We start from the raw sequence: 144,179 nt of genomic DNA on the forward strand, positions 1-144,179 counted from the left end.
CACTGCGCTCTCACAGCCAACCTCCTGCAGCCAGTCAACCTCCCACAACCCCTACCCCTGGCTGGCCGGCTCTGATGGCCCCTATTGGGCTGGGTGGCTAACCTCCCGTGGTCCCTCCCCCCAGCCAACCTCCTGCTGCCCCGATTGGCCCCGATCGCCGGCCAGGCCAAGGGACCCCACCCGTGCATGAATTTGTGCACCAGGCCTCTAGTTTACTATAATGTCCTCAGATATTATATTGATGAAAACAGCTACTACACTTGATCTTAGCCAAAAGGAGAATTATTTCTTTTTTTTTTTATTTTATTTTATTTTTTTTTTTTATTTTATTGATTTTTTACAGAGAGGAAGGGAGAGAGATAGAGAGTTAGAAACATCGATGAGAGAGAAACATCGACCAGCCGCCTCCCGCACACTCCCCACTGGGGATGCGCCCGCAACCAAGGTACATGCCCCTGACCGGAATCGAACCCGGGACCTTTCAGTCCGCAGGCCGACGCTCTATCCACTGAGCCAAACCGGTTTCGGCAAGGAGAATTATTTCTTTAGTGAATGTAGTACCTATGAAAGTGCATGATGCCCAATGCATACATGAGATATTGAATTGAGTGTTAGTCTTTTATATGTCATATCAAGCTATATGAATCAATAATTAAAACTTTATAACTCACCAGCTATTTTGAATTTAAGAAAGTGACTTTTTTTCCCTTGACTATAATCTCTTTGAGGGAAAGATATGTGTCTTAGATTTAAGCTATTGCTCTTTTTTTAATACAAACAACATGGAGGACAATGCAAGCATAATCTCTATCCCCATCACCATCTAGGATATAATTGATGCATTATGCTTATTATTAAAATAAACATTTTCAATATTTATTTTAGTATTTAGCAACAATTGATAACAATTTATCATATAAGGGAGCTTAAATGGGTGATGAAATATTTTAATTTGGTGATTATAGGAGAAAATATTTAAATTAGAACACTGCTTAGTCTCAAATAATTTATAATACTCATTTACTTTAGTTAAAGCTGAATATTTGTTCATTTTAGTAATAATGTCAAATTGCTATAATTTTAGAGTTTACAATATTCTATTGTGTTTTATTTACTCTCTTAATTCTCTGATCTAGGGAGGTAGAATAAATATTAATTTCACTTTATAAAATAATAAATGATATCCCATATAAAGTATAATATATTCAAGGGCAAATAACTAGTGCATGAATAATTCAAATTGGAACAAGTTTATCTGGATTTTAGTTTCCTGAATCTAAATATTATCTATCTATATACATAAAAGCCAAGCAACCAGACCAACCTGAATGACCGGTCACTATGACCCGCACTGCGGCTGGCCAGCCCAATGGGGGCAGAGATGGCGGGCAAACCTCCCGCGGCCCCTCCCCCTGGCTGGCCAGCCCTGATGGAGCCCAATCGGGGTGGGCCAAAGGAACCCACCCATGCAGGAATTCGTGCACTGAGTCTCTAGTACAATATAAAACTCACCGAGTCCCTGAGTTGTTTTCTTTAATATATTTTTATTGATTTCAAAAGGAAGGGAGAGTGAGAGAGAGAGAGAAACAGCAATGATGAAACAGAATCATTGATGGGCTGCCTCCTGCATGCCCCACACTGGGGACTGAGTCACAACCTCCTGGTTCACAGGTCAATGTTCAACCACTGAACCACACTGGCTGGCCCTGAGTTACTTTCTTTAGAAACTAAAATTCAAAGTTGAGAATTCTATTTTTTTCCACAGTAAATAATTGTATAAGTGACGTATACTGTAACTGGATCTGTAACACATATTTTAAGCCTGTTATATAATGGCCTTTGAATTGATAAAATAATTCACTAGCACCAGGATCAAAAGTGGCTAATATAACCAATGTTTTCAATATTTATATGGCTTTTCTGGAGAACTTTTAAAAGTTTTATTAACTAAAATATTCATTGATGGCTTTAATATTACTATTCTTTTGGACCCAGACACTGCTTCTTCAAAGAGTGAGAAGAAATAAATGATAAAGAGCAGAAAGTAATCATAATTTCTTCTTTAAAGACATGATTAAAAGGGCAATTTAGAATGTACTAATTAATATCACTGATAATTGCAATACTATATGATATGCTGAGACATTCCGTGTTATTTAATAGGTCTGGATTTGAAAGGAAAACTTCTAAAAGCTGGTGAATCCCTGCCAGACAGTACGCCTACGATTTCGATGGGAGCCACCAGATTCAATATTTTGGATGCAGTGGAGTAGGCATAAATGAATAATTTAGACTCACCACCAGGCAGTACTCATGTCATTCAGTAAATATTGCTTTTTAAAACAGGAATAAGATTTTGATAAAAATACTATAAAACACAATTGTCAATTTAAAGTTCTGCTAAGGTGGCTATGACAATAAGTAAACACTGAAACACTGGCATATATACATATGTATTCATTGGGAAAATGTAAATACTTACATTTACTCATTGATTTACATATTATTTTTGAATACCTTATAACTGACCTAAAAAAAATCAGGAAAGTTGTAGTCTGGTGAAGGATACTTACGAATCAAAACTAAATCATGAGAATCTCAGAGGGAAGGTGGGGGAGGGTGGGTGAAAGGGAAAAGCTCAACCAAAGAGCTTGTATGTATATATGCATAACCCATGGACACAGACAATAGGGGAATGAAGGCCTATGATGGGGGTGGGGGTGGGCTAGAAGGGAACATATGTAATACTTTCAACAATAAAGATTAAAAAATACCATTAGAATTTCTTAAAAAAGACAACCACACACCACTAAGTCATGTTATTCAATAGAATGATGAATGCTACAACTGAGCGTATCATGGGCACAAGGAGAACAAGAACAAACAGTAATGAAAATCTTAATATTTTGTGTCTGGAAGGAGTTCTTTAAAAGATTCAATTTATACTGATAAAGAATAAACATATGCTAACTATGTGGAGGTCGCAATAAAAATGAGGGAAATTCTTTAATAGACAAAGGTAAGACAAAATAGGTTGTTTTTCAAGAATTTCTTGCACATTTGGACCATAAATCGGTAGGAGAAAATGAACAGAGATCAGGAACTAGGTGACAAAGAGCTTGGTATTGAACTGAGGGTAATAAGAGTGATTGAAGGTATTTATTAGTACTTTATATTCATCTTTTTCTCACTGTTATCTAGTTCCAAAATATATTTATCACCCTAAAATAAAACCATATACCCATTTTTCCCCCTCTACCTAGTCTCTGACAACCACATTCTGTCTTTATGGACCATAACACAGTTTTAGATTGTCAGAGATAACCTCTTTTTAAAAAAATATATTTTTATTGATTTCAGAGAGGAAGGGAGAGGGAGAGAAACACCAATGATGAGAGAGAATCATTGATTGGCTGCTTCATGTACACCCGCTACTGGGGATTGAGCCCATAAACCGGGCATGTGCCCTTGACCAGAATCAAACCCAGGACCCTTCAGTCCATAGACCAATGCTCTATCCACTGAGCGAAACCCACTATGGCCCATAACACAGTTTTAAACTTGGAGAGTATAGATTTTTTTTTCTATTAAAAGTTGAATAGACTAACAGTGGTCGGCAAACCGCAGCTCGCGAGCCACATGCGGCTCTTTGGCCCCTTCAGTGTGACTCTTCCACAAAATACCAGCTCTTCCACAAAATACCGACTTCTGTGCATGGGCCACTAAGTTTCAATCACACTGTATGTGCGCGCCCCGCATGTGGTATTTTGTGAAAGGGGCCAAAGAGCCACATGTGGCTCACAAGCCGCGGTTTGCCGACCACAGGACTAGGATAAACAATCTACCTGAATAGTGGTGGGCCAGAGTAGATTTCATAAACATTATCCCAAGACTAAGTTATACATGATTCAGAGGGTGACATCTACTCTCGATAACCCAGATTCTAGAGCAGTGATGGCCAACCTATGACACGCGTGTCAGAGGTGACACGTGAAGTCATTTTTTTGGTTGATTTTTCTTTGTTAAATAGCATTTAAATATATAAAATAAATATCAAAATATAAGTCTTTGTTTTACTATGGTTGCAAATATAAAAAAATTCTATATGTGACACGGCACCAGAGTTAAGCTAGGGTTTTTCAAAATGCTGACACGCTGAGCTCAAAAGGTTCGCCATCACTGGTCTAGAGACATACAATCTCAGATTTATTGGGAAACATGCCCGGCCTGTGTTGTATATTTTCATAGACAACTGCTAACACAACAAAGAGAAAAAAAAAAGTAGATAGATTCATCTCTGTGCCATATGTATAAAAATGAGATAGCTATTACATCTTAGGACAAAATATGAATACAATTTCATTATTAGAATGAAATAGTCAACTTACCAAATGATCTAGAAGCTTAATCAGTAAGTTAATATATATGGCAAGCAATCTAATTTATAAGTAAATAGGATACAGTTTATGTTAAAAGAGAAATGATTTGTAACTTATCTCAGCAATGAATTTAAAATTTATATGTCATTATTTAAGGTCTGAAATTTATTTCCCCTTTCCAGCATTAAAACATAGAACATTTGTAGAATGTTTTAAAAATAAAATTTTCAGGTTTCTTTATAGTTTTTCTCACTTACTCAGGTTCATATCAATATTTAGGATTAAAGATTACAGGTGGTATAGAGAAGACAAGGCAAACCCTCTAAATACTTGGATTAAAAGATTAAACTTTGAAAATGAGGCCAAAGTTTTATGGTAGCACCTTTAGTATCCACTTCATACAAAGTTTTTCTACCTTCCTCTGGACCCTGAGTCCCTAATATTTTTTATACTTTTCCCATCAAACTTTGCTCTCAGAAATGAATCTCAAATTTATTACTGGCAATGTCTTAGGAGCTAAAATGTTTTGAAGGTGCAATTGTAAGTTAACATGAATGAAAACAAACTAATTACATAAAGTCTAAACATGAAGTTGTTCATGAAAAAGAGCAAACACAATAATGAGGGACCCAGGGAGAAATATGGAGGCGTCTGCCTGACCTCTTATAAAAGGTCTTTAATGATGATGATAAAATGCGATTATGATCTTTCTCCGTAGTCAACAAGTACAGGTGAAAACAGAATATGTTGTCATTTTATTGTTGTGGGGAAAGCAGAGTTTTATAATTCGGTGAACATTCATTGAATAACTAATGTATGCAGAATATATGTAAGAGGAAACATATGGGACACAGACTACCCTAAAAACAAGTACAATTCCTGAAGTGGGTCTTGATAAAGTACTATAGTTAAGGAAGTATGTAACAGATACCTTAAATATGGTAAAAGAATGCTAACAGAATCCATGATACGTAGAAAAAAAAATCAGTGGGCTACCGAGGAAGGCTGAATAGAGGCCGTGGACAGAAACGGGGAGTAGAAAAATAGCTAATTTCTAAACAGCAATAGTTCTAATAAAAATTGTATGACATTACTAAAACGCAAATTATCATTCTTCTTTATTGCACACTCCAAACAAGATCTGCGTTGGTGTTCCTTGTCAATGAACACCGTAACATTATTTGAGAGAATTCTTGGAAGTTAGGATTTAGGGGTTTTTCCGTGGATGACGCAGCAGTGTGAAAAATTATGTCACCTCAAGTAAATAAATAGTATTGGGAAACTGGGGAGGCAGGTAGATCTGTGTTGATTCAATATAAACATGTTTGAAAGACACACAGCAGTGTGAGTAATAGCAGCATTGCTACTTCATGTCAAGACAAGCACAGATGCAATTAGCCAGGGCCGGGCATTTGAATAATGAATGCAGATATATTTTCTGGACACTACAAAGAATCTTCACACGCACTGACTTAAGAATACGCAAATATATAACTATCTCTTCTCTACTATTTATTCTAAATCTTCATCAATGAGTTATCATTGTTCACATAGGACTGAAATTTGTAATAGGTCTTTTTCACCAACATATTTGTATAAATAGAAGACTCTGTGAATACCTTTGGTAAGTGCCAGTATTTCTACAAATCCAGCAGGAATACAAGGAATTATATTACAAAATAATACCTGACATTACGTGAGCAGGTGCACTGGGCCGGAGGCTCTGGTAGGCATTTACCTAGCTGGTGGCAGTTTAATGCTCACGCAACACTCCACACCAGTGTTAGTGGTCAGTACCCGCTCCTGGAAGTGAAGGCATCTGAGGGCAGAGGTTTCTAGCATTCAGTGCGCAGTGCTCTGTAGTCCGGGTGCCAGGACACGCTGGTGTGACACAGAGAATGGAGCATTTGCTCCTCCTCATTGCCTTTACAGCATCTTTCCTCAGCCGGCCCCAAACTTCTCCGCCTGCATTGCATGACCTCACATAGTCTCTCTTGACCAATGCCCTTCCCACAGTTCTCAGTATCTTTTTAAAAACAAACAGCAATCCCAGCTTCGGACTTTTGTGATTCTAAACCCATGTGGAAAACAAAACAAAACAAAAAAACACACATTTAAAATTTTTGCATCCGTGGTGTCTGGGCCAGCCACCAAGTTACCAGCCCTGCTGCCTCTTCTCTCCAGAGTAACATAAACACAGCCAAGAGCCTCCGCAGGAAGGCAAGGTGCTAATTACTGTAACCCCACCTGAACTCTGGCCTCGCCAGGCAGAAAACTGTGATTTTTGTCCAACAGATACCTTACATGTGGTATCTGCATATCTAGATATCTTTGTGGAGTATTAATAAACATTTTATATAAGAAGGAATGACTTATTAGATCAAGTATGCCTATAAATATCTAGTTTTACACTGATTGATTTTTAAACATATTTATTGGCCAGTCCATTATTTGGTGTTTTGTAGGTTCAGAGAGCAAAAAAAAATCTATTACTTAACTAACAGCAGGTACACAGAAATATTCCAGCTACCATATTATTATTATCAACTAACAGTAAATACGCTGCCCCCTGGTGGCCAGTGCGCCCCAACAGGGGGAGCAACGCTCAACCAGAAGCAGGGCCTCCGCAGCTGCACTAAGGACGTTCGACTGCTGGCTTAGCCATCAGTCAGGCATCCCTCGAAGGCTCCCGGACTGCGAGGGGTGCAGGCCAGGCTGAGGGACCCCCGAGTGCATGAGTTTCATGCACCAGGCCTGTAGAGAGTGAGTATGTGTGTGTGTGTGTGTGTGTGTATTTTTTATTGTTCATGGCCTCATCTAGAAAAACAGGAGATTAGCCTGAGTCTCTGCTCATGTTTCTGCCAGCCTTAGCACTTAGAATTATTTTGGTATAAGAGCATTCCTTATATTACATAAAATCAGAAGTTATACCATGTTTCTAGTGTTGTTGCTTTTATATCTCCATTTAGGCAGCCATTCATTTTATTTACTTTTCATGTTTTTATTACTACCCATTTTATTTTGGTGCCAGGCTTTAGAGATTATATTTGCTCAAATTCATCTCATTTTTTTTTTCCTGTCATGTTTTTCCTCCCTTGGGGCCACCTGGAAAAAAATCAATCTATAGACTTTCTCCAAATCACCTAACAGTTCTGCCTCATCTTCTAAAACGTAGCTGTTATTACCCCTCTGCCCTGGGTTTTGCTTCTGCTTTCAAATTGGATTGGGGAGAGCATGCCGAAGGCGATGAAAAACAATTATTTCTCTTCTGGTCTACTCATGGTAATGTTTTTCAGAAACTCCTTTTACGGAGACATGAAATCCTAGCATTTTAAGTGCTACAAGAACCATTGTGAAATTGTCCCCCACATGATTTCAGCAGAGAGTGCTAAACATCTTCGTGAGAAAAATGCTGGCAAAGTCATCATTATGGGCTAGAGTGGAGCTAGATGAATGTTTCTAATGTTACAGGCACAGGAGGTAGGTGTGAGCCAGGAGATCCCAAGTGCCTGCACGAGTCGGAAGTCATAACATTCACTCCGTATGCACAAGCTCACCTGCTCCACCCCATTGTGACTCCCTCAGACCCCACTTATTTGGGGGTACCTTGTCCATCTTGTTTAGCAACTTGTGTCTGTATAGACAGATGTTCACCCTTCAGCTAAAACAAAACAAAACAAAACAAAAACTGACTCCAGGACATATCTTTTCTATATTTAACAACAACAACAACAACCAAGTGTATTAGGTACAGAATCAAAATAACCTGAGTTTAAATCCCAGTTTACTGTGAGTTTAGGCAATTTTCTGAATTTCTGGAAGTTCAAATTCCACCATTTTGCATTAGAGGAAATGAGTACCTTTTAAAACAAGGTTTTAGAATAATTAAACAAGTATACATGGAAATACATCACGGGATATATTCATTTAACAAACCTGGGGATGTAATCTGTGTGTGCCAGGCTCGGTTCTGTGGGTCTTATCTATGTCATATGGCTCTCATCTTACAGCTGAGAACGACTGGAAGAGAGTTCAGGTAACCGAGATCTCAGAACTAATGACTGGGGTATCGTTATTCTAACCCGCGCAGAGCCCGCAGTGCAATTCCTTGGCATCTCCTGTCAACACGGGGTAAGCCCAGTATATCGCCTTTCGAGTCCATTCCTCCTCAGCAGGAGCCATGGTTCCCAATCCTATCACAATCCTCATACATGTTAGTATGAATCATGAACGCTTTGTCACCACTACTCCAAATTCTCCCAGGGTAACTCATAACTCCCAACAGGTTTCTGGAATGTGGAATGTTTGATAGTTCTCTGAGTGCCCCTAAGTTTGTTTGTTATTTTTATCCTGGTACTAAAACATGGGTGCAGAGCAGCCACAGATAAAACAGGAAGAACCAATGAAGAAAAGTCCATTAACTTCTTTTGGAATGGGTTCCAGTGGTTCACAGAATTTACTAGACCAGGAGGCCTGGCGGGCTTCGTTTGTGCCTCTGAGAATGTCCTACACTCTGTGAGCAGCTGTTTACAGATGTTGGGTTTGTTGGTTTTTCTCTCCAAAGGAAGTGAAATACAGGGCAAGGAGAAGAATGGGAAGAGGTTTACTGGTAAACGTGCATTTAGTGACTGGAAAGAGGGCGGTGGGGACATGTAAGCCAGAGTTTATTTGAAAATTTACACAGTATTTTTGTAAATATTGAGAGAGCATCAGACCTACTTTACCTTTTCTGATGGACACCAGAGACAATGCCTTGGCATTGTAAGACATCATAACATAGTTTCAATAATTACCAGAAACTTGTCATCTCAACAGGAGTTAGCCACCTGCTATCTACGAAAAATGTCAAAAGAAAGCAAAGATTTGTTTATCCAGCCTTTTGCATCAGCTATGAGGACTTTCTGGAATTATTCAGCCTGTTAATTGGAATATTTGGAAGGTAGTCAATTTAAAAAAAAAAAATATTTGCTCCCATTTTCTTTTACAAAATTGCAAATAGTCTTGTAGCAAGGAGTGTTATTGTAATAAGTCCGCTGATACTCGTTACAGGTTTATTTGGGAGAATGCATTAAAGAATGTTGATTATTTTATTGCATAGAGCTTTTTAAAAATATATTTTTATTGATTTCAGAGAGGAAGAGGGAGGGAGAGAGAGGGAGAGGGATTGAAACATCCACGATGAGAGAGAATCATGGGTCGGCTGCCTTCTGCACACCCCCTACTAGGGATTGAGCCCACAACCCAGGCATGTGCCCTTGACCGGAATTGAACCCGGGACCCTTCGGCCCACAGAGCAATATTCTATTCACTGAGCCAAACTGGCTAGGGCTTGAATAGAGCTTTGCTTCACCAGGGCTACCGTAGCATTTAATTTCAAGAAAAGAAAATATCTTACAATTATTTTTAAGAATTTGTCACAATAAAACTTAAGGTCCAAATTCTCTTTGCAATATACAAGGAATTAGCATCATGATCATATTTAGTATTTATTGAAGATTTACTGTATCCCAGGCACAGATGTAAATGCACGTGGGCATTTTACAAACTGTTTTTCACACCATCTTTGTGAAGCAAGTACATTTTACACAACTGACGCATAGAGAATGAAAGTAATCTGCCGTAAATCAGGCAAATATACAAGCAGGAACGCAAACCTAATCTTACTACAAACTTGTGCTCTTACCCACAGTATACTATTATCTTGCCTTGCATACATTTTTTCTGGTAAATTCACTCATACTTTCTTACCTTCATTTTTTTTATTTATTCCATTCATCACCGAATTCAGATATTGTATCTTACTGAACTATATTTTCCTTATATACTATATACTAAATACTACATGTCACATGTTACACGTTACATATGATATATTATGTTATATATCTATAGATACACACACTAAGTAGAAACAAGGCAAATATGAGTAAATACTACATAGGAAATGGGAAACTGTGATTGATAGGGGCGCTGTTTATAAAGAAGCAATAGATAAGGGAAAATAAAACTATTGAGAAATCAACAAACAATCTCAAAATATCCCTAGTTACCCAGAACAACTAACATGCAATTTAAATTGCAGGGCTTTATTTACAAACAATGCTATCAACTTTTTAAACCAGAGTCCAAATGATCAGATATTGAATTCTAGCAAGGTGTTTATATGCTCATTAGGATATTTCCTTGTCAATCATAGTTTTTGTCGAATCACAACAGGTTAACTGACATCGTTTCACAAATTTTACTTGCAGTTTCCTTCTCAATTTTGTAAAAACAAAGCACTTCAGTTTTCATAATAGAAACTAATACATAATTAATTTAAAGTGACTGCTGAAAGCTTATCAAATTGTATTTTCTTAAAACTCTATAATAAAACCGTTGTTATTTGAGAAGAGATTATAATTTCACTTTTGTTTAAGCTTTAGGCCTCAAAATATGTTTCTTTGACAAAGTCATCACAATTGTTCTTTTTTTCCTACTAATGTTGAGGATAAAAAACCTTTACCCTTATTAAAAGTACAACATATTTTTTTAGAATTTCAATAGCTGCTCATAAAATTTATAATTGTAGGGTGATCCATAATTCTATCTTTTTTCCCTGAACATATTCCATTTATGAGAACAATAAGATACAATATATTTGAACTAAATTCATAGCCAGAGGTAGCCAATTTCATCTAATTATGAACAAGAGAGATATTAACATTTGCAACTAAGATTCTGCTTATAGATTAAAAAAATGGCTGCAGATTAATGAAGCAGGGGTGGGGTAGATGAGCCGCATGAATTTACAAATGCTGGTGAATGGTCTGACCTTCTGGAGTACATTATTTAGTTAACTTTTAAGATAGCATCTGTTGTCCTGGTAACCTTTTAAAGCATCTAATTAGAACATCTCACAAGTGTAGGGAGGATGCTGAGAGAACAGGTTTTTGGCTTCTCAGTTCTATTTTCCCGATGTGAGCTTTGTTCATCTGAGCTATAAAAAACAGGATGTGTAACAGCAAGACGGTGAAAAGAGGCTAAGGTGAATATCTGGAGCTTATTTGAGTACAATTTATGCCCCTTCATAAATACGTTTTTAAGAATAAAAATAATCTTATTAGTTTAGAATATTTTTCCAAAGCTAGACAAAGAAAATTATACTTTGTCATATTCATATGATGTGTTTTCCATCTTTGAGTATTAAAATTGGTTGGGGTGACATTGGTGAATAGGATCATATATGTTTCAGGTGTAGATTTCTATGTTACAAGATCTGTATATTGCCCTGTGCCCACCAAAAACAAAACAAAACAAACAAACACAAAAAACAAAACAAAAAAAACCCAAAACAACAAAACTTAATTGTGTTTTAAGTATCAGTCAGTGCGATTTGCATTCTTATTCCCTTATACTAGATATTTTCAACTGGCGTGCCGCAATAGTTTTTTAAAAAATACAAAGCACGACTATTTAGTCAGGGGCACTGACCACTTTCCCTTAGATTATCAAAATAAAAGTGACACCAATCAACACAACAACTGTCTGGTATGAATGAATCACAATTATACCTACTTTTTGGTCAAATCAACAGAAATACAATATATTCTTTGGTGTGCCACAGAATTTTAGTAATTAGTTTATGTGTGCCATGAGATGAAAGATGGTTGAAAATCGCGCCCCTATATAGATGTAGAAAATTTTAACAGTGGAAAACGGCAAGCCATGAAAATTGGACTTGCTGCAATGCATGCTTTCTATCACCAGTCAATTCTTGAGAGATGCCCAGTAATCCTCTTACTCAACTATATCGAGCTTCCCATGTGTTAATTCCCAAACATCATGGCCTCTTCAAACTCAAAATCTTATCTACCTTTGTCATTCTCAGAAATAAAAACCCTGTTCACTGAACACTGAGTCAATTTTACCCTTCCTTTCCTAATATAGCAGTATGTGTGTGCACATATATATAACAGACACAAACACACACATAGATATATAGACAGATAGATAGACAGACAGACAGACATAGATATACACTAGTATATCCATCCTTTATTTGTCTAGAAATGGCATGTCTGAGCCTTCCCAATCTGTCTTTTCCAGAAGATTCTTGTGGTTGAAGAAGATCGAGTCTGGCACTGAGGAAAACAGGGGCCATGGCAAAATGTCAAATAAGGCTGAAGAGCCCAGGAGAACTCCAAGGTGAAGCCAGATGGACATTTGATATTTTTTTTATGGCAAATGGGAGTGAGAGCTTTGGCTTTGCCTTATGATATGAACCTTTAGGGATCACATGACTCCAAGCTGGCTACTAGGGCCGCATCACTGTTTCTTTTTGTATCTCTCTTGACTGGCATGACTAGCTCTCTATCCACACTTGTCTATCGTTTTTATCACCTAATTTCCCCACTTTATAGTAAAATATGTGTTTCCCTCTTTAATGCAATGTTGTCTCCACAGCATGCGAGCATAACTGGCTACTTCTGTAGCTTGCAAACATGCATTTGACATGGATGACCCGTCCCTGTACTGATTTATGTTTCTTTTTACTCTAGTGATTTATACCAATGGCTCTATTTGCCAGCTTGGTTCTGTACACATAAATGCATAAATAAATGCATTCATGAAGGTCATGGGGAAAATATCGTTTTTCAAAGAAATGGAATCATATGGATTTTTAAATTTCTGCAACATGTGAATATCTTAACCACCCTTTCTTGACCTTATTTGATATTCTTCTTCATCTAGTGTTAAACCTTAAAAATTGGCAAGAATTTATAGCTACATTATTTTTACTTCTTCACAATGCTAACATTTTCCCTTAGCTTCAAAGCCAATCTCTAGATTAATACTTTCACGTCATGTTTGTGATAATGTGCTCATTACTTTAAAGGCAGTGTGTATTTTTACACAGCATTAATTACTCTAAAATCAGGCTTCACATTGACCAAAACCAACATCATAGGCTTTTAAGTTATTTTAGCTATAAAAAATGGCACCATATATATTTCCATTAACATTCTTTAAGTATTTGGAGACAACTACTGATATATCTCTCCTATTTCACCCAATCAACCTATTCTTAAGGCAACAAAGATTATAGTGTCTTCAATCATTACTCACTTGACATTTTCTAGATATTTAACTATCACAATAGACATTTTTTTAACTTTTAATATCCTTCTTTTAATGTGGTGTCTACAATTGAATTTGATGATTTTAGTTACAATATTAACAAAACAGGGCTGATTTCAGACCCCTTTTTCCTCCAGCCAATAGGGTAGCCGCAGCATCTTGCTGTTGCGAATTACTGGATGTGCCACCACTTTCTGTTGTCTTTTCAGCTCATGTCATTTTAAATTTCACAATGAGACTAATTAATTTAAGTCCTGTGCAAACTTAAGTCTTTACAATAAATGCTAAAAGGAAAGAAAGTCAACAATGACAGCAAAGCTTAAAAATATAAAAAGGAAGAAAGGGCAAAAGACACATGATGAAAGAAGAGTCAACAAGTCTGGGTATTTGGAGGTAAGAATAAAGAACAAAAGAAAAATGGAGTAAATGTGATGTTGATATTTCAGGCCTTGACATCAAAAGAAATATATTCACAAAAGAAGTGAAGACAGTCAACAGAGCCAAATCAATCACTTCTGAGCAATAGTGATGAGTTTGCTTTTGGACCTGGTAAGACTGAGGGGTGATGGTAGAAGGTTGAAGTAAAACTGTTAACAGATAGTTGCCAACCATGTCAGAATTAAAAGTGAAATAAGCCAGTCAATAAAAGAAAAATACCACATGATCTCACTCATTTATGGATAATAAAGACCATTATAAACTGATGAACAAAAATAGATACAGAGGCAGAGCAGCATCGAACAGACTGTCAAACTACAGCATGAAGGCTGGGGAGGGTTGGGTGGGGGGGTAAGAGATCAACCAAAGGACTTGAATGCATGCATATAAGCATAACCAATGGACACAAGACACTGGGGGGTAGGGGAGGCTGGGGGAAGGTCAAGGGGGGGAAAAAGGAGACAAATGTACTACTCTTTGTAATATTTTAAGCAATAAAACAAAATTTTTAAAAAAAGTAAATCCAGATTCACCCACATAAAACTAATGCATAAGCTAAGATACTTTGTAGGAGAAAATAGAAAGCCTTGCAGTCAGTGGCACGCATGGGGAAAGAAAAAACCAGAGTCGGTGTAAAATGTTTCCCTAATATGTGAATAAGTCTTTACAGTTTACCAAACACTATTAGATGCAGATGCTTATTTTGCCTTCACAGAAACCCTGTTAGGTTGGCAAGACAGATGGCAAAAGTTCTTGTTTACAGGCGAGGGAAGAAAGTGGGAGAGTAAGAAACAACAGCAAAAAAAACAAACAAAACAGAAATGAAGCAGAAGTGCAAAGGGGACAGGATAAGATCATGGAGAATGAGGGTAAAAAACTGGTGTAAATGTGAATAACATTATGTACTCAATGAATAGAAATTGAGATGCTTAAATATTGGCTTTAATTCTGAAGTATTTGATTTAATTCTATCAATAATAATTTATATCTAAGATAATGTTAACAGATAAGGAAGCAGTGATTAGAATAATGACCTGGAAAAATGTCACATTAGTACTAATTGGATCCAGAAGGTGGAGCGAGGACAGAGATAATATTTCCCACTTACACTGTGGGTCAAATTAAAGGCTAAAATCCATAGATTGGTGTAAAACTAATGTTTGCATAGCGATGTATTAACTATCATGGCACTTTTAAAAACATGATTTATTTGCTCAGGATCCACAGAATGTGGTACTGCCCAGTGGGAACAGGGACACTTCCAAAGCTACAGGCAGAAGCTAAGGAAAAGACGGAGAAATATCCTGGTTTATACCTGACTCTCAACTTCCCCTTTCCCACCAGGACATCCATTGACCAAGCCTGGCTGGAAGACAGATCACGGAAGCTTGAGAAACACAGGTTGCAGAGGTTTGGCCTCTGAAATAATTAGCAGAACAGATGAAAGAAAAGAAATGCATTTCCATGCAAATGACTCTGGTGCTATCTCACTTAATCCTACTGCAGTAGCATTATTCCATGTTACTGGATATGAAAGTAGAACAAGCTGTCTTATTTTTCCTCACTACATGTTCTGGAATTCTATATACACTAAATTAAAATTCAATAAACACTTATTATTTAAAACTTAACTTACAGTACCATTTCAATATTTTTTTCATGTTTCAGAACATGTTGGAAACATTATTTAGACTCCAAATACCCCATGTTCTTTTCTAATGAGTAGTGATTAAATAAGTGAAAGCAAACATCACATTTTTTGCAACGCAGTGTTGGTTTCCAAATTGTAATTGTTATTATTTACATCGTGCCCATTCAAAATTAATTGGGATTGATTTAAATTAGTAATTCTGCATTCCCAGAAAAAACATAGATCAGAGAAAATTATACTGAACTCTCAGATATTTAGTCAGTGGCATGTTTTCTGCATTGCCCCTGATTTATGAGTTCCATTTTTAAGTTTCATCCTTCTAGGAGATGAATTGTATAAAGTGTGGGGAATAATTTATATCTGTGCTAATGATGGTTTTAGAACGTGGGTGGGGAAAATGAAATCATCCTAATTTATAGGATAGATGGAGTCAGAAGCTAAAAAGCACAAATGTGTGTACAACGAACATTTGCATAGCACTTGATGACTAAGAAAACACTTTCTAACCTTTTTTTGATCAGCAGCTACGTTAACCTGTTTTTTAGGAATCTTTATTTTTTCCATCTTAAAGTCGATGCTTTTATAGGCATTATATGAGTAATATAAGTAAATATGTATGTATACAGATGTAGAGAGAGTCATTTATCTCAGCCTATTTTAATAAAATATGTTCCTTTCTCTGGAAGGTGATCGTAGCCGTGTCCTAGGGTTACTATAACAATTGCCACACACTCGGTGGCTTTTAACAGGAGCAGTTTGTTCTCTCTCAGTTTTGGAGTGTAGACCTTTGGAATCAAAGTATCAGCAGGGACATCCTCCCTAAAGGCTCCAGGAAAGTATCCTTCCTTGCTGCTGCTAGCTTCTGATATCTCTAACGAACCCATGCCTGACTTGTAGCTGCATCACTCCCTCCTGCCTCTATGTTCGCGTGCGTGCGTGTGTGTGTGTGTGTGTGTGTGTGTGTGTGTCTATACATCCTCTCCACTTCTTATGAGGACACCAGTCACTGAATGGAGAGTCCACCCTAATACATCTTAACTAATTACATCTTCAAAAGCCCCGTTTACAAGTAAGGTCACATTGTGAGATTCCAGGTACACACACATTTTGTGAGTCACTATTCATACACTAATGTAGTGGTTTAATTTAGGAGTGATCAAAAATGGACCCCAAAAAATCAATGCTGTGAATGATTCCATCATTAAAGCCTTCCAGGAATCTGAGGAAAAAGGTGCCGAGACTAATCCCACCTGTAAAATACATTTTTCTAACTGGTTATTTACTGCCAAACTATCAACTAAGCAAAATGACACAGTGTCTCTTAAATCCAGTATTTACATATGCCTAAAGAGCTTATACAATTAGGATGCAGGGCAACTGCAATATTTAATTTGTGTTTTTTATTAAAAAGTAAAATTTCTAGCCCACAAATAACAGCTGTGAATCTTAGAGATGTTAGTTTAATTATTTTCTATGTGTGGAGGTATGAGTGTGTGTATGAGTGTGCGCTTAGTAACAATCATATTCTACGGCAAACATACTCTTTTCCTATTTAATTTAATAAAGTCTGTTTTTCATAAAATGAAATACTATTTTAAAACATAATTTTATGTCACCAGTGTGTCATCTGAGTTTTGTGTTTTTGTTTTCCTAAGTATTTTCGGTCTTTATTTAGGACTTACAAAACCCTAAGAAAAACAAAGCAGCTGCATTAAGCCCAGTCTTCCATGTACCAAGCCACTGTACTAACTGCACCACTGCCCAGACCATTATGTGATAAACACATTTTCATTTTGTTTAGAAAACGGTATTTTGTTATCTCTATTAAACAGCCTAGTCGGTTACACACGCAATTAAATTTGTCTATTCACATTTCATTCAGTTGTTTTGCTACAGTTTCCCAGGCCTTCCTTCCTATGCAAATTCTAGTAGCAGACACACTGAAAACATCATTTCCGGGACTAGCACTGAGCCTAACGGACGCCGGCGAACAGGCTGGCTGGCTTCAGAGCTGTCAGTGACCAGCCCTGCGATGTCTCCACTCCCCCCTTTGTGCATAGACTTGCTTAGTAAGCAAGTTTTTACCCCATGTCTGTCTCCCACTGTTTGCTGGGAGCAGGGGGATAGGTGGCTTATATCTTTAATTCGCAGATGCTAATATCAATCGAACTTCTACTTCAGCAACCAAACTCAAGGAGCCTCTGCACCTGGACTTCATTAGATAAGACACGGGGCCTGACCTCAAACAGAATGCAACTGGAGTGGGTGTCGGGTGTTAGGAGGAGAATTTGTACTTTACACGGAGGAGTAAATAAACTGAAGTCCGAGGGCTGGCCGAGGTGCCTTGCAAGCATGGCCACTGATGCTTGCACAAGCTTTCCTGGAGAGGGGGGTCTCTGTCGCTTCCCCTGGAATCTGGTGGATTTACGGCTGCTGCACCAATAGAGTAACACAGAGGCGACCCTCTGTGCCTTCTGAGTCTCCCATGTCTGCCTTTAATAGGTTGGGATTGCTTTTAAAGATCTGATTTCACGCCCTCTTCTTTTCTCACTTGATACTATTTCTCTGGGAGACTTTATTCAGAAACAGGACTTCAATGGGTTCCCTTACCTGCAGGGGCTACGGAGCTCAAGACCAGGTCTCTGAGCTCTACACTTCCAATTTCTTCAGCCTAATTGATACCACCTGTCTAATGCCATTCACACACACCTCACACTCCGCATGTCTAAGTCCGAATCCATGTTCTTCCCTACCAGAGGGATCCTCTTTGAGCATGTCCTATGTCATGGCATGGCATCACAACCTATCCCCTGGAACCACTGCATAGCACATGGGCTATTCTTGTCGTTGTGTTTATTGGTGATTGCACATTGTGGTCATCACAACAATGACTTTTAATTGTACCCTCTGAGTTTCTCACTTATTGTACAAACTTTTTCAAAAAATATTATTGTGGCTTCTCAATATTGTTCAATTATAAGTCCCTTCTTTTTGAAAACAAAACAAAACAAAACAAAAACAACAGCATTTTGGTGTTATCCCATAATGAAAATAAGTGTACAACTGCCACTGTACCATACCAATAAAATGGCATAAAACTCAACAGAGTACTGTTAAAAAGTATGGGTTTTTAGTTAGGGTGTTAAAATAATTTTAATTGATGGCAATATTAAGAATATTGCCTTCAGGTATTCTTTTTCCAGTATAGGAGAATCAACATTTCTAACTATTTCAGGATAGCATTATGGCTGCTTCTCTGCCAAAGCCTTTATGAGGCATGTAGATGTGGCAGAGGTTACGGACGAGGTCAGAGATAATGAGTAAGAGGTGAGAAATTTAATACCTGTGCTAAGAAGATGAGCTGTTAGAGAAGTATAAAAGGGATTTTACAACATTATCCTCATGTCAAAGTTTATTCCATTGGCTCAAAATCCCCTTCAGGATAATAACCATAACGATACTGACAAAGGATGGAGAAAATGTCATCATTGCAATTACACAGATGAAAAAAAATACTGAGGTTCAGGGGATCTGGCTTTCAGGGAGCTATTGTGGACGAGAATTTTCTGCTTCTAAATGTTTGGCTATTTTACTCTGATAGCATTCACATAGATGATTGCTACACTCATTTGGTCAGTGTGGAAGGCTGGCAAATTTTATAAATTATATATGACATGAACATAATTTAAAAGAAAAAAATGTTACTCAGTATTTTACAGTAGTAAAGTAATTCAATTAAACAGAGTTTAAAGAGCCTATGTTCTAAACATACGTCTGTCCCAGGAATTACGTTGCAGATGTCAAGTGTTTTTGACATAACTCTTGATCTTTTAGGATGAGATACATCCTTAAGTAAACCACACCTACCTATTTTAACAAATATTTTCTATCCTTTCAGAAACATGCATTTTTGCATGTCAATAAAATTTCAGAAAGAAATCAACAAAAATGTCAAAATCAAGCAAACATTTAAAGAAATACATCTCTAAAAATGTATTCTCCCTTGACATTCAGAAAAGACAAAAATATGGAATGTTTTAGTTTAAAGCAATGGTGATATTCTTGTTACATATGTGAAAAAGGTGACTTATAAATGTTTATCATCCCAAAGCATATTATTGAATATATTATTTTAAGGAAAAAAATCTGAGAGAGTATATGCTTATTCCTACCTAGATGCATAGAGACAGAATCTGAAGTAAATTAGAAAGGTTATCATTAGGCTTAAAACACAATGCTACGTGTTTATTTTCATTTTTAAATTTTTCTTATGCTCTTAGTTTCACATTATATCTTCACCCAAAGAAGTGGGTGGTTGATTATCCTTTCACTGTCGCCTTTAAAGAGCCTTCTGTCACCTACAGTCCCAAGATAGCAAATCTGTTTGGTGGAGGAAGATCAGGTCATTTTGGTACTGAAAACAATGAAAAAAGTACTCTTGATTTTGTGCCATTTCAAGTGATTGATTTTACTCAGGAGGTCTCTCTTATTGGCCTGGGAGTTGACTCTGCCCCGTAAGCCAAGAGGGTTTGGCTGCAAAAGGTCCTTGGGAGTGCCAGCCTCACACTGATCCAAAAACAACTATCAAATCAATAGCTTCTCAGCTCCTGGCAGTGGCTACATGCACTCACCACCACCTGGGAATTTCCTATCTGGCTGATTAACAAAGAGGAGGTGCAATAACAAGGAGTAGCATAATATTTGGCATGAGACTAGAAAACGGTTAGTTAAATAATAACTATAAATGATACCAAAATCTTAAAAATGGAATAAATTAGTATTTACCAGATAATGTGATGGCTATTGTCACATGACTTATGTCATGTAATCACCTCAACAGCTACATAAAAATTTTTACTTTTGAAAGGTGAAAAATAAGCCTAGATTTGTAAACAATTTGCTTGATAATGTGTATTAGGTGATCACCAAATTGCTATGTAAATAATTAAGTGTATAAAAATATGCCTTGAGTGGCAAAACTCAGAGTAGAACCTAGTTCTTAAAAATGGAAATATAGTTTTCTTCCCAACTCACCATTTATTTCAATGTAGAATTGGGATAATATAATTTTATAATTTAAAGAAACTTCAGGTCTACACAACTAATATAAAAATAACTACCCCAAATTATTTTACTTCATGATTTGATGTTTGAGAAGTTTAAACTTATTTTCCTTTCTTATTCAATTGCCAGCTCAATTTTTATTTTAACGTATTTTTCAACTTATGTTAACAGACTTCATTCTTCCTCAGGATTATGTATACATTTACATAGGAGTGATTACAAAAATGTTTTTTCCAGAAATTATCATGGCTTCACTCTCCAAGTAAAGTACTCGCTAATCTCCAACTCTGACCTTTTCCTGACTCCTAGTACTGAGCATGCCTGTTTGGCTGCTTCATCATTACTATTACCCCAGCAAGTACAAAGCAGAAATGGTAACTCTTCTTCTTCTTTTTAATCCTTTATCCTTACCAGAGGATATGTTTTACATTGATTCTAGAGAGAAGGAAAGGTAGAGGGAGGGAGAGAGAGAAAACATTGATGTAGGAGAGAAACAGTGATCGGTTACCTTCTGTAAGAGCCTCTATGGGGGCTAAAGCCTGCAACCTGGGCATGTGCCCTGACTGAAAAACCGAACCTGTGACCCTTCGGTGCATGGGATCATGCTCTAACAAAGTGAGCCACACAGTCAGGGCATAACTCTTCTTAAAGAACCTCTTTTCTTTGTCTTCCTTGTCACAGGGAAATCCATTAATGCTAACAGAAAAGAGTAAAATGTAAGACTGAAAGTTTTCTTGGTGGGTAGAACTGGGAATCACAGGAATATGTATTCATTAATACCCTGACTCAGTCAACATCTGAAATCAGAGGTCAGATTATAGGAAATGTCAGAGTAAGAACAGAGTGGATTGAGTGGGGAAGGGTGAACACAACAAAGGGGAGATAGTGGTGGTGAGTAGAGATGCTTTAAATGGGTAGAGAAAAGAACAATTTACTCCTAATTACTCCACCACTGGTTAAGATAGTTCTTGATTTAATTCTGTTCAAAAGAGAACATTTTTGCCCTCGGGCCATAAACTAGGAGTGTCAGAAACACTTCAGAGTGACCACTGTGACTCACTGAGTGGCATGGGAGTAAGCAAGAACTGTGAAAAGAAGGTAGAAAGTGAGGAAGATGCTCATCAAAGCAGGACTCCAGGCAGTGAAGACTCTGGAAACGAAGGATATTCGCCACACGAAGTAGTGGAAGAAGCACTGCTTCTGGGACTAAAAGGTAAAGAGGTGACACACCTTTCTGGAATGACTGCACATCGTCTGGACTGCGAGGGGCATTCTGACAGAGCTGGTCCTGAGGGATCCACTCTATCTGGAACCCCCACCATACGTAAGAAGTGATTACAGGACAGACAGGTACTGCTGAAGTCAGAGAGCCTGTTGGGTGATGTTTTACTGGATGAAACTCTCAAACACATCAAAGCCACTGACCCACAGAAACTGTCCAGACATGGATAGAGCTACTCACTGGCAAGACTTGGACCCCCTTCAAATTACAATACCAGCTGAGAAATGTAAGAGAGTGCATTGCAAAGAACCTAAAAGAGAAGGTGATTCTAACCACCGAGAAGCAAAATTTCCTCCTATTTGACATGGCTATTCATCCAGCAACCAATACAACAGAGAAACGACGACTAACTGAAAAGAACTTCGAGATCGTGCCCTAAAGCAGGTCAATGATGCTCAACGTATGGGCAGTGAGCGTCACTGAGTATGGGCACTCCCGGTGCTAGCCCACTCCTCTGACATGAAATGTCTAGGAAATGTCTTCCCTCTGACAGATGGCAAGTATGGTGTGGCAACGAATCAAGCCAAGGACCTGGTAGAACTGGACCCTGATTTGGTGGGCACAAAGCACAGTGCCACAGAGATGACCTGGGCTGTGTTGGCAGCCTTCAATAAGTCCTAACGCCAGCAGGTAGCTTTCTCCTTCCTCAACTGCTGGCCCGGGGGCTGCCAGAGACACTATCACTAGGTTTGTGGGATGAGATGTTTTTCATCATTTTTCTTTTCTTCTATTGAATCAGTCTTGTGTTTTGGGAAGAGCAATTTCAGGGCTTCTCCATAGACCTTGAACTTTATAAACAGACTTTATTTCTCCCTCTACTTCCACTCCAGAGGTGAATAAACTGGGTGAGCCCACACACACCCAATAAACATTTTCTCTCATTTCCTAGTTGACTTCCATCTAGTGAGCTTTTGGATAATAAGGTTATATAAGTGGGGCGTGGTATTCTCCAGCCACAGAATGTGAATGAGATGTAAAGCAAACCATTTATTACATTTTTAAAAGTCTGTTTTCTATCTTAAATACACGTTTTCAGTCTTTGTCTCTCAGACTCTGCTAGGTAATGTAGCTTATTGAAATAACTGCCTATTTGAATAAGGGTCAATGGAAACAAACTCTGTATTTCCTGCTACTGATTTTCTCACTTTCTTATTCTAACCTAATGAGAATATTCCAAATTTGATTACCTGGTTCTCATAGCCCTAGAACCAGAAGTATATTATATTCTCTTCCTTAGCATTATCCTACTGCATCATTGGACAGAAGTCTAAATAAAAATTATTTATTTATATGTATATATATACCTCGACCATCTCCTTCATGCAATCAGCATCACAATTTGTAAGGGGAGAAGGTGGTATCAGAATTTCTACCCTTTAGCACAAGACTATCCTGATTCCTCCAGACAATTGTACATCTCTTTGCTCTGATTGAATTGAGAGTTGTAAATTTCAATTGCTGAAGAATAGTGTCCTGAATCTAGACAGTATATTTAAATTCCAGGTCCTTTTGTTCCCTATTTTTGGCTTCCTGCATAAATTAATAAATTCTATCTATATTTAAACATTCTGGAAGTAGTCTGTTTATATTTAACCCACAAATACCTTCCTATTCATTAGTCTTGTCTTGACACAATCACCTTTCTAATCAAACTCTACAATGTTTCTCAATTTAATAATGAGTGCAAAGAGAAGCTTTTTAAAAAAAATCCTATTTTGAGGGTCAATTTGCTGTCAAAAACCATGCTTTTTTTCTTTTCCAAAAGCATGCAGATATAAAGTTCAGGATTTGGGATTAGGAAGAGGACAGGTACCACACCATGCCACTGTCACACATTCATTACGCTAAGGATCCTGCTTCTTGACCATCAGAGAAACAGGCTGCCAAAGGGCTAATATTAAATCTTCCTGATCTGAAATAATTAAATGAGTCATAACTTCCATCTCCTTTCCAAACCTGTTTGGCCCCCAAAATTGCCAAACTCATTGTGTTTGTTTATTCATTTTTCACTCCGGGTATCACTTAGGTAACTAGAAAAATAAATTTTAACATGAAACAAAGTCTCAACGTAAGGTTGACTAGAGCTTTAGTCCATCTCTCTAAAACTAAAAAAATCATCCCATGTGTTGTCTCTAACTGACATAGTTTTTCTTTCCACTTGAATAATTCAGCATGAATTGAAACCTGGTTTTCTTCTGGAAAGTTTTGGCTGGATTGGGAGGCATGGAAGTTGAGTTACTTCCTGCACCACTTGGTCGTGTTTATTTTGAAACTAGAGGCCCAGTGCATGAATTCCTGCACAGGTGGGGTCCCTAGGCCTATCAGGCGATCAGGGCCGATCAGGGCCGGGCCGATAGGGGCCTGCCAGCCGGGGGAGGAACAGGGCATGGGAGTTGGCCACCAGCCCTAAGGAGCGGGCTGGCCCTCGGAAAGGGGCCACATCTGCCGCCTACCACCCCTGGTTCCCTGTCCCAGCCCAGTGCTGAAGACCCCACTGAGGTCGGGAGAGAAGGCAACAGTCGCCAGGCTGGGCACAGAAGGAATGGACGTCGGCCACCGATGCTGCCAGCCAGCCATGGGAGATTGGCTGTGGGAGTGCATTGACCACCAGGGGACAGCTCCTGCATTGAGAGTCTGTCCCCTGGTGGTCAATGCACATCATAATGACTGGTCAACCAGTCGTTCTGGTCATTTGTTCGTAATGGTCACTTAGGCCTTTATATATATTTAGATTGTGTTTCAATAAGATAATGATGTCTTCAGTTTGAATCTGCAAATGTTCACTGCAAATCACCTATTCATTTAAAGCATATGGGCTTCACATCCTATCTAATAATAGACAAACATGGTAATTAACCATACCTTCGCTACGCTTCCCATTGGCTAATCAGCAGGATGTGCAAATTAACTGCCAACCAAGATGGCGGCTGGCAGCCAGGCAGATGAAGCAAACAGGAGGTTTGCTTGCTCCAGTGATGGAGGAAGCCAAGGTTCCCTGCCTGTCGCAGCCCGGCTCTGATCTGCACTCTAAGCAACAATGTTGCAATTATAGAAGCTAAACAAACCCAGACACCCGCTTTCAGCCAGCCGGGGCCTCAGAGCTTAGAGCGCCAGTGATGGCAACAGAGTTTCAATTATAGAAGCTAAACAAACCCAGATACCTGCTTTCAGCCGGCAACGGCCTCAGAGCTGGAGCCGTCTCTCAGTTCCAGTGACAGCTATAGAAGGTAAATAAATCCCAGAATAAAATAAAAAATAAAAAAAAAGAGAGGCTGGGAGCTTTAGTCACCCGCCAGCCTGAAAACGGCCCTCAGCCCCTCACCCAGGCTGGCCAAGCACCCCAGTGGGGATCCCCAACCTGAAGGGGGTGTGACCAGCTGCAAACAGCCATCAGCCTGTCATCCATGCTGGCCAGGCATCCCAGTGGGGACTCCCACCCTAAAGGGGGTGCGGGCAGCCTGAAAACAGCCATCAGCTTCTCACCCAGGCTGGCCAGGCACCCAAGCAGGACCCCCACCCTGATCCGGATCACCCTTCAGGGAAAACCAGCTGGCCCCCACCTGTGCACCAGGCCTCCATCCTATATAGTAAAAGGGTAATATGCAAACTGACCCTAACAGCAGAACGACTGGGAATGACTGGTCACTATGACACACACTGACCACCAGGGGGCAGTCACTCAATGCAGGAGCTGCCCTCTGGTGGTTAGTGTGCTCTCACAGGGGGAGCTCTGCTCAGCCACAAGCCAGGCTGATGGCTGCCAGTACAACGGTGGTGGTAGAATCCTCTCCTGCCTCCTCAGCAGTGCTAAGGATGTCCGACTGCAGCTTAGGTCTGCTCCCTGCTGGCAAGTGGACATCCCCCACGGGCTGCCAGGCAGCCAGAGGGATGTCTGATTGCCATCTTAGGCCCAATCCCCTGGGGAGCAGGCCTAAGCCAGCAGGTGGTCACCCCCGAGTGGTCCCAGACTGCGAGAGGGCATAGGCCATGCTGAGGGACCCCCTACTCCCGAGTGCACAAATTTTTGTGCACCGGGCCTCTAGTCCTATATAATAAAAGGCTAATATGCACATTGACCAAATGGCATAATACCTGGATGGTTGCTATGATGCGGCATAATGCCTGGGCAGATGCTCAATGCAGGAGCTGCCCCCTGGTGGTCAGTGCACTCCTACAGGGGGAGCGCTGCTCAATCAGAAGCCCTGAGCCAGCTCACAGCTGGTAAGCACAGAGGCAGTGGCAGGAGCCTCTCCCGCCTCCTTAGCGACTGACGGCTTAGGCTCGCTCCCCGTGGTCGGCAAACTGCGGCTCGCGAGCCACATGCAGCTTTTTGGCCCCTTGAATGTGGCTCTTCCTAAGCCTTAGGAGTACCCTAATTAAGTTAATAACAATGTACCTACCTATATAGTTTAAGTTTTAAAAATTTGGCTCTCAAAAGAAATTTCAATCGTTGTACTGTTGACATTTGGCTCTGTTGACTAATGAGTTTGCTGACCACTGGCCTAAGCCATCAGTCAGACATCCCCCAAGGGCTCCTGGACTGCAAGAATTTCGTGCACCGGGCCTCTAGTTTCTGTATAATAAAGGCAATTATGGGCAAAAAAAAAATACATTTTTCATTCTGATGGTGTTTGTTTTATGAATAAATCTTAATGTACCAAGTTTTATAAGATTTTTAGAAAAGCCAGGAGAAAAAGATAGCCATCACTATATTTTTAATGGGTTCTTTAACTTTAAATAAAAAGCCTGGCTTTCTGAAAAGTTCCAAGAGGACAGGGGTGGAAATTATTCAAAATTTCCAATGATCAAGGATCATCTCTCACTTAATGACAGAGTAGCACCGTCGTGCATTTGTAAGGAATCATAAATGGCTACTAGACCTTGAAATCTAATCTTTATACAAAAGGGAATTAAGTGAAAGATTTTTCATTTTCCAGATGAAATTCACCCCTAATCTATAGATTTCTTGTAGGGAAGATACACACCATTCAGAGACAAAAGGAACCAGCAGTTGGTTTGCTTTAGGCCAAGAGGCAGATGTCTTTAAGATCAAGATCAGCGGGTGACACAGGCCACTTTTAACCATAACCATATAGTAAGAAATAGGTAATAAGAATTGGTACATAACTCCAACAGTAGAAAGATCCCTGCATTCTGGTATGTTTTCTCCTCACCCTAATTAGTTAAAGTTCAAAAGCCTCAGTTACTTGGTTCTCTTTACCTGGCTTGCTTTTGTTCTCTGCAAAACAACAGAGGATTCAAAAAGCTGTGTAATATTAACTATTATAATGTTTGCATTACTTGTTTGCTAGTTTGTTAGTTAACCTAAGTATATCCATGTAGGCAAAGATCTGTGTTTGGTCAGACTCAGCTTGACACACTGTGAGTTTATCAATAAATTATTCTGTTTTTTAAATATGAAAGCTGAAAATGTGTGTGCTTTTATTTGGTTTAAATTATAGGATATTATTCCAAAATAGGTCCAAATTTCAGTTTCTTGACTTATATTGGGGTCTGATTTAATTATTAGATAATTTCTATGGCCATATTCAACTCTTTATTTATTTTTAATATATTTCTATAGACTTCAGAGAGGAAGGGTGCGAGAGACAGAAACATCAATGATGAGAAAGAACCATTGGTTGGCTGCCTCCTGTATGCCCCCCCCCCCCCCCTGGAGATTCAGCCTACAACCAGGGCATGTGCTCTGAACGGGAATTGAACTGTGACCTCCTGGTTCATAGGTCAACACTCAACCAATGAGCCAAGCCATCCAGGCAAGAGTCCATGCTTTGTATTAAAAGCAGAACTTGCTTTGAATGCAGAAAGAAGCCAATAGCATTTAAACCAATGGCATTCACATATGTAATACCTTAATCAATAAAGAAATTTTAAAAAAATGGCATTCAAAGACACCAATGGCATTGAAACACATATATGACTAAGGAACTCTATCATATTTGTTGTATTCATGTTTTTAACTTGTATTATCCAACTCTTTATGCTGAGAATAAAGACATACAGGAAAGGGAAAAAGAGCCAACCCATTGTTCCTTTTCTTTCAGTCCCTCCTTACTTACTAGTAAACCTACCGTAGAGAGCATTGGTAGGAAGTATGCATATGAAATAATAAAATGAAAAGACAGATGATATTTTGGTGCAGTGTTTCTACTAGTCTGGTAGAACAAAATACATATGCTTGCACAAACTATGAAATATAAATAGCTTAATTCTAGTGATTCTGCATATGATTTAAATACTGACATTTGCATTTAAAGTTGGCATGAAAAACATAAAGACGAACAGTAGAATTTGTTCTCATAATTTAAATTTTTAATGTTTCTTAACTTAGAATAACATTACAAACAAAACAGACAGACAAAAATCAACCATGTGAAATTAAGAGGAAGACTTTAGGAGAAAACACAAGCTTTATATGTTAGTATCTTTAACAGCACTTAATTTTCCCCCTACTTTTTCAACACGCCCACAAGTAGCAAATCATGTCTGGACCTTCTCATTAAAAAGGGTATTTATATTCTCACAGCTCTAAATTCTTAGCCAGAATTCAAGTACTGAGGTTGCTGGACCCAGGTCTGACTCCACAGTATAACACTTGGTGCCATTCTTGCCACTAACAAAACTAAAGGTAGTACACTTGGGAAAGACTTACAGTATTTAAAGACAAACTTAATTTAAGACATTTACTGATATTACATATAAAATGTATTCACCAAAGAGAATAAAACCACATATAGGTCCAAATGACTCTGCTTTTTAGTAAACAAAGATAAAGGTTTAATATATCAATTTTAGGGGAAGAACCTATTGTTAAATGTTCAGTAGCCAAGTAAGTATCAAATATAATGGGCTTGAACTGTGCACCTTATTGGCTCTAAATTCACCTCATCAAATAGATCTTGAAAGGGTATGGATTTCTGGGACAGAAAAAAGCACGGTATAATTAGGCTCATAAGGATTGTTAAAAAAGCATTAAATTCACCACTGCAGTTCCTTTGTTAGACCATGAAAGCTCTTTAAAGTCCTTCCCCAATTATAACCATTTATTTCTATTGATCAAATTATAGGTGTTATTATGCAAACAACTTTAGTCAGGTTAAATGACTAAATAAATACATCTATATATATAAAAGCCTATAAACGACTGTCCGACCATCCAACTGGTAGCTATGACCGCACTGACCTCCAGGGGCAGATGCTCAATGCAGGAGGTGCCAAGCTGCAGTGACTTGGCAGCTGCAGTTCTCGGGTGACGCACCGGGGACCAGAGAGGAGGGAGCACGATTCCCGGTGTGTCACCTGAGAACCGCCCTCTCACCATCTGGGACCCCTCAGGGGATGTTGGAGAGCCTGTTTTGGCCTGATCCCCGCAGGGCAGGCCGAGGGACCCCACCAGTGAACAAATCTGTGCACCGGGCTTCTAGTTAGTTCATAAGTATCAAACGAAAATCCAAGACCCTGGGTTACTATTTCAGACAAATACAAATGAACGTTTTGTCAAAGATGATTCTGAAAGAATTCAGCCCTGGCATTGCTCGGTGGTGAGAGTGTTGGCCCATGCACCAAATGGTGGCCAGTTTGATTCCTGGTCAAGGACACATACCTGGATTGCAGGTTCGATCCTTGATGTTTCTCCATCCATCTATCTATCTATCTATCTATCTATCTATCCCCTTCTCCCTCCTTTTCTCTCTCCCTCCCTCCCTCCTTTTCCTATCTCTCTCTCTCTCAAAAATCATAACAAAACAATATCAACGATATAAATAAAAGAATTTTAATGGAAATATCATGAATCCAAAGAGAAGCCTAATATGATGTTCACATGTCAACAAACATCTAATTGTATTGTGTCTATAAAATACCGGCCTTCAACTCAGTAAGCCTACCTGCCTAAATTTGAAAAAAATAAAATAAATTTTGCTTTCTTATTTAAGCAAAACTTAAAAGAATAACATTTTTAATAATAGAAAATAATATAATTCTTTTTTACTTTTAACCATGGTTTTTATTGGTTTGAGAGAGAGAGAGGAAGGGCGATGGAGAGAGAAACATCAATGCAAGAGAGAAAAACATGGATAGGCTCCCTCCTGCACCCCCCATACCAGGGCTTGAGCAGCAACGGGGCATGTGCCTAACTGGGCATCAAACTGGAAACCTTTTGGTACACAGGAAGATGCTCAACCAACTGAGCCACACCAGTCAGGACTTTCTTTAGACTTTTAAATAATTGCAAATTTAACTTATAAATTAATATTCCAGGAAAAGTAGGATCATGGTGCTATAAAAAATGAAAATGAAACATATATGTCGGATCAATATATTTTTTTTCCAAAAAAGAACTTAGCAGCGTATAAACTGAAAGCCACTATCTACAAATAACGGTGCCTATTAAATCCACAAATAGGTGAGAGAAGGGGATGCTATCTGAATTCTGCCATAGCTATCTTTGATATATTTCAATAGAACATTAGTGAAAAATATTTTTTCTTTTCATTTATTGAGTTTGTTTTAAGAATAATAACCTATCTTTTCTTTAGGACCTATGTGTATTTCTTATTCTGGACACTTTACAAAATTCTCATTTTATTCTTTCTACCGGATTTAATGTAAATTTTGTATGTGTGGTAAAAATTGAGACATGCCATCTAACTTCCATTTTTTAAAGAGAGCTCTTGATGGAACAAAGAGAAAAATTGCATTATGGGCTATATAATCTAGTTCCAGGAAGTACCCACTACAGTACAAAATTATCCCCCCATCTTGACACCTACCATTATTTTGCAAAGCAGTACCCATTTGTGTCAGCCAGATAACATTAAAACATACCTATCCCCAAACCTCACTCCCAGATATTCTGATTTAATTACTTTGGTGGTAGGATTCAAACTGCAGTATTTTTAAAGCTCCCACGTAATTGTACTGTGCAACTGAGTTTAAGAAAAATGGATTCACATTTTTTAAAAAAGGATCACTGCCATCTATTATTTATTTAACCATAGATCATTGATATTCATTTATTTGCAATGTAATTGATGAGGAAAATGCTCTTCTGGATAATATATTTGAGTGTAGTTTTTTTTTTTTTGGTGTTAATCCTCACCCCAGGTTATTTTTTCCATTGTTTTTTAGAGAGAGTGGAAGGAAGGAAGGGAGGGAGGGAGGGAGAGAGAGAAAGGGAGAGAGACATTGATGTGAGAGAGAAACATCAATCAGTAGCCTCCCATACATGCCCTGACCAGGGGCAGGGATCTAACCTGAAGCCCAGGTATGTGTCCTTGACTAGGAATTGAATCCAAGATGCTTCAGTGTGCAGGCTGAAGCTCTAACCATTGAGCGCACCTGCCAGCGCTGCATTAGAGTTTTAACAACACGTTATTGCTCTAATATCACTGACTAAAATGTTCATTCTTATAGACCAGTTTGTAAAGCTCAGAAGATAACTTCTGCCTCAGTATGGAAATATATAAGCTATATTTTGTCTTCCAGTCTGGGATATACAAGTTAAAAGATGATGAGTTGCCCTAACCAGTTTGGCTCAGTGCATATAAAATATATTTAAAAAAAAAGACGATGAGTTAATATACTTGGGGTGTGGTCTGAGAGGCAATTCTGTAAAGTAATATGCCCCTTAGAAAAACATTTTGCCAAGAAATTTTATACTTAGAAGAGTTCTACCTTTATTAGTTTATTTATGTTCTTTATGACAACTCATTCACCAATAAATTATTTTTGTGAAACTAGGTCATCTGTTTTACTGTTTGTTTTTTGTTTTTACTTTCTCACCTCACTGATTCCTAAGAATTTATTCCAAATTCCTTTATCATTATTTCCTTACTGAAGACTTATTTCTGTCTTTAGAATATGAGAACATTCATATACTATACCACTCATTCTTGATGAAAATATAATCAAATCTGTGCACACATTTCTCCATATGCAAAAGTACATGACCATGCCTTACTATAAATGTTCAACTTTTCTATGATATATATTTTGAATAAGACTATGCCATTTATTCTTTCCTCCTCTTAAATTCTCTCACTCCCTACACCTACTTATCTACTCACTGGAAAACAGGCTATTTCTAAATTGCCTGCTGAGTTACTATAAAAGCTAAAACCTCTAACTAAAGGACAGCATCTCCATGAAAACTCTATAGTTAATTTATGCACAAAGTATGAAATTTCTTAGTATACCATCACCATTTAGACACTCTTAACAAATGAAATATCTCCCAGAAGCAGTGATAACGCTCACAAAAACCAAAGCTGATGCCATTATTACTCTTTCTCCAATTCTAAACAAAATAAATCAAACAAGCATAAGAAAACACCCTCGTCTCAAAAACGTACTGCTCTTGTCACTTTACCCAGAAATGCTCACTGCTGTTCGCATTACCCTATTATTTTCATTCTGATTTGCCTAAACTGATGTTACGAGGAAGAGAAGAATAATTTTTCATGGATAGCTGAAAGAAATAATTGCTGAAAAAAGGAAATAAACATCTGGGATCATGTTCTTTTCTTATGCTCTCACAGTAAATGGTACTAGCCTCACTGTAAATTGACAAAAAAAAAGCAACATACAGGGTTTCTGTGTAAATTAAATGACAACATATGAAAAGAACATATTATATACCTTGCTATTTAAAAGAAAACAGGCTCTGGCCAAGGTGTTCAGTGATTAGAGTGTCAGCCTGTGCACGGGAGGGTTGTGGGTTCGATTCCCACTCAAGGGCATGTACTTGGGTTGCAGGTCCCATCCCTGGTCCAGGTCAGGCACTTGCGGGAGACAACCAATCGATGTGTCTCTCTCACATTGATGTTTCTCTCTCTCTTCCCCTCCCTGCTCCCTTCTACCTTCTCTAAAAATCAATGGGAAAAGTATCCTCCAGTGAAAATTAACAGCAACAACAAAAATTAAAGGAAGCAGGACTAACATGTCTTCAATAGATGAGATGTTTCATATTAAATCATTATAAATAAAGCAGTATCTAACCCCATGCCCTTTCCTATTTGTATGGATATAATACAGTTTACATGAAATTACCATAATGAGTACACTGACTATATAAGATTTTAAAAATGAGAAATATTACCAAAAATAATTTAAAGTATTTCAGAGAATCATCAAGGGTAAATATATAGCGCGAACTGAAAAAAAACCCACAAAAAACGTTCAGTGATGTTAATATCACATTCAGAACTGGGCAGTAAAGCCCTAGAGTGTAAGCCAGACTAACATCTAGTTTTTCAGATGTAAGCTTTTCGTCTCTTGGAATTAGAACTAAAGTGAACACAGCACTGCCGTTTCTTTTTTGTCTCTGAGAACCCAACATGAGCTCACCTTTCTTAGGCATGAAAGTGAGGAAAGGTTCACCTGCTGGAGGCTGGGGGTTTCTGATGTCAGATCGCTCCACAGGACACTGCATTATGTGCAGAACAGAATGTGAGACTTCACAAAGACAACTTAAACACCATGAAAAGGTCCTATTGTTCAGTTTATGCACCATTTCTCAAGGGAAGTTACTTTAACTGTAGTTTGTAGCCATTAAAATGTCTAAAAGAAAAAAAAATTCTTAAACACACTCCTTGAAGATACAATAATTTTTATGTTCTCAATCAAAATGTGAGTTCTCTATGTTCTTTCTGACTACTATCACCTCTTCTTTTGTCACTGAATGCCTATTTGATATATGTCATTTCTATTGAATGGTAAGTAGCTGAAAATTTCCAAGTTGCTCTGGGCAAGATGTACCATTTCTCCTGATGACCGAAATAGCCACAGTTCACCCGGAAGAATTAATATGAACGGAGCAGAGAGCAGATAAGACTATTTGAATTCACTATAAATCAGGCACTAGAAATTAACAGCTGTTGAGAAGCAGTACCTATCCCCATGACGACGTCTATTTTTTCACACACTAGAGACTCCAGGAGGGGTAATCGTTTGCTGAACAATGAAGAGAAATCACGCTTTCCCGGCTTACCGTCACCAAGGCTTTATACGTGCGTATCAGTATTTGAGAAACATCACCACTGTATGACACACATTTGCCAGGCAGTGTTTGGCCCCGCCCTCACTTCTTTACTGGTCCCTCTGCATTGACTCCGGAGGCCCAGCTCAGAGCTTCCCTTCAGGAAGCATTTCTGGACACTAAGCAAAGTGACTGTGTATCATGCGTCATGTAAACAACAGTTTGTTTGCCCATTTTCTTCTTGTCCTTCATGTAGCATGATCCTTGATACCAGGGATCATAGTCATTTACAAACCTCTTCTAGGGAGCCTGACACAGTATAGCCACTGAATGATAAATGCATAAATGAATGAAAACATTATGCATATACCATATGTTCAAGTCTAAAATTTTAAATTGGATTATAACCAATTTTACTGTAGATTATGAACTAGTTAAAAGTACAGTTCATTATTTTATTAAATAATTTTTTATTGATTTCAGAGAGGAAGGGAAAGAGAGAGATAGAAACATTAATGATGAGAGAGAATTACTTTCCAGCTGCTTCCTGCATGCCCCACACTGGGGATCAAGCCCACAACCTGGGCATGTGCCCTGACCGGGAATCGAACCGTGACCTCCTGGTTCATAGGTTGATGCTCAACCACTGGGCCACACTAGTCTGGGCGTCTGGGAGAGGTCAATGGGGGGGAAAAGAGGGTATAGGTAATACTTTAAACAATACAAATTTAAAAGTAAATAAATACATAAATATCTTAAAAACACATTTAAAATAATTTTTTTAAAAGTACAGTTTATTTTATTTTGTCTCTATTGCTCTTGTCCAGTTGAGGTAGAAAATATGCACTATTTTTGAACAAGTGTTTAACAATTCTGTATACTTGCATGCCTTATTGAATTTTCTAGAAAAGGAGAGAATGACATAGTATCTACTGAGGGTCTATAACTTAGCTGCAACTTTGCTGCATGTCTTACATTCTCTTGTTATATCATGAAAGATTTATTAAAAAATAAATGAATGATAATTATTTATTTTACAAAATAAATTTAATAAAATATCCATATAGCTTCTTTCTATACATGATTTATTTTTAACTTTAAAATATCATAAAATAATTTTTCAGAAAGATGTTTTTTAAAAGATAAATCTGTAATTTTTTGAACATCAGAATTCTGGTTAGAAATGTAGAAAATATTCTATAAATTTCTCAAAATTCTTAGTTGAATTTGAGCAAAATTTTTCAAATTGTATGTCCTACCTGTGTCTTTAAATTTTATGAGTATAAATGAGTTGATTTCAAATTGCATATTCATTAATGTTTAATTTGCAAATAATCTATGGAAATTTATAACAATTACCATCCTTTATAATAAAAGGCTAATATGCAAAAATACTAGTAGACCGAACAGCAGAACAACCAGAAAAACTGAATAATTGGTCGCTGTGACATGTGCTGACCACCAGGGTTCATGCGCAGAACACAGCGGGTGTCGGCCATGGCGGGATGGTGGAGCGAGTGAGCAGGGGCGCCAGACCAAAGCAGGGCACTAGTCACTGTCATTGGGTGAGCCTCTGGCTGTTACTGAAAATTCTTTGCTCCCATACACCGCAGTCCTACTTGGCACTCTCACCTGCTGCTAGCACTGGAGCAGCCGCTCACACTCACTGCCAGAGCCCAGTTCCTACCCCGATCGCTCAGAGGCATCAGTGGGTGCGAGCAGCTGCTGCTGGCCCGATCACCCCTCAGGGTTTCTCTACCATCCCTGCCCCTGAGGGGTGATCAGGGCAGCAGCCACCGCCCGCACCCGCTGGCTGGGCCGGCCCCGCTTGCATCCACTGCTGGCACCAGCCCCAATTGCTCCATGCCTTCAGTGGGTGCAAGCAAGCAGGGCTGGTGCCATCAGCACATGGGAGCGGTGGCGGCAGTAGCAGGGCTGTCGGCAGGTTGTGGCAGGAGAGGCTGGGCAGGGACACGGAGGATGGGCCAAAACCCATCCCTATGCCTACCGCAGCCTTGCAGCCCACAGTTCAAGGTACACAAATTCGTGCACTGGGCCCCTAGTTTATATATATTAAAATTGTATAAAATTTCTATTAAATCACTGACCCTTTAAGTAGTCAAAATGTGTAATGACTATGCATGGAGTCATAAAAGAAAATTAATTTTTCCGTCCATACCCAAGGATATATTTTTAATGATTTTTAAAATGAGAGGAAAGGAGAGAGATAGAGAAACATGAGAGAAAAACAGATCAGTTGCATCTTATATGTGCTCCAGGATTAAATGCACAACCCAGGTATATACCCTGATCAGAGATCGAACCTGGGACCTAGCGGTGTTATTCACAATAGCCAAGATCTGGAAATAGCCCAAGTGCCCATCAGTAGATGAGTTGATAGAAAAGCTGTGGTACACTTACACAATGAAATACCACATGGCCGCAAAAAAGGAAGGAAATCTTACCCTTTGCCACAGTATGAATGGAGCTAGAGACTATTATGCTAAGCGAAATAAGCCAGTCAGAGAAAGACAAACACCATGAGATCTCATTTATAGAGGGAATCCGATGAACAAAACAAACTGATGAGCAAAATAGAACCAGAGACGTAGAATCATGGAACAGACTGACAGCTGTCGCAGGGGAAGGGTGAGGGAGGACCTGGATGGAAGAAGGTTAAGGGATTAGCCAAAGAACATATATTCATACCCACAGACATGGACAACAGTGTGGTGATGGCCAGAGGGAAGGGGGAGAAGACGCTGGGTGGCAGTGGGCAAAGGGAGAGAAATGGGACATCGGTAATAGGGTCAACAGTAAAAATAAAGTAAAAAAAATGTATTTATATTCACTAATGTTCACTTAACAAAGGAAGAAAAACATAAAAACTGCAAGGTTCTGAGTCATACTCAAGCAGTCACATCTTCCAAAGGGAAGTATGCTAAAATAGAGAATTAATTGACATTTGGGATAAGACTCTAAAAAACTCACATGTGGCCCTCTGTGATAATTAAATGATGTGAATTTTTACATTTTGGAATGAACAAAGAATACTCTAAAAAAATCACCACATTGAATTAGACAAAGGCTGACTAATTTTATCAAGGGTAACAGTCACATACACCATTTCACTGAGGAAAGTTATCATTATTTTATTCAACTTTAAAATGTAACACTCTTCAGCGAAGAGATCTAACAAATATTTACATTATTTCATTTCCACATTTATTTGTGGTTTATTTTGTAAATAGCATTTTCATACATCAGTATGCTTAAAAATGGGATATTTTGCCCGGCAAGTGTGTCTAAGTGGTTAAGCATTGACCTATGAACCAGGAGATCATGGTTTGATTCCTGGTCAGGGCACATGCCCAGGTTGAGGGATCGATCCCCAGTAGGAAGGGTGCTAGAGGCAGCCAATTAATGATCCTCTTTCATCATTGATGTTTCTATCTCCCCCTCTCCCTTCCTTTCTGAAATCAATACAAATATATTTTTAACAATGAGGTATTTTCCTTCATACTGGAATGGCTGCAGCTGAAATTCTGTAAAATTAAATTTATTTTGGGTAAACCATATGGGATTGCATATATGTAACCCCTGTGAAATAAAAATAAAAATTGCAAGTGTTTTTATTGTTATCTATGGTGTCAAACTTAAAGGATTGCTTGTTGTGTTAGTACTAATGATTGAATTCATGAAATATAAGTGATCATTTTTTTTGTTTCAATCATTGAGTCCAATATAATGTGTATATACTCCACGGTTGTTCCTTTCCTATGCTTGAATAAGTCTGACCGGGCCGTAACCCTGACTTTGCTCAGTGTCTGGTTTACTTAATTGAAAATTCTGGTCTCAGGCGGTGTTTGAGCTGATGACCTTGTGATTTTCACAGTACTCTCAGCGGGGAAAAATATAAGCCAGAATTTTTTCCCCCACATATTTTTGGAGCAACGACGACGAAGATGAGATCTTTCAGATACTTATTTTGTAAGCAGAAGTCCTCCACCAATGAAACATCGAAGGTGGCTATCGCTGCAGCTCACTTTGCTGGTGCCGTGTTAAGGCCACTCCTGTTTAGTAAATGCTGACTGAAGCCACCTTTGGACTCACCACTAAGAGTCTGAGCTTCTGTGTATCTGCTCCTCCACATCCCCTGGCACAGCCTCCGCTGCTTCCAATGCCTTTCCCAGTTTATTCCTGGTGAGAAGTGCTTCGCTCCCTCTGAAATCCCGTGTTCAGAGCTAAGGAAAATGGGTGTAGTTTTCTTTTCATTTCACAGTTTATATCTAAGTACTTCTCACCAGGAGAGCCTCAGAATTTTGCTGTAAGCTAAATGCATATTTCTCTAAATGGTAGTTTTGACCTATGAAACTTGAAATGATCCTTTCAATGGAAAAAATTCCGAAATAGCTAAGAGCTGAATAATTCTTAAAACAAAAATAAGATAATTTACATTATTTTAATATGATATACAAATATATTCTATATTTTAATATATAGTTATAGTGAAAGTAATGATGAATATATATTCTATAGTAATTATACCTATTTTATATTTGAAAGGTAATGTACTGTACAGTACAACTGCTACATAAAAAGCTTTAACATAAAATATGTTCAAATTAAAATCTTAAATCTAAATGTTAACTTTTTAAAAAAAACTGAATGCTTAATGTATTCTTAAGTATTTACTTCAATAAATATGTATTGATGTACAAAAATAGTTGTTTAGGTATTAATAGCATATGCAAAATGAAAACAAATTTATCCGTATTATCTGTTCTTAAAATATACTTTAAAATATGGATAATAAAAGAAGTAACTAATAGATGCTCTAATAAGAGCATAAAAGTGTATTTGGACACAGGGGAGGGAAAATAACATCTACATGAAACAGACCTGTCACTAAAGTCTTCTTTTTGCAGAATGCCTATGATAAAAAGTGAAAATTATCTGTTATATTTATTGTGAATTAGTAAATGATTTATATCGGGTCATCCTGAAAATACAATCGTATGGGGCTTGCAAAGAACACCTCTTACTCCAGACAGTTGTAAGATAGAAATTTCAGGGCACACATGAGACTTCTACTATTTAATAACCAGAGAACAACAACACAGAATAATGATAACTTTTAAATGAAAACGCTGCTTTATAATTAACTACAAAGTCATTATTAAGAAGCATTAGTCTTCTAAAGTGATGTTTTAATCAGAAATGGCCCTGGTAATTTGATTTTCTAAAAATAAAGCCTATGACACCTTTCTTTTGGCATCCAATAAAGAGAGTGTGTGTATGTGTTCAGGAAGACAGAGTACTATTTTTAAATTGTTATAAATGATGCTTAGAGGAAAAAATGACAGTCTTCAAAATGATGACCGATTTTTCCTAGTTTTAAACAACAAAGTGTATGTCAAACAGACAGAACGCAAAAATATTGTAATTCAATGCTTTGGTATCTATAACAAAATATATGCCAACAATGCGCATTGTAAATATCACTTATTAAAATTATTGTCAGCTGTTGTCAGTCAAGGAAAACAGACATTTCATCCTTTACCTTTAGGTGAGCTAAGTAAAAGCACTATTTAACATATGGTCAGTGCCAGGTCTTCATTATATCCTTCTGCACTAAGCTGTAAATAAAAAATGTACATCACATAGTTCTATGCACCTCCATTGATTTGAGCAAATAAATCTCTTAATATTCTGAATTATATTACTCCTAACATTATTTATGAGAGTCTGGCTTTTATGTAGAAATGAGTAGGAAAGGGAATAGGTCATGAGACTTCCCACTCAAATGAAAAAGAGAAAAACATATATAAGATAAAAGAGCTGTTGCTCAGCGAGCGTGGCTCAAAGGTTGAACATTGACCTATGAACCAGGAGGTCATGGTTCTATTTCTGGTCAGGGCACATTCCTGGGTTATGGGCTCAATCCCCAGTGTGGGGTGTGCAGGAGGCAGCTGATCAATGATTCTCTCTCATCATTGATGTTTCTATCTCTTTTTCCCTCTCCGTTCATCTCTGAAATCAATAAAAGTATATTTTTTAAAAGAAGACAAAAGAGCTGTGAAGCAGGTGGGTTTGCCACTAAACAGATGGGCTTGGGAAAGAGTGGGGGGAAAAAAGGAAAGAAATGAGCTCAAACAGAAAAAAGAGTGAACATTAATCAGAGTGCTATTCCAAGTATACAGGGTAGAGTGAAATGAGGTGTGAAGTTTGGAGTGGGTGAAGAAGATAAACATATTACATGGAAGTGCACTTATACTAAGCTGACATGATATTTAGATTTCTCACTTCTTTCTCATTGAAAGATCTCAAAATCTGAGAGCACGCCCTAAGTAAAAATTAGTCATATTTGCTTAAGAGATAGTTACATTTGCATTATTTCTTAGTTCATAACAATATGTAAGAAAATGCTGTGCTTAAAATACTTTATATGCACCTGAAAATATATCTCAGAAGAATGAGTTACATGAGTATTTAATTACTGAAAATACTTTATCTTGATATTTTGCCTTTACTTCTATATTTCATGTTTTATATGCATGCTGTATTCTTTTGAGTTATACACTCAAATGTCATTAAAGGTTAGGCAATTTTCACTTATAAATAAAGAAGGTGGCAATAATTCTGGTCAGGTTTTGGAACTAAAGACATTAGAACACTTTTTTTTTAACATTCTGTGAACCCAACAAAAACAGTATATGGGCTGAATAAAGCCCATGAGACCTGAAAAATTCTACAATGACATAGGTCAAGGACATGCTAAATCTGGGAAATTCCAGAAATTTACTGAAATAATCTTGATTTCAAAGAAAAAGTTGAAACTTACCTTTTGATGAAATACCAACTTCACTTTGTTGCACATAAACATGGCAAATTAGAACAACACATCATTTACCAATCATCCATGTAACTCTAATCAATATCTCTTCACTTTTTTAAAAGCCATGGCCCAAACATTAGTCATCAGTAAACCAAACTCACTATTCCAAACTCTTACCTTTTCTTCTCTCCTTTGCATCAGAATTACATATGGACTTCACTGACCAGGACTTGACTCTTGTACCTGTTAGCTGAGATCTACAAAAAGAAATGACATGATAACCAAGATTTGTGTCATTATAAATTCATCATCCCATTACTTCCAGGTAATCCAATTGGGTTCAATAGTCAATTACCAATGCTATTCTCCCAAAATGACTGACTAAAATCAAATTTACATTTTCAAAGCTGTTTTTCTCCCATGACTCTATGCAAAAAAGATGGCATCTCATGAAGCCGGACTATTCATCTGAACGCAGCCTTCTGGTGACAGAACATATTCCTTATTCTCTCACATGCATGGACTTAAACTGTTTGAAGTCTGGTAGCATAGTTTCCTTTGTCTTCTCTCATTTCAAGCAAATTATTCCAACTTTTTCCCTAACTTTCCTTGTATTTTCTCTTGACTCTTAATTAAAACATCATCACCTTTGAGACAGCATGGAGGGACCTGGAGAGTATTATGCTAAGTGAAATAAGCCCATCAGTGAAAGACAAGTGTCACATGATCTCACTTATATGTGGACTCTAATGAACAAAATAAACCAATGAAGAAAATAGGTCCAGAGGTAGAGGGGAGAGAGGGGGCAGGCAAATTTAACCAAAGAACTTATATGCATAGCCCATGGATACAGACAATAGTGTGGTGAAGGCCTGGGGTAGGGCTGGATCTGGTGTGGCCGGGGGGGGGGGGGGGGGGGCAGTGTGAGGGGCACATGGGAGAAAAATGGAAGACATCTGTAGTACTCTCAACAATAAAGATTAAAAAGAAAAAAAAACACAAAAGAGCTTTAGAAGAGAAATCTTCAAATATACATATGGTGTAATAAGATTGCTTTATAGTAAAAAAGTAAAATGTATAAAATACTATTGTTAACAATTACTTAAACTTTGTATTATTATGGTTTTAAAAATGGCAAATGTAGTACCTAGTATTTTAATATAATTCTATTCGTATGTATCTGTGGTTATTCATTTGTGCGTATGGCTTTATTTTATACTTTTAAATCTACATTTAATCAGTTATCATGTGGTAAAAAGGATATTGAATTTGAAGACAGAAACCTGAATTATAGGTTCTGATTCTGCTAATTCTTATGAATTTGACATAGTCCCAAGTTATAATTGCTTAACTTTGAGTTCATTACTTTTTAAAAGTGGACAAATAAATGTGTGCATTTTGTAAACTCTATAAACACATAGCTATGAACATAGATATCTACATAGTGATGATGCGGTTGCTGGTTGGACAGTTTGCATGTCAAACTGGTAGCTCATCTATCATAATATTCACATATGAAAACACATGCTTGATGTCTGATTCAATTAGCAGTTATCTATGTGGTACAACAGGCATGAATCACCTAGCCCATTTAGAAGTTAATTGATTGCTTAAAGATAAACTTTTAAACAGTCGATCTAATTGATCTTGGAGAACTAGCCTAAAATATTGTCTAAAGACAGAGTACTTAGCATGCACTTGTGCATTTACTCATTTTGCAAGCCAGTCTTCAGTATTTATTGTATTCCCAAAGAAATGTGCTAGTTCCAGTCCAATCCTGTAGCACTCTGGCAAAATCTACACCTAAGATTATCACCAGCAACATTCACTCCCATTACCTAAAAAATGTAAATGATAATAAACTACAAATATGTATAATCAATATATTTTTAAATTCAAAGATATTGTTCTGTTCTTTTAGGCTGGTATACAATCATTACTGCTTTTCTTTATTTTTTTTTTAAATATTTTTTTGATTTTTTACAGAGAGGAAGGGAGAGGAAGAGAGATAGTGAGTTAGAAACATCAATGAGAGAGAAACATCGATTTAGCTGCCTCCTGCACACCCCCTACTGGGGATGTGCCTGCAACCAAGGTACATGCCCTTGACCGGAATCAAACCTGGGACCCTTCAGTCCGCAGGCCGACGCTGTATCCACTGAGCCAAACCGGTCAGGGCTACTGCTTTTCTTTAAACATAGTTTATAAAAGCATCCTATTTTCATTTTTTCAAATTTGGCATGGTATATAATGGAATGCATTAATATGAATGCATAGATGATCAGACACTTTGATACTTCATATATTATAAGTATAACAAACACATATATTTATGCTCAACTATGTCTCCAGTCATTGTCTAGACCACGGGTGGGCAAACTTTTTGACTCGAGGGCCACAATGGGTTCTTAAACTGGACCGGAGGGCCGGAACAAAAGCATGGATGGAGTGTTTGTGTGAACTAATATAAATTCAAAGTAAACATCATTACATAAAAGGGTACGGTCTTTTTTTTTTTTTTTTTAGTTTTATTCATTTCAAACGGGCCGGATCCGGCCCACGGGCCATAGTTTGCCCATGGCTGGTCTAGACTGCTTTAATTTTTATGAGTTTGTTGGCCTGACCTTATATTTTTATACATTTTAATCTTGACATACATTAAACAAAAGATAGGATGTAATATATATATTCATAATTTAAAGCGTACTAAAACAAAAACAAATGCACCAACCATTTAACCAACCATTTATGTAAAGACATAGAATATTATCTGAATTTTTGAAGAGCCCATAATCCTTCCTGAATTCCTCTCTTTCCAGAAGTAATTATTAGGTTGAATTAGGTGATATTGTTCCTTTGCCCTTTTTTTGGTCATGTGAATGACCTTCCAATTACTGAGAGTCAAGCAAGCACTGAACAACCAGAGTGGGAGCTGCTGGGTAGTACTGGAGTGGGGCCATCGAGACCCCGTGTATGCCAAACATGGAGGCCTTTAGATATTATGGGGACTGACGCTAGAACAAGAGAGAATGAAGCAGTGGGGAGAGCTTCCTTCAGTGTAAGTACATACCAGAATCTAGGAAGGGCCCTGCAAGTAAAGGACTATGGACATGCATTTTGTTTGCTTCATTGAAAATCTGCCTCTGGTGAGAGTTGTTAAAAGTAAAGCTATCCATCCCTAGCCTGTGGATAGAGCATCGGCCTGCAGACTGAAGGGTCCCTGATTCAATTCCAGTCAAGGGCATGTACCTTGATTGCACGCTCCTCCCCAGCCCCCACCTTGGTGGGTGCATGCAGGAGGCAACCAATCCAATGTGTTTCTCTACATTGATCATTCTCTCTGTCCTTCCCTCTCTCTTCCACTCTCTCTGAAAAACAATGGGAAAGTATCCTCAGGTGCAGATACAAAACAAAAGGAAAGCTATCCAGAGGATCTTAGGATGGGGACAGAGAACTCTGGGCACCTGGGGTAGCATGGCTGCTTATCAAGCAGTATAGAAGTATTTCCACATTTTAACAACTGGTATTGTCTCCTCCATTTGCTTACACTTTATTTCACTTTCATCATCATGTGGTATTAGCTAACAAACCTGGCACTAGTATTTAGAAGTTTTCTTCTTGATAAACAGTTTTGTTGTTTCCATTTATTTCACTATATGAACAATGCTGACATTGATTTTGTCATATTACCTGGTAGATTTCTACAGCATGTGTATATAGGGAATTTATATTTATATAGGAATATACTTAGAAGTGAAATCCCTGCTTCTTGGCTATGTTTGTATCCAATTTTAGTAAGTAATATTAAATGACTTTCCAAAGGTTTTGTACAGATTTATACTAGAACTAGGAATATAAAGAGTTGTTTGTTCCATATCCTTGAAAATACTTATTTCCTTATGGCAGATAGAATCCTTAAATTTGAAACCTACATTTTATTAACTAACATCACCCCAATAAATTTAATAAACAATATGTGGCCCTATATAGTTTGTATTTACTTAATAAGCTTTCTTTTATTCAGAGAATAATTTTACTAAAATACTTGATGTAGCATTACTACTACATTCTATGTTCCATTTCCTCTGCTGCTTCTGATGTGACAAATGATTGAAGAGCCAATCTGAGGGTAATTTATTTCCTGAAAGGTATCTTTCTCTGTTCCTTTCAAAACTTAGTCACTTGATTTCAGTTTGGAGGACAGTCCCTTGATCTCACTGCTACTTTGAAATTCTAATAATCAAAAGAACATTCTTTTGTTTGACCATCTTCATAGTAATTCATGTGGCGAGTCTTTCTACATGTCTCTTTTCACTTTTCCTCAATAACAGAGAAAGGACTTGGTATTATGCTGCATCAATTACAAGAAATGTGTCAAGTTACATTGAAGCTAAGTGACACCTGATATTAGTTTAAAATTAAGAGATGTGGCCGCTGACTCAATTATGACATCAGTCAGTAAGAGTGACATGGATGGATATGTTTTGGAAATTACAATTGATATAAAGACAATTGAACAGGTAGACACAAAATTGGATATTATTTGCAAAACACTCATTTCTTTCTAAACTGTGAGAATGATAACAGTATTTGGCAATGATTTTATCTTTCTACCAATAAATAGTACACGATGTACACTACTCTGATTATTGTTCTTGCTCTAGAAAAGTAATTTATCTTTTAATTTGATGTTTTGGACTTTAACTAAATTCCCCAAAAAGGTAGTTCTTGCATAGCTGAGTCAAGTATATTGGGTGCTGTATACAGACTGTACATAAAAAGGCCCCGAAACACAGAGAGAGGAATTTATCTTTCTACCAATAAATAGCACACAATGCACGTTACTTTGATTATTGTTCTTGCTCCTTATTATATCTCCAATTTGGTTTCGTATATTTGGCCAACTCTACGTGCACATAATTTAGTATACAGGATCTAGAAAAGCACTGAAGAATACATTAGTCAAAAAAATTAGTCAATTTATTATGCATTGCTTGGACTCATGGACTAGAGTTCACAATTTTCATCTTGAAAAATGAAAATCCTGCCACAATGTCTCTAAACATTTCACAAACATATTTCTAGCCATATTTACAAGACACTAAAAAACAAACAAAAAAAGTATTTGTCACTGAAACTTGCACTCATTAAAGTAATGAAAAATACCGGATTATTCACTGATTATAAAACAAAGATTACTTAAAACTGCCTCAGACATTAAACATATTTTGAATAAAAATTATATTATCAAAGTACTACTAAGTATTGACATAGGAAAATGAGTTAGACTTATACACAAATAATTCTTTCTATGAATTGTGAGTGGATCAGGAAGCTGAAGATCAAGTGTACTTTTTGCTTCTCATGTAAACAAGCGACACTGTCAATCACACGTTTTATACACTATTGATATTTTATCATAGTTTGATCACACTAAAGATGTTTTTTCTCCATTTATGTATAGTTTATCTGCACAGGTCAAAAGACACATTGTATAATAAGTATATAAATATAAATACACACACACATATATAAAGTCAAGAATTTCTTGCAGAAGTACTTAAACACTAGAGGCCCAGTGCAAGAAATTCATTCACGGGTAGGGTCCCTAGGCCTAGCCAGTGATCAGGGCCAATCAGGTTCCCGCCTCCCCACCTCCTCTTTCCCTCACTCCCTCAGCTCCCCGCCGCTGCAGCTGGACACCTGCCATGTTCCGCGCTGCCTCCTGGTGGTCAGCGCAGGTCATAGTAAGCAATCGAACTCCTGTTCTCCTGGTCAAACTCCCAAGGGGACACTGTGTGTGTGTGTGTGTGTGTGTGTGTGTGTGTGTGTATGTATATATGTTTATATATATAAAGATTTTTTGAAGATAAATGACAATATTTTAAAAAAAGAGGTATTTATTTTCATCTCTGTATCATATCTTCAGATTACATTACTCATGTGTTCCTTGCATGGATATTTCTTTATGTTCCCAATATATCTTGTTTTGTTATTGGCCATTTAAATTCAAGCACCTTGCTGTTTGCTTTTCTGGGATCCTGCATTTCTTAATTCACTTTTGACTCATCTACAAATTTATAGACATGTTGACACATCATTAGAGTATAAAGAGAGCTACTGTTTTGACGATTTAATGCAACCTTTTGAAGTTAGGAAGAGATATACAGTGCTTCTGCCTAAATCACCTTACTGGCTATATTTTCTTTAAAAATAATGAAACTTCACAAATTTTATAATAAGCAGTCTATCATACAAAGTTAGTAGTATAATATACATGCTTTTCTGGGGTCACTTAGTTTTATTTTAAAGGACATCCCCTAAACCATTGGCATATGTTTAATGATGTGAAATGAATTCATTTTCTGTGCTAATTGACAAGATACAAGGTGGGGAAAGAGTGGTTTACAGTTGTGCACATGAAAAATAATATATTAATTAATAAAGAATAATACAAGAATGACCTCTTTCATGTACTCACAACTCTAAACCCTGTAGATTATCATTCTCTCTCTCTCTCTCTCTCTCTCTCACACACACACACACACACACACACACACACACTTAGGACAAATCTATACTAAGTTAAATTTGATTTATCACTTCTAACTGATAACGAGTTTGTTATGACCTTTTATGTCTCCAATGTAAATGCTAGGGAAAACACCACAAGTGCATTCAAGCTTTCTCTAGTCAGTCAATCTGTCATAATAGCAAGCATGGCTGTCTGTTCTGCGATTTCCCAGTGCCTGTATGATACTCACACACCATCTGCCGGCTTCTCCTTATTGCTATCCAGGCTCCATTGCTGGTTATTCATTTCTCATTTTGGTCATCATAAGTCAGCATGTTTGGGAAAATCCAGTACTGCTCGCGGAGCTAATACATGCACAACTGCTACTGCATTTAGGCTTTGGGACTCAGAATGCTGCTCAGATAATTTCCTATGGATTTATCTCCTACAAAATTCATGGACTAACATATTGCACTCAAAGTATGTAGTAAAGTAAGACATTCATTTTTCAAAAGGAAAGAATATGAGGAATCATCAGTTTTCCTTTTCCCATTACTATTATTAAAAAGCAGTTTTAAAACCTTAAATTATGGATTTTTTCTATATCTTTGTAATAGTTTTGATCATTATATTAACTCAAATGATATGTTTTTATGGCACATGCTGTCATATATATTTTAAAGATAATTTTACCACTCTTTGCATATATAAACTTACCATTTTCTTTACTTAGAATTTTAATGTATGTACATTTTTTAGAACACCATCCCTTGGAGGAATACATCAGTTAACAAGGCTTTTATAAGATATAACATTAATTGTTATACACACAAAATACACATACATAAACAGTCTTTCAGAGCCTTCAAACTATGATGTATAATTTATGAATAATGCATACTGACACATATAAGACAAATAAATAAGTTTTCTTAAATTTTCCTTAACTCCAAAAACAAACATAAAATCTTGTTTACAGATGAATTCTTCATTTCTCTAAAAATACATATTGTTTTACTTTTATCCACTTAGAATGGAGAGAAAAATGATGTCTTTTTAAAGATAATTGAAGTTGGGTCACAAAACCTAAATAAAGTAATCAAGAATAGATATTTAAAATGCAAATAATATTATCCCCCCCCAAAAAAGAAACCACCAAAATGTTCAATTATATTTGACTTCTGATGGACTCTTGTATTTGAATTATCTCAAACATAAGCATAAAATCATAAACATTATATTTACTATAATAAAAGCATAAGAATTCACACAGATGGTAAATTTTAAAGTACAATAAATGGGTAGATGAACATAAGCACAATTAGATTTCCAGCTGTGTTATTTGGAACAACATTTAAGTAAAAATCCTTCATGTGTATCGCCTTTATGTCCATTTGTAGCTAGCTGACTACTCTCCAGGTCATGGGTGCAGCCTAGAGAAAGTCTGTGCTGGTTCTACGTATCAAACGCTTGTTAAATGATCTGCATGTACACCAAGCATGTCAAACTCAAAGACTATCATGGGCCAAATAAACGAGGCATGAGGCCCACGGGCCGAGAGTTTGACATGCTTGATATACACTGACGTCCTAAGCAAAGATAGCCACAGAGCGCAGTATGCAACTCCAGAATGTTTTATTTCTTGTAGTTGACATTTTAAAAAAGAAATTAAGTACTATTACACACATAATTTCACAATATAAATTTTGGGAAAGCTTTTCATATAGTAACTGTTTATATAGTAATATTTAAATGATCTGTTATAAAAAACCAAACTACTCTTAAGAGAAAAAACTATAATAAAATGGTTCTAGAAACAGTAATTCAAACTTTATTGCATGCAGAAAAATTGAAGAGCAATAGATATATAAAATTTCTTTTTTCTCCATGTAATATTGATAAAAATTCATTAGCAATAACTCATAAGCCCTAAAACAAAGAAAAATCTTAAAGTTTAATTTTCTTTGCATTTCCCTTTTGTGGTAATGGAGTAAAATTCACACAGCAGAAGGATAATACACCCCATAATTTGACATGATGTACTGAGATGTACTGAGAATACGCTATTACATCTGTAATGATATGCTTTCCAAAGCTGTCTTTATCATGCCATGGAGAATCCTGCCCCGAGAGAATGCATTTGAAGTGGGTAGGTCATTCTCATAGCCTTAAAATTATAGATCTGTAGATCCTAGTGCTAGTATCTATCCTCCATTCAGCTGAAAAAACAATGAAACAAAACTCAACCACAAGAAAAGAAAAAACAAAATTTAAAATGAAACTAATAATTTCTCTGTTTCTCTTTCCAACATGTGAGTCTTTAATCTGCTAAGTAATCTTGCCATTTAAAAAGTATCATATAACAAGGTACACTATTTAATTTGCATATTGTATATACATATAAAACATACGTCATTCTAATTTGGAATAGTAGACCCACTTTTTCAAATAATACACACACATTCCTGTGCTTATGGAGCTACTTTCTTCTAGTGCCACAGGGACCTCAGTCCTCCAGGAGTTGGGGCTGGGGAGAGAATTCTGCGTGTGTGTTTTTTTGTTTGTTTTTGTTGGTTTGTTTATTTATTTATTATTATTATTATTATTGCTCTCTGCATTCCTGCTACAATCAACCAATCAGAAGCAGTAGGGAAAGAGGGACTAGAAATCTGAAGGTTTTTGAGTGTCCATAATACACCTAAATAAAACATACCACAGTAAGGTCTCAGAGAGCTTAAGCTGATGTTTGTTGAGAATGATGTGAAAGGGGGCACTTTATCAATCCTGTGTAGTCATAAAATTTTTCTCAAAGGAAGTTTCTTTCCCCCCAACTTCATTCTTTCTATTCAAATAATTAAGTCTCTAAAGAAGCATTCCCTTCGTCAATAAATACATAAATTAATTTTGTCAAGAACCCAGCAAATTATGAGTTACGCAGATGGGGAAGCGGGTAAGTAAGAATATATTTATTCCTTCACTGAGAAGTACCATAGGATTCATTACCTTGAACCAGATTCAGTCTAAATACTGGCTCTGCAGCTGGTATATTACTACAAGTGCATTACAAAACCCACCATTTGTCAACAAAAACATGTTAATGTCAGTGAGATGTTGAAGTAATTAAAATATAAAATCCACGCTGTCCCATTTATCTCTTTCCAAATGGCAAGTTTATTTTACTGAATCTCCATTATTGAGTGCCAAAATTGCTTAGGTCCTATATGAGCCACTTAAAATGATAGGTTATGCTTTATTACTAGCTCCAACATAAATTGACCAATATATGGAACCTGGTAAAATGCAATTGCTTACTGTTAGATATATCATTCCTGTTAACAACCTTTGGACTGTCAATATGCAATCCAAAATAGCAAATAAAATCTGCGTAACACTTCTAATCACAAATGTAGCATTCCTAACACTCTATTCATTTAGCCTATGGTTTAATATCAGTTATTTCATCATTAAACAGAGAATCTTTTAAAGGAACAGCGTAACCATCATTGTTTTCCCTGTAATAATGCCGCATTTCATCACTTGTTAATGACTACATAATTTTTAAAGATGCTATTAAGTATTTGAACATTATCACTTTGTTGAGTGAATATGCAAAATGATGTGGTAAATACATACATAGTAAACTATGTTATATATTTTCAATTCATTGTTATGGCATGATTTAATGCATTCTAATATTATAGACTAGAGGCCCGGTGCACGAAGAGATTTGTGCAATAGGCCTTCCCTTCCCCTTGCTGCTGGCACTGGTTTTCCTCCGGCACCCAGGACCCAGGCCTTTGCTCCAGCCGGAGCCTTCAGTCTTCGCAGCTCGGGACAGAGCCTTCAGTCTTGGCTCCACTGCTTCGCCCCTACATATGCAAATTACCTGCCATCTTTGTTGGGTTAATTTGCATACTCTCCTGATTGGCTGGTGAGCATAGCAGAGGGATGGTTAATTTACATGTTTGTCTACTATTAGGTAAGATTGTATATGTATATGTGTGTGTGTGTGTGTATATATACATATATATGTATATACACATATATGTGTGTGTATATATACACACACATATATGTGTGCATGTGTGTGTGTGTGTGTGTGTGTGTGTGTGTATTAGAGGCCCAGTGCACAGATTCCTGACTGAGTGGGGTCCCTCGGCCTGGCCTGTGCCTGCTCACAATCTGGGACCCCTCAGGGGATGTCAGACTGCAGGTTTTGACCCTGAGTTGGGTTAGCATGTGGCCTCTTTTCGTCCACAGATCCTTACCACAAACCATGCACAACTGGGAAAGCAGTCAGTTCAATGCTTATTTTACTCATGAAAAAAAACTGGGATCCCAGAAATGTACTGCCTTGAAGTTAGTCACAGGTTATTAGGGAACAAGACAGAGATCCCAAAACAAAGACATGACTCCAAAATCAGGGCTGTCCTACTTTGCCCCGGCTATCTGAAATTAGCTACATACATTTGAAACTAAAATGAGAAAAGTCTCTTTGTGGTTTCATCTACCCTTGTGGGGAAAACAAAAAGTTAGATATCAAGTAAATGTGTGATGCATACTGTCAATTATGTATAAAGCAATGCAGGCTGTTGTACGATAAAAATACATGGAATAGGCCCAGCTGGTTTGGCTCCATGGATAGAGCATCGGCCTGCGGACTGAAAGGTCCCAGGTTTGATTCTGGTCAAGGGCACATGCCCGGGTTGTGGGCTCGATCCCCAGTGGGAGGCATACAGAAGGCAGCCAATCAATGATTCTGTCTCATTGATGTTTCTATCTCTCCCTCTCTGAAATCAATAAAAAATATTTTTAAAAATACATGGAATGAGTCTTTCATTAATAACAAATTTAAAATATCAATGATAAATTACAGATCAGATTGTTTTATATATACATATACATATATATATCATCTCACACAGAAATTTCATTTTAAACGAAGTAGAGAGGCCAGAAGGGGGAGCTCTCAGGCCCTATGTCTTGGCAAAGAACTCCAGGAAGAAGTCTTTGGAATACCCATCCCAACTTCCCTTTCCCCTCTGCAAAACACTTCCCTCTCCTTTGTTTCAATGGACTGGTGCGTGGCCCACGCTGATTGTCTGGTCTGGTTTGCAATTCTTTGTTGTTCCTGAATAAACTTATTTTTCTCGGGAGAAATATCTGGCTGATTTTCTTTTTGTTAAGGTCAACATATTTGGTGACCCATACTGGGATCCAGAAAAGACCACCAATCAATCAGCGGCTGATAAGCAAACAGGTGCTGCACCCACCAACCCCATTGAAATCACCGCTTCTTGCAGACTCTGACATTCCAGAGTAAGTTTCTCCTGGATACGAGCATTCCGCTCTCATTGCGATTTGCAGCTTTCCAGGCTGTATTTGGGATCCACTTGAAGACTGCAATCTCTCCTAGTTCAGGCCTTGTGCATCTGGGAGTACACCTTTGACACTTGGGCCCAGGCTGCCCTGAAAATGTGTTGCTCAGCCTTCGACCTGATTCCTTTGGGATCAGGTTGTTCCTCTGGGACTGTACAACTCAGCGTGCAGCCTGATTCCTTCTGGAATAGGCTTTCTTTGGACCTGGGCTGCTCAGCCCCTGCCTGGCGGCTTTGGGAGCACACAGTTGCATTGACACTGTTCAGCCTTTTGCTGCTCACCTCTACCCTCACTCCTTTGGGGCCAGTTTGTTTCTCTGGAAAGAACTGTTACTCACCTTCCAGGTCAGACTGTTCCCACTACAACTGGCTGGTATTTGGCCTGCAGTCTGTTTGGGCCTTTGCTCTAGAGAAAAACTTCTGAAACATGGGATCCCAGTTATCCCAATATTGTGAGGGTACCCCCTACATGTACCCTGGGGCTGGGTGGCGACCAATTGATATTTCTCTCCCAAACCCATGTTTCCTTTTCTCTCTCTAAAACCAATAAACACACCCTCAAGGGAGGATAAACACAAAACAGACAAAACCTGTCGTCTCCCCACTTATGTTCATTTCTACCAAAATGGACTGATTGTACCAAAAGTAATTTAGAATGCCAATGGCCACTATGAGGAACTTCTGAAATTACCAAACTTTCCTTAAAACCAAATTGGACACCCATCGTTTTAAAACTGGCAAAACTGAACGGACTATCTATTTTGCTTGGTATTTCCAGGCTTCCCAACATCACCAACAGTCTACATGTGCAACTTTGCACAATAAAATTTTAAGGTTAACCGAGGCAAATACACAATTGAAGGACAAAATTGCTTTCTCAGCCTTAGGTTCTCCCCCTCTGTTCCTCTGTCTCAGGCTCTGCCTCCAGGGTCACCTTTGCCCTTCTCTGAAATCCTCCCTCCTCCCTCCTCTTCTGACCCAATCAGTACCTGTACCTTTACAATGAAGTCTTCTGGGGTTCAAAGGGCTAAATCTGTAATTTTTTATATCCTATGTAGTAAACCTAACATTCCAGGCATAGTCAGAGATTTCCCCGAGTAACTAAAGATCCTCAGAGACTTGGTAGGAATTTAATATAAACATTCACACTTACCAACCTGGTTCATCTGACTTACAGACGCTAGTTCATATGCTTGTCAGTGAAGGCCAGGCTCGGCATTGGATGAAAACACTGCCTGGGAAACTTCTGAATGGTCTCTAGAAATACAACCCGAGACTACCCACTGACTTATTATGTGATATGGCTCAATGTCTCCATGGCATCCTCTGAGGCTGTCCTGAGGGCATGGCTGCCAGGGATCAACCATTGCTTTGCTGACGATTTGTAGCCCACTAAGTCTTACCACTATGATTACTGATTGTGATCTTCTTTAGGGAAGGCCACTAAATATTGACAAATATCCAACTCTCAGGAGGACCATGTTTAATTTTTATACCTCCCATAGAAACTCCTAGCTTTTAAAATGTCTACTTCCAAATGTTTTTGAAAATGCCATTTCTATGTTAACTAACCACATGGAGCCTGATCTGTTATAGATTGAAACAGATAAAATGTACTTCCTTACCTAACTGCCATGTGTCAGGATTAAAATTATAGTGGAGCCAACTGAAGCTTATTGGAATATAAATGAACATACAAAAATATAGTAAAAAAAGATTCTGTGGTATCTGATGCATGCATTGACCAAATAGGGTCAAGTAAGAAAAATGTATAAATTTTTCTGAATCCAGTTGCAAGGGTAAGCTAGAGAATATATATTGATTCTTGCTTCTGAATAGTTAAACAAAACACCTTGCGATCATTAGCAACTAAACGCATAGCAATATGCTTTATATGAACTCTTCTGGTTAATTCTCTCAAGCAAGACATCTTTAAGTCTTTTCTTAGGAGATGCAACAGCCTAAAAATAGGCACATGCATTTGTCCCAACAGTGTAAAGTGGGCCTTATGACCTCTCCTTCCTTCTCCCCTTCGAAGATGCTATTAGCAGGCTCTGTGCAACAGCCAAAGGCCCATTCAAGGTAGCAATGCGATTTTGATCTTTTTAGTTTCTCACTAAATTATAGAATCAGTTCTCTGGCTGTCAGCTGCTGACAATTTTATAACAGTTTATTTTCAGTCCCTCTCTGGAAAAACATCAACTTATGGTTTAGAGGCTTACTTATATCAAGATTTTCAGTGGTTAGATGGGTCTGTCTTGCAAATATTTGGTTACTAACTGACCTTAATGTTGGAATTTTTCTTCAGAACAAGAGAAAAAATTTAATATATTCTTTTATTTTTAACTAAGATCATTTTAAAGCACTTAATATTCTACCCTTAGGGAAGGAGCATATAAAAAAAAAATAACTTACCTAAAATCTTAAAAATGAAAGCTATGTAGCTGAATCTCTCTACTTAAAATACAATAGTTAACACATTTTTTTTCAATGTGATTTTGGCCTAAGTGCCATTTGCGAGAATTAATCAACCTTGTTTTGTTTTGTTTTTTCCTCTAGCATGATAAACTTTGTCATTTTATTTTCCTTTTTTGTTATAATAGATACTCTATTTCCAACAAAAGTTTGTAAATATCATATATGTGAATATTATATGTATATGTGTATATATATACCTTATATGTATTTCTTGATATTTAAAAACAAACTTTATTTTCTAATTCTAACTATCAAATAGTCCATTGCTCTCACAATCTTTTTTAAAATTACAGGTTAATACAGGTAATATCAAAAAATCTTTATTTGTGATCAATGATATATATCCTTCATTAAAATTTGGCTTGCTGCCGAACCGGTTTGGCTCAGTGGATAGAGCGTCGGCCTGCGGACTCAAGGGTCCCAGGTTCGATTCCGGCCAAGGGCATGTACCTTGGTTGCAGGCACATCCCCACTGGGGGGCGTGCAGGAGACAGCTGATCGATCTCTCTCACTGATGTTTCTAACTCTCTGTCCCTCTTCCTTCTTCTCTGTAAAAGATCAATAAAATATATTTTTTAAAAAAAATTTGGCTTTCTATTAAATTACTGAATTGGCCCAAGTAGAATGTCTTCTTCATGTAGATAAGTAGACGTGTGTGATTATGTTTAAGTTCAGCCAACATTGATTGTACATCAGTGATCCTCGGGCACTGTGCAGGGTCTTGTCTTGTCTTTAAAGTGATCTTATTTGGTCCCTGAGGAACATCCCACAAAGTGAGTGAGGCGTTATTTAAATTGTTTTAAGAAAAAATAATGTCATGAAATTCTGGTAAATGTTATGCTGTGCACACATCCAAGTTACTTACTTCACAATAACTGAAAAGTATACTTATTGTACACATTATTATTCAGAAAAGATTTTCTGGTGAAAATAACAGTTGACCATTCACATAAAAGGCTGAGGGAAATTCACCACATCCCATGAGTCAGGGAGAACATCGTTTCCATCAAAGGAACATTGTGAATAAATTATGAACCTGTAAAATAGCACGGTACGTGCTGAGAACGTCAGTTTAAAGTGCAGGATATAGAATGACAAATGCTGAATTAGAAGTAGGCTGACGCCCCGTCATCAAGGGCCTTTATGCCAGACAATGGAGATTCAGCATTTCCCTCTAGTGGAATTTAGCAGAGCAATTGAGAATTTTTAAACAAGGGAGTGAGTACCACCGTCATATTTTATTTAAGAAGCATCCTGGAAGATCATCATAAAGTGACAAGGCTGGATCAAAAGAGACCGTTTAGAAATAGATTAGAAAGATCCAGATGAGAGATAAAGAGGGGGCTGAACTAAGTGGCAACATAAACAGGGACAGAATGTTGGAGTGGACTCAATATTCAGAGAGAAAATTTTACAAGACTTGAAAAATAAATAAAATGAGGGCGAATAATAAATAAAAAACACAGAGAGGAATTTGGACTGATTATTAGGTTTCTGATATTCATGACTGGATACTTGGTAGATGCTCAGAGCTATATAGAGGCCTGGGAAGGGGGAATCAGAATAATAATTTTGCTGAAAGGAAGTTGAATTCAGATTTACATAATTATGATTTAAAATGACCATGGGTCATTTGGCATTTAAATGTAAGATTCCGGCTCTGGTTTTAGGTTGGAGAAAGTGCATTCAACTGAAATGTTTGAGTGTCAAGAATTAAGAGATATCCTCATGCTAAAAATATAAATTATATTTAGTCACTTTATATTCTCATATATAATTATTTCCCAAAGGAAGTGTTTCTTCATTTACCTTCATATTTTTTCTCTGCATTTTTTTAAGTTGAATATTGTAAATCATGTCTAGCTCTACCTAATTTGAATAACGCTGCTTTTCTTTAAGACTTCCCTTCCACTTCCTTAGCATGTCTAGCTCTACCTAATTTGAATAATGCTGTTTTTCTTTAAGACTTCCCTTCCACTTCCTTAGCATAAGCAAATAATTTTTATTATTGACTTTGGCAATAAACTAAGTGATTTGACCATCTCTTTGAAATATCACAGGTATCTCTCTTTTCTATCATATTTTGAAAACTTGAAAATCAAATTTGTCATAAACCAATAAGATTATTACATTCTAAATTATTAGATACAACATAGTTATACTAAGTATTTACATTGAATATAAATTTTAAGTGAGTTATTTAATATTGTTAGTAAATATCTTTTAATCCTATATTCTACCCATTTCAATCATAGCAATTGATGGATGAACTTAGAGAATTCAAAGATGAGTGGGCTGTTATTGGAGAGGCAGTATAAAGCATGTATAAAGAACACAGCCTTTGGAGCTGGACTACTGGATTAAAATCACCAAATCTGGCATTCACCAGCTTTGTGACTGTAGGTAGGTTGTTTCACTCTTTGCCCCGGATTTCTCTGTTGCCTCATCTTTGCACATAGTCTGTGTTATATAAAGAAACGTTTCATAAAAAACTAAGGGAGCTTACAATCTGGTATACGATACAGCAACTACACTACTAATTAAAATAAAATAAAAAACTACAGAAAAATCCTTACAATAAAAAAGATTATTAAATACATAGAAAAACGGGGATTCAAAATTGTGTCATGCCTTCGGCCAAAGGATTTGAGCATAAGAGACATGGTGATGTATAATGAATAGAAGACAGAAAACTTCACTTGGATGTTTAACATCAGCACCTGAACACTGTCAGATAGTCACTATTTTCTCATTTATAAAGTCTGAATAATATATGCTATATTTAATAATTTAGTAACATTTACATAAATATTTATACTATAAATTTATATATTTAAAATATAAAATATATTTTCATGATGATAAAGCTTTTACATTCTCTCCTTTAATCACACAGTAAAATGGGTTACTATATAGCTAAATATACAGCTGAACAAAGAGGGATATATATATATATATATATGTGTGTATATATATGGTTATAAATTACTTTCTCAAGGTAATACTCTCAAGTGGCATATCTGAAAGTCAATCCTGCTTTCTGAACCCTTATTTGTCTTTCCATTACCCTATGCATTGTGACAGCTCAATTCCCACTTAGACTGAAAAGATACTGAGATTGGAAAGCAGAGATTGCACAGGACCAACCTGTAAAGCCCACACTTAAGCCACACATTGACAAATGTTGGGGAAAGAACAAAAGGAATCCAAAGAAAATACAACAAAACAAGGATAAAAGCTCAGATTAATTAGGGAAACAGACACAACCTACCCAAAGGTGTCTCAAAACACCCAATAGCATGCTTGCATTTTCTCCGATTGAGGAAGAAACAAAGATTTAGCAAAAATATGGGAAATTAGGAATGAAACAGGTGATGTCACCAAACATAAATAAATGACCAGTATTCACATATTTCTGCCAACATCACTTAGATAAAATGGATAATTTCCTTAAAAATAAAAACCAGACTGAAAAAGGCCTAGGGATTTCAAGCGCTCATCCTGCCCCCAAACCATCAAGTTGGCCCCGCCACCAGCCAGCGCAGGAACTTACCTTTCGAGGGAGGAGCGGGCGTCCGGGTGAGGATGGCAGCGCCTGGGGAAGGATGGGGAGGAGAAAGGACACGGAGGGTTGAGGAGGGAGGAGAGGAGGCCTGCGCCCCTGCGCCCCCTCCCAGACCCGCACCCAGGGCTCCTGCTGCTCTCAGGGAGGAGGAACCCAGCCGGACCCAGAGCCGGGGCCACGCACCAGGCCCACCCTGTGCGCGGGTGTGTGTGGGGGTGGCGGGGGGGGGGGGGGCTCCCCGCCAGAGCTCAGGGACCCGGCTCCCGGCTCCCGGCTCCTGGCTGCGGGCCAGGCGCCTCCACACCCCGCAGCACCCTTGGCTGCAGGCTGACCTCCAGGGCCCAGCTCCAGCAGCTCAGGGGACCTAGCAGCTGGGGGGATCCAGCAGCGGGGGGGACCCAGCAGCTCCGGGGGGAACCCAGCAGCTCGGGGGGGCCCAGGCCCTCGTCCCCCGGGAGGCAGCCCCGCCCCCCCCCCCCCCCCCCCCCAGCTCACGCGCCCAGGCGCACCCATGACACCAGGGTCCCAGCAAAGGATCGTGCATCCGGGTCCCCGGCTCTCCCAGGCGACTTAGGGCCCCAAGGCCCCAGGTCAGTGACCTCAAAACCCGCCTTCTGGGCTCCGGGAACGCAGGCCCCGCTCACCTCCGCACCGGCCGCTCCGGGGCTCCAGGCCCCACGTGGGTGGGTCTCGTGAGACCGGCTGCTCCCATAGCAACAAGTTCCCAGACTTCCCAGAACCCCGGCCTCCTAAACTGGAACACCTGAGCTCTCCCGCCGCCGTGGCTTCCTCCGCTCCGGGCTGCCCGCCGTGCTGGTCACAGGCCCGCGCTCGCCCAGGTGCCCGTCATCTCGCCCACGTGCCCGTCATCTTGCTCACGTGACCAAGAGCTCGCCCACGTGACCAAGAGCTCGCCCACGTGACCAAGAGCTCGCCCACGTGACCAAGAGCTCGCCCACGTGCCCGTCATCTTGCTCACGTGCCACCACCTCGCCCCCGTGCGCACAGCTGGCCCCTGTGCCACCAGCTGGCCCGTGTTCGCACCTGCTCCAGCCCCGCCGGCTGCCGCGCGTGGCGGCCTCAGCTGCGGGCTCCCGGCCTCCTTTAAGCTCCGGCGGGTCCCCGCAGAGCTGCAGACTCCGGAGGCTCCTGGACGTAGAAGCCAGGCTCCCGCACCCGCTGGTCCTTTGGACCCAGCACCCAGGCGCCAGGCCCCCCAGCGGACTCCAGTGCCAGGCCTGCCCCGGGAGCCCAGGCCCAGACCACCCGGGGGACTCCACTGCCAGGCCTGCCCCGGGAGCCCAGGCCCCAGGCCCCCCAGCGGACTCCAGTGCCAGGCCTGCCCCGGGAGCCCAGGCCCCAGGCCCCCCAGCGGACTCCAGTGCCAGGCCTGCCCCGGGAGCCCAGGCCCCAGGCCCCCCAGCGGACTCCACTGCCAGGCCTGCCCCGGGAGCCCAGGCCCCAGGCCCCCCAGCGGACTCCAGTGCCAGGCCTGCCCCGGGAGCCCAGGCCCCAGGCCCCCCAGCGGACTCCAGTGCCAGGCCTGCCCCGGGAGCCCAGGCCCCAGACCCCCCAGCGGACTCCACTGCCAGGCCTGCCCCGCGACCCCAGGCCCCAGACCCCCCAGCGGACTCCAGTGCCAGGCCTGCCCCGCGAGCCCAGGCCCCAGACCCCCCAGCGGACTCCACTGCCAGGCCTGCCCCGCGAGCCCAGGACCCAGACCACCCGGGGGACTCCAGTGCCAGGCCTGCCCCGCGAGCCCAGGCCCCAGGCCCCCCAGCGGACTCCACTGCCAGGCCTGCCCCGCGACCCCAGGACCCAGATCACCCAGCGGACTCCAGTGCCAGGCCTGCCCCGCGACCCCAGGACCCAGATCACCCAGCGGACTCCACTGCCAGACCTGCCCCGCGAGCCCAGGACCCAGACCACCCGGGGGACTCCAGTGCCAGGCCTGCCCCGCGAGCCCAGGCCCCAGGCCCCCCAGCGGACTCCACTGCCAGGCCTGCCCCGCGAGCCCAGGCCCCAGATCACCCAGCGGACTCCACTGCCAGGCCTGCCCCGGGAGCCCAGGCCCCAGGCCCCCCAGCGGACTCCAGTGCCAGGCCTGCCCCGCGAGCCCAGGCCCCAGGCCCCCCAGCGGACTCCACTGCCAGGCCTGCCCCGGGAGCCCAGGACCCAGACTGCTTCCCGAACGGAGGCACCAGGCCGCCTGCGGGGGCTCCAGCGGCAAAGCAGCCAGGCCCCCCATCGGATCTGGAGGGCGGTCCTGCCCGGGCTGGGCCTGGTGGAGCGGGTCACAGAGACAGAAGAGGGCCCTGCCCTCCGAGGCGCAGCCCAGCCCCAAGGGGTCAGGAACCCGGGACACGATGCCGCCTGAGGACTTGCCCAGAGGAAGTGGCCGCCAGGGACCGGCCCGGGGAGCAGTGACCTGCCGGCCGGGCTGTCCGCCCCTGCGGATGGGAGACTGGGAAACGCCGGGCCCACCTGCCAGCTGCCCCAGGTACCGCCCAGCGATCCGCCTCCTGTCCCACCGCCCGGCTGTCCCCTTTCTGGGGGTTCTTTCGGGGCCCCTCGTTACAGTTCATGGGAGGAGGTGAGTCGAAGCTCTTTTGCTCTGACCAGAAATCCTCCAACGCTCCTCACAGAACTCCCTACCATAAAGTAAAAACATAAAACTATAGCTCTTTTTCTATATATTTTTGTAAAAAAAAAAAAAAGTTATCTGAAGGAAAAAGAAATAATATGAATGTGAGGATTACTGAGACTTAGGGGGCCACAGTAAAGTAATGGTTTTATTCACAGCAATAGCATCAAGAAACCGGCGCTGAGTACTGTTTCCAACTCCAGTTTCTGCCTGTCTTGGTGACATTCAAAACACACCCTTGCTCGTTTCTTTTGGGAATGTTTGCATCGATTATTTGCTATTTTAAAGTGTTCCTCAGCTCTAGAGGAAGGTATTTTCCTCTGGTTATTTTTTTAATCCTCACCCAAGGATGTGTTTTTATTGATTTTAGAGAGAGGGGCAGGGAGAGAGAGAGAGAGGGAGGGAGAAACATCAATCAATTGCCCCCCCCCCCCCCCCTTCCACCACCACCACCACCACCACCACCACGCGCCCAACTGGGCATTCAACCCAGAAGCTAAGTATGGGCCCTGACCAGGAATCAAACACGCAAACGTTTGGGTGTACTAACAGGAGTATGCTCCAACCAACGGAGTCACCAGGCTGGTACTGTTTTGGGACAATTCTTTTTGAATGGAGCGACACTCTGAGTAACTTCTCAGGTGCATAGAGTCCAGTGATTCGTCCAATAACTGTACAGTGGTCAGGCTACTCTTACCTGAGATCAAGGCTTCCAGTTATCTGGTTAATGAGTACTCAGAGCTCCGATCACACTTCATTCCCCTTTTGCACTATGAGCGCAATGTTTTGTTGTTTTTTTCCCCTTGCAATGTCAAATAGACTTTTAGATCCCTATTATTTCCATCACTAGCTTTACAGTTTACTGCATTTTTATAAATTAATCAGCTTCATAAATTAAACCACTCTACTGATCTTCCTAATGCCTGGGAGGGAAAAGAAGTCATATTAACATAAAGGTTAGACATAGATAATTCTAAAAGTTTGCAAAACTGAGCCCTAACCAGTTTGGCGCAGTGGCTAGAGCATTGGCCCAGGGACTGAGGGGTCCAGGTTTTCATTCCTCCACGGGCCCCTGCGGTTGCCAGTGGATACATCAGTGTTTTTCTCTGTCTCTCCCCTCCCTTCTACTCTCTTCATGCAAATCAATAGTAAAATATCCTCAGATGAGGATGAATAACAACAAAAATTGAGAAACCTTACCAATTTTCCTTTTTCAGAAAAAAAAACACTCCTGAGATTTAAAGGTAGAAATGATAGGTTTACAACCTCTGTTTTATCATACCTGTAATCTCTTCAGAAATTGAATTCCATGCAAACAGAGCATGCTTCTATCCTGCCAATAATTTTAGAATTTTGTACCTAATAAAAATATATGACTGTAGAAATAAGAGTAAACATTTTTATTCTTTGCTACTGTCATGGTTTTCAAATTTTCTTGGAATTTTGCTCAGTTGTGCAAGAAGTCCCTGTCTACTATGCATAAGCTGACGCCATACTATGAGTCGTTTTATAGAGCTCCTGTGAGAATTCTGCTCAAAGCAATCTTTAAGACTCTTGGAATTTTCCTGGTGGTGGATATAGAGATAAATCCATCTCTATTTTTGCCACAATGGCCAAACATGGGGCTCTTATTTGTTAATCTTCTTTACTGTATGTCAAGGATCTAAGTTGAGTGCAGCCCTTATGAGGGAGACTTAAGCTTGTCCATCAGCTCTTGCTGTTGGTATGCTAGTGCAAAACTTATGCAAAGGGTAGTGACTGAGAGATTAAATCCCAATTAACCAGGTAATCTCTAAGAAATTTCAATTCGCAGATATCATTGACCTAATTGAATTCAAGAACAGATGTCTATGGGAGCATCCATCACAACTATTCTACGTTTTCTAAAGTTATTAATATCCACACTTTTCCGGAGCAAGAGAGACATATACAAGTGGAAAACAGAAGATTGCAATACATTTTCAAATTAATATTTATGCATGGGGAGTATTAGAATAGGCTTCTATTTAAATCCAAAAGCACCTGTTCTCACATAATACCTTCAAGGCTTCTGCCCCTAAGAGAGGTGGCAGTTCAATCACTTGATCTCTTTTTGCTCTAAGTGCCTTTTCTCCAGGAATGTGACTCAGCAAAAGTGGTGAGATCACTGAAAGGTGATACACATTTTATTCAATTCCCAGTATCTTGGGAATTGTTGCCTGTTTCAGCTTCTGTGAGGCCCAAGCTGTAATTAAAATTTCACAAACTTTCTCAGCTCTATGTAAGAAGAGGTTGTGTGTGTGCATGCTTCAATTATAGAATCTATACTATACTATACTAGTATATTATACATTTTTAGAGTTTACTACTGGTTGAGGCCGAACTATGGCAAAATAAAATTAACACACATAAATGTTTATAATAGTGCACCCCTTCCCTCTGGCCATCACTGTCTGTATCTGTGGGTTATGCATGTATGTTCTTTGGCTAATCTCTTCACCTTCTTTCATCCAGTCCCTCCCTCCCCCCTTCCCCTACCCTGTGACAGCTGTCAGTCTGTTCCATGCATCCATGCCTCTTGTTCTGTTTTCTTCATCAATTTATTTTGTTCATTATAGTCCACATATACCAGTAAATGAGATCATATGGTATATGTCTTTCTCTGACTGACTTATTTCACTTAGCACAGTGGTCGGCAAACTCATTAGTCAACAGAGCCAAATATCAACAGTACAACGATTGAAATTTCTTTTGAGAGCCAAATTTTTTAAACTTAAACTATATAGGTAGGTACATGGTTATTAACTTAATTAGGGTACTCCTAAGGCTTAGGAAGAGCCACACTCGAGGGGCCAAAGAGCCGCATGTAGCTCGGGAGCCGCAGTTTGCCTACCACGGACTTAGGATAATAATCTTCAAGTCCATCCATGCTGTCACAAAGAGTAAGAGATCCTTCTTTTGTATAGCTGCATAGTATTCCATGGTGTAAATGTACCAAAGCTTTTTTACTCATTTACTAATAGGAACTTGAGCTGTTTCCAGATCTTGGCTATTGTAAATACCACTGCTACGAACATAGGGCTGCAAATATTCTTTCTGACTGGTGTTTTGGGGTTCTTAGCATGTACTCCCAGAAATGGGATCTCTGGGTCAAAGGCAGTTTCATTTTAAAATTTTTGAGGAAACTCCATACTGTTTTCTACAATGTTTTAATTTGCATCTCTCTGATGATTAATGACCTTGAGCATTTTTCCATATGTCTATTGGCCATCTGTATGTTCTCTTTGAAAAAATGTATGTTTGGGTCCTTTGCCAGTTTTTTAATTAGATTGTTTGTCTTCCTGGTGTTGAGTTGTATAAATTATTTATATGCTAGAGGCCCGGTGCATGAAATTTATGCACAGATAGGATGCCTAGGCCTGGCAGGCAATCAGGGCCAATCTGGGCCTTCCTTCCCCCTGCTGCCAGCTGCCAACCAGGGCCTTCCTTCGTTCCGCGCTGCCCCTGGTGGTCAGTGCACGTCATACCGAGCAGTAGAACTTGTGGTCAGTCAAACTCTGGAGGGGACAATTTGCATATTAGCCTTTTATTATATAGGATTTTTTACATTAACCCCTATCAGGTGTATCATTGGCAAATATGTTCTCCCATGCAGTGAGTTCCTCTTTTATTTTGTTGATGGTTTATTTTGCTGTGCAGAAGCTTTTTAGTTTGATGTAGTCCCATTTGTTTATTTCCTCCTGTGTTTCCCTTGCCCTAGGAAATATATCAGCAAAAATCTTGCTATAGGAGATGTCTGAGATAACGATAGATTTTCTATTGTCTTATGAGAGTTGTGAGAACTATCATTAATAAGCATGAATGGCTGGGTATCAGGTCATGAAATTACACATAATATACTCCATTAAGCACTAAGAATGAACATGTAGATAAGAGATATTTTTTTTTACCCCAGTTAATGTTTGCTTCTTGGTAAGTCAATAATTTTTTGCCTAATGAAAATGAAATGATTATGTTCGTATGGCTCCCTCTTCCCCATCCCTCTACTCCAGGTGGTCTCTGGGGTATATTTCTGAAATAGACCCAACAGCAGCTACTGAGTCCCTGGGTCTTTTCCAGGTACCTAGGTCACAGGTTATTCATTGGGAGAGTCTACCAGGCAGCTACTGTGCTCAGATATAATAGGGCACCAACATCACCCAGAAAACGTGCCTGTCTTCAGCTAATGCTATGAAGAAATAGTGCTAGTCAGTCCCACAGCTCCTGAGAGAGGCTCCATTTAGAAGTACCTCTCTTCAGGGAAGATTAATTTGTCAGTTCAGTCATATATTTCAACAGTATGTTTCCCTGCACTATCTGAAAATTTTATTTCTTTTTAGCACAATATATAAATTCAGTACTAAATAATACGACAGAGTGCCCTCAATGGTAAAGTATATTATCTAAAAATAGCAGGTATCTTTTCAATAATATATGGAAAGCATAGCTAAAGCCTTCTGAAACATTTTTTATGTGTGTGTGTGGCCAGTTTGTTCATTAGGTTTTCGTTAGCTCACTGAGAAAACTTTATGGATTAAAAAAACAATGAACAATGTTGAAATATCTCTTCAACTGAGTCTCCTGGGATATAGATATATAAGATTTGTGCTATTATAATAATTTATTATTATAATCAAATGCAATGAAATTTCAACTCGGTGCTATTCCCTAAAACAAGGACTTGCAGATTTTTGAGCAGAGAGCAATCTATATGTATAAAAGTCTAAGCAACCTTTACGACCAGACGACTGGCCAGTAGCTATGATGGGCACTGACCACCAGGGGTCAGATGCTCAATGCAGGAGCTGCCCCCTGGTGGTCAGTGCGCTCCCAAGCCAACCTCCTGCGGTCCCTTCCTTGCCCCGCCCCCGCCAGCTGCCCCGACGGGTCCAGTTAGGACTGGGTGATGGCCTGGGTCGACCCCAATAGCCGGCCAGGCCAAGGGACCCCACCATGCACGAATTCGTACACCAGGCCTCTAGTTTTTAAATAAAGATAACATTCTATTTCATGCTTTCAGAATCTGTCAGATTAGGTGCCACTTTCACATGGTATAAAAGAGTCATTTGCTGTCCAGCGGTTTTCACTCTTCTAGAGTTTGAAAAATATATCCCAAATTTCACAGTTTCATCACTTTATACATAACCATTAAGATTGTTGTAAAATCCTAGATAATGATAATAACATACTATTTTTAGAATCACTAGGAAAAACTCTACTGAGGCAAATTATATTTAAAAATAATTTTATGCTGACCACGATTTTACCCCTTACCTCAACTAGAGGAAAGGTCAGCTTATACCCTGCATTTTGTGAGGTGCAGTTTCTGATCTGTCCTGCCCATGGCAAGAACCGAGTGTAGGGCCAGCTTTAGTTTCAGATTAGCCAGTGTCATATTGAGTATGTCTGTTGGTGAACCCTGTACTTTTCTTTCTTTTTGTGAACTATATTTTATTTATTTCCTGAGAGAGGAAAAGAGAGGGAGAGAACGATAGAAACATCAATGAGAGAGAAACATCACTGATCAGATGCCTCCTGCATGCCCCCTACTGGGAATTGAGCCCATATCATGGGCATATGCCCTGATGGAAAAGGAACCTTGACCTCCTGGTTCATGGTTTGATGCTCAACCACGGAGTCACACCAGATGGGCTGGTCCTATACATTTCAAAACAAAAAGTGGTATAAGATCTGAGCTCCTCATACAAGCAAGCATTTTCTGTCTTATCTCATACTGTATTTGTTGCTAACAAAATAGTATTTTCATTTTTAATTCCAATCGGTTTTATTGGGTGGTTTATACACAATGTCTGTCTTGCACAGTTCTTCCTATGCAGGTTGCTGGATTCTCACCAAGTACTTTAAAAATGGTTGTGAATTCACTGTAAACAAATGTGACCATGTGTTGCCATCTTCTAAAAATGAGTTTTTATCTTTCCGTGAGGGAGTATTGGAGTTTGCCCAAACCAAGCTTAAAATCTACTTGCTTCTTAAGTAGCCTTGAACTATATAGGCACTTTAAGCTACCTCTATACAATGAAATCACTTTATCAAACTCTCCTCTATCTAGGCAAGCTTTATTCTCAAACCTAATAGCAAATTAGAATTCTAGAATATCTAGATATACCTGAAATAATTATAGTTAATTAGAGGCCTGGTACACAAATTAGTGCATCGGTGGGGTCCCTCGGCTGGCCGGTGATTGGGGCTGATTGGGGTGTCTTGCCCAATCCGGGGGAGGGACCATGGGAGGTTGGCTATGGGAGCACACTGACCACCAGGGGGCAGATGCTGCATTGAGTGTCTGCCCCCTGGTGGTCAGTGCATGTTATAGTGACCAGTTGACCGGCCGTAATGGTTGCTTAGGCTTTTATATATATACTAGAGGCCCGTTGCACAAAGAGATTCGTGCAATAGGCCTTCCTTCCCCTGGCTGCTGGCACCAGATTTCCTCTGGCACCCGGGACCCAGGCCTTTGGTCCAGCCGCAGGGAGGCTTGGCTTCTCCCCACCGGCTGCAGCAGTCTTCACTATGGCCGGAGCCTTCAGTCTTAGCTCCGTGCCTGTGTATGAAAATTAACCACCATCTTTGTTGGATTAATTTGCATAGTCGCTCTGATTGGCTGGTGGGCGTAGCAGAGTGACACCAATTTGCATGTTTCTCTTTTATTAGTGTAGACTAGTGGCCCTGCACACTAGTAACAACCATTTGCATATTACCTCTTTATTATATAGGATAGACTAGAGGCCTGATGCACGAAATTCGTGCAAGGGGCTCGGCCCTTGCATCCCCAGCTGCCTTGGCCTTCGAAGCCGTGGCTTCATCTGGAAGGTCATCCAGACAGGCATCCGGATGATTGTTCTGCTGTTCGGTCTAATTAGCATATTAGCTCTTTATTATATAGGATTGCCTGGAGAGTAAATTATTGAATTTTGTTTTACATTCTTACAAAATTATTATTCGCCATTAATTTTACATTGTAAAATTAAGTATCTCAGACAAAATAATATGGATAAGTGTGATAAATTAATAGATTGTAATGTTAACTGCAGTATTTTAAATTGCTTCTTGCTGTTTCCCATGTGTACCTCCAGCTGCTGTCAGGTCTTAGGGTCTTCAAGGCTCACCTCATGGCTTGGCAATACAGTGGGGCCTTGACTTACAAGTGTCCTGACTAACAAGTTTTTCGAGATACGAGCCGTCTCTTGGCCGATTTTTTGAGTTGCGAGCTACAATTCAGGTTACAAGCCAGCTTCAGATACCCCACCGCTAGTTGGCACAGCGAACGTCACAGTGAACGCCACAACATCAGCCCAGCATCACGTGTCTCGTTCACTTTAAGATTTGACATACAAGTAATTTGAGTTACAAGCTCTGTCACGGAACGAATTAAACTGGTAAGTCAAGGCCCCACTGTATTTAATTGTTACACTGTGAATATGAGGAGACTATGGATTAATTTAACCGAAAACTCTTTTCTCTCTGTCTTCTCATTTTTTAGTATGGTGTTTGGCACATCGTAGTGGAGTGTCAATAAATGTTTGCTAAGTGAATATTAACACAAATAATTGTTGCATTATTTTGAAATTGAATCATTTGTAGTACAGGAGTAAATTTAATTTATAAACTCATGGAAGATAAACTTACCACAAATGCATGAAATTTGATAAAAAGTTCTAATGAAGCTAAAAGATCTAAAGGATTGTCATTTATAATGAATATAAAAAGAATAAAATTAGAATGCCTACTAGGGAAATATAAATTATCTATAATTTTCTTCTGATTTATATTTAAAATTTTTAACTTTAAAATACTTTGAAGCTAATGCATTTCTCTATTTAATATAATTTAACAATGAATTTTTATTGCTAATATTTCTATAATTCTATTCTGCAACACCATGTTTTGAATTACAAGTGATTTCTAAAATGTAATGCCAACATTTTTGTTCTCATTTATGTTAGCTTTCCTAATATTCTTGAATTATATAAACTTATATAAAATATCATATAAAATTAAGTCATATTATTAACATAAAATGATTACATTTTTAGTTATAAAGTAATAATCCTAGGATCAACATATCATAAGGGCTATAATAGTCCAATTTAAAGTTGAGGTGAAATCAGATTATTTATGCTTAATTAAAGAATTGGGTAAAGTTAAAAACAGAAGTTAATACTTGAATAATACAGATAATTGGTCAAGAAACAGCCTAGGCCAGTGATGGCGAACCTTTTGAGCTCAGCGTGTCAGCATTTTGAAAAACCCTAACTTAACTCTGGTGCCGTGTCACATATAGAAATTTTTTGATATTTGCAACCATAGTAAAACAAAGACTTATATTTTTTATATGTATTTTATATATTTATATGCCATTTAACAAAGAAAAATCAACCAAAAAAATGAGTCCGCGTGTCACCTCTGACACGCGTGTCATAGGTTCGCCATCACTGGCCTAGGCCCTAGTAGTTACTGGGCTCTTCCTTCTTTGAAGGCAGGGCAATAAGTTTACAAGGCCCTTTCCTCTATAGAATTTCATTGGATTATCATGTCAGTTTGTGTGCTGAACACGCTTAGAGGTTGCTGTTTTCATTTTATAGCTGATATTAAAATCTCAAGTGGTATAGTAGCAAATAAACTTTTGGTGTATTTAGATTGAAATCCAAATGCATTTACAGTTCATCAAAGAGAATGAGGTTATCACATTCAACAATAATATGAACGTACCGAATAATACAGGTTATGGGTCCTTTCCATTCTGTTGGACAGTGTGCTACTCTGTGAGATCGGAAGAAACACCTTAGCCTTGTTAATGATTTTTAATTTACCTAAGCTGATATATACAGAGTACACGGCCTTATTCATAACCGGTGATCTACCAGTGTAAATTATTTTTAGAAAATTGGTTTACAATTTATAAAAACTCAAATAAGCAAAAATGTACAATGTGTTTGAAACACTTGTTTTCAATAAACTACATGTATTGGATAACAAAATATAGAATATTAATAAAAAGAGGCGAAAGATTTATGTGATCAGTGGTTGAGCATCGACCTATGAATCAGATCATGGTTTGATTCCTGGTCAGAATACATGCCTGGGTTACGGGTTTGATCCCCAGAGTGGGGTGTGAAGGAGGCAGCCAACCAATGATTCAATGATTCACTGTCGTCATTGATATTTCTGTCTCTCTCTACCTCTCCATTCCTCTTTGAAATCAATTAAAATAACAAAAACAGAAACAACAACAAAACAGGGAACAAGCAGGAAAATATTATCTTTAATTAGGAGGAAACCAACCAACAGAAATCAACCCAGAATTGACTCAGATATTAGAATAGAGTGAGGACTTTAAACATAGTATTTAAAATGTTTGTATACATTTGAAAAGTTAAATAGGGACCTGTGCATTATTAAAAAGATAGAAATCGACTTTCTAAAAATCAAAACTATTGCTGACATAAAAATAACTGGAGACAATTAAAAAGAGAGTAGATATTGTACAATAAAAGACTAGAAATCTGGAATACTCAACAATGCAATTGAAAATAAAATAGAAAATAATATCAAAAGCAAAAACAGACAAACAAAAATAAATAATTGGTGAGTGTTGGAGAAATGTCAAGGATCTATTACATTTGGATTGGAAACTGTAAGTAGTGGATCAAAAACATTTGAACAATAATGTTCAAATGAGAATGCTTTAAAATAATCAGAGATAGACTTTTTATTTGCAGTGCATCAAAGATAAGGATGAAAGCAGGTATTTTATTGTAAATAACACAGTGATGATATTAGAGTAATATATTCAAAGTATTGAAAGAAAAATATTATCAATCTACAATTTCATATATAATCTAACAAGTCAAAATAAAGACTTTTCTGACATACAAGAGCTGAGAGATCAATACTTCAAAAGATGTTGAAATACTTTAGGTAAAAGGAAAATTACCTCACAAGGAAATAGGAATCTTCACAAAGAAACAAAGATCTCAGGTGAAAAAAGTTACATGTGTACATATGTAACATGTATGTTAATATGTAAATCTCTTTAAGAGATAATTGACTTACCTAATAATAAAGATGTAATGTGGGGTTTATAATAGAATATTAAATGAATAATAATAATAGCATAAAGTTTGGGAGGGAATAAATGAAATTTTATATTAAACAATTCATTTGAAGATAAACTATAATAATCTAAAAACATTTACTATAAACTCTAAATCAACCAATAAAATAACAAACCACAGAATATTAAAATATTAATTCTATATAATAAAACCCTAATATGCAAATAGACCGAACTGTGGAACGACCAGCAGAATGACCAGTCGCTATGACACGCACTGACCAGCAGGGGGCAGATGCTTAGTGCAGGAGCTGCCCCTAGCCTGCAGGCCCCGACTGGCCTCAGCGGCTTTGGGGGATGGCGCCAGCGAGTGGGCCAGCCAAGGTGGGTGTGAGTGAGGGCCCTGATTGCCCTTCCTTTCTCCCCACAGGTCAGCCCTGATTGCCAGCCAGGCCTAGGGACCCCACCCATGCACGGATTTTATGCACCAGGCCTCTAGTGTAATATAAAGCATTATCTAAGGGCAAATTTGTAGCACTAAAATCCTACATTAAGAGAGAAGAACTATCTTAAATCAATGACTTCAAGTTGCAATCTGTAAAACTGGAAAATGAAAGGCAAATAAATTCCAGAGTAAGTAGAAGACAGGACATAATAAAGATCAGACGGCAAATCAAGGAAATAGAAAATGATAGAGAAAATGCATTTTTATAAAACTGGTTCTTTGTGAAAATTAAAGAAAAGGTTAAATGTTTAACCAGAATAATCAATGAGTAATAGAAGACACTGTGCCACTATTGAAAGGATAACAAGGGAATGATATTCATATGGATAAGTAAAATAGATCAGTGGAACATACTAGACCAGTGGTTCTCAACCTTCCTAATGCCACGACCCTTTAATACAGTTCATGTTGTGGTGACCCCCAACCATAAAATTATTTTCATTGCTACTTCATAACTGTAATTTTGCTACATAATGTAAATATCTGATATGCAGGATGTATTTTCATTGTTACAAATTGAACATAATTAAAGCATAATGATTAATCACAAACACAATATGTAATTATATATGTGTTTTCCGATGGTCTTAGGCAACCCCTGTGAAAGGGTCGTTCGACTCCCAAAGGGGTGGCGACCCACAGGTTGAGAACCACTGTCCTAGACAGTCCAGAAATACATGTGGATTTAATTGGGCAATTGATTTTTCACAAAGGTGAAAGTGCAGTGAAATGGAAAAAGAAATATAGTATTTTTAACAAACCTGGAAAAATTGGATGTCCATGTGCAAACAAACAAAAAAAAAAGAACTGTGATCCATACTCATACTATATAAATTCTAGGAGCAAATGTTTATGACTTTAACTTAATGAACTTCAATAATGGATAATGGTGGAACATGCCTATCATAGTGAAAACATTATTTGGCGAGGATGTGGAGAAAAGGGAGCCCTCTTGCATTATTGGTAGAAATGTAGGTTGATGCAGCCAATATGGAAAACAGTATGGAGTTTCCTCAAAATATTAAATACGGATCTTCATTATGACCCACAATTCCACTTCTGGGGTTTTATCTGAAGGCACCCAAAAAACTGTGAGGAATATATTCACCCCTATGTGTATTTCAGTATTTACAATAGCCGAGATATGAAAGCAACCCAAGTGCCCATCGGTAGATGAGTGGATATTTTAATGACTTTTCTATTAATTCTATCAATTTTTGTCATTGCTGAGTCAATTTTGATTGATTGTTTTTGATAGAAAAGTTTAATTATGAGTCATAATTTCTGGTTTCTTTTCATCATCAATAATTTTTTAAAAATCCTCAACCGAGGATATTTTTCCATTGATTTTTAGAGAGAGTGGAAGAGAGAGGGAAAGACAGAGAAAAACATCAATGTGAGAGTCACACATCAATTGGTTGCCTCTTACACGTGCCCTGACCAGAGCCTGGGGCAGGGAGAAGTACATGCAACTGAGGTACGTGCCCTTGACAGGAATGGAACCCGGGACCCTTCGTTCCACAGGCCTAAGCTCTATCCACCGAGTCAAACCGGCTAGTGCATAAGTAATTTTTTATTGGATTCACAGCTATGTCAATTTTGCCTCATTGAATCCTGCATACTTTTGTACTCTTGTAAAGACTCTTGCACTTCCTCTGGGATGCATTTCGCTATGTGAAAACAGTTATAGGGGATCGCTTTGAGGTTTGTTATGTGAAACAAGTGAAAGTTTCCGTTCAGGCTAATAATATCCCCATTAATAATGCAGCTCCCTCTTGAGTAACCTACTTGAAGTTCTTTCAACTATGAAGCACTCAGTTCGAATGATAGTAATAGAAACTGGCCCTGGCCTGTGGGAGTTCCAGAAAGTTCTCTCTCATCTTTGTGTGGTGCTTTTTCTGGCCTGGAGTTGTGTATTTTCAGGAACTTTTGATTTTAATTTGTTTGAAATATTTATATGTATATAGTCTATAATGGTGCTGACATTGACTATGGGAGATTAAAACATAAAGGTTTTTAAAAGGCAGTGGTCCTATACTTGAGAATGTATCTTCAGTATAAAAATGTTATCAAATAAAAAGTATAAAAAGTGTTAGGAATAACACCATTAACATTCATGTGAAGTCAAAATATTAAAGAATATATCGTCACCTTGGAGCTGTATTACCATCTCACCACTTACTACACAAATATATTTTTAAAGGTTTCCTTAGTAAAGTCAGTCATACAACTCATGAATGTAGAAAACAAAGTTAAGCATTATAATATAGTGAGGATCAATACCTTATTACCATTTCTGGGAAAATGGCTCTGGTAGCAAAAAAGCTTTCCAGAAGTTAATTCCAAGTACTTTTTAATGGGGTAATATTTTTCCCATTATTTTAAGCCCATAGATGATGAGATGTCAGAAGAAATCCTCAGCCCATGTTGTAACAATGAAAAGAAAAAAATTGTTATTAAAAGTCAAGCACAGAATGATAGTTGTTCTAAAGTATTTCTTTAAAATATCTATTCACTCTTGCTAAAAACATTATGTGCACACAGAAAGTGATTTCTTTCACCAACCGAGGAGAGCTACAATTCCTCCTAGGGGGACGGAATGAATGCTTATCTTATTCTCTTTTATTACACATTTTCAGCAGAATGGATTAGCTTAATAGCATCCTATCTACTGATGGCATTTAAGTGATCTCCCCCTTCCCCATCTTTTAGAGGATATAATAATGGATTTATGAATTTTTATTAATTCAAGATATTACAATAAGTTACAATCCTTTTTATTTTTGTTTCAGATTATCTTAAATTTAGCTAGTAATAATCTCATGGATACTTTGCAGATTTTCTTGGCCTTTGTGTTTTATTCCAAGTCACTAGCGGGCAAAACACACCTACTAATGACCTGGAATAAGTAATTTCTTCAAGAACCCTAGAATCCTCTAGTGAAACCCAGATCTTTTATGTAAGATGTGACTATTATTACTGAAATGTCATTACTTCTTGACAATTTTAGTATAGATATACATAGATATAGATAAAATATGGTTGTGGCTGTTACTATGAGCATGATATGAATATACACATATGGTGAAATATACAAATAATTATATTAAGAATGTAAAGCTATAATAAACTAGAAAATTATGTTACATTTGTTTAAATATTTATATACATACTAGAGACCTGGTGCACGAAATTCATGCACGGGTTGGGGCCTTCGCATGGCCGGCAATCAGGGCCGTTTGAGGCCTTCCTGCCAGATGGGGGAGAAGGGACCGCAGGAGGTTGGCTGTGGGAGCGCACTGACCACCAGAGGCAGCTCCTGCATTGAGCATCTGCCCCCTGGTGGTCAGTGCACGTCATAGCGACTGGTCTTTCCAGCATTCCGGCCACTTAAGCTTTTAGATAGATAGATAGATAGATAGATTATGATATATGTGTATATAAATGTTCATTCTCAAGCACGCGGTTTCATATAAATTTTTGGAACATTTGTTCTAAATCTATGAAATATACCATTGATATTTTAATAGAATTGCATCGCATCTATAGATTGCTTTGGGTTGTATGGGCATTTTAATGATGTTAATTCTTCCAATCCTAGAACATGGTATATGCTTCCACTTGTTTGTATCTTCCTGTTACTTTTTGCAATGTCCTATAGTTTTCCAAGTAACAAGTCTTTTATGTCCTTGATTTAATTTACTTCAAGGTATTGTTGTTGTAGTTGTTGATACAATTGTAAAAGGGACTGTTTTCTTATTTTCTCTTTCTGATAGTTCATTATTGTTGTATAAAAATGCCACCAATTTCTGGATTAATTTTGTATCCTACTTTGCCAAATTCACTTAGTATATCTAGTAGCTTTTTTGATGGGGTCTTTAGGGTTTTCTATGTACAATATCATGCATAACCCATAGAAACAGACAACAGTGTGGTGATAGAGGGGTGGGGTGGGGACAAGGGCTGGGTGGCAGAGAGTAAAATTTGGGGGGATGGGGACATCTGTAATAGTTACACAATAAAAATAAAGTTTAAAAATTGTTTACAGGGAAGGAAGTTTGAGAATATCAACTGAACCATAACGAAGAGGAATACAAACCAGTCTAAGGCAGAGACTTAGCCACATGTTGCAAGAGTTCCTAACGATTGAGAAAAAGTTTAGGAAATAATATAACCCTACTAGAGAATTTTCATTGTTTATGTGTGAAGCTAAGATGTTTCATTATTTTACATGTGCATGATTAGATTATCTCATATGATTCTCGTTCCTTAATGAATGTAAAACTAATTTATTTGTTTTATTTTTCTTTAAGAAATTTTTGAGCTGAATAAACCACTGGACAAGATGGAATAAGGGAGTTCCCCGGGCAGCTGCTGAGCCTGGGGAAGAGCAGGTAAGTGGCCCTTCTGCAAAATGCGACTTTAATAAGCTTGTTGTTGTTGTTAGTGTCTGCTACATATCACACATTCACAGACTTGGAAATGTTTTTCTTTTCCAAAAGTTCTTTAATAAGTAGATATTAGAATGTAGAAGTATTTCCCACGGCAGCAATGCCATTAAGAGTATTCATGTTCTCAGAGTATGTCCCAAATCGTTACTTAATCTAAAATGCAGTAATAAAACATAATAGAAAACAACTCTCATGCAATATTACTAATTAGACAAAACAGAAAACAATAAAATGTAATAAGAACTCATTTTAAGTTTATCTTAATGCTGATATGAATGATTGGTAGACCCAAACGAGAAGAGAATAAGACGATGGGAGAAAGCAATTTTATGTTTACTTCAGGAGACTTTCGGCGTTGTTACGGGCTTTAATGCATTCTGCTTATTGCTTTTGTTATTATTAATTATTTCTTTTTCTTCATTCAAGTTTTAAAAATCTGAAAACAATCCCTGACTGTTTCATGTGTATTGTTATAGATTCTATGCACAAGACATTATGGGGTTTGAACAGAATTATTGACTGATCTGATATGACTGAGGTTATTAAGTGACATAATATTGTGTTTAAAATAGAAATAATATTCAGTAACTAATCAGAGAAGCTACTTGAGTGAATATTTTTATATTGTGTAATAAATGGAGAAATAGTTTCTCTATGCTAGTAGTTTTATCATCATCTGCTCTAAATAGCAAGTGAATTGTGGGAAAGGAAAGCAATACAACTAGTATTTAAAGCTTAAAGTTGAACAAATAATGAACTAAGATGATAGAGGGAAGTACATTGTCTCTTTATCTCTGGATGTGGGAATGATATATTCAGTGAACAGACACTACGTATCAAGAGAACATTTGCAGATTAGACTTTTCCAGATTGTTTTTAACTGCTAACATTTCGAGGAGTGCTCTGTTGTTGTTTAAAGCCAGTGCACCTTTCTCTGAGTCATATCACTCTTTCCTTATTGTTTCATTTCTTCTATTTTGTTTTTAATTTGCTGTTCTTTTTTTTAGTTACTTAAGTTAGAAACGGAGGTATTTTATTTAAGACCTACTTTGCATGTGGATATTGATAAGTGTAGGGTTAATTCTATCTCCTTGTTGTTTGTGTGTATATATTTTATTTGTTCATATTCATTTTCTCCCATTCCTCCATCTTTTCTAAAGATAATTAAGTGCTTTGGATGATAAAATTTTATCTCCTTTGATGGTATGTTAATTACTCTCAAAGAAAAATTGGATATAGTGAAACAGGCATTGAATATTTTATTCAAGATTTTTGCAAGGAGGGGAGAGAAGTTGAGTTCAAGGCCTCGAAAACATAGTGTGAGGATTTGTAAGTGCTGGGATGCGCTAGGAAAAATATTGGAGGACTTTCTGGGGAAGTTGATCAATGAGACTGGGTCATCAGTGTTTGCTGAGTAGTGCTCACAGAAGTTAGGCTCCTACCCATCCACACACACTGGGAATTAGAGTTTCTCTTTTTGTTAATGATTATATTTCAAGATAGCTCCCATGCAATTGAGAAAGATATTCCTGGTCCCCATTTTTCTCCTTCTGCTTCTGGTGTCATCTATTTTACTTGTTATTTATGTTGTAAATCCCATTTTGCATTGTGATACTTTCTGTTTAAGCCACTATATTTTAATAAGATTTACTTAATTAAAACATTGAATCTTTACATACACAGTTAACTTTGTCATTGCCCTATATCCTTTGTGCAAATCTATATTTTAACCTTGTGTCATTTTCTTTAGCCTAAAAGACTTTCTATAATATCCGTAATGTAGATCTACTGATTTCTTTTAGCTTTATAAACAGTTTATAAATGGCTTCTCTTGCTTTGCTTTTTACTTCAGTAATGTTTTCTTTTCCTGCAAAGTCCAATCAACTGTTAATCTTCTACAGTGTAGTTTTCATCATATCCATTGTAATTTTTATTTCAAGTAGTTCAATTTGTGTGTTTTCCAATATCTCTAGTGCTCAATGTAAGTTTCTGAACTTATGAAATGCAAATAAAAAAACTGTGTTAATACCCTGGTCTTCAAATTTCAGTATTTCTGTCACTTTGGGATCTGCTTTCATTATTTTTTTCATTACAAATTGCACATTTCTGCTTCTTTGTATGCCAGGTATTTTTGTTCAGTCCCTGGCCAGGTAAGCTCAGTTGGTTAGAGTATCATCCTTATACTCTAAGGTTGTGGGTTTGATCCCCACTCAGTGCACATGTAAAAATCAACCAATGAATGCATAAATAAGTGGAACAACAAATTGATATTTCTCTCTCTTTCTCTCCCTTCCTCTCTCTCTAAAAATCAATTTAAAAAAATAATTCCTTTTGATTGTTTGTATTTTTTCATTATTTTTGAGCTTTGCCTTTTATAGTTATTTGGAAGTAGTTTGGTCTTTCACATATTGCTTTTGAGATTTATTAGGTTAGACCATAGCTTAATCTCTGGAAAATGATCCTCACAACGTTTACTAGACTCTTCTGCATCATCGGATGCTCAATGCCTTATGAATCATGAGGTTCCTTCTCTACCCAAGAAAAGCAGGCCTTCTATGAGCACTGGGTACTGTGCCCTCTACTTGTCTCAGATGCTCGTGGGCTTTTTGCCCTTTTTACTCTAGATGTCTTGGTTTTCCTCTTCCCTCAGCTCACTCTCCTGAACTTTTCCTGTCGCCCCAGCTCCATCTGCCATTCCCCTCCCTGAACAATGGCCAGAAGCTCTCTCAAGGAAGTAAGATGATAGACTTTTAGGGCTCTTCTCGTTTGTTTTCCATTTCTCAGAGATGTTTCCTATCATTTACTGATGTCCATTCTGACGCCTGATGTCTTAAAAACCATTTTTACTAATTTTGGATTATTTCAGTGGGAAGTTAAATTTATCTTGGCTACTGATAGAGTCTCAGATATGTTTTTATTATTTAAAAAATGCAGTTAAATCCATTTTTACTTTTCAATGTACAGTTTTCAAGTTGAATGAGGAAGACAGATAGCCACCAGGGGAGACATCTATCTCTGTTATTAACATGATGATTCCAACTAATATGAAAAAAGCTGTTTAATTATTAAAAATACTAATGCCAATAATTGATTTCTTTTAGAAAGCATCCTGTCATTTACTTAAATCCCCTAGTATTGTTTTTTTTTTTCTTTTTTACAATTTCTAACAGTAAAGAAACCTATGGTATCAGAAAGAAATCCTAGCATGTTAGATAAATTTATTTTATTTTGAATGGCTGACAGTTTTAAAGGTATGTAAAAACACTGCATTTATATAAGATTCTGTTTGAAAGTAGTGATTTCATTGGCAACAGATTCTGCATCTGTCTGTGCACACAATCCATCATTTCCTCTGGTTCCTAAGCACTAGTACTGCTAGTGGATTTTTTTGTACTCGGACTAAATTCCCCAGCTCCCTGGCTTCATAGAATTGTATTAATACATGTTAGGTTTAAATTATGTTGGCATATGTATTTTGACTCTAAATCTCAATATTTCCAACAACACGCAGAGACAACCTTGCCATGCAAAAGGTAAAGGACAATGCCCTATAGGTTGAGATTTGAACTATCAGGTAAGAGGATTTGGTGTGAAGATTGGCTTGAATATCTCAAAAGTTGCTTTAAGAAATGTCAATTAGAACCAATGAAAACAATAACTTATGGTGGGATTAATTATTATCATAAAGAAGTTTCATAAATTATGCATGAATTGAAACACAGTTTTAATTAAGCGGACATTAAGTGCAACTCACTGTAGGAGGTACATTTTCATATAAATGGAGAAACATTACCACTATTCCTATTTGAAAGTCCTTGCCACCATCTTCTCAAAGCCACTGTTGCCTTCATGGAAACAAAGGGAAATGCCTCTGTGTATATAAAGCCCTACTTCCTTCCACATGTGAGGAATGGAATCCCATCCTGAAAGATGGTGTTATTCCTCCCTCCCTCTACATCTTTTCTACAAGTTCAATCTCTGAGTAAAATACTGCTTAAAATATGTTTTCCAATTCCTCTGGAGGCTTCCCTTTGTTCTTTTATTGGGAAATTCTAATAAGTGTATATAACTTAAAGTCACATAGCTTATAGTGGAATTGCCAAGATTAGAAAAAAATGCTCAAATTATTGTAATTTGATTTTTATTTGACAGATGTTATGTGCATGGACTGTGTAAATATTCTATTTAAGAAAAAATATATTGTAAATATTCCTGAATATTCTTTAGCCATCATGCATATCATTCTGTGTAAAAATAAAATTATGTTTTATAAAATAATTATGTGATAATTATATTTACCTACTAAGAATAGCTGCTAAGTCAAAATGATATGAAAATTCTAAAGTCAATGAGTAAGTTTTTCCAGCAGTTAAAATGATTCTGGCTTGCTTTATTTATTTTGATAGGTTGATCGACATATTTAAATAAGATTATTATTGTGATAACAAAAATTGAAAAACATCTTTGGAAATAGACGTAATTTGTAAGCTTAGGAACAAAATAATTTTATGGAGTTTCTTAACTATGTCTCACCACTCACTCAGATGTCCCTTTAATGCTCCGTTTATGTGCTCTGAGCATAGGGTGCCAGCAAGATACTCTCATTAGGAACTAATAAGAGATTATATAAATATTATTGCCATTAACATTTAATTTATTTAAGTGGAATAACATTGCTATTCTATGAAGTAATAATTTAATTATATAAGTAGTATAATACGTATCATATATAGTAAATAATACATCAGAATCTCAGCTGCCTCCTATGGGCTATGGGCCAGCCCCTTTTCCCATCTCCACCCTTCCGAACAGTGTCAGTGTGGCTTCTTCTATAAATCTTTGGTTATTAGACGCCTGCTCAACTAGTCTTCAGTTTGCTATTCAGGTTGATGGCTCTATATTTTAGTTGTAGTTCCAGTTTGCCTCTGGGAGGAGGTGAGTGTACTTTCCACTGACTCCACCACCACCTTGGTTCTCCTAAACTCTTTCCCTTGCTCTACACCATCTTTCTCAGCCTCAGTGGGACAGACCGCGGTGATGTAAGGAAAGCGTGCATTGTGGTTTCTGATGAAAAGATGAATGCTCAGAAGCAGTGAGGAGCACCTTTCCCCCCAATCTTTAACGGCGGTGGGAGAATAGTCTGCATGCTGCCCTGCTGACCACCCCCCCGCCCTGCACCAAGTCTCAATGTCACCGATCAGCAGGGTCAAGAGGGAAGTATAAGCTGTGTACACATAAGATATTTTTAGAAAATAGAAGTTGACCATCAATGCATCTGAGGTGTAGAGGATTATCTCGACAGTTTTGAAACAAAGCACGCAAAGAGCGTAACGTGAATTCACATGTTAAGTGCTTATGATTCTAGTGGAGCATTGGGAGTTGTTTGGAATTCTTGAATGCATGTCTACCCATTGAACATTTACATAAAAGAGGTTTATTTTTGAAGGCATATGATTTTGAATTTGCAGACTGTGCATGTGGGTATTTATTTATAATGAGTCAAATTGGTGTGCTGTTACCTGTAAGAATAGGTTTGTCATCTTCAGCACTTTAATGTAACTCACGTACAACCTACTTAATTGAAAAAGAAAATAGTAACAGTGTGTTGCTTTTTTTATAAGCTTCATATGGAATAAAATGTCAGAGAGTGATGAAAAGATTTAGCAATTCCATTTCTAATGACTTTAATGATAGATGCAAGGCTAAAACCCCATGCAGCATCAAGAAAGTTTATCCTGTGTGTGCATTTAATCATACGTGCTAACTTTACAGACAAAACCAGATAGTTCTAGCTGTCAGCATAGGGTATCAAGTATAAATATGAATGCATACAGCGCACACTGTTTGTTAATTTTCCTAATCACATTCAAGTATTGTCTGCTTTCCAGTTTCCTACTTGACTTTCTTAATAATCTGAATAATGATTGTTAGACCAAGATACTCAGTAGAAGACAAAATGAAATTGTAATCTTATTATCATTTCAAAAAAAGAATCATTGATCATTCTATATATAATTTAAGAATTAATAGAATTACTAAAACATCATGGGCACATTTGTCTTTGACCAGAGTTACCAATGAACCAGTACCTGCAAAACTTAATGGGAAATACTGTAGTGGGTACAGTAAGAGGACCAGGACAAAGATGAAGACACTTGGATCTCCAAAATATCCTTCTTCAAAATGAAAAATGCAAGTTTACTTTACAATATCAAATGGAAATGAAATTGCCCTGAAGTATACTTTCTGTATTTCTAGAGACCACTTTTAATGATAACTTTTATGCTAAATCATTATATTACAGTGGATTTATTCTTATGTTAAGCCTGTAGTTCAGGCCAAAACAATATTAGTTTAGTGTTATTTTAGAGGTCAATTCCCTGAAGTTGAAGCCACTCAGTGTACTTTGACAGTAATGTTTTCAGAAATAGCATAACATGCACCTACCTATGGAAATGCACGAATCAATGAAACAGTTGTAGCAATGGCCTTAATTCTTGACCCTTTTCTAAATCCGTCATTCGTCATGTAACTTTGCCTTCCCACTCATTTTGTGTTCCTCTGCCTTGACTGAGAACATTTCAATGACTCCCTGTTAAATAATGAAATAAATAGGAAATACAAATCTACCCAGTCATTTCACATGAGGCCAATCTACAGCTTATCAACAGACATCTGACCAAACCTAGGTAAGTCCAGACCAAATTTTTAGTCAAACGGCAGATTTGAGGCACTAAGCTTTGGGTGATTTACTGACCATAATTATAGCAATAGGTCATTGATTCAATCATTTTTTTAGTTTAATTTTGAACTTGTGTTTAAAACATATCGCTGAATGGAACTGTACCTAATTTAAAAACTTTAAATTTCAGTTTTTTAATTTTTTCACATTCTTCCAACTAAAAATATTCATTAACCTTCAGGAATATGTGGTGTCATCACCAGATACATGTTTAATCTAGGATACTTGGTCCATTTAACTAGAATCTCACTTCAGCGCACTGGCATGAAAAATAGTATTTTGCCCCACCTACATCTTCTTACCCAATCAATTGAAAGTCTAGATGTTTTTCTAAATAAACTTCCATAACCAGATCAGGTTCAATTCTTCTAATTTAATCATTGCTTAGTAGATAATTTACCATCCCAGTTAACTTATATGTTTTGGGACTACAGAAATTGCCACTGGGATCTGTGAAAACTAATAAATCTTTCTGAAGTAACAATTTTTTAGAGACATTTTTGGTCTTACTGTGCTTAATGAGCACTGGTGTTCCAAAATGCATGGCCAATTTACCTTCAAAAACAAGGGTCTGCAAACTGTGGTCCACAGGCAAAGTCCTGCCTGCCCCACCTCTTTTGTTTTTCCCTTTGTAATCATGTTTTGTTAGAATACAGCTATGCTGGTTAATTCATATGTTGTCTTTGGGTTTGTGAATGACCCATAAATGCCCCCCAAAAATACTGTTTGACACTTTCTTGAAAAAGTGTGCTGTCTCCTGTAGTTTATCTTTTGTTTGATTTTGAGAATTAATCAGTTATATATTTATCCTACCTTTCATTGATTTTGCTAAGTCTATTCATAATTTCCATTCATTTTGGTAAAAAAAATTTATACATTTAAATATATTTTGCAACTAAAGAACAAAATAAAATCAATGAATGACAGGCAATGGTATTGTCAGCCCTGCAAAAAGTAGACCATTTCCAAATGATTCATTTGATTTTTCAAAGTTCTATCTTGTCCCTATCTGTCACTCCACTACAATTAGTTCATCATCATTCTTTTACCAAAGCATTCTTTAAAATTATGCCCCACAGAGAAAAGTTTTCTGTTAATCTTCCATTATGACTATCCCTTCACTTTTCATTTTAAAATGTGTTTCCTTCTCTTTTTTTGTAAAATAAAAAATAAATATTCATAAGCATTATTTTTCTTGCTAATTATAGTAACCTAAAATTTTTAAATCTTCAAATGCCAATTGCATGTTGATCTTTAATATAATTATATACTCAATTATGTTTATTGCTGATGACATATTTCAAGAAAAAAAAACCTGGCTCTACAATTAAGATATAAGTACACAAGCCAATTGTAATCTTTTAATGTATTTTACATTTTTCAAGAAATGAGTAAATTGCTGGTTTCTGAGTGTTTAATAAACCTTTTTGAATAAATAAGTGGTCCAAAAGTTCAAATAAAAGAGTTCAAGATGCTCAATGAATTTGAATTCAAATTAAGCACTGATATTAAAAGGGTGGGCAACAAGGGTACCTTGCCAAATATGACAGTTTGAAAATGAAAGTGATGTAAGTAGAATGTATTCATAAAACTAGCTATATAATAGTGTAAAATAGATCTTATAAAAAGGACTTGGTGGATTTTAATGAACATATGTAACCTTTCAAAATGAAATAATCTGATTTGTACAGTAATCTTATGTATGTCTCCATAAATATGGAAGTACAAATATAGGATGAATCTCTTAACATTATCACAACTCGCTGTGCTTTATTTTTTCAATTATTTATTTGAGAATATATAAACATGGTCAATAAATTGCATTTCTAAGTTAAAGGAGTTTTTTTAAAGTCACTGAAAAAATATGAAAAATATTAGTGATGTAATTTTGAATACAAATTAATATTTAATTTGTTACTAAAATGTGATCACCATCCCCTTAGCATTTTGTAAGAAACTGTCAGTGTTCTGCCATTCAGATATTAATATTTTTAGTTACCCTTGAGTAACAGGAACAACTTAGTGACACAATTTCATTATGTCATACCGAAATGACCTGAGAGCCAAAAGAATTTATATGGAGATTAAATTTAAAACACTTAAACCACTTTGGAGGTTTTGAAGTTGAAAAATGTTGAATATTTATTGCTAGTTAAGTCACCAAGATTAATAAAACACACCTTTGAAAAATTCTGAATATTTTCTTCTATACTATCAGAACCTTTTGAGTACAAAAACCTGATAATTAACTATCAAGAGGGAAGAACTGTGGTTTTCAATAGTGAGGTACAATTACTCTGAGAACAATCTCTCTTAGGACACCTATTTCCTTAATAAAACATTGGCAGGGTGCTTTTTAAACGCAGATTGAATTTCCTATGTTCCAGTTAGATATCAAATAAAAATTGCCAAAACACTAAAATTACTTTACTTCCTTTCACAGTTTGATAAAATGTTCTAAATGAAATTTCTCACATCATACCCTTATTTACACATCTTCTAAAATCAGAATAACTTTGACTTATTACTAGAAAGGAAGTGTTGTAAGGTATCAGTCAGAAATAGAAAAGCATTTGAGAGAGGTACGGCTTTCTTACTTTCTAGTACAAGAAATATTTAAGAAAAAAATTTCAAGAAAAAAGGATAAATGTAAAATACTAGACCTAAAGAAGCATTCATTTTTATGCATTTGTTAGCATTTATGGCACATATCCAAAATTAATTTTTATATTCTCATCACTGAAGACAGTGCCTACCTAGCAAATAGCAGTTAGTGAAACAGTCTGTGTTGAATGAATGACTGATTTAATTCAGCAAGCCTTTGTGTTCTCTCTCACAATGAAAAAAAAAAGTCTGAAGGCAGGAAGGGAACTGTCACTGGTAAGTCTGCCTCTCCTGGTGGGGCTTAGGCTTCCACTGGACATTTTCTCATCAGGAGAAGTCTGGAAGATTTATCTTGTCGGGTGTAGGGAATGCAGGCAGGCAGAGATAAACTTGGGATAGAGTTTTAGCTCAGCAGGGCACCAGGCTGAGCAGTCAGTATTTGAAAACACTTGAGCTAAGAGTAAGTCACATGAGGAGAAAGGAAGGAACAGATAAAGATGGGAACTAAAAATGAAGACATAACACTTGTTCATCTCTGACAGTCAGCTTCGTGGCTTGCAGGGGAGTGTATCAATTTAATTCTGGAAAATTTTGAACCTTATGTTCAAATGGATTTCTCCTTTCCCAGTTCCAACCTACAAAACTACATGTAGTTTGTCTTCTTTTGGGAGTTAGGGCTTCTGTGAATAAGAAAAATGGATCAATTGTTGGTAACATTCATTAACTGCTTTAAAGGTCTTATGAAATAAAATAAAAATATCCAAATATCAGAAGTATCATTTAATCTGTTTCTTCAACTTAAAAATACATTTTAATACGGTTACATTATCTGTAGTCTAGGCTGATTTGCAAAATGCCCACCACTCCCCAGAGCAAAGACCTGCATTTTACTCAAATTGGAGGGATACTTATATAGATCTCATTTACTAATGATTTCATTTCATCAAAAGTCCAAAAAAGGAAAAAAAATTATACATGTTGGGGGAAAAAACCACACAATTGGATCAAACAGTGACTAAGACCTAAAATCATGATTGACTTATTTTTATTATCTTTGCTATGCTGTGTTTCTGATAAAAGACCTTTATTTTAAGGTATTCCTGATATAGTGATCTGTGAAATGATGTGAAAGACAGTCTTTAGAGTTAACACTCTACCACTGCATTTCACACAAGATGGAATTTAAACAAAGACAACCACACAAGTTAAAATAGAAAGGCACTATGTGTATTTTATATTGACTTGTTTTGCTTGTTTACTATAATGCTGTTATGGGTTGAATTGTGTCCTACAAAAGAAAGAAGGGAAGGGAAGGGAAGGGAAGAGAAGGGAAGGGAAAGGAAGGGAAGGGAAGGGAAGAAGGGGAGGATATGTTAAAGTTCTAACCCCCAGCACCTGTAAATTATTTTATTTGGACAGGGGGTCTTTGCAGATAGAATCAAGTTGAAGTCATTAGGGTGGCCCTAATCCGATAAGACTGCTGTTCTTGTAAGAGGGAAACTTGAACGCAGAGACACACAGGAGATGGCATTGACCCTGGATGTGCCTGGAAGTCCTGGAGTGTCCATTACTGAGGCTTCCACTAGAAGCTAGAAAGTGGCAAGGAGGGACTCTCTCCTTCGGGTTCCAGAGAGAGCGTGGTCCTGCTCACACACCATTTCAGACTCCTAGCTTTCAGAACTGTGAGGCAAAAACTTTTCTGTTGTTTAAAGCATTCAGTTCGTGATATTTTAGTATAGTAGTAATCCAGATTTTGCTACTACAGAGTAGGGTGGTGCTGTACAAAAGACTATAAAAGTGTGTAAGTGGCTTGAAATTGGATAATGGATAGTGACTGGGAGAATTTTGAGGACTTAATTGAAAAAAAGTCTAGATTGTCCTGAAGAAACTGTTGGTAGAAATGTGGACATTATAGGCAATTATGGTGAGGGCTCAGAAAGAACAGGGGGAAGCAGTAGAGTAAGCTTCTATTGTCCTAGAGCAGTGGTTCTCAACCTTCTGGCCCTTCAAATACAGTTCCTCATGTTGTGACCCAACCATAAAATTATTTTCGTTGCTACTGCATAACTGTAATGTTGCTACTGTTATGAATCGTAATGTAAATATCTGATATGCAGGATGTATTTTCAGGGGTAGCTACCCACAGGTTGAGAACTGCTGTAAGGTGCAAGGTAGACCTTGTAAGCAACATACTTGGAAGTAAGCTGAGGAAATTTCCAATCAGTGTGGAAGGTACAGCCTTGTTTCTCTGGACCAACTTCTGCTAAAGAGATTTGGTGTGTGATTGAACCTTCTCTGCAGAAGCCAAGGATGGTCATTCAGGAAAGATTGGTAAAGTACTCTCCTCTGATGGCTGGGACCCCATGAATTGCACAGGAGACTGACACCTTTTGAGAATGTTATAACTGAAGAAAAACTGCCAGCTGGAATGAGACAGGGCCAGTGAAGGAAACACTTTCCCAAAGTAGAGTGAGGGACATAGAGGCTGGGGGCACACCTGGTGGGGCTAGAGTGCAGGGCGGCCACCCCAGCCCCAGGCAAGCCCAGAGGACCCAGCATCACTGCAGAGGATTATTCTCAGGTCTGGACATTTAATGGGATTTTGCCTACTGGGTTGCAAACTTGCTTTAGATCTCTGATTCCTTTAATTTTTCCATTTTCTCCCCCTTCAAATGGGAATTTCTATCCTATGTTTGTCCTACCACTGTGTCCTGGAAACATAACTGTTTTCTAGGTTTCACAGGTACATGGATATAGAGAAATGTTGCCTCAGGATTAAGCATACCTAAGGGAGTCTCCACCATACATGGCTTATGTGACTTATTATGTGAGATTTGTGATCTTTTGCTTTGGAGTTAATTATACTTTGATAAGATTTTGAACTTAGTTGGTGTTGGAATGGGTTAAGACTTTGTGGCTACCAGGATGGAATGTATTTTTCATGTGGGAAGTACCTATTTTTCCGTGTACAAGACGCTTTTTTTTTTCTAAAATCGAGGGGCGTCTTATACACGGAAGTCAGCTGAGGAGGGAGCCCCACAGGTGCGTAGCTGCCCATACTTTGTAAACAGGCTTCCTCCAATCATGAGTCTTATCGTTACTGATGTCAGCTGATGCTGTAATTGGAGGTGGAGGTGGAGGTGGAGAGTGCGCAGATGCAACAGGGACCTGACCATTCTGAGCCCATAAAGATGTCAAAAATAAAAAGATAAATACCCGTAAGCGATTGTCTTCCTCTGTGAAATTTAAACTGAATGTAATCAGCTCTGCAAAAGAGCATGGAAATAGAGCTGCAGAGAGACAATTTGAACCTCCTCCCACTGATCAGACAGTGGAGAAAACAGGAAGAACAACTCCTTAAGATGCCAAACAAGAAGGCCTTACATCAGCTGTTCTCAACCTGTGGGTCGAGACCCCTTTGGGGGTCGAATGACCCTTTCACAGGGGTCACCTAAGACCATCCTGCATATCAGATATTTACATTATGATTCATAACAGTCACAAAATTACATTTATGAAGTAGCCACGAAAATAATTTTATGGTTGGGGGTCACCACAACATGAGGAACTGTATTAAAGGGTCGCGGCATTAGGAAGGTTGAGAACCACTGTCTTAGAGGAAAACCAGCAAAATGGGCAAACTTGGAGCAGAGGCTTCAGACTTGGATTATGGAGCAGCGCCAGGGTGGCTTATGTGTCTCAACCAAGTTTACTCAATGTCAGGCAAGCATGTTTGCAAGCGGAATGAACATTGTTGATTTCACAGAAAAGGCAAAATGGTGCTTCAATTTCACGAGGAGAGAAGGGTTGGCCATGAGAACACAAACAAGTTAGCTCAGAAAATGCCAACAGTTTATGAGGAGGATCTCACATATACAGACAGTGACTCAGAAGTCAGCAGTGATACAATAGAAGGTGAAGAAATTGATATGTCTGGAACTAACACTGATAAAGAAGAGAGCAGTGATGCAACAGACGCTGGATAAAGTGATATGCTGCATAATATTATAGCTCTGGCATGTAAACCTTACTTGCAGTAATTACTAAATAAAAATGTATTCTGTTTTATGTTTAAAATATTGATTTCTTAATTTTGGGTTGGATAAGTGGGAGGTGTCTTATACATGGGGGGTGTCTTATACATGGAAGAATATGGTGCATGAATTAATATTCCCCATTTGTTTTCACTTTATTTTTATTTAATTTTCTATATGTACTTATTAGTAGACGATACTAACTATTTCTTCCAATGTATAAAATCCCCTCCTTAAATGTGTTCAGCAACATAATATATCTGATTTGTTTATTCTGGAGATATTTCTATTACAGGCCTTTGCTCCAGTGTTCCAATCTGTGTTATTTGCTATCTGGATCTTCTGAAGAGGTGTCATTTTGGTATTTCCCCTTATCCTCACATGGACTTCTTAATAATCAGATTCCTGGTTTTAGGGATTCCATTTCTTCCTCTCATTTTTGTAGGGCATGTCTTTGGGTAGCTTCAGAGAAAGGGTGGATGGCAGATAAAACACTAACTTTGTTCAGAGAAGACAAGCTTCTATTGACTTTAACATGAAGGTAGTTTATGGGGCTCAGACCTTCCACAACTGTAGAAATGGGGGAGCACCTTTTGCAAGGGGTGTTCCTGCATCTAGTGGTGAGCCTGAAGAAACTCTAAGCTAGCTGGGTTGGCGGTGGGGAAGGAACACTGGATGTGCAGAATGACAAAGATCAACTGGAAACCAGGGGGGTGATAGAACATGCAGGGATATACTGGAGATGTCTTCAGACACCTCCTATCTTAATGCCATGGGTGGCTGGCAGAGGAATTGTTGTCCAATCCCATAGGAATAGACATGCATTTGGCCATTAAAATCTGAAGTCTTAGGGCTAATGCTAACCTGAAGCCATGCAGAAAAGGAAATTCTGGAAAATATCTTGTCAGATTTTGAATACACGTGAAGGCAGAGTATGTTCCCACCTACAATATGAACTTGAACCTGCAGGATGCTGTTACCACGTGCCATAGCGTTATCAGCTGATGCCAGTTAACTGGAACATGGGCTCACCTCTTTACCTGGGAGTCCTGGGGAGGCTTTAGTGGCAACTTGTGAAGGATTTTTCTCCTTTTAAAGGTCGCTGGTCTCCCATCGGGGCCAACTTGATCTGATTTTCCTTCATAGGTGCCAATTTAAATTATTATTACATTTTTTATCAGTTGAGTCTTTTTGTGAGGGTTCTTGGGCTTGAAAAAAAGAATAGTTATTAATCTGTGTAAATGTTTTGTGGAGTCTGAGTTTGAAGTTAATAGAGGAAGGAATACTTGAGATTTTAGAACTATAACAAACCGGTGCTTATCAGAACCTATTGCTCTATCTACAGTTTCAGTTTAATGAGCATACTAACATTTCAACATCCATTACCCAGCGAAAAGAGTTTTTAATAATTAAGGATAATTGGCAATAGAAGTAAGATGAGCAGATGAAAATGACTCTGCATTACACTTTGGCGGCCTGCTCTTCCCACATGTGCTACAGAGAGAAGCGCGGAGGAGGGTTTGCAGTAGCAATCCAGACTCGTCAGCTGTGTCCTTATTACTTTGCACCTTTTTCCCACCCTCTGTACCTCAGCTTCCACCTTAAAATTATTGTATCAGGTTTCCTCATACTGCCCACAGAAGACTCCCCTGGGATTAGATACCAGTCAAGCCATGACTATCTTCAATAATTGCGCCGTATCATTTTGTGTCAATTAGCTTTAATTTGTAATGCCATTTGAACAGCCAAATCCCTTTGAACGACCTACCTAATACAGAACACCATTGTTTCATATATTTTCCAACACAATATAATTAAGCCTATCGTCATGCCATTAGGGAGATTTTTGTTGTTTAAAAACAATCTTCAAAATCGCATATTTAGGGCTTTATTTTATATCGGTGCTTATAGGAAAGAGGAGTATCTTGAAGGTCATTAAAAAACATGTTAAAATTATACCACCGTCTACTAAGCTTGATATAAAACCTGATTAGATACTTGTCTACATTAGATTTATTTCTAAATGTCCTATATCATTTCCATTAAAATTGTTAGAGCATTAAAATTAAAATAGCATCTTTAATATCCTGTCCCACATGCTTATGAAAATGCCTGTAAATATGTGGTAAGTGCCTTAGAGATACACAACTTGCACAGAGACTCCAGCTGTGCCCGTCACTGTGGGGAAATGTCGGTGCTGTATTTTTAGGGCAGGCCTAGTACTAACCTCCCTCCTCTCCAGTTTAAACACAAGAAACCAGAGACTGTAACTCTGCAGAAATGCTAGTGAAGGAAGAAGAGAGAATGGCAGGTGACACATCTCATTCTGTGATATGCAGACGTCTTTAATGAAGTGTGTGGATGGTTGAAGGGTATCAGAGAAGCAGGAGAAAAAGGAAAAGATCACTGTATGGTTGAGCTTTTAGTTTTATGTATGTTCTAGTCGTGGAATGTGTGGGGGACAGGCAGAGGGCCTGGGAGTCTATTGCATGTCATTACAGCAGTTCTGTAGTAACCCCTGGTACGCTGGAAGTGTCTGTAGATGCAAGCGGTGGACCTTCCCCACACGCACGCGCGTCAATAAAAAAAAAATGTTTCGGTGGCAGCCTGAACAACTTTAAAATAATTTTTCGTGAGAATTTTCAACTGAAAATATTCAAGAACACCCAAATTGTGAGTAATATATTTATTTTCATAATATTCATTGCAAATTGATTTTTTAAATTAAATTCAAAATACCGTGGCGTGTGGGGATGGTTCCCATTTTGGACGCATGGTAGTTAACTGGTTAAGGGAGGTAATGGGAATTACCTTGGACCTATACATATCAAGCCATCCATTATATTTAGAGCTGAGGGGAACTTAGATGAACAGAGGACAGGCTCAAACAAAACAGCAAAACACAACATCTCCTCTTCCAGGCTATGCACTTTTAACAAATATCCACTGAACTCTTGTTATGTATCAGTCACTGACGATACCACGAACAAAATTTCATACTTCCATGAAGCTTACATTTTAGTGGAGAGAGAGACTTGAACACGGAATGTGATGTGCTATGATGGAAGAATAAAACGGGAAAAGGTAGAGTTGGTGTAGGGGAGGGATACTATTTAAATTGAGTAGCCATGGAAGATATCCTGCTGAAGGCAACATTGAGCAGAGGCCTAAATTCTTTGTACCATAGGTGAGGGCACGGACCATGAGCATTTCTGAAACAGGAGCATTTGCCATCATGAGAAGAGCAAATGCGGAGTTTAGTGGGAGCTTGCTTAATGTGTCCATAAAAGCAAGGAGGCCAGTGTGGCTGAACAAAAGTGAGAAAAATAAAGGGTAAGAATATACATTCAGAGAGGTGGGAGTTTGAGGAACATAGATTTGGAGTGCATTTTTTAAAAATATATTTGTATTGATTTCAGAGAGGAATAAAGTGGGAGAGAGAGATAGAAACATCAGTGATGAGAGAGAATCATTGATCATTTGCCTCCTGCACGCCCCACGTTGGGGATCAAGCCCACAACCCAGGCAAGTGCCCTGACCAGGAATGGAACGGTGACCTCCTGGTTTACAGGTCATGCTCAACCACTTAGCCATGCCAGCTGGGCTCAGAGCACATTTTTGAATGTCACGTACTAGCAGACACTGGAAACCGTTAGCATTTATCACGTTTCACGTGCCCCCTTCCATTTACCGGCTTCTCCTGTAATGATGGGGCTATGCAGTTGCTTGGGCCCAACTCCTCGGAGCATACATTCTAAATCTGAAGCAGATGAGACTCTGACAAATAGGTAAATCCTTATGGTGTTAAGTCACAGAGATTCAAGGATTTGTTCTCGCAGCAGCTGACATTATTTGTTCTAAGTAATACATGTACTCATTAGAATTATGTTTAAAAGAACTATTAAATTCGCCGAGTCAGTGAGATATGGTGATGTGGTAGTTAAAAAATAAAAGTTGAAACCATCAATTAGATGGTTTAATAATTTTTAATTTATAGTTAAAATACCTGGTAGAGATTATACCAACATGATAACCATGTTTATTGCTAGGCAGAACTATTAAATTCGCCGAGTCAGTGAGATATGGTGATGTGGTAGTTAAAAAATAAAAGTTGAAACCATCAATTAGATGGTTTAATAATTTTTAATTTATAGTTAAAATACCTGGTAGAGATTATACCAACATGATAACCATGTTTATTGCTAGGCAGATGATTTCATTTTTATACATGGCTCTGTAAAATATATATATATATATATATATATATATATATATATATATCAGAATGGGAAAAATTGCATGTATAAATAAGCCATATAAATTTAAAAAGAGAAAAAAATAAAGTTAAAAGCAGTTCTCTAGGAAGCGGAAGTGTTTTCTTCTCCTTTGCTACTTTCGAGCTGTAAGGCCTTAACTTAATCATTTAGTTTCTTGAGCATCTCTGCTCTCATTGTCTAATGGGAACAATTCCTTACCTGAATAAAGGCAGGCATATCACCCACATCACCTTTTCAAAACCATGTAAGCATATTCCTCTGTGGCTAGTCTACATGTTTTTAAAAGTATGACTCTTCTTTATCTTCTCATTCTCTGTGAAATTACAGGAGCTGTTTTACTAAATCTCATGCATATTCCCATAGATATTAACTCTCACATTATATATAAATCCAGTGACTTTGACTCATCTTAATAGAATTTATATTAGCTTTATTTTGTGTATCTTTTCTGAATTCTATCCAGTTTCTTTATTTATATCCCTAGTGGGACATAGAACTCCAATAATGTTCTATATTAATGCTGGCAATGTTTCAAAATGGCAGAGTTTTATTTATGTACTATTGGGAAAACAATTTTGCAAGCATAGCTGAATCACATGCATATGTATTTAATGCATATACATTTATATATGTATATTCTAAATGTGAGAAACATTAAATCATTTAACCATTCTTTTGTGGTTGATATTCTGATGTTAACATCCTTATGGTACTTCCTGCTGCGACTTGGCCTAGTTGTCCTCAGAGCCATCTCGTGCTCTTCTGTGGATGCAGGACAAGTGGGCTGGGAGACTGTAGTGTGTGTCTCCAGAGTCCTCTGGCACAGGGTTCCTGGATGGAATTGGTCACTAGAGGCAGTGGCCAGGGTTGAAGAACAGGATGGGAGAAGTTGGGACATAATTATCTTTGGAAGCACCCATGACAGACAGGGGTGCTGTGGTCTATCTTCCAGTGATGACTCTGGTCCCTTAGCTCTGCTAGCTCTCCTTCTCCCCTTTTCCTTCAGACTAGAAGCATTCGTGATTCCTAGTTGTCACATGCTTGATTGTCTCCTAGTTCTGTGTTTGGCTATGCAGCTTTTCAGTTATTAGCATGGCTAGTGTTTTCAAGTTATATAATGGTTTATTTCTTCCTAGTTGGACCCTAGCTAGTACAATTGTTGGAGTGGTCCTGGATACAGACCTTCAAAACGATATTCTGAAATTTGGATTCTTACTTGTTTATCACTTTCCAATGATGATATACTTTTAGATAGAAAATTTAATGTGGTGGACATTGTGGTTTGTATCTTGGAGTCCCTGCAATTAAGAACATGCCCAGCGACTAAGCATACTGTTTGAAAATAGCTTTTACTTATTGCCCCCATCATGGATTGCTTCAGCTGCATAGTTACCAGGCAAACAATTACACCATTACAAATAGCTGACATCAGTGACCAATCAAATCCTCTCTAATAAAGAGGGAATATGCAAATTGACCATCAAACTGTCACAAAGATGGTGGTGCTCAGCCCCGCTGGAGTCCCCCAGTCCTTTTATCCCCACGGGGGCAGGGCGGTGGCAGGCTCATGGTGCAGCCGACCTGCCCTCAGCCCCCGAGCCACCCAGGTAACCAGAGCGGCAGCAACAGAGGTGTGATGGGGCCTGGCCTTCCCCTGATAGCCAGGTCGCCTCCCGCCCCTGAGGGCTCCCGGACTATGAGAGGGGTCAGGCCGGGCTGAGGGACCCCCCTTCAGTGCATGAATTTTTATACACTGGGCCTCTACTGTATACATAAAGTCTGTCTATCTTAGCCCCCAATTTGGAAATTCTGAAGGGCTTTGCTAGTTCCAGGTTCCCCTGTATAGTTGACCAAGGCAGCATTAGGCTTCTTTCACAGTTTAAAATATCTCTCTGTCCTTTTCCTCCTCCCCTTCTACAGGCACTCCTTCATAAACATCCTGGACAGTAAACTCTGCTCATACTCTTTTTCAAGGAACCTAATATAAAAAAAGAACATTATATTGAAATACTAATGTTCATTGCATGTAATATTATTATATTTAAAATAATTTTCTTGTAATATTAATGTTTGTTGCATGTAACATTATTATATTTAAAATCATTTTTCTTGAAAAAAATTATTTACATTATTAACAGAGATGGCTTCCATTTTCCTGACTAATATAATAAAAGCACCCAAAATATGGAATATTTTCTAAACTCTTTATCTCAAAGTTACAACTATGTTCTAGACAGAGAGAGATCCATTTTCCCATGGAGAACATATTTGAGACATCTGTGAATATCAGAGGAGATGATATAGTCATAGAGAACTTTTCATCTTGCCTAAAGAAGAACAAATAATGCCAACATCACTTTCCTTAATTTTACATCAATGAAGACATTTGTTTTAATATCACACTAGGATTGTGTGCTCTTCCATATTTTAATTTTTAATCAAGTTGGGATTAACTGGTAGCTCCAATTTATATTGATTCAAGACGTCATCTGTGATGACTCTTGGAATTGCAAAACTTTGAATGGATAACTTCCTATCTATCTATCCAAGAGCAAATGCTGTGTGCTACATGAGTTCTTTCATTAAATTTTTGGGGAGGTGAGAAGCTTTAGAGTAAATAATACTGATTAATTATAATACATATTGCACAAATATTTTTTTGTTGTGAATGTGTTTCCCATGTTATATGAGCTTCTGGAATACAGACTTATGAAGAGACAGATACCTACAGAGAATCTTAATCAGAGCTTCACTTAAAAACTTTAACAACATATTGATTCCTCCTTTTCTCATTGTCGTCCTTAAAAACATTTCCAATTTCTGTTCACCCAAGCTTTTCCAGGTCACCATTCCTATAAGCTTAGGTTTTCTCTCTTTATTCACATCACCTCTCCAGGCCAGGCAGCCTTTTTGGCCAGCAATAACTCTGTATTTTGCTAAATGAACTCCTCTGCATATTCAGACTGTTAATTCCACAAAAGGGTGTGTTGAATTCTAACAATTTGTGATTGAATTAAAACTTGAATATCTCTAAGTATCTTTTAGACTTCTGATTTAAGAGAAAATTTAAGCTACACAATCATCACAGCTTTTGATTCAGGTGACCCCAAAAGTTGCATTTTTTAGCCAGGACATCAGGGAAATCTTTCCCAAATGGCCTAAGGAGAACAGTTAGCAAACACTGGCTTAAATGAAATCAATGCCTCCGCTAGAGATTTAAAACACCAACTTAAAATACTGCAGATTCTGCTTCATGGAGAATGTGGTTGAGGAGGGCAGGAGGCGCCAAATGTACTGATATTGTCCCCTATCTGAAGCATTTTGAGCTTAGGTCCATAATGTACATGTGTTAATTTTCTTATTTTTTATATATACACACACATACACACACACTAGTGGCACTGTGCACAAATCCGTGTGTGAGTAGCTAGCTGCCGCTTGCCTCAGCTGGCCTCACTGCCCACCGCAGCTTCTAGCTCTACGCAGCTCTTAGCTCTATGCAGCTCATAGCTCACTGCCTGCCCTCCTGTAGCTCTCCACCACTAGTAGCTCGCTGACCCACCCTCCTGTAGCTCTCTGCTGCTTGTAGCTTGCTGCCCCGCCCTCCTGCTGATCAGTTGTGATGTGATGGCATCCTAATTTGCATATTACCCTATTATAAATATAGATTATATATATTATATAATATGTAATATGTATATTACATAATATATATTTATATAATATAGTATATGTATTCTATATATCTATATCTATCTATATCTAACTATCTATATATAGATAGATATAGATATATATATAAAACATATCACCTTGTAATAACAGAGTATAGGTATTTTAGAGAAACAAATAGAAATTGAGAAACTACCAGTAAAGTGAAAAGCAAAATTAACAGAGGATTCCATAAAATTTTCAACTATTGCTTTTGTGTTCCTTAAGAAATGCATATACCCATTGGAGACCCCTGATCTGGTAATGGATCACATGAGAATATAATTACAGAATAATATTTTAGGAAACTTAGAGTGCCTTTACCAGTAGCAGCAAAATTCGTGGTAGTAGCAAACAACTAGAAAAGGACTTTTAACTGAAAAAGAAAGGAACGCTTGGAGGATGCTTCCACGGGTGGTGGCATGGGGGCTTGTTCTTAATGGATGAAAATGGGCGAGACATTCCCAGAGAAACAGACCCGATACTGTGGAGAGCAGAGTTGCATGACTCTAGAGTTTGAACCTCATCATTTGAACACATGTAAGTGTGGGTCAACAGCCAGGTCCTGCCCTGCCAGCCAAAGGGAGGCAACCCACAGGGGCAGGTGAGAAGGATGGCTGGGCACCTTCTCGGACTTTGCCACAGTTTCTGAATTGGAACATTGAGGACATATCTCAGGAGACTCCAAGCTAATCTAACAGGTGCAGATGAAGGGAGACACCTCCACAAGAAGGATAAAAGTGAAACTGAAAACGGTGACACTTGCAATTCGCCCTCCTGAGAATAAGCTGTTCTGACAGCTCGTGTGTGTGTCTTAGTGGCCTGTGATTACGGGGCCTTGTTGTCTTGAGCTAGTACAGCAGTCTTCCTTGCAAGATGAGGGCGCCCTGGATGCTGAGGCTTCTGTGACTCCGAGTGGCCAGTAATCAGTGCTCTGAGAATAGTTTGTACTGGGGATCTTGGACTTTCAATTCTTTAATCCCTAATACTTGTGAGTGTGCATGTGTGTGTGTGTGTGTTATGATGTGTTGGTAATTTGGATTAAACCTGCAAGTAATAGAAGCTAAGCTGACAGCATAGTCAACTCACTGTTGTTACTTGGTGTCAGCAATCTAGAGGGCCAAGTGGCCACCTAGGATCTGGTCTCTATCGGACATCCTGGTCTCTATCAGACACCATTTTTAGGCAAAAATTACATATTTATTGGAAGATAAGAGTTTTTTTATAACCCCAAAAGCAATAGTTGATATCTATTTTCCTTTGAGCACACCTGTGACCTAAATCAACTTTAGCAACTCCAGGTCTTCATGGTGATTCCTGTGTGTGTGTGTGAGTGTGTGTGTGTGTGTGTGTGCCTGTGCGTGTGCATGTGCGCGCATGCGCACAAGTCTGCAAATTGCAAATTCCAAGTTCCTGGGTTGGAAAATCTGAGAAGGTGAGGATTCTGATTCCCTCAGAATCAGAATCAGTCAGCAATAACCTGGATCAGTCAGCAATAACCAGGAGCAAGCATAGAAAATTTCCTTTTAGTGGCTAATACTTCCAGACCCAAAGAACTCAGAATGAAAGGGGAAAGAAGTGATATATTTTAGTGCATCATTAGATAATAAGGGGTATTCACTGTACTCTTTGATTCCTCCACACTTCTATGGCTCCTGGGAGAGAGAGCTCTATATGATGGTACTTGGCAAGAAACACATATCTCATTTTTCAAATAATAACCCAGTCCTTTAATGTATTCTCTCTACTAGCACGGTATAAAAATTGTCAATAACTCATTCTATCTGTGTATTAAAGTTGTGTCAAGATTGAATCAGTGGACTCTGTGGATATCGATTCCTTTCTTTGGCTGGTCAGTGGCTTTTCTGGCTGGAATTAATATAAAGTGAAACGCACTGACAATATATAAAGTAGTCAGATAGATGGTGATTCTGGAAGAGTCACCAAGGTCAGAGAAACCAAACTCAAATTTATATTAGGTAATTACTCTGTAGGAATGAATTGCTGGCCAAAACATGATATAATGGCAATAACTTATCCACAGATTTCCTTTGTACGGTGCCACAACCAGGAATGGGTTTGGTTGCTGCTATAAAGAAATTAGCAGACTTGCTCAGGAGACGTCTATGCTGCCCAGACTATGCATGGCCTCTGGGCTTACACTATGCCTGCCTTATACAGAAGTACCGTAAACAACACCCTGTACTGCCATCCTGCGCTGTACAGAGAAGAGGAGGGCTAACATCAACAGAGTGGTCATCCTGACTGACTGGTTATATAGAACATCTTTTAAGTAAGGAACTTCTGATGAACACTTGTATGGATTTGGATATTTTCATGCCTTGGGTCTATATGGAAATGTGCAATATTAGCCTTCACCTGATATATCTTCAACATTAATCTTCCTTCTCTTTTGCCTCTACCAGCCCTCTAGCCACTGACAGGGAACAGGTAATAATTAGATGTACTGTCTACTAGACATCCTCTACCACAGCTGCACTTTCCGAGTTAAGATCATAAAGCAGAGACATTTATAAATCAGCTTTGATTTGTATGTTTTCCATTTTTATTAAGAGACAGTTGGCATACAACATTGTGTACGTTTTGTAAAATGAAAACAGCACACTTCCTGGCATAACATTGGTAAGAGATGATAGCAAGATGGGCCTGCTCTGGAAAATTCTGTACATGCCACTTCTGATTGACAAGTGGTTATTATTGGCTTAATATGTCTATTTTGTTTGCCTCCTCCAGTAACATCCTCTGTCTTAATCTGCCTTGTTCTATCCTTGTTATATTATGCCAGAGGTGACAGCTATGGGTTCCATATCCTAGATTATCTAACACTTGGATTCTTGTTGTATTTGGCCAATGGAAAACACTGGTAGGAAATCAAAGGGCAGTGAAAGAATTCAGGGATTTTTATAATCTCCTTCCCTAACTCAACACAAATCTGGTAATTGCTGCATTCCTCTAAGTTATAGCTCTTATAAACACATAATTATTATCTTTCCTTTGTCACTTCAGGCCTAGTGGTACTAACTGCGCCCTGCTGTTGGATCTCACTGCCTATGTAATACACACCCAAGTAAATATACACCTCTGTAAATATCTGCTATATTAAATTTTCTTTGCTCATTAAATGTGCTACATCAAATCTCTGAGTATGCTTTCTGCTTTATGGTAATATCTTGGCTAATATATTGGCTCTGCCATCATTTATCCATGAGTGTCTAGTTCATAAAAGGAAGTCACCCGAAAAGATAACTATTACATTGCAATCTTTGATTGAAAGGATTAGCGTTGGGAAAACCTCATGGTATTCCAAATATTTACAACGTATTTAAAATATTTTTTAAATGTTGTTATAATTTGGTCAATGATATTAACAAGAAATATAAAACATTACTATGTAATATAGTCGAGTTTGATATCACTTGTCACCATTATTTGTTTTCTCCTCTTGGTTATAAGAACTATCTTTGTTACATAAACATAGTGCACATATGGCAATAATAAATGAGCAGTTGAAGCATATTAAACCAGTGGGAATATATTTACTTGCTCCCTAGCATGTGTTCATTGGCATATACTATACATTTAGTAGAAGTCCTGCCAAATTTTAAGCAATATACAAGAGTAGCATAATTATGATAAAAAATAGTAGCAACAGCCATGCTAATATGTAAGAATACCCATACTGGTACTAAGAAGGAGGAGGAGGAGGAGGAGGAGGAGGAGGAGGAGGAGGAAGAGGAAGAGAAGGAGGAGGAGGAGGAAGAGGAGGAGGAGGAGGAGGAGGGAGGGAGGGAGGGAGGGAGGAGGGGGGATGGGGAGGAGGAGGAAGGGGGAAACAGAGGAAAGAAAGGATGAAAAGCATAGCTGACTTCCAAGAAGGTGGACAAGGTGCCTGACCATGTGCAAAGTGACCTACATTCCTCAACTCAATGATCGAACCAGAGATAAGGTTTAGGCAGATAATATGCTCATGATATGAAGACACCGAGGAACAGAGGAAGATGTGAGAAAGATGGGAAGAAGAAGACACTGAAGTACTGAGGGGATGGACTGTTCACTTGTTCATCCATCCTGTTAGTGTTGGAGTCACAATCTTATTGGAGTCCTTTTTGTTGAGTTGCAAGGGCTTTTTTTGCATATAAGGTGGGACAAAAGTAGGTTTTACAGTTTTCATATGGAAAATAATACAATAATTAAAAAGTAGTAACAAAAAATAAACTATGGGTTTCATGTGCTCACAACTGTAGAGATACTTTTGCCTTGCCCTGCATAGTGCAGGGTGCAGATGGTGTTTTATGGAGCTGTACACTTGAAACCCGAATGGTTTTATTAACCAAGGTCACCCCAGTAAATTCAATAAAGTAAAGCATGCTAGTCATCCTCTTTCTTGTAATAAATTGTGTCACATATTTTACTATAGTTAATGGCTTGCACTAGAAAGTACTCGGTAAAAATATGTTGAAATGCTTTGAAAAGCAAGTGATAATGTGTACTTTGCCACTTAGGTCTTCTGACAAACTTTTTAGATTTTATTCTTCTGGTATTCACTTCACTGTAGGATTTAATTGAGAAGTAGAAATTTGCAGAAGAAACTAAGTTTAAAGTAAATATAAAAAACTTACTGAAATACCTTCTGTCACACCTTGTTTTGATTTAAAATAAATCAGGGCTGGGTATGTAATTAGTCTTACGAATGAGTAGAAAGGAAATTGAATTATGTCAATTCTTTTTCTTTCTCCTTGTTGAGATTGAAGTTCACATTTGGGAAAAATAATAGTAACCAGATATAAAGCTGTTGTCTTTTCTCCAATTGAAAAAAAGAAGAGGAAAGTGAAAGTTTTGTATTAGTACATAATACATGTAGAATGAACCAATGGCAATTTTGTAGAGTATTAGTTTGTTCCTTTTATACATCTAATTTTATTTAATTTTGGAAACATAGCAAAGTCGATAGGTTGCAATATATTATGCTTATATTTAAATAGAATTGTAAGCATTGTAATTGTTGAGCACCATGGTAATGGTTCAATGTCTCAAATTTAGTTGGTGCAGGATATGTGCAGTTATGTGAAAGCACTGGCATTGGTGTAAGTTTTTAAATAACGTGTTTCAGGAAAAAAGTTACAAGGAATATTTTTAAAATCTTTAAAAACACAACTTGTGAAATGTAGTGATACAAATAAAAATTCTTAAGTCATAGAACACACTTCTGGTTGGATTGAGTGTCGTTTAGAGAAAAAGAAGAATGAATCAACTTGTTGAATCTCTTAAAGCTCCATCACTTTGAGTTACTGGAAAATGATAGGAAAGAAGTTACTGCTAACGACTTCCAATTGCATAATATTCCCAAGACTTATATTAGCGGTCTTGAGTGTTATTAAGACCGACGTTTGTAGTCCTGCAAAGTCTCTGTAATGAAAATGTATCTGAACATTAGTACTGAGATTCTGTAAAATCTTGCTTTGTCAAGATACCCTGAGGATGGTGTGAGAGTTGAAGTTTAGTTGTGCTTATCTAAAGCTTCCCATCTCAAGGCTAATGAAGAGATCCCAATAGCTTTTCTGTAATGTCAGTAGAGAACTTTAATGACTAGAGATTAATCAGTTTCCAAGGCAGCAATCTTTAGGGATATCTACCCAATTAAGGCAAGGAAACGAAGTGGCAAAAATTTATACCACTGAACAGGAACAGCAACAACAACAAAAACAAAACAAAACAAAACAAAAAAAAAAAACAGGCAAAAAGCACTTCTGCTCCTTAAAGAAATTGCAAGGCAAAGAGTCTTGGATTTAGTGGTGCATTCACTTAATTAGAACAGACAGGATTTTCATGTTCCTATCAATGTAAATCACTATTGAGAAAATCATTCACCACCTCTCATATTTCCTGGGCAATAAATTTAGCTGGATTAATTATTCTACTTATTCAGAAATTCTAAACCATGATGGGTGCTTGCCAATATACTATAAAATTCCCAACTCATTGTTTTTTAGATGCCAGAGGAGACTGGAGAGGTTGTGGAATCACATGAATAGAAATATAAGAAATAAATCATTCTAGGCAAGGTTTGCCTATTTATCTTTTTACACTCTAATTAAGCATGGATTATATTATTACTTGTATATAATAGTACAATAATATTATTGTAGTGTTCTGTCCTGTGCTTAAAGCTTATAAAGTCACTATGATTTTGAAGTATATCTGAAAGAATTTAACTTTCAGTAGAAACTTTCAGACTTTTGCTGTATCAGTCAAGCCAAGTTCCTTAAAATTAAGGTTGCTATATAACTGATCTTTTAAACAATGTCACCTTTGAGGGTGAAAGAAGGCACATACCATAATTAGGTGAAACTACATGTATAAAACAGAGTTCTTCTGGACGATTGGGACAGATTGTCTATAACTGAAATAATAGTAACAAATATGCATTATATGCCTGCCAGTAGGAGTTGGTCATTCCTCAAAATCACTTTTATCAAAGTACTAGAGGCCCGGTGCACGTATTTGTGCACTGGTGGGGGGTCAGCCGGCGCACCTAATTGGGGCCATCGGGGGCGGGCCAGCCGGGGCAATGGTCCGTGGGCAGTTTGCCCCCCATCGGGGTGGGGATGCCCACTCGGGGACTGGGCCAGACGATTGTTCTGCTGTTTGGTCAATTTGCATATTACCCTTTTATTATATAGGATAAGTGCCCTAGTTGGTTTGGCTCAATGGATAGAGCATCAGCCTGAGGACTGAAGGGTCCCAGGTTAGATTCCAATTAAGGGCACATGCTTGGGTTGCAGGCTCAATCCCCAGTAGGGGGCATGCAGAAGGCAGCTAATCAATAATTCTCTCTCATCATTGATGTTTCTATCTCTCTTTCCCTCTCCCTTCCTCTCTGAAATCAATAAAAATATATATTTTAAAATATTTCTTTAAAAAAGTATAAGCGAAGCTGCTATAATAAAGCTGGCCCAAAATAGAGTGTTATATAAATGTACAGAGAAAGGTTCTGCAGTTGAACCTTTTGCTCAACAACCAAGTTAGCTTGGTTGACTATGGCTCATGAGCAACAAGACAACGTTCCATTCTGTGAAATGAGATAAAAAGTGCTTATCTTTTAAGGAAGTGAGAAAAACTTGCATACTTAATTTTTACTTCCATTTCAGGGGAGAGAACTTAGTCATTAGCTACATGTAACTGACTGACTAGTGATTTGGTCTGCTAAAATGTGGATGTGGGTGATGAGAGATAGCCTGTCACTAGAAAAATGGGGGAGTAGAAACGGGGGGAATTCAGTCATCTTTTTCATAAGATTATTTCTCAAATAGGATAAGCTGAAAATTACCAGAAGTAGTGTGATTAATGGATTAATCAAATTAGATATCTTTAATGCTACTTGCGTATATTTGTAATCTTGTGGTTTTTACAATGATTTAAATAGTGTCCTAGCTTGAAATTTTATTTAATGAGGACAGTAATTTTTCCACCTGCCTTACAGGGATGTGAAAATTAATAAGGTAAAATTCCTGAAGACATTTTGAGCTCTTTATGGAAAAGTCGCTCTATATCATTGCTGGAGAGGGGACTCGCTAGAGCGTGAATTACGGTTTTGCCACAGGAAAAGCAGATTATCAGTAAGAGCAGAAATGAAAGGATATGCTTTAAAAGTTTTACTTCTCCTATGTTATTATGAGATGATGTGACATGTATTAATTTGAAGGTCTCTAATTTACAAATATGTGTGAGAAATTATTATATTTTTTCAGGCAGGCTTTCCCTTTCTTACTTTTAAGGATTTATTCATGGATCGTCTCCTCTCTGAGCCTTTCTCACAGCAGAGCTCATTATCAGCTCCCTCCTTTGCACCTACCTGTAGTAATTGTCTCTCTTCCAGAGGACTATGAGGCTTTCATCTTTCAAATAACTAACAAGAAAGCCATCTCTTAATTATCATCATTAAATACAGGAGGTCAAGATTAGATCTCAAAGGAGAGAGAGGAGGCCATGGAGGATGAGACAGAAAGCTGCCTCAGGTTCAAGGATTAGCGAGAAGCTTTCTCGGTATTATTCTTACCTCTGTACTAATTTCTGAGAATTTCCTTTCAGCTAATTTTTTGTATAGTGACTGGATGAAAAATGACATCATGAAAATGGCAGTTTTTGAAGTCCAATACTAAGGTTTACTCTCCTTTATATTAAATGCTCTTACGAGCTAGGTGAGCTTAAGCAACTAATTGACTGTTTCGAGCCTTACACATTGTTGAGAAGTTACAATGAGATCCAGTAGTAAGGACCTTGGCACATAGCCATATGTTAATGGCTTTCCATTTTACTCCTCCAGCAATCTGCGCCATCAAAGCCATCAGCTTTGCTGCCTTTGTTTGTTTTGAGTACAGATATTTGAGTGCATTTTAGATATTCCACACTGCTCTGCTAATATTATTTATGTACAGATATTGTTATGGCTTTTGGGGTTTTGATCAATCACAGCTCACACACTCTGGTTCTTATGGTTATGCTACTGATGCCCTAGAAATAAGCTCAAGTGTGTGTGCGCTCTAAAAATCCAGTGTATATTCCTCAAATATATCTTGCATTGACTTCTGTTACTAATTTTTGTTCAGTTTGCCTCCTCCATGGGATTCTGAAATTCTTACAAACATTAAGTGGCATAGTCCCCGCCAGTTTGGCTCAGTGGATACAGTGTTGGCCTGTGGACTGAAGGGTCCCGGGTTCAATTTCAATCAAGGGCACATACCTTGGTTGCAGGCTCCTCCCTGGCCTGGGCCCTGGTCAGAGCACATGCAGGAGGCAACCAGTCAATGTGTTTCTCTCACATTGATATTTCTCTCTGTCTTTCCCTCTCCCTTCCACTCCCTCTGAAAATCAGTGGGAAAATATCCTCGAGTGAGGATTTAAAAAAAAAGATTGAGTGATATAGTACTAAGCAGATCCTAATAAATGTTTAGTAAATGATTGGTATGTGGATACTTACACATCCAATGAATGCTGCCCATCACAGTTGGTTTGAGGGGACAAAAACCCTGCAATCTGGTGTTTGGGGAATAAGTAAGCTAAAATCTGCTTTTAGGTAGTTGTGCATTTTCAACAAAGAAGACCCCCCAATGTTTTAATATTTATTGAAATTTATTAAATCAATATTTGATATATAAATAACTTTAAAATATAAAGTACTACTATGTATTTTTATATTTTTTATGTCACTTACAATATTGTGTGTCATACACTGCTTTTAAAAACAAATACATCCTTATATAGTCTTCAATCTAAGTGCAAAGTTGATAAAGGTCTTATATCCAGAGCAGTGAAAAAAAAAAAACCCACCACCAGCAACTTCCCCATGATTTGTCCACAGTAGGAAATGTGAAAAACATACATTTAGAAAATGTAATCCAAACTATTTAGGGGAATGGACTAAATTCTATCGTATTAGCCTAGAGCAAGATATAGGATTCATTGTGTATCACGTGATTTTCTTCATCTGAAATCTAACATCATTAGACACTATAAAATTGAGTATTTTCACATCTTAAAAGCTCCAAAGCTCAGCAAAAGATGAGCACCTCTACTTGCATCAATACCGTCCTCCTCTGAACGCCGCTGTTAGAAGTGTTATACCATCACAGTGATACACCTCTAGCTGCAGGAAAAACAAATTTTTGTGTATATTTCTTTAGAATGAGGAGCAGCAAAAATCTCAGGAAGAATTTTCAGAGGGAATTATACAGATGCCAAAGGAATTGTGAATTAGGACATTATATTCTGAAAATCGGGTGGAAGGCCTTGCCCAAGTTATACACATCAATCACAAATAGTATAAAACATGAATTTGAAAGTTATTTAAAGATTTATGTATGATTTATGTGAAATATATACTGTCAGAGAGTACAATTTAGATAAGGAGTCCACTGTGTAAGTATGATAGTTGAAGCTGTGTAAGAATGAGTGAGTTAACTGAGAGAGAAGAAATACCTAAACCCAAGCTTTAATACACCACATGTGGTAATTAGGGAGATGAAACAGAGCCAGCAATGGAGTAGGTTTATAGAACTGAATCCAGGAAAGGTGAAGTCAGCAAAAACAAGAGAGGCACTTTTCTAGAGAAGAAAGTGATGGTGGTAATAAGTGCAAAATGTTTCAGTTGGGTTGGAAAATTGAAGATGGAGAGAATCCTCTTTTCAATTTTCCCCTTGGTTTCAGAGATAAAACTCTAGCTTGTAGAAGTGACTTAGAAACTGTGAAAGCATCCACATATATTCCTACGGGTCAGTGTCATGAGATCAATTCCATGTTTATATAAGCAGGTTGAAAGGACAGCACCAGAATTGATAGGGATATTCTGTTGACCTAGTCCCGTGGTCGGCAAACTGCGGCTCGCGAGCCACATGCGGCTCTTTGGCCCCTTAGGAAGAGTGTGGCTCTTCCTAAGCCTTAGGAGCACCCTAATTAAGTTAATAACAATGTACCTACCTATATAGTTTAAGTTTAAAAAATTTGGCTCTCAAAAGAAATTTCAATCGTTGTACTATTGATATTTGGCTCTGTTGACTAATGAGTTTGCCGACCACTGGCCTAGTCAATGGCCACAGAGTCTTTAAGTACATTTAGTCCATTTTATAGACTTGGTCACAGATAAGATACAGGCTAGGTATAAATTAGTTTAACAGGTAGTTATCAAGTACCTACAGTGTCTCAAAATGATATATTGGTGAATAAGACAAACATATTCTTGCTTTCAAGGGGCTGAAATTATAGTGGAGGAAAACTTAATAGAGAAATAAATATGTAAACCAGACAATTTCGTACTTTGAAAAGTGCTATTTTAAAAAGCAGGAAGCCCTGGCCAGTGTTGCTCAGTTGGTTGGAACATCCGTCGTCCCGTACACTGCAAGGTGGCGGGTTCAGTTGCTGGTCAGAGCACACACCCAGGCTGCAGGTTCTATCCGGGTTGGGGCATATGGGAAAGACAACAGATCAACAGATCAATATTTCTCTCTCACCTCTCTCTCTCTCTCTCTCTCTCTCTCTCTCTCTCTCTCTCATCATTTAAAAATTTAAAAAGCAATAAAACAAATAAAATATGGGGCAGAGTAATCAGTAAAGTCATATGTAGGTAGCTTTTGTCTGAGAAGTTAAGACATGAAGGAGAGAATGAGTGTGTGCACATTCTCTCAGAGCAGATGCTCAGATGCTATTAAATTTTTAAGAAGTTTCTGAGAGAAAAAGTCCTGTGAGAGAAATTGGGATGAGAGTGGGCAAGTCTGGAGAAGCCCTCATATTGCATTACACGCAGGGTGTACTAATAAGTCACAGAGGGAGAGCGGGAAGGTGGAATGTTCTGACCTCCTCATAGCCTAAGAAATGTTAGCAAATGCCGTGTGCAGTTCTAGAACCAAAGTCAGCCAGCAGAGGGTTACAACTATCATGTCCAACATATTGGATTATTTTATGTTACCCTAAGACGATTCGTATCTGTCCATGCCTTACAAAGGGAGGAGCCTACGTTTTGTAGGTGGCATTTACAATTTACAAAGTACATGCAACCATCATGCTAATAAAATATGAAAATATGATAGCAGGATTAGAGAATCATGGAAACACTTATACGAACACATTTTTGTCAGTGTGCAAAATAATTTTGTGCCATTTCAATAAATAGAACCACTAATGGCATGCCAAACAATTCATTTAAGTGACTTTTACATATTTACAAATCTAGGCAAAAGAAGTACTTTGAAACTTTTAAACATTTTCACAAGACCCTATTTATCTACTCCAACATCATATCCTGATGGCTCACTTAAAGAGGTTACTAAAAATAAAGATTTCTTAAGAGGAGGAGATAGGGTTTGAAAAATAGAAACTAGCATTTCAAGATAAAATATTTATTTAACATACACAATCTGAAAAAAAAAAAAACAATCACAAGGAAAGAATATCTGAGGTATTGACAAGTAAAAAGGGGAGATGGACCCATAGGTGAGAACAGGCATATCTCACAGAGTGGACACACCTTTTTCCACTGCTTGTCAGCCAAATGGATTTTGATTAGCGAGCCTGAAGTATTTGAAGGAAATGGAAGGGAGGAAAAATAAGGCAGCTCACTTTTATTATTTTGGGCTTGTAAATATATTTCTTTCTTGGTAAGTCATAAAGAAATGAAAATTAAATGCTTTAGAAAAATATTGCAATTATCTTAAAATAGCAACTACTTCCAATCATTTACTATGATTATTGTACAGCCTCCTTTAAAACAGAATAATATTAATCATAGAATAATATTCTGGCCTTTCACAGGGGCAGCCATTTAACGCTTCTCTTTGGTTTTCTCACAGCTCTTGATTTAACAGCGTAAACAAGGTTTAAGTACAAACCTAAAGGACAGCTTCATCTCTCAGTCCTTTCCCTCATGCTGCAGGCTTCCATTTAGTTTTATTCATTACAACCCCGAAGCCCCTGCTTTCTAAATGGGTAGGTTAGAGAAAAGTACCTTGCAGCTCACCTGCGCGAGATTAATAATATCACTCCGAGAAGATTAGAGCCATTACTCTTCCTGACCCGATCCAAATGGTACAAATGGGATTTTAAGGATGATGCCTGTTCCGAGATCCAGCAGAGTAATGAGGTGCAGGGGATAGTTACCCGAAGGAATCAGGGAAGATAGACTGTCGGGGTTGTACAGATGATACACCATTAGCATTAGCTATTATCCAAAGAAAAGATTATGGCTATAAATAAATTCATCCAGGCCTTTTCTACCACAGACAGGCAAACCAATGGATGGACAGGCCCAGAATGCGACTATTACTTTCAAAGAAAGCCTGAGGCTGAGTTCTTATTTCATTAGCAGAATTGTAGGTAGTGCCAGAAGGAAAATGAGCGTGCGCGCGCGCGCGCGTGTGTGTGTGTGTATGTGTGTGTGTGTGTAAGAGATACTGGTCTAACTTAAACTTTTAGAAATACCAGTTTTGAATTTTTAAAAATTCATTTCTTAGAAAGTATCTTCTCTAGCCTTGCTTTTAGGCTATCATGATTCTGACTATGAAAACTAGTGTTTTCCACTTTGTGATTGACTCAAAAAAGCATTAAAAAATGGGTGAACCTAGTCAGTTTGAAGTACAACTACTGAAATTCTACATACATTCACACACATGCATGCATGCACACAGGCATACCATTTTCTCATGATACCCTGCAGAGTTGCTTTCACATACTCTATGTTTAACAATAATAATATTGATAATAAATTAATAGTAGCTAATACTTACATATGCCATATATTAGTCATGTACCTAATATGAATTAATTCATTTTATCCTCACAACTAAACAGTTATTGTTATATGCACATTTTAAAGATAAGTAAATTGAGTAATAACTAGAGTAACTTGCTTATGCCTTGCCTCTAAATGATTTACCCTAGTAACTTACACTCATCTAAAAATTTCTTTAAATCCTCTTCATTACTCTGATTTTCTCATAACATCTTCAGGCACATAATTCGTATCCCCCTAAAATATATTAATCTCCCTTTTATTTGCTCTCACAGTACTATCCCCTTTGCCCTTTTCAATCTAGATTTACAAAACACTTAAGAATATACAATAAAAATAATATTCTAGCATATTATAGATCTTAATTATATTTACTATTTATATTAGTTTATTGTATCTCTGTTCCCAATAAAATATAAGTCTGTGATACTATAACTTCAGAACCTAGAACAGTGCCTGTAACTCAGTATGTGATTGGTACATACTTATTAAATTAATCAATGAATGGAATAATTAAATATAGAATTGATAATTTAGCAAACATTAAAGAGGAATTGGTTATCCTTTATAATAAAAGCCTAATATGCTAAGTGTCCAGTCATCCATTCAACCAAAGTGTAATATGCTAATGACACCCTAAGGCCATTCAACCACTCACTATGATGTGCACTGACCACCAGGGGGAATATGCTCCAACTGGTAGGTTAGCTTATTGCTGTGGTCTGGCCAATCAGGACTGAGCAAGATGGACCAGACACGCCCTGGAGCCCCCTACTGCAGTCCCTCCCAGCTGGCCAATCTCCCTCATCCCTTCAGTGGGGTCCCTCAGCCTGGCCTGTGCCCTCTCACAATCCGGGACCCCTTGGGGGATGTTGGAGAGCTGGTTTTTGCCTGATCCCGCAGGCCAGGCCGAGGGACCCCACTGGTGCATGAATTCGTGCATGGGCCTCTAGTGCAGTGGTTCTCAACCTTCCTAATGCCGGGACCCTTCAATACAGTTCCTCATGTTGTGGTGACCCCCAATTTCATTGTTACAAATTGAACATTTTTGTTAATCACAAAAACAATATGTGATTATATATGTGTTTTCCGATGGTCTTAGGCGACCCCTGTGAAAGGGTGGTTCAACCTCCAAAGGGGTCGTGACCCACAGGTTGAGAACCGCTGCTCTAGTGAGATAATAAAGAAGAGGAACAATTCAATAAGACTTTATGTTTTTTAGATTGATTGAATGCTTGAGTGATGTGCTATCAATAAAAAAGAGGGTACAAAAGGAAAGGTAACTGCTGAGGTAGGAAAGAGCTAATGAGAACCTGTTTGATATGTTGGCTTTATGGTAACCATGGAAAGTTTTATATAGGCTTTTAGAATGAAACAGCTCTGAGCTGAAGGGATGACTAATTTGGAAAGGAAGGTTTACAAGTCAACAGCTTGTGGGGTCATTAAATGTGAACACGAGCGGGAGTGGTGAAAACTTTAAATAGATAAAAACTGTAGTCAAGCCCAGCCAGTTTTGCTCAGTGGTTGAGCATCGACCTATGAACCTGGAGGTCATGGTTTGATTCCTGGTCAGGGCACATGCCTGGGTTTCAGGCTCGATCTGCAGTAGGGAGTGTGCAAGAGGCAGCCTATCAATGATTCTCTCTCAACATTGATGTTTCTATCTCTGTCTCTCTCCCTTCCTCTCCGAAATCAATTAAAAAACAACAAAAAACTGTGGTCAAAATTCTGCAGACACCCACTATTTCAGAGGTAAGCAAGGAGAAGCAAACAGAAGTAAAATGCTATAAATTAGTTTCTAAATATATGATCCAGAATTCTTGCTTTATTTGTACTTATTTCCTCAATCTTAATGTCTAATTGTCATCCATTACAATACCCACAAATGTTATAGGAGTTTTTTATTTCTATATGTATTGATACAAAAAAGGGAGGTAGGTGGATTGTGACGGGGAGTATGAATATTGTTGCTAGCTAATAAAGTACTCTAAATCTTTTCATTCTGTCCTAAGATTTCAATATTTTATTATATTGGTTTTGATAAAGACTTAAATATTTCCTTTAAAAGACTTCAGACTACAATTATAAATAGAAATATGAAGAGATAAAACTATGCAAAGACATTCAAAGTAAATTATCGAAGGGTATGTTAAGGCATTTTCCATTAATTGACCTCAGATTTACAAAATTAAATAAAAAGCATAGATAGGCAAAGTGACACTCTGAAAACAGTTGAAAATTTTACTATTTAGTACTTCCTAAAATCTAGATTCAATACCTGAGGCTATGGAGCTAATAAGTAAGTGAATATTATATCAAATGATATAGGAAAATTGTTTTGACCATAAACATTATAAAGATACAAATTCATTTTCCACTGTTATTTCTTTGAAAAGGTTTCAGGGGTTTTATACATACCTCTTTTTAAAAAGTACGTTTATATTTTGTTTCTAAATTATATGTGTGTGCATTGCATGCACATACATTCTTCTAGGCTATATTCAGACAAAAATAATTGTGCATTGACAAGACATATAATAATAGCAGAAAATGAAGAAAGTAAACAAATGAAGAAATAAAAATAATAGTGAGCTTCTCCATTCAGGCAAATATTGCACAAATGTTGTAGATTTGAATCATAAGAAATTAAGGATTAACATGTGTCTTCATTGAACCTATCTGATATTCCATCAACTGTGATAGTGCCCAGTTCTAAAAAACTTGAAAGCCCAAGTTAAATCCAAAAGTAGTAGGTTTTCAAAAAGTTAGCTATAATGCAAAGTCCCGCACAAGAATATGACAATATATTGGAAGTGTCATGTACTATTTAACTGAGATGAAAACCTGTGAGCATGGCCCGCTGGGCTCAGGATGCCCTAGCCCCTGCTCCTCTTCAAAACCCTTTGATACCACTCTCCACTGTGATACTAGTCTGCACTTTGATCACCACTCTCCAGGCATATTACTCTCCTTTATTGTTCCTTGTATATCTCAAGCCCTTTCAAATCCCATAGCCTTTATACTCGCACTTCCTGCTTCTGCATCTCACAGGGCTTCTCATGCATCTGTGCAATCTGAAATATACCGCTTCCCGGAGGCTTTCCTGGCCATCAAATCAATATTATGCTAAGAGAAATAAGCCAGTCCGAGAAAGGAAAGTACCATATTATTTCACTCATATGTGGAATTGGATGAATAAAATGAACTACCAAGCGAAATAGAGACAGACTCATAGATAGAGAACAGGCAGGCAGCACTGGTTGGTGGGGTGGTGGTGTTGGGGTGATGGAGAGATTGAGCAAAAAGGAAAAAAGAAAAAAGAGAGCGATCTCATGGACATGGACAAGAAGGTGATAAATGTAGAATGGGTGAGAGGGTGGAGGTGGGAGAGGGCGTAGAAGGGATAAATGGTGATAAAAAATAAATAGAAAAAAATAAATAGAAAAAGAATAAATAAAAAAAGAAATAGAAGAGTGTGAAGATGTTTGGTAGTGTGTTCTAATGAAACCTATATGCTGTTAAATCCTTTCACAAAAATTTGAGATAACATAAATGTGTTGATGTGAGGGCATATGTATTTAAATTATTTTGATAAAGAGATACTTTGTTTAAAAAAATTAATCCAATCCCCAACTCTCTAGTTATTCTCTATTATTTTACCCTGGGTACTTCCTCCATCTCACTTAACATATTATTATATTTATTTATGGGAGGAGGGTTCTTGAAGTCAGTAAATCATTTGGACATATCAAATGCTCTTGTAGCTTAACAATAATTGATGATTTAACCAAAAATCTAGTAGTGGAAGAAATTTCTGAAGTGTTGTTGTTTTTTTCCATTGAATTTATAGGAGTGGCATTGGTTAATAAAATTATATAGGTTTCAGGTACACGATTCTACAACACACTTTCTGTATACTGTACAATGTGTTTACCACCCCAAGTCAAGTCTCCTTCCATCACCATTTACCCCCCTTAACCCTTTTCTACCTCCCTCACACCTCTTCCTTCTGGCTTTCACCATACTGTTGTCTGTGTCTATGAGGCTTCCATTGTTTTTTTTTTCTTTGCAATTTAGCAGAAGTGTTTATTTTTTAATTTCTTTCTTTCAACTGTAACATTTGACCAGTAAAATGACTCAGTTGCCAATTCCAACTTCTTTCTGAGTACCTTTCTTCATGATGGCATGTAGCTTATCTCTTCCTCAGACTCACCAAGATAGGGAATCAGAATTGTAGGGCAGAGCTCTCACATAACACCCCCCCTTTTTTTTGGCTGTTAAATGGAATATCTCATTAGGTGCCATTGGGTCAAATTTCATTTTTTTATTCAAAAATACCATGACCACAATGTGTAAACCTTCCCAGCACTGTCTCTCAGCTAAGAGCTATGAAAGGTAGCTAAGAGCTAGTGTTAGGAGAAAAAGGTGATAAGACAGCCAAAAAGAAGATGAGAAAACTGTTCCTACTATAGTTGACTGAGTTTTGTTCTTAAAATGACCAGTAAAAGTATAATTTAGTTTAAATAAATTACCCTTGAAACACTTCTGAGAAAGACGAAGTGTTTACTAAAGTGAAGGAATCAGTACGTGAATTATCACAGTCATTGGAGTTTTCAGATGACTGGAACATGACTTCTGGTAAACAACATGCAGTCTAGTTGTATGCATATTCCCTAGATTTCATCAAAAGTGATATATTTTTTTAAAATACAACAAACAGATCATTCCTGTTGAGGTTCTTCTTTCAAAAGGATTCTCGCCAAAACCAGTTTGGCTCAGTGGATAGAGCATCGGCCTGCGGACTCAAGGGTCCCCGGTTCGATTGCGGTCAAGGGCATGTACCTGGGTTGCGGGCACATCCCCAGTGGGAGATGTGCAGGAGGCAGCTGATCGATGTTTCTCTCTCATTGATGTTTCTAACTCTCTATCTCTCTCCCTTCCTTTCTGTAAAAAATCAATAAAATATATTTTTTTAAAAAAAGGATTCTCATTGTAAATTGATTTGCCTTTTTCTCCATTGCAGGTGTTAAATTCTGCAAAGCATCTTCCTAAATTACAAGGGAGACTGTGAGCTTTCTGAGCAAATACTCATTTCTTTTGTCTTGTTGAGGACTAAGAGTGATTCTCCCAAGTGGCAATTCAATCATGAAAGTAGAAGGTGTTAGAATGGATGTAGAGCCTCACAAATCCCTGTTGGTTTTGAGTAGACCAGTGAAGTATTATCATGTCACCACTAGAAAAAAATAACCTCAGTATGTTCTAGTGTCATTATTGTAGGTACAAATTGATCTATTGGATATTTAAGAGAAAAAGAAATGTAAATACTTCCTATTGAAGATATTTGCAGAAGCAGAAGAACTTGAGTACACATTTGAGAGCTTTGAATTTGTGTGAAATTCCTTATACTATAAATTATTCATGGATTAAAAGGGTGAAAGTTCATCAAACAATTCCTATGGAAAGTGTTTAAAAAAAAAAGGTGGGATATATAGTGAAAAGCCTTTGGAAGTAGAATCAGATTCAAATTGCAGTCCTGGCACTTGACAGGTGAGAATCCCAGATTTGGTAATTTTCTTCTATGAATCTTTGTTGCATTTGACTTAAAGAAAGATTACAGCCCAGTTGGCATGGCTCAATGATTGAGTGTAGACCTAAGAACCAGGAGGTCACGGTTCAATTCCCTGTCAGGGCATATGACCAGGTTGCAGGCTCGATCCCCAGTGGAGAGCATGCAGGAGGCAGTTGATCAATGATTCTCTCTCATCATTGATGTTTCTATCTCTCTTTCCCTCTCCCTTCCTCTCTAAAATCAATAAAAAATAATTTTTTAAAGAAAGATTATAAATTCACTCATGTAAAATTTTAAGTTTTGGAAATAGTAATAATATTAAATACCAAGAATGATGTCTGTCACTCAGTATATGAAAGCTGTTAAACATCAGAGTATACATGATTCACTAGGTAGATCAATCAGTCTGATTTGCTTTCTATAATGATCTGAGATTTATGTATTTGGCTAATATGCAGGCATTTTGAGCAATATTGATCATAGTTTTCCTAGATGTAGACAATTACTTTTCAGATTTATTTGTGTTAAATTATTCTCCTGTAACTCTGAACTTTTAGTAAGAAGCAGACTTTGGCTCTCTAGACGTGGATGAGTTTTGACAGATAACGTGTTCATACCCACAAACACAAACACAAAGACCTCTATATATTTAATAATTATACATGATTATATTTATCAGTTCAAATCCATTCATTAAAGTGTTCTCCAAATGGCCAGAGTTTACAGTTATTACTTAGCAATTAATTTATAAAATAACCTTGAACCAAGAATGTGCTCCTAACACACGCACACCTTATCTTTGACCAAGTGCCTTATGTGTGTTAACATATATATCATTCTATCTGAAGAATATCTTCTAACATTTTTAATGTGTATCTGCTAGTCAAAAAGTCCCCCAGTATTTCTTAATGTCTTGATTGTTCCTTTACTCCATGTTCTTCTTGTTCTAGTTGAAATGCTTCTGCTCATCTCTTAGATTTTTATTGTGTAAATCTTTAAACATGCAACTTTAATAAGTTACATTTAAACTTACTAATTTTTATTCACTAGTTCTCTCTCCTTGTTTAACTTGTTCTTAAATCTATGAATTTGGGTGTTATTTAGTTATAAAATGTTTCACTTCTATAACTTAACATCATTTTCTTTAATGTTGGTATAAGATCTTTCTAAAGATGTTTGTCATTAGTTGTTTATATAAATGACTCAAATTAATGTAATGGTAGCAAAAAGTTAACTATTTAAAGCTATTATTCAACAGATACTGAGCAACCATTATGGCTTTGGAAGCCAATTAGCCATTCATTTGGGAGTTCCAGACTTAAAGAGTGATATTTGTAAAGCTCATTCTAACACAAAGAGAAATCTAAATATCAAGAACAGTGGGACAAAGCACAATGAACTTACATCATCCACCACTAAACAAATTATAAAATATTAAAGGGAGATTATGCAAAGCAACCAAGATTAATTGCTGCTAATTGAAGAAAGTCATAAAACCAAGGGTTGGTTTCCTTTGTGATATAATGTCATTTACAAGGTTAATTGCCGTGTCACCTCACAGTCCCCGGTTGTTTTTCCTATTGTGGCAGCGAACGTGTGAACAGATGGACCAGAGCAACATCTGGTTTAAGTGAGCAGCGAGAGCACCGCTGACACCCTTGAAGGATTTCCTTCAGTTGCACAGTCTCAGGAATAGAAAGGAATAACAGAGAAACACGATGGCAAAAATAATCAACATGATATATACTTATTAGCCTACAGGCCCTTGCAAATTTCAGAGTGGACATCATAATCAGAACCTAAAATGGCTACAGTAATGTTCTTAATATAATGTTTTAAAGAATACTTGTAGTTGATTTAGCCAACTTGTCATTAATATCTCACTTCCCCACCTTTGCATCTAAACATGCTTATGCATACAAGTAAAAATAATATCTTATGTTTTACGGAAGATCACAATATTTAAAACTTGCAATACCTCTCTTGATCTTCAGGGTAGCCTTATAAATTAGATATTACTACTTGATATCCAAAGTAATAACTGACACTCAGAAATATTTTATCCTAGGTTTAAAAGGTAATGCAGAAAAACATAAATCTAGGATTATTGACTTTAACCTATTGCACTAACCTTCAAAGCTACATTATGTCAGTAACTGAAGAAAACCTTCGATAATAACTATTAGACATTTTAAAGCTAAAATTTGCAATTTTTATTTCTTACTATGTTTTTAGTAGTATTATAATCATTTAGTGATTTACTGATGGTTCAGTTTTATTTCATCTATTAAACATATAAAGCTTCCAATGGCCCGGAATGTGCAATAATGCCATTTGTAGTTTACCAAATCTGCTCACACAATCCAAGGTGAAAATACAACTCAATATAACACAACACAGCCTCACTAGAAAAGAGGGAGCTGTCAGAAACGCAAGGTGTGGTTATTTTTAAAAATGAATTTGAATGTCCTCTAACGTTTGTTTATGTGCTCCGAGTTCTTGCCGATGCCTGCCCTGTTCTGGCCGGGTTCAGTGCAGAACACAGGCCCGGCAGGACACATTAGAGCGGCAGTTCAAGGGTGAGCTCTCTCCGCCTTCGTTTCTCTCTGAGGTGTGAGGGTGTTGCTGCCGCCTTGTCAAGGAGGAAAACACTGAACATGGCACGTGCAATCAATTATCACTGTGGTTGTTATCGCCCAGATCCAGCGAGGCCAGCTCCACCTGGCTGTGCTGGCCCATGTTCCTCAGGCACGCTTTATGTGGTTCTCCACCTTCTGGCCCTTCAAATACAGTTCCTCACGTTGTGACCCAACCATAAAATTATTTTCGTTGTTACTTCATAACTGTAATGTTGCTACTGTGATGAATCGTCATGTAAATATCTGATCTGCAGGATGGTCTTAGGCGACCCCTGTGAAAGGGTCATTCGACCGCCAGAGGGGTCGCGACCCACAGGTTGAGAACCGCTGGTTTATAGTGCCTCCTCTTCTCTCTGAAGGGGCTCCGGAGCACACATCTGTGCCATTAACCGTTTGAGTCCCAAGCAGCGCAATTGCGCTGCTGAGATTTTATGTCGAGAAAACATACGATTCGTTTGAGTCCCAGGGGGTATTGAAAAAACACTGTCGAAGAATCCCAAACAGCGCAACCGCGCTTTCTCTAAATGAGTATGAAAAGACCCAAACAGGGTGATAGCGCTTGTGATCGCGCTGCTTGGGACTCAAACGGTTAAAGTACGTATTTGGGGAAAATGCACAGTGGTAGATGTCTGGCTTTAGAATCAACCTCCTCTCATCCCAAAACAGGCAACCACTGATTTGTTACTGATACTATCATCTTGCCTTTTCAGGAATTTCTTACAAATGGTCTCATAGTGCGAAACCTATTTAGGTTGTTCTCTTTCACTGAGCAATATACAGCGAAGACTAATCCATGTTTTGCATGGCTGGTGGTAGCGCTTTACTTTTAACCGCTGGGGGGTAGTCTATTTTAGGGGTGTACCACAATTTGTTTTTCCATTCACCTGCGTAAGAGCATCTGATAGCTCCCACTTTTTTGGTTATTATATGTAAAGGTGACAGGAGTATTTGAATGCTGTTTTTGTATGTGAATAGTTGTTAAACCCTTTGGAAAAATACATTTTCTTTGACCATATTATGGAACTATCTTTACGTGGTAAGAACTGCCAGATTATTTTCCAAAGTGGCTGTACCAGTTTGCATTCCCCCCATGATGAATGAGAGTTCTTCTCTCATGTTATCTCCTACAATTAGTATGGGCAAAATTTTGGGTTTGAGCCATTCTAATAGGATTTTAATTTATCTCATTTTTAGAAATTTTGAAATCTCTTAGTGGCAAGTAATGTTGATCATGGCTGCTATATATATATATATATATATATATATATATATATATATATATCCATCCTTTGGTGAGTTGTCTGCAAAAATATATTTTTTTTTTTTATTGCTTAAAGCATTACAAAGGGTATTACATACGTGTCCTTTTTTTTCCCCCCCGCCCTTGACAATACCCCGGCTTCCCCTACCCCCCAGTGTCTTATGTCCATTGGTTATGCTCATATGCATGCATACAAGCCCTTCAGTTGATCTCTTAACCCCCTCCCTCCTGCCCCCCAACCCTCCCCGGCCTTCCCGCTGCAGTTTGACAATCTGTGTGAGGCAGCTCTGCCTCTGTATCTATTATTGTTCAAAAGTTTATAATGGTCTCTATTATCCATGAATGAGTGAGATCATGTGGTATTTTTCCTTCATTGACTGGCTTATTTCACTTAGCATAATGCTCTCCAGCTCCATCCATGCCGTTGCAAATGGTAAGAGTTCCTTCTTTTTAACAGCAGCATAGTATTCCATCGTGTAGATGTACCACAGTTTTCTAATCCATTCATCCACTGATGGGCATTTAGGCTGTTTCCAGATCTTAGCTATGGTGAATTGTGCTGCTATGAACATATAGGTGCATATATCCTTTCTGATTGGTGTTTCTGGTTTCTTGGGATAAATTCCTAGAAGTGGGATCACTAGGTCAAATGGGAGTTCCATTTCCAGTTTTTTGAGGAAACTCCATACTGTCTTCCATAGTGGCTGCACCAGTCTACATTCCCACCAGCAGTGCACAAGTGTTCCTTTTTCTCCACATCCTCTCCAGCACTTGTTGTTTGTTGATTTGTTGATGATAGCCATTCTGACAGGTGTGAGATGGTACCTCATTGTTGTTTTGATTTGCATTTCTCGGATGATTAGTGACTTTGAGCATGTTTTCATATGTCTCTTGGCTTTCTGAATGTCCTCTTTTGAGAGGTGTCTATTTAGATCCTTTGCCCATTTTTTGATTGGATTGTTTATCTTCTTTTTCTTAAGTTGTAAAAGTTCCCTATAAATTTTGGAGATTAGGCCCTTATCAGATATGACGTTGGCAAATATGTTTTCCCATGCAGTGGGTTTTCTTGTTGTTTTGTTGATGGTTTCTTTTGTTGTGCAGAAGCTTTTTATTTTGATGTAGTCCCATTTGTTCATTTTCTCTTTAGTTTCAACTGCTCTAGGAGCTGTATCAGTGAAGAAATTGCTTCGGCATATGTCTGAGATTTTGTTGCCCTTGGATTCTTCTAGAATTTTTATGGTTTCCTGTCGTACATTTAAGTCCTTTATCCATTTTGAGTTTATTTTTGTGTATGGTGTAAGTTGGTGGTCTAGTTTCATTTTCTTGCATATATCTGTCCAATTTTCCCAACACCATTTGTTGAAGAGACTATCTTGGCTCCATTGTATGTTCTTGCCTCCTTTGTCAAATATTAATTGAGCATATTGGTTCGGGCCGATTTCTGGGGTCTCTATTCTATTCCATTGATCTATATGTCTGTTCTTGTGCCAGTACCAGGCAGTTTTGAGAACAGTGGCTTTGTAATACAGCTTGATATCTGGTATTGAGATCCCACCTACTTTGTTCTTTCTCAGGATTGCTGCAGCTATTCGGGGTCTTTTTTTATTCCAGATGAATTTTTGAAGAGTTCGTTCTAGATCTGTGAAGTATGCCCTTGGTATTTTAATGGGAAGTGCTTTGAATTTATAGATTGCTTTGGGTAGTATGGACATTTTAATGATGTTGATTCTACCAATCCAAGAACATGGTATGTTCTTCCATCTGTTTATGTCTTCCTCTATCTCTTTTTTCAATGTCCTGTAGTTTTCTGAGTAGAGGTCTTTTACCTCTTTAGTTAAGTTTATTCCTAGGTATCTTAATTTTTTTGGTGCGATGGTAAATGGGATTGTTTTTCTAATCTCTCTTTCTGCAAGTTCACTATTGGTGTATAGAAATGCCTCAGATTTCTTGGCATTAATTTTGTATCCTGCTACTTTGCCAAATTCATGTATTAAGTCTAGTAGTTTTTTGACGGAGTCTCTAGGGTTTTTTATGTATAATATCATGTCGTCTGCAAATAAGGACAGTTTTACTTCCTCTTTTCCAATTTGGATGCCTTTTATTTCTTCTTCTTGCCTAATTGCAATGGCTAATACTTCCAGGACTATGTTGAACAGGGTTGGTGAGAGTGGGCATCCTTGTCTTGTTCCTGTTCTTAGGGGAAATGGTGTTAGTTTTTGTCCATTGAGTATGATGTTGGCTGTGGGCCTGTCATATATGGCTTTTATTATGTTGAGGTATGATCCTTCTACTCCCACCATGCTGAGAGTTTTAATCAAAAATGGGTGTTGGATTTTGTCGAATGCTTTTTCTGCATCTATTGATATGACCATGTGGTTTTTTTCTTTCAATTTGTTTATGTGATGTATCACGTTTATTGATTTGCGTATATTGTACCATCCTTGCATCCCTGGGATAAATCCTACTTGGTCATGGTGTATGATCTTTCTGATGTACTGCTGGATCCGATTTGCTAAGATTTTGTTGAGGATTTTGGCATCTATGTTCATGAGGGATATTGGCCTGTAATTCTCTTTCATTGTGTTGTCTTTACCTGGTTTTGGTATTAGGGTGATGCTGGCTTCATAGAATGAGCTTGGAAGTGTTCCTTCCTCTTGAATTTTTTGTAGTAGTCTGAGGAGGGTAGGTTTTAGTTCTTCCTTGAATGTTTGGTAAAACTCCCCTGTGAAGCCGTCTGGCCCTGGGCTTTTGTTTGCTGGATGCTTTCTGATGACTGCTTCAATTTCTTCCATAGTTATTGGCCTATTGAGATTTTTAGGTTCTTCCTGATTGAGTTTTGGAATGTTGTATTTTTCTAGGAATTTGTCCATTTCCTCCAGGTTGTCTAGTTTGTTGGAGTAGAGCTGTCCATAGTATTTTTTAACAATCATTTGTATTTCTGTGGGTTCTGTTGTTATTTCGCCTCTATCATTTCTGATTTTGTTTATTTGGGTCCTCTCTCTTTGCTTCTTGGTTAGCCTGGCTAGAGGTTTGTCAATCTTGTTTATCCTTTCAAAGAACCAGCTCTTAGTTTCATTGATTTTCTGTATTATCTTTTTGGTCTCTATGTCATTTATTTCTGCTCTAATCTTTATTAGCTCCTTCCTTCTGCTCACTCTGGGGTTTTCTTGTTGCTCTCTTTCTAATTCTTTGAGTTGTAGAGTTAGATGATTTACTACCATTTTTTCTTGCTTTTTGAGATAGGCCTGTAGGGCTATAAACTTCCCTCTCAGGACTGCTTTCATTGCGTCCCATAGGTTTTGGATTGTTGTGTTTTCATTGTCATTAGTTTCCAGGATGCTTTTAATTTCTTCTTTGATCTCATTGGTAACCCAATCAATATTTAATAACATGCTATTCAGCTTCCAAGTGTTTGAGTATTTTGGGTTGTTTTTTCTGTAGTTCATTTCTAATGTTATGCCATCGTGATCTGAGAAGATGCTTGGTATGATTTCAATCTTCTTGAATTTGGGTAGACTTTGTTTGTGACCCAATATGTGGTCTATTTTTGAATGTGTCTTATGAGCCCTTGAGTAGAATGTATATTCCGTGGCTTTGGGGTGAAGTGTTCTGAAGATGTCAATTAAGTCCATCTGATCAAGTGAGTCATTTAGGGTTGCTGTTTCTTTGCTGATTGTTTGTCTAGAGGATTTATCCAGTGATGTCAGTGGTGTATTAAAGTCCCCTACTATGATTGTATTGTTGTCGATCTCTCCTTTGATATCTTCCAGGAGTTTTTTTATGTATTTGGATGCTCCTGCATTGGGTGCATAAATGTTTACCAGGGTTATATCTTCTTGTTGTATTGATCCCTTTAGTATTATGAAGTGGCCTTCCTTATCTCTGGTTATGGCCTTCACTTTGAGGTCTATTTTGTATGATATAAGTATTGCTACCCCAGCTTTCTTTTCCTTTCCATTTGCCTGGAAGATATTTTTCCATCCCTTCACTTTCAGTCTGTGTGAGTCCCTTTTAATGAGGTGGGTCTCTTGTAGACAGCAAATGTATGGGTCATGATTTTTTATCCATTCAGCCACTCGATGTCTTTTGGTTGGAGCATTTAGTCCGTTTACGTTTAAAGTTATTATTGAAAGGTACTTGTTTGTAGCCATTTCTTTTTGTGTGTGTGGCTGTTTTCTTTCTGAGCTTTTTATTTCTTCTTTTTACACCAGTCCCTTTAGCATTTCTTGCATTGCTGGTTTGGTGGTGCTAAACTCCCTTAGACTTTTTTTGTCTGTGAAGCTTCTTATTTCCCCTTCAAATTTGAATGATAGCCTTGCTGGATAGAGTATTCTTGGATTCAGTCCTTTGCTTTGCATCACTTTGTAGATTTCTGTCCATTCTTTTCTGGCCTGATGTGTTTCTGTTGAGAAATCATTTGATAGTCTAATGGGAGATCCCTTGTATGTAACTTTCCGTCTCTCTCTTGCAGCCTTTAAGATTCTCTCTTTGTCCTGAACACTTGCCATGGTAATTATGATGTGTCTTGGTGTGGGTCTTTTCGGGTTCACCTTGTTTGGGACTCTCTGTGCTTGTGTGACTTTTTTCTTCCCCACCTCAGGGAAGTTTTCTGATATTATTTCTTCGAATAAGTTTTCTAATCCTTGTTCCTCTTTCTGTTATTCTGGCACCCCTATTATTCGTATGTTGTTTCGTTTCATGTTGTCCCAAAGCTCCCTTAGACTCTCCTCCTGTCTTTTAATTTTTTTCTCCAATTGCAGTACAGTTTGGGAGTGTTTTGCTTCCTTGTCTTCTAATTCACTAATTCGGTCCTCCGCTTCTCCTAGTCTACTGTTGATGCTTTCAATGGTGTTTTTTATTGTAGCTATATCGCTCTTCATTTCTTCTTGGGTCCTGCATAAGTTACTGATTTTTTCATCTGTTTCTTCTTGCTTCTTGCATAAGTAGTTGATTTTTTCCTCCATCCGGTTTATGCATGCTAGGACCCTTATTCTGAATTCTATTTCTGTCATGTTGCATGCCTCTGTCTCACTTAGCTGCTTTTCTGGCGAGTCCTCCTGTTCTTTCCTTTGGGGGTTTCTTTGCGTACCCATGTTTGATCTCGCTGACATATGTAGATGTTGAGATGTTCAGTGGCTGCTCCCTGGGTGGCAGGGGCTCCTTGGGTTGTGGTTGCTGCTCAGACGGTTGCAGTAGCAGCTGCTTTCCAGTTGGCAGCAGCTCCTCTGGTGGGTGTTGTTCACAGCTGTGTTGGCTCTTCTGGCTGGTGGGGGGAGGCTTCACGTACAGCTGCTATTCCACAGACAGAGTTTGTGGTGATCAGGAGGCTGTGGTGATCAGGAGGCTGCGGTGATCAGGGGGCTGCTGTTGCTTGGATCTGCAGCACTGCATGATCTGGGAAACGCTCCTCTCTTATGGGCACTGCATGGTCCGGTCAGTTCCTCAGGATGCCCCCTTTAGTCTCAGTTCTCCGCAATCACAAAATCCAAATCTCAAATCTCCTGGCGCCAGCAAACCCGCGGAACTCCTTACCCCAGTCAGGGTCTGTGTCTGTCCCAAGAGACGCGGCTGTCTGCCATGCGGTCTCCCTCCGACCCTCTGGGCTCAGGTCTGGCAAACTTTCCTGCCCAGATCCCTGGTTTTTAACCTTTCCAGGGGAGCTCTGCCCTTCCCAGCTGCAAACCGTCTCACCAGCTGAGTAAATTTGCCAATTCGGGGTGGGTGTTATTAGTTTCAGCTGCTTACTCCGTTTGCTCCGGGACAAGACCTGGGACGCGTCTGCCTATATCGCCGCCATCTTGCTCCTCCCAAAAATATTTTTTAAGTTCTTATGTAGGTTTTACTTTTTAATAATTGAAATTTTAGAGTTCTTTGAATATTTCAGACACAAGTATTATAACAGATATGTGTTTTTGCAAAGATTTCTTTAGGTGTCTGGATTTTCTTTTCATTTTCTTAACATTGCACTTTGTAGAGCAAAAACAAGTTAATTTTAGTAAAGTCTAACATCAATTTTTTTCTTGAATTATACTTTTGACATTGAACCAAAAACGTCTTCAACCTACTTAATTTTACATAGAATTTTAGCCTATATTCTAGTTTTATAATTTTGCGTTTTACATGTAAGTTTATGGTTTACTGTGTGTGGTGTTACATGGGTGTGGAGCTTTATTTTCTAGTGTTGATCTGGGCAGAGCTCGTGTGATTTGAACCTCCCTCCTGCAGAAACCACAGGATGGCTTACACCGGCTCCTTATCCTCATAACCAGACGCAGAGGACGAGGGGAGGAGGGAGCCTGAGGCTTGAAAACTGTCCATGTTTAAACATCAAAAATGGAGTCAAACTCTTGTACATCTTAATTTTTTAAAAGAGTGAGCAAAAGAGAGTGGCATGAGTGCAAAGGATGTGATGAGTATTATTCAGAGCAGTTAAAAATTTACTTATTTAATAACAGCAAGCACAATATTGAAAAAGATAAAAAACAACAAAAAACAAGTTGAGAGTATCAGTGTCCTGCCTAATGCCTCTGACTTGAGCCCATGGAGGGCCTCGCTATTGCCACACCCCCCCGGGACTTAACTGTGCCTCCAGCACTCGGAGCATTTGGAGTGTTTCTGATATACCTGTTGCCAAACTCAGAAGCAGGCACATAAACAACCAATAGATGTATATATTATTGATTTCAGAGAGGAAGGGAGGGGGAGAGAGAGAAACATTAATGATGAGAGAGAATCATTGATTGGATGCCTCCTGCACGCCCCACTCTGGGGATTGAATCTGCAGCCCGGGCATGTGCCCTGACCAGGAATGGAACCCAGGATCTCCTGGTTCACAGGTCAACTCTCAACCACTGAGCTACGCCATCTGGGCCCAATAAACTTTTTGTAAAAGCATATGAATGCATTAATGGAATCAAACTTGCTTCTACCACAAATGAGATCTTTCACCTTGGGTCTTATACATGGCTCATGACGCTCCTTTAGCATCTAAGCTTCCACACTGGACCCTATGTCTGATGACCACATCCCTGCTCATAGCACGGGGCCTGAGTTCCTCTAGATTTCCTGCACGCCTCCCAGTTACTCTAGCTGGAGTTTCACATTGGTTATCACCCATTCTGCCAAGTCAGATGTTCTGCTCTAACCCCTAATCAATCTGGCATCTGCAGCTACCTCCCCACCCTATCTTAACCTGCTACACAAGGCCCAAGTTCTCAGTACATTGCCTTGTGTGGGATCCAGCTTATCTTTAAATCTACCCCATCGTTTTAACTCCGTTCATATTTAATTTTTCACTCAGATTGCTGACATAGCCCCTTCCCTGCTGCACTCCACCCTCTGGCCTATCTTTTCCTCACTCCACCAGACCAATCACTCTAAAATTCCCAGCGGGTCATTTGTCAATTTCATATAGTTTACTAAATCCCCATTAATTTAGTTGAGATCTAAACCTTTTAGAATAGCATCAGCTTTCTTTTTTTTTAAATTCTGTCTCCACCTATCTTTGCACAAATTCTGTCACATGGCCATAGTAGCCTACCTTGAGCCAGAACATGCAACAGAAAGAAGGCAGAACACAGCGGTGGTCCCTAGGCAAACAGGTATCCTAGATTGGTACTCTAGAACTTGCTTGCTGGGAGAGTAGACTCCTGAGTCAGACTTCATTGATAATTTCAGGTTGCTAGTACAGCAGCTATGTACTATCACTTAATGTGTAGGAATACTGCATGTTGTCACCCTACTAGGTGTCTTCTCATAGTCTGAAGCTGTAAACACATGCACATTCCTGTTAGTGACAGTGGCTGGGTATCCCTTTAGGTCTTGCTCCTCTAAATAACATCTATCGTACAAGCTTCTCCATCCTTCATTCTTCATTCTGATTAGAGCTTTTATGATGAATAATGATGATACCAATAAGACAAGTAGTATCAAATATTTATTGAATATTTACTTATCTTATGTACCGTACATTTAGCAAAGCTCATTTAATCTTCACAGAGAGAAACTCAAATTCAAAAAACGTTACTTGCCCAAGGGCATGCAGCTATTAAAGAGAACGTATCTGTTATTAAAATCCGGTTGTACCAGACTCCATAAGCTGTGCTCTGAATGTTCTATTATTCTACATTCTCTCTCTCTCCATTTTCAGAATTACTTTAACACTTTAAGTTTTATGTTTATGTTATTTTGTGAGATCGATGTGATTATAGTGTTTGAGGTCCAGGTACAATCTATTGAGGTCCATATACCTACAGTCTTTCTTTTTTAAGATTCACTTTTATAATAGACACTAGAGGCCCGGTGCACAAAAATTTGTGCACTCGGGGGGAGGGGGGATCCCCAGCCCAGCCTGTGCCCTCTCACAGTCTGGGACCCCTCGGGAGATAACGACCTGCTGGCTTAGGCCTGCTCCCAGGTGGCAGAGGGCAGGCCCAATCCCTAGGTGCAGCCCCTGGTCAGGCTCAGAGCAGGGCCAATTGGGGAGTTGGGGCGCTGCCCCCGTCATGCACAGAGCAGGGCGGATCAGGAGGTTCCGATGCCACCCTCAGTCACGCTCAGGGTAGACTGATTGGGGGGTTGGGGCACCGCCCCCTGTTACACTCAAAGCAGGGTCAATGGGGAGGTTGCGGCGCCACCCCCTGTCACGCACAGAGCAGGGCCAATCAAGGGGTTGGGGCACTGCCCCCTGTCACTAACAGAGCAGGGTCCATCAGGGGGTTGAGGAGCTCCCCGCTGTCACTCACAGAGTAGGGCCGATAGGGGAGCTGGGGCACCGCCCCCTGTTACACTCAAGGCAGGGTCAATGGGGAGGTTGCGGCGCCACCCCCTGTCACGCACAGAGCAGGGCCAATCAGGGGGTTGGGGCGCTGCCCCCTGTCACTCACAGAGCAGGGCCCATCAGGGGGTTGAGGAGCTCCCCGCTGTCACTCACAGAGTAGGGCCGATAGGGGAGTTGGGGCACCGCCCCCTGTCACACACAGAGCAGGGCGGATCAGGGGGTTGGGGCGCTGCACCCTGTCATACTCAGGGCAGGGCCAATGGGGAGGTTATGGCTCTACCCTGTCACACACAGAGCAAGGCCCATGGAGGGGGATTGGGGCGCCACCCTCTATTACCCACAGAACAGGGCCGATCAGGGGGTTGGGGCGCCACCACTGTCACACTCGGGGCAGGGCCGATGGAGAGGTTATGGCTCTACCCTGTCACACACAGAGCAGGGCCCGTGGGGGTGGGGGGTTGGGGCGCCTCACCCTGTCACACACAGAGCAGGGCTGATCAGGGGGTTGGTGTGCTGCACCCTGTCACACACAGAGCCGCAGGGCGATCGGGGGATTGGGGAGCTCCCCCCTATCAGGCACAGAGCATGGCTGATCAGGAGGTTTGGGCGCTGCCCCCTGTCACGCTGATCCCGGTGCCGGGAGCCTCGCTGCTCCGCTGATCCCGGTGCCGGGAGGCATATTACCCTTTTACTATATAGGATAGAGGCCTGGTGCACGGGTGGGGGCCGGCTGGTTTGTCCTGAAGGGTGTCCTGGATCAGGGTGGGGGTCCCCACTGGGGTGCCTGGCCAGTCTGGGTGAGGGGCTGAGGGCTGTTTTCCCGCTGGCAGTTGACTAACAGCTCCCAACCACTCCTTGTTTTCTTTTTCTTTTTTTTATTCTGGGCCAGCTTTAGCTCTGAGGCCTCGCTGCTGAAAACATGGATACAATGTTGCGGTCCGGGGCTGACTGAAAGCCGGTTTTGTTTAGCTTCTTATTTGCAACATAGTAATAGTTGCCTAGAGTTGCAGTTGAGAGGCTGGCAAGTGAGGCGGGGAACGTTGGAGTCTGCAGTCCCTGGAGGAAGCAAACCTCCCTGCTCGCCTCAGTGCATGGCTGCCGGCCGCCATCTTGGCTGACAGTTAATTTGCATAAGGATACGCTGATTAGCCAATGGGAAGGGTAGCGGTCGTACGCCAATTACCATGTTTCTCTTTTATTAGTGTAGATTATTTATTAGAGCAGTTTTAGATTCACAGCAAAAAAGAGTAAGTTACATAGAGTTCCCATATGCCCCCTACCCCTCATACACGCAGACTCTCCACTGTCAATATCCCCCACCAGACTGGTACATTTGTACCAACTGAGGAACCTACATTGACATGTTGTTATAACCCAAAGTCCATAGTTTACCTTAGGGTTGACTTTTGGTGTTATATATTCTATTTATTTGAAAAAAAATCTATAATAATAAAATTGTAATATGCTAATTAGACCAGATATCCAAACGATACTTCCAGATGACCTTCCAGACGAAGCTGGGGCCGCGAGGGCCGAGCCCCTTGCATGAATGTTGTGCATCGGGCCTCTAGTATATAATAATGGCATGTCCACTATTACAGTATTATATTACAGAATAGTATCACTGCCCTAAAAATTCTCTGTGCTCCACCTATTCATCCCTTCCTCTCCATTCATTCCTGGCAACCACGGATCATTTTACTGTCTCCAAAGTTTTGCCTTTTCAAGAATATCATATAGTTGGAAGCATAGAGTATATAGACTTTTCCAATTGGTGTCTTTTATTTAGTAGTATGCACTTAAGTTTCTTCCATGTATTTTCATAGTTTGAGAGCTCATTTCTTTTTTTAGTGCTGAATAATTTTCCATTGTCTGGATGTGCCACCGTTTATTTATCCCTCCACCTACTGAAGGACATCTTGGTCGCTTCCAAGTTTTGGCAATCATGAAGAAAACTGCTGAGTGCTATTTCTGTGCGGGCATCAGTGTTTAGTTCCCTTGGACAAATGCCAGGGAGCAGATTGCTGGATCCTATAATACGAGTATTTTTAGATTTGTAAGAAACAGCCAAACTGTCTTTCAAAGTGACTGTACCAATTTGCATTCCTACCAGCAATGGATCAGAGTTCCTATTGTTCCACATTCTCACCAGCATTTGGTGTTGACAGGGTTCTGGAGTTTACTCATTCTCATAGGTTTGTAGTGGTATCTCATTATTGTTTTAATTCACATTTCCCTAATGGCATAGTTGTACTTTTTAAGACAATATTTCTGCTACTTCTGAGGATTTGGTCTACCATGTAATTGCTATATTTTTTGTTTTGTTTTCCTTGCTAGGAAAAGTTAAAGAAAATGACCCATGTTTTGTGAAGTGACACATTTCGCTATTTAGTTTTCTTATCACTAAAGGCAAAAATCAAAGCACAATTTTGCGCTAACACAGGTCAGTTATGGGTTTACGAATATAAAACTGCATATATGCTGTTATGTGCTGCAAATATGCTGTTAGATGCTGCAAATATTTACTGTGTCAATATGAAGTAGTCAATATCTCAATAGCAATGGCAGTTTTTCCACTGGCCTTTGGAATGTTTAGGCTCAAGGCATAGGTCATTGTTGTCATAAAGGCCTCTGTACCTAAATCTGCTTCAGGGAATGCTCTGTCTAGTGATTTGGTGTCTTGTCATGACACGTGTTGTCTTATCTTTACAACAGGACAGCAGTATTCTCCAATGATTGAGAAAGGGAAATAGATTGAATTAGAGCTACAGGTAGTGGGACACACTAAAGCTAAAGCATGGGAAGACGGAAGGGAGGGGAAAGAAGATGAGAAAGTTGCTCATGGAAAGGGGTGTGCAGTTTCTGAATGCATGCATCTCTTGATGGAATTCTACTCAGCATTTTATTTTTAAATCAAAATAGCCCCAGCTGGTTTGGCTCAGTGGTAGGTCATCAGCCTGTAGACTGAAGTGTTCTAGATTCTATTCTGGTCAAGGGCATGTACCTTGGCTGCAGGCTCCTCCATGGCCTAGGAACTAGTTGGGGTGTATGCAGGAGGCAACCAATTGATGTGTTTCTCTCACATTGATATTTCTCTCCGTCTTCCCCTCTCAAAATCAATGGAAAAATATCCTCAGATGAGGATTAAAAAACAAAACAAAAATAAATAAATAATCAAAGTACGCTGCAAATTTGTTTGTTTTTAAGATGAAATACTATGCTAGAGAAGTGAGGAATAGTTATAATGATAACTATTTACAAAATAGTTTTCAATGCATTGTATCATTACATTTCAATTAAATTAGGTAGAACACTCAAAGGGTTCTCTTCAATTATATATAATACTGGGAATAAATGTGTCAAATGTTAACAATCTGGGTAATACTTCAGACATAATATCACTGCATCTAAGAGTGAACAATTCCAAAAGATATTTGAGCTGGAGTAGTTTTATTTTCACCTTAAAATAAATTGCATATATCATGGATGAATAATAAGTAGACTGAGCACATCTCCAAATCTTAAAGACACATTTGTAATACCTTAATCAATAAAAATTTTTTAAAAAATTAAATAAATTTTTAATTTTCAAAATAATCAATGGAAGAAGCATATTCAGAGACTCTACTATGCCTTTAGGGCCTTGTATTGTGCTCTCTGCTTATTGCACCTGTTGGCTGCATGAGTACTAAGACTAAACAGCCTTGTTCATAAAGACAACTTGTAGAAGAAAAAGGGTGTTTTGGGGAAAAGAGGCACTTGCCATTATATTGAGATCATTTTAAGTAGATCATTTTCTGTGCTACTTTAATTCTTAGAGATACCATTTCTGTGTGATGTAAAGACATTTTATCCCATACCTCTGTGTGTGTGTGTGTACGTGTGTGTGTGTCTGTGTGTGTGTGTGTGTGTACGTGCGCGCATGTATATGTCACAGAGAGATAGAGAGAGATTGATTATATGCACATGTGGATGCAGCTGGGGAGAGAGATTGAGAAAGATTGTATGTGCAGGTGGCTGGGGTAAATGTCAGCTAAGACTTATCTGTATGTATGAAGGTGTTATTATTAGGTTGCATAATGTAGATTAAAGATAAGTAGAAAATCATGCAATAGAAATGAAAGTAAAACTAAAGTCCATTGGTTCAAATACATAGAATACATAATATTTTTTCAAATAAATTCATAACAAATATATTATCTACTAGAAACTAGTGAAATCTTGCTATTCTTATTTGAAACATATTTTTATATTAAGAATCATCAGTTTTCATGTCTTAGCAAAATCCTCTGTTAAATCGATCCTCCGGATCTTTCGTCACAAATTCTCATGTGTGTTGATAAATCACTGATTGGTATTTTTGTCATGGGTTTCTATTTCAGTAATTTATGTGGCCCAGGTTAAAAACATATAATCAGTATACCTAAACACGTATTTCAGTATAATTTTATAGTCTCTACCTACCTTAGTTGATGTAAAGTCCCTGCTTCCTTCCAACTCTCTTGTTTTATAATTTAACTTTCCTCTGACCTAGCTAACAAAGGAATTATTTTGTACACAAAGGGAGGGATAACGTAAGTCACCAAAGTGGGATCATTTACATTTTTATTGTTGTTCTGTGCTAACTTCTTATGGGTTTAGTAACCCTAAGGGATATTAGAGATGCTATTAATATGCAATGAATATACAGTGGACAAACTGCTGTGTGACATTGTTTAATTTTTTAGCAAAAATTCATTTTCTCCTTGTCCTAACCTTTATTCTTTGCTGGGAAAACTATAAACATTGATATGGAATTTGAGACAAAGATAAACTAGTGGGCATAGAAATACCTTCTTGAGAATCCTATGTATTCATGTAAAGATTTATAGTTTTAAGGATATACTGTTTCATATTAAATTATGATTTATTGAATTTATTTTTCTTTTGTTTTTTTCTAATATATTTGTATTGATTTCAGAGAGGAAGGGGGAGAGAGAGAGAGAGAGGGAGGGAGGGAGAGGGAGAGAGAGAAACATTAATGATGAGAGAGAACCATGGATCGGCTGCCTCCTGCACGCCCCACACTGGGGATCGAGCCTGCAAACCGGGGCATGCGCCCTAACCAAGAATCAAACTATGACCTCCTGCTTCATAGGTCGATGCTCAACCACTGAGCCATGCAGGCTGGGCTAAAGTAGAACATTCTTATGAAATATCTCTGATATTAATTAAAAAGGGCCTCAAAATTGTGACTAAGTAGAAGTAGAAAATGGAGACTCAGTCATTCATCAGAGTAGTTTTATTTTCAATCTCTGTAGAGCAGTACTGATGCATCGGTACACAAGTAGAGTCAGTCTCTCTCTCTCTCTCTCTCTCTCTCACACACACACACACACACACACACACACACACACACCCTATAAAAGGAAACCAGACAGTTGTTTTATTCAATATAGACTGAGAAGGACATCCACTAGGGAAAAGCCCAGAGTGTAATTGAAACTAATGTATTATCTTTCACTTTGTTTTCAGGCCTCTGGCTTCTAGGGGAGAGGACTCTTACTACCCTAATATTTTCTCATTTTTAATGTCTTCACTGACTTTAATTACCTTCTCTCAGGCTCATACAATTATTACTTCTTTTTAAAAGAAAAACAAGAGAAATGAACTCGTTTGCTGAAGGCCTTTACTAAGGTTTCACAGCTGGAGCTATTTCAAATAAAAATATTGTTAGCAATTAAACTAAATATGAAACTCGCACTTGCACTTCCACAAATTTTAGCCCCCACCCTTGGTCATCAACTCTGAAATTAACCCTTGCTTAATATTCTGATGCATATCACTTCTTTTCACATCTTGGATTACTCTAGGGTTTTTAAAAATTGCATTCAAGGGTATTCTATATTTGTGTACGTCAGCATCATGATGCTTTTTTTCCTAGGAAAAAAGATTTTATCATTGTCATGTTTGCAAATCATTAAGCATATCCATTACTTATTAGGATGGTATTTATTTTAAAAGCAAAAACAATTTTAAATTTTCATTTATTCAATTTATTTTATTTTAGATTTTATACAACTGCCTTGAAATAATTAAAAGACAACAATGGTAATTCTATTGTGGATTTGCCAATATAGCATTTTTTTAATTAAATTGAATTGTGTTACTAAAGTAGATTCCATGGGAAGAACAGGTACCAATAAGGTGCATCTGTTTTCCTTATTCTCTTTTCATTCATTGGTTAAGGACCCATGTACTACTATGAAATTTACAACAATCCAGCCAGAAACCTAATCTGATTACTTGTTCAATCAGCTATCCCAGCAGATAGCTCTTCCTGCTTCTATTCTCTACCTTCATTGGCATTCCCTGGAGGCCCAGGTATTTCAGTAACATAGGAGGCAATAGAAATCAGAGATCCAGAGCATGGCATTTTAAGGTAAAATGACTTAGTTCAAACCAGAGATTTGGCTACTTGCTCTCTGTGTGCATGCTGGGAAGTAACGTATCCCCTCGGTAGTATAATTTATTAAATGGTGATGATGATATCAATAGTAGAGCCTACTCCATATGATTGTTGGGATAGTTACTGTAAATGAGGTAACAGAACGGTGAATAGAAGCCTGACACATTGTAAAAGCCATACAATGATGAAATATTGTTTTCACTGGTCACATAGCCTGTGACGACCTACTCATAAGGAATGTTTAAACATAATAATAGTTACAGCTGAAATTATGTATTGGTTACAATGTATCATTAACTATAATAAGTTTTTTGACAAATTGTGTTTTATCCTCTCATCAATTCTATTACCTTTATTTATTTAAATGCTGAACCAATATTAGATGAGTCTTTCAAGGTCACACAGATTCAAATAATCAAACTAGCAGCCTCTGTGTAAGAAATTACAGGTATATCAGGAATATTCTGTGAACTAAACAAGATAGAAACCTAAGAGCAACTAGATGTACCAGTGTTGCTTTCAAAGATAGAAGATGGAGCCCAGCCAGCGTGCTCAGTGGTTGAGTGTCGACCTATGAACCAGGAGGTTCCAGGTCAGAACACAGTCCCGGGTTGCGGGCTCCATCCCCAGTGGGAGGTGTGCAGGAGGCAGCCAATCAATGGTTCTCTCTCATCATTGATGTTTCTGTCTCTCTCTCATTCTCCCTTCCTCTCTGAAATCAATATAAATATGGAAGAGGAATCAAGTAGGCAAGGTATGTGGGTGTCTTCTAGAAGTTGGGAACAGCTCTAAGCTAACAACCACAACGGAAACAGGAACTGCATTTCTACAACAGTAAGAAACTGAGATCTGATAACCTGCTGAAAAGCAAGGAAAGACAATCCAGATAGAAACAGTCCACACCTCGCTTTAGCTTGCTGGGACCCAACCCAGACTTCTGATCCACAGAACTGTAAGGTAAATATTTGTATTCTTGTAAACTGTTAGGCTTGTGGCACTTTGTCATCATAATAGTGGATTAATACACAGGGATGCCCCAACTTCCACCCTTGCGTTCCTCACTGTTGCCTTTGAAATTCTGGGGATACAGAAGATACGATGATGATCACTGAATGGAGGGGCAGCCCGTGGCACTGGTGCATGTTAGTGATGTGTATCCGTCTCCAGTGCTCCCCAAGCCACTCCCTTCGCTCTCCCATTGTGTCAGCACTGCGGAAGCTGAAGACAGCGTAGCTGATAACAAATGGCCAAACCATTAAGAGCACCTGACTTTTAGTGCCTCCATATTGGATGTTCTCGGGAAGGCATCCATGGGAGGTGCAACATCCTTCATTTACTGCCTGCAGTCAGCAGTGTACCCACATATATCTCCCCAAGACCTCTTGGCCCCAGTCTTTCTCCATAAGGGACCACCCCTTCACCACTGCCCATGCATCTATGTTATAAATGTTTGCTATTTCAATAGGAAGTAGTCACATCCATTGCCCGAAGCTCTACTCATTGGATTTCCCCTAACTTACTGCATTTCAGGCCATGCCTTAGGGGACTGTACAGCAGCCACCAAACCAAGCTACTGGTATGCTGGTACCATAGCCAGGTTGAAACTGTGTGCCTATAAACACTCCTGTCTAATTTTATATTCTTCCCCCTCCCTTTTTCAGCACCTTTAGAACCCAGCTCATATGTACTTTCCCAAGTACTGTCTGGACTTGGTGACTAGTTTCTGCAGCTTGCTTAGGCTATGGTCATTTCCTTCCTTAGCAGGGCCAGTCCTCCTCTTCCTGAGCTATGTTGGGACTTGACATTAGTTCCTGGTTGGTGACTGGCATGAGGCTATATCTTGAGGGGAGTGCCATTGTTATTTCATTAAAAAGAGGCCTTTTAATCACCTTCCAACTGTGGGAGCTCGAGCCATTGAGAGGGAGGGGCATGCCACTTCTGCAGGCTTTAGAGTTCGGGGAAATCTGAGATTCCCAGTTTTTAGGGAATTTCAACGGAGATATTACCAATTCTCATTCTCAGGATCTCTCCTCTGTCTAATTCAGTGGTTCTCAACCTGTGGGTCACGACCCCTTTGGCGGTTGAACGACCCTTTCACAGGGGTCGCCTAAGGTCATCCTGCATATCAGATATTTACATTATGATTCATCACAGTAGCAACATTACAGGTATGAAGAAGCAACGAAAATAATTTTATGGTTGGGTCACAACATGAGGAACTGTATTTAAAGGGCCAGAAGGTTGAGAACCACTGGTGTAATTGATATTTTCTCTATCATCCTTGTCATGCATGGCTTTCTAGGCCTCTGCAATTTTAAATTAAGTCCTGGGACTAATCTTTAGCTTTTCTACTCTCTGACTGAAGAGGGGAGTATGTTTCCAAGTAGATCTCGTCATTGTCACACTTTGCACTACATTGGTTATTAATCACCCTCTACTTTTGTCTTTCTAAACTTATTTTGTCTTTGCCTTTGTTGTTGGAAGTTATTGGACTTAATGTCACCATCTAACCCTACAGTTTTCGTAATTCCTACTTTCTGAGAACCTCTGAAATGCCTGGGACATTGCAGCAGCGAGTGACAGTGCATGCCCTTCCCCTAACATCCCCTAACATCTCATCCCATTCCGTTAACAATGAGAGTATATTTAACAATTGTTCTGTGAACAGCGTGCCACGGGCTAATGCTATCAAGGGCTCCTAGCTGCCAGCTGTCCAGGGGGTGATCCTGCCCCAAAGTCACATTTTTAAGCTTGCTTCCTTGGGTACTTAGAGTCTTAGGATGGATTCCTTGGGGAAATAGACCTTGAGTTGCAGACAGGTGAGCATGAAGTTTATTGGGGAGTCCTGTAGGGCACACACTTGAGAGAGTCCATGAAAACATCATTCGGCAGCGGGAGAAGTTGAACTGCAATGAAGTGAGCTAAGACCTCAGTCAATCCTACAGGAAACGGAAGCCAGGATGACATTCACTGGTCCTGAACTGGGGAAAAGTCCTCACCATTTGTCCTCCCATCGCAATCAGTCCTTGAATGCAAGGTTTTCCTGGGAAGCACCCAGACCTGAGCCAGGAAATTAGTTCCCTTCCTCTATGCCGGTTCCCAGGGGGAGGCTCGGTTGTGACCCATCCTCGTCCAGCGCTTCCAGTAGCTGGGGACTGAGGGTCTAAGTACTGGAAAGATCTAAGAAGAGAATATGCAGGTTTTGAATGCCTCCTAAAGTTTAATACAAAACAAATTGTATAGGATTCAGATTTTGAATTTGAATAAATATAGGTTTATATTATTTTGATTTTATAAATATTTTTAAGGAAATCGCTTTGAGATAAGAAAGCATATTAAGAGTGCACCTTTCGCCCTCACTGGTTTGGCTCAGTGGATAGAGCGTCAGCCTGCGGACTGAAAGGTCCCAGGTTCGATTCCGGTCAAGGGCATGTACCTTGGTTGCGGGCACATCCCTAGTGGAAGGTGTGCAGGAGGCAGCTGATCGGTGTTTCTCTCTCATCGATGTTTCTAACTCTCTATCCCTCTCCCTTCCTCTCTGTAAAAAAATCAATAAAATATATTTAAAAAAGAAAAGGTTGTACTTTTCATGAAGATGTTAAGAATGCACAATATTTACTCTGGAAGGTTTAAATGCTATTCATAATTAATAAAACAATGGGATTTAATTGAACTGAACCTGAGGTAATCAATGTATACACAGGAAAGAGTGTGTTTCACACACCTCGTATAAATTACCATCCTGTGTATGGATTCTTGTTTACGCAGAGTAACCTGAAGTTAGTAATCCAAGTATCAACCTTCTTTTCAGTTTTAACAGTAACTTTTTAAATGAGGACGTCTAAAATCATGGTGGTTTTGTTGTTTTTGTTTGGTAGTTAAGTACAGTCATCAGCAGGCTAGGAATATCATTGTAATTGTGTAGTTACCTTGACCTCCAAATCAAGTCACTTTCCTTGAAATGAAGGGTTCTGACTAAATAGACTATAGCTTATTTGTTGCTGTATACTCTGCATCACTTATATCTCTTGCATTCAAGGTTAATATCGTTGGAGAAAACTGTTTGCGAGGCAGCACTTTTAGCACCATAGCTCCTGGCATTTTACAATCTCAAATGTAATAAGCTGGGGAACTGCAATTTATGAGTGCGCGCTTGTGGTGGGAGGGAAATGTGGACAGGAGGTGAGGGTCAACAAATGCAAGGTTAGAAGCAGCAAAGTAGCCGGAGGGACAAGCGTCTCGTGTCTCATTCTCTTTCCCTTTCTCGCCCTAACAGCTGCATCACCTTTCTCAGTCAAATATCAGCCACAGGAACTTTCTCTGCTAGTAAAAATTGTGTTTATATACAACAGCAATAACAGCACTTTCAGTAGTAGAATTAGAGCAGATCTAGTAGAGGTGAGCATAGTTGTTTTTCTTTTCTTTTTCCCTGTATACTGGATATAGTTCTAGCAACATAGCTTTATCATGTTTATTTGTAAGGCAATAAATTTGTTTTTTAGAAGCATAAAATTATCTTCTTAATAAGTCCATCAAGAAATGCTTAATCCATAAATTCAAATATAATTAGAATTAGCATAAGACATTACTAAGACATAGAACTAGGTATGTTATCCCATCAACCAAGAATATGCATGTTTATTAACTTACAAATCCACTGAACCACACATAACATAGGATCAATAAATAGATGTTAAACCTGAATGTGTCCATACCACAAAACTGATAGAAGTCCATGATTTACTCTTTGAGGAATGAGATATTCCAAAAAAGGAAATTTCCTGCAAATGGATGTTTACATCTCTATGTGCCTATTATTTTATATTTACAAAACAAATGCCTGCTAGATTAGGCAATACATTAAATAGGATTTAATGTTTTTATTGACGTTATTTTTCTTAAAACAAGCAGCATAATAACCTCATAGTTATATGCTTTTTTAGCAGTTGTGTCTCCTTTATGCAGTAAACACTTTTTGGTCGTGTTTTTTTTTTGCCTTCATTCACCTCTAGTTTCTCTTCCCATGTGAGTAACTTGCACAAGGTTATATAATTTGCAAATTGTCGAATTCATGAGTTGACCTTAGATTCCAAATCCATGTTTTTAAAACATGCATCCCAGAGGCCAAGGAAAATTAAGCTTCTATATGATGTCCCAAAGTGTTATGTTCCCTGTTACCACTAGTTTTTATTAGCAGATAAAACAATGTTATTTCCCTTTACTATAAATCCAGATGCACCAGAAACAAACAAGAAACTGTCTAAATTATTATAATTATGATCAGTTATTTTTATCGGATTCTATGAGTCGATCCTTTCATTCTGTTCTCCATGGTGCATCTGAAGAAATTGCTTACAATGAAAAACCTTTTAGGATCATCCCATTGTTCTTGCAAGACAAGCAGAAGTCTTCAGCATGTCTACAGAGCTCTGTAGACATTTTTTTTTTTTTTTTTGGAATAAGACCTTTATTTCACTTGTAAGCCACCAGATAAACAAAGTTCAAACCAAGTGAAAGTGAGGCCATGAGTGTCACTAGACCTGGAAAGGTCAGGGAACTTACCTGCGGACAGCACCTGTCCAATTCACATCCAGCCCAGAACCTTCCCCCAAATTCAAACCAATTCTTCTGTGGCCCACCAGCCATGGCCATCCCAAAGTGGTCATTACCAAAGCCATGGTCTGCTCCCCAAGGGGGACTGGCTCTGGTCTCTGCCTTATTTGGCCTAGGTCAAAATTCTTTTTAAAAAAATTTTTATCCTCACCAAAGGATCTTTTTTCAATTGATTTTTTTTTTAGAAAGTGTAGAGAGGAGGGAGAAGAGGGGTGGGGAGAGAGAAACATCAATGTCAGAGAGACACATCCATTGGTTGCTTCCCATTTGTACCCTGACTGGGGGCAGGGATTGAGTCTGCAACTGAGGTACACGTGCCCTTGACTGGGAATTGAACCCATGACCTTTTGCATACTGAGCCCAGCCTTGCCCTGCAGTCCCACCAAAACCGTGACCCTGCTTGTCTCGGGGTCTCATGCTGCCCTTCTTTCTCCCTGGAAGAGTTTCCACCTCCTCCTCACTGCTCCCATCCTCCTGCTTCTCCCATTTCACCAAACCACCACTACCCTCTCTAATGCTCTCGCCCATTCTTCAGGTATCTTTCGCTCCTCCTCTTTTTATAAATCACCTTTTATATGCCCTGTTGACTCTCTCTACATCCCTTTTGAAATAGGTATCAAAATTGTTCAATATATGAAAGATTAACTTTAGCATCCCTTTCTCTACTAAACTTTAAGCTCCAAAAAAGAAAAAAAATTAAGTCTGCATTATATTCATTTATATTCCAATGTCTAGTAAAATATTCCGTGCATTGTTTGTACTCCATATCATTTACCTAATGACGAGAGGATACATGATAAGCTTTATAGCAGTATTTCTTCAAATGTAATCCTCAAACATTTTGGTTAAATTTTCTGAGCTCTGGAGTCATATCATCTGAGTTTTAATTACATCTTATCACTTACTGGTTGTAATTGAGTAAAATTTTGGACAAGTTGCTTAATTTCTCTGCTTCAGTTTTCTCATTGGTGAAGTTAAATAATAGTAGTTCTTATCTCTTAAGATTACCATTATTGTAAGAAATAAGTACTTAATATATGTAAAGATATTAAAATAGTACCTGGCACAGGTAAAGTCCACAAAAATATTAGTTGTTATTAATGTCCAAATTATATGTACATGCATAATCTGTTATATACTATCGTATTTATGGTAACATTTTATAATATTATTTTTAATTTTAATTATACACCCATTCTGAATACACCCATTCTTGACAGTTACGGAAAGTAGACTCTTTTAATTAAGAATTAAAATGACACAATTCCTGATAACACAAGTCTACAAAGTAAAATTATAAGTTGAAAAGGAAACAGCATAGTGTTTTATTCTTTGTTTCCCCAGAGCCTAGACCAGTGATGGCGAACCTTTTGAGCTCGGAGGCGTGTCAGCATTTTGAAAAACCCTAACTTAACTCTGGTGCCGTGCCACATAGAGAAATTTTTTTTTATCTTTGTAACCATAGAAAAACAAATATTTATATTTTTGATATTTATTTTATATATTTAAATACCATTTAACAAAGAAAAATCAACCAAAAAAATGAGTTCACGTGTCACCTCTGACATGTGTGTCATAGGTTCGCCATCACTGGCCTAGAATATTAGAATTGGTCCTTCTGATTTGAAGTAAGTGGCTCATGAGCTTTTCTGACTATGAAATGGTGACTGTAAGGCCAACGTGGGCCACAGAGAGCTACTGAAGAGGGACATGCACATGTTCAAACAGCTAATGAAAATAGGACAGGCTTGTGATGGACACGGGAGCCCCAGAAAGTCAAGGAATTAAGAAACCAAAACAAAAATATGAGAAAGAACAAACATTTTGACCAAATGGGCATGTCAGAGGGTGAAGGCTGGAAAGCTGCCGCTGTTTATCTGGAAAGGCGTGTTTCCTTCTGTATATGGGCCTATTTATGGGTTCCCGTTTGAATCCCAGATCCAGGAACAAAGCAGAGCCTTCTTTAGAAATAAACATTAATTAAGACTTAAGGCAAATAATGATCTACTGAGAATACGTCACTATGATTCCAAAATAGATGGGTGTGTTATCGGAGAAGTGAGTGGCTTGCCTGTCTTCGTTGCCAGTGGGAGAGGGGTTCTTGGGGTATTGCTGGAATAAGCATTTCCGGAGCCCCCATGGGAGGATGCGATGTGATAGAAAGCTTTATTTTTGGTGGAATTACATTCATTGGTTTCCAAAGTCCCATTTCCTTCATGCAGTCCCAAAAGATGTGTGCCTGGGGAGATTCAGCGGAGCTAGAAGCACAGCCGGGGGCCAGAGTTTTCATTCCGCGGGGGAGCCGGGTCTGGCACAGCATCAGGCTAGTTCCAGTCCAGCAGTCCACTGAGTGGGGCCCGTTGGCTGGGAGCCATGGGGCAAATGCAGGAGTCTGAGTCCCAGAGTCAGAGCGCCAGAGGCCAGAGCGTGAACCAAGAGACAGACAGAGAGCCCTCGTTTGTTGAGGAGATTATGTATCTCACATCTTCCTGTGCTTGCGGGGCCACACCTACTCCGGCCAAAGACCTGATCCCAGGTGTGCCTGGCATGCATCTCCTTGCCTCGTCTCCCACACCTCACTGGGCCTGCGTCTGTTCTTCCCTGTCCAGCCCCTCCCCCCAGAGATCTGTGCGGAACAGACCGGAGGCCTTGCGGCTTCCTGGCAAAGCTGCACAAATGAATGCCCGTCATGTGTGGCCTCCCCTTGCTCCTTTCCCTTTATTAGTAACTGGGTTCATTACAACCGTATCAAGTGCTACAATAGAAAATAAAATCCAAATCTATTTTTTTTCTCAAAAATGACCTCT

General features: G+C 38.5%; 1 pseudogene; it reads left to right on the forward strand.

Annotated features, from left to right (window-relative positions):
- Nucleotides 1-21,720: 21,720 nt before the first annotated feature.
- On the forward strand, nt 21,721-22,555 carry LOC139013521 (Golgi phosphoprotein 3-like pseudogene; annotated as a pseudogene).
- Nucleotides 22,556-144,179: the final 121,624 nt, after the last annotated feature.

The sequence above is a fragment of the Myotis yumanensis genome, unplaced genomic scaffold (assembly GCF_028538775.1).
Source record: "Myotis yumanensis isolate MYYU_CA2020_CCGP unplaced genomic scaffold, mMyoYum1.0.hap1 SCAF_7, whole genome shotgun sequence".
In the NCBI taxonomy this organism is placed as follows: Eukaryota; Metazoa; Chordata; class Mammalia; order Chiroptera; family Vespertilionidae; genus Myotis; species Myotis yumanensis.